Source organism: Carassius auratus, chromosome 27, assembly GCF_003368295.1.
Source record: "Carassius auratus strain Wakin chromosome 27, ASM336829v1, whole genome shotgun sequence".
Classification (NCBI taxonomy): Eukaryota; Metazoa; Chordata; class Actinopteri; order Cypriniformes; family Cyprinidae; genus Carassius; species Carassius auratus.
Window position 1 is genome coordinate 8,926,347 of NC_039269.1, and position 144,179 is coordinate 9,070,525.

General features: G+C 36.9%; 11 protein-coding genes across 17 annotated transcripts in view; 3 read left to right on the forward strand and 8 right to left on the reverse strand.

The window, feature by feature from the left end:
* The first annotated feature begins 10,977 nt into the window (after nt 1–10,977).
* On the forward strand, nt 10,978–21,669 carry LOC113045366 (protein FAM102B-like). 2 transcript variants are annotated; one of them, XM_026205717.1, is made up of 11 exons: nt 10,978–11,255; nt 12,253–12,373; nt 12,965–12,994; nt 13,074–13,190; nt 14,832–14,878; nt 17,204–17,307; nt 17,681–17,746; nt 17,883–18,078; nt 18,165–18,301; nt 19,970–20,033; nt 20,277–21,669. In XM_026205717.1, exons 1-11 carry the CDS (start codon nt 11,110–11,112, stop codon nt 20,317–20,319), a joined length of 1,071 nt encoding a protein of 356 aa, XP_026061502.1. In that variant the 5' UTR covers nt 10,978–11,109; the 3' UTR covers nt 20,320–21,669. The 2 variants fall into 2 exon arrangements, with proteins under 2 accessions (XP_026061502.1, XP_026061501.1); XM_026205716.1 differs by having other exon boundaries at nt 17,639–17,746; nt 20,277–21,663.
* Nucleotides 21,670–21,954: 285 nt separating this feature from the next.
* Nucleotides 21,955–28,169, forward strand: LOC113045367 (pre-mRNA-splicing factor 38B-like). The gene is made up of 6 exons (XM_026205718.1): nt 21,955–22,394; nt 23,803–23,871; nt 24,008–24,159; nt 24,468–24,528; nt 25,833–26,065; nt 27,055–28,169. The coding sequence occupies exons 1-6, from the start codon at nt 22,185–22,187 to the stop codon at nt 27,740–27,742; spliced, it is 1,413 nt and encodes a 470-aa protein (XP_026061503.1). The 5' UTR covers nt 21,955–22,184; the 3' UTR covers nt 27,743–28,169.
* Nucleotides 28,170–28,613: 444 nt separating this feature from the next.
* On the reverse strand, nt 28,614–47,536 carry fndc7rs1 (fibronectin type III domain containing 7, related sequence 1). Its single transcript, XM_026205719.1, has 25 exons — nt 46,701–47,536; nt 45,730–45,990; nt 44,423–44,683; nt 44,043–44,303; nt 43,609–43,875; nt 42,634–42,885; nt 39,378–39,638; nt 38,748–39,008; nt 38,401–38,661; nt 37,302–37,559; nt 36,854–37,114; nt 36,339–36,599; nt 35,979–36,239; nt 35,368–35,628; nt 34,395–34,652; nt 34,012–34,278; nt 32,821–33,084; nt 32,468–32,728; nt 32,119–32,382; nt 31,010–31,270; nt 30,657–30,920; nt 29,767–30,057; nt 29,419–29,649; nt 29,244–29,291; nt 28,614–29,001 (listed from the first exon to the last, which is right to left on the reverse strand). The coding sequence occupies exons 2-24, from the start codon at nt 45,956–45,958 to the stop codon at nt 29,266–29,268; spliced, it is 5,742 nt and encodes a 1,913-aa protein (XP_026061504.1). The 5' UTR covers nt 45,959–45,990; nt 46,701–47,536; the 3' UTR covers nt 28,614–29,001; nt 29,244–29,265.
* Nucleotides 47,537–48,379: 843 nt separating this feature from the next.
* Nucleotides 48,380–52,227, reverse strand: LOC113046258 (fibronectin type III domain-containing protein 7-like). The gene is made up of 5 exons (XM_026207199.1): nt 52,155–52,227; nt 51,636–51,896; nt 49,247–49,543; nt 48,785–49,048; nt 48,380–48,660 (listed from the first exon to the last, which is right to left on the reverse strand). Exons 1-5 carry the CDS (start codon nt 52,225–52,227, stop codon nt 48,380–48,382), a joined length of 1,176 nt encoding a protein of 391 aa, XP_026062984.1.
* Nucleotides 52,228–59,870: 7,643 nt separating this feature from the next.
* Nucleotides 59,871–73,437, reverse strand: LOC113045370 (fibronectin type III domain-containing protein 7-like). The gene is made up of 13 exons (XM_026205720.1): nt 73,425–73,437; nt 72,662–72,919; nt 67,498–67,755; nt 65,823–66,080; nt 64,639–64,893; nt 64,246–64,500; nt 63,866–64,123; nt 63,387–63,638; nt 63,040–63,294; nt 61,651–61,911; nt 61,522–61,551; nt 61,279–61,320; nt 59,871–60,489 (listed from the first exon to the last, which is right to left on the reverse strand). The coding sequence occupies exons 2-12, from the start codon at nt 72,879–72,881 to the stop codon at nt 61,289–61,291; spliced, it is 2,334 nt and encodes a 777-aa protein (XP_026061505.1). The 5' UTR covers nt 72,882–72,919; nt 73,425–73,437; the 3' UTR covers nt 59,871–60,489; nt 61,279–61,288.
* Nucleotides 73,438–80,054: 6,617 nt separating this feature from the next.
* Nucleotides 80,055–90,728, reverse strand: aknad1 (AKNA domain containing 1). Its single transcript, XM_026205721.1, is given in 22 exon segments — nt 80,055–80,346; nt 81,018–81,159; nt 81,333–81,453; nt 81,541–81,675; nt 81,752–81,877; nt 81,970–82,046; nt 82,318–82,479; nt 82,556–82,746; nt 82,749–82,890; nt 83,172–83,266; nt 83,476–83,557; nt 84,446–84,589; nt 85,130–85,254; nt 86,130–86,295; nt 86,674–86,807; nt 86,934–86,993; nt 87,150–87,277; nt 87,529–87,637; nt 87,875–87,931; nt 88,366–89,486; nt 89,955–90,206; nt 90,500–90,728. Coding segments are annotated over 21 exon segments (3,732 nt in total). The 5' UTR covers nt 90,205–90,206; nt 90,500–90,728; the 3' UTR covers nt 80,055–80,181.
* Nucleotides 90,729–91,028: 300 nt separating this feature from the next.
* On the forward strand, nt 91,029–102,557 carry gpsm2 (G protein signaling modulator 2). Of its 6 annotated transcripts, none has more exons than XM_026205753.1 (15): nt 91,029–91,218; nt 92,678–92,988; nt 94,867–95,088; nt 95,486–95,621; nt 97,046–97,185; nt 97,275–97,398; nt 97,498–97,613; nt 99,415–99,570; nt 99,753–99,861; nt 100,033–100,162; nt 100,299–100,387; nt 100,493–100,666; nt 101,242–101,413; nt 101,521–101,759; nt 101,871–102,557. In XM_026205753.1, exons 2-15 carry the CDS (start codon nt 92,954–92,956, stop codon nt 102,018–102,020), a joined length of 1,992 nt encoding a protein of 663 aa, XP_026061538.1. In that variant the 5' UTR covers nt 91,029–91,218; nt 92,678–92,953; the 3' UTR covers nt 102,021–102,557. The 6 variants fall into 6 exon arrangements, with proteins under 6 accessions (XP_026061538.1, XP_026061539.1, XP_026061540.1 ...); XM_026205754.1 differs by having other exon boundaries at nt 92,859–92,988; XM_026205755.1 differs by lacking the exon at nt 92,678–92,988.
* Nucleotides 102,418–132,538, reverse strand: LOC113045372 (uncharacterized). The gene is made up of 21 exons (XM_026205722.1): nt 132,102–132,538; nt 131,474–131,515; nt 131,094–131,199; nt 129,202–130,806; nt 115,415–115,544; nt 113,405–113,482; nt 113,232–113,306; nt 112,921–113,064; nt 112,667–112,822; nt 111,772–111,858; nt 111,140–111,250; nt 110,160–111,062; nt 108,802–108,869; nt 106,690–108,427; nt 106,465–106,542; nt 105,744–105,818; nt 105,490–105,633; nt 105,239–105,394; nt 104,470–104,559; nt 104,091–104,201; nt 102,418–104,006 (listed from the first exon to the last, which is right to left on the reverse strand). Exons 1-21 carry the CDS (start codon nt 132,327–132,329, stop codon nt 102,791–102,793), a joined length of 7,341 nt encoding a protein of 2,446 aa, XP_026061507.1. The 5' UTR covers nt 132,330–132,538; the 3' UTR covers nt 102,418–102,790.
* Nucleotides 116,585–118,577, reverse strand: LOC113045409 (NACHT, LRR and PYD domains-containing protein 12-like). The gene is made up of 3 exons (XM_026205796.1): nt 118,427–118,577; nt 118,010–118,072; nt 116,585–117,126 (listed from the first exon to the last, which is right to left on the reverse strand). The coding sequence occupies exons 1-3, from the start codon at nt 118,437–118,439 to the stop codon at nt 116,609–116,611; spliced, it is 594 nt and encodes a 197-aa protein (XP_026061581.1). The 5' UTR covers nt 118,440–118,577; the 3' UTR covers nt 116,585–116,608.
* A 1,478-nt stretch (nt 132,539–134,016) lies between the features above and the next one.
* On the reverse strand, nt 134,017–135,299 carry LOC113045413 (apoptosis-associated speck-like protein containing a CARD). Its single transcript, XM_026205799.1, has 4 exons — nt 135,094–135,299; nt 134,665–134,913; nt 134,508–134,569; nt 134,017–134,229 (listed from the first exon to the last, which is right to left on the reverse strand). Exons 1-3 carry the CDS (start codon nt 135,104–135,106, stop codon nt 134,508–134,510), a joined length of 324 nt encoding a protein of 107 aa, XP_026061584.1. The 5' UTR covers nt 135,107–135,299; the 3' UTR covers nt 134,017–134,229.
* A 494-nt stretch (nt 135,300–135,793) lies between these two features.
* Nucleotides 135,794–144,179, reverse strand: part of LOC113046259 (WD repeat-containing protein 47-like) — a 16,368-nt gene continuing 7,982 nt past the window's right edge. The window contains exons 3-10 of the mRNA XM_026207200.1: nt 142,204–142,446; nt 141,961–142,021; nt 141,050–141,207; nt 140,172–140,341; nt 139,772–139,942; nt 139,542–139,673; nt 138,243–138,461; nt 135,794–137,082 (exon numbers count right to left, since the gene is read on the reverse strand). Of these exons, the coding sequence (XP_026062985.1) occupies nt 136,940–137,082; nt 138,243–138,461; nt 139,542–139,673; nt 139,772–139,942; nt 140,172–140,341; nt 141,050–141,207; nt 141,961–142,021; nt 142,204–142,446 (1,297 nt within the window). The 3' untranslated portion in view covers nt 135,794–136,939. The remainder of the gene's footprint in view (nt 137,083–138,242; nt 138,462–139,541; nt 139,674–139,771; nt 139,943–140,171; nt 140,342–141,049; nt 141,208–141,960; nt 142,022–142,203; nt 142,447–144,179) is intronic.

The following is a 144,179-nucleotide window of genomic DNA, read 5'->3' on the forward strand; positions in this document are numbered from 1 at the left end:
TCCCTGTCAAGGGAACTTCGAACTGCGTCCTCTGAAGGGACACTATGGGGAACACCTCGTCGTGACCCGTGTCTGAAGCATACTTTGAAAAACGCCAATGTGTTGGCCGGCGACAGCCTCTGACGTCGCTACCGGCGCGACTATAAATACGCGCCCGTAGGACCCGTCACTTATCTTCTTCGTCTTCATTGACTGTTTTGTTTGAAGCGTGCATCTGAGAAACGACCAGAATGGTAAGAGCGATCTATTATCGTTATCATGGCATCCACTAGCAAGGCGTTTAAACAGTGTGTGCATCCATGTCAGCGTTATTTGACACCTGATGACACACACAGTCTTTGCGTCTCTTGTTTGGGCGCAGAGCAAGCGCGCAATGTCCTTGAGGGGGCAATCTGCGCGCACTGCGAGCGTTTTTCTGTGGAAAAGCTCCGCTCTCGTTTGTCATCTGGATCTCGCGGCTCAGGACCCGCCGTTGCCGAGGCACGGAGGAGAATGAGCTCGTGGGGATCACAGGTGGATCTCGCTGAGGAGTTTAGAGAGGGACTTTTCCTCTCACACTCTCCGGCGGCAAACGAGAGCGAACTTCGAGAGGAAGATGCGTTGTCATTAACCCTTTCTGACACTGAAGTTAGTGCTCTGCTGGGTTCTACCCAGAAAGAGCAGGAGATATTTGAGAGTGGTGAAGAAGCTGAGGCTGAGCCGCTCATTTCTCCTGCTCTGCGTATGGGGAGCTGTTAGAGGTTATGGATCACGCCGCGGCAAAATAAAAATAAATAATTAAATTAAATTAAAATTAAAATAAATAAACTTGCCATGGACGTGTGCCAGAAAGGTAACGTCACGAGGTAGCCTCGAAGAGTGTTATTTTTCTGACCATAGCTGCCAGCCCAGGTGAGCCTCCCATTCTTGCCTGACTTACATGCAGAAGTCGAAAAGGAATGGAAGAGGCCGTTTTTCTCTCGCATCCATCGGTTTCAGCATACGAGTTATGCTGATATCGATGGCATGCACGAGGACGGCTATGAGAGGATGCCCCCTGTAGAAGAGATGCTGGCTTGCTATCTCTCAGGGGGGAACATCCTCTCTAAAATCTCCCTCTTTGCCATCTAAGCCCTTCCAGGATACATCCCGCTTAAATGGTAAATCATACGCAGCAGCAGAGCCCGAACAACAAAGGGGTCCTGGCCCATCTCGATCTGAGGATCGAAGACGGGCGCAGAAGGCTAGTGTCGCGGCTCGCGCTCCTCCCCCGCCTGAGGGCAGGGGCAAAAGGAATCGCGTGTCACGAAGAGGTAAGCAGGGTCTGAGGGATGTGATTCAGACGGGGCAGCGTTCTCGTCCGGATCAGAGCGATACCTAGGAGTTCATCACTTCCTTTTTGGATGTTTTTAAATTCTGTTTCATTTCTCCCCTGCCTAATTCCCTGTAGCCACCAGCGCTCCACCTGATCGTGGTTCGGTGGAAAGTTTCTCACATAACGGTCTCCTATCCTGGACCTGTTATGTTTTTGGTTGGTCCTATTTTCATAGTGACCACCTTACTGACGGTCCGGACCAAAAGGGGGCGCCCCGTAAAGCGGGACTCCAGTACAGGAGGGTGGGTGAGTATGTAACCCTTTCTGCTTATGGGTGTTATGTTGCTGGTGGTTATGTCTTCTAACAGACTCTGTGAGTTTCTTTTACAGTGCTCAGTTCCAGCCTTGTGCTCTGGCCACGATCACACGCTTTCGGCAGGCGGCCGTGCCGCGTGGGTTCGCCCCCCAGGGCGCGACACTCACCACGGAGCGAGTTCCACGTGCGGGAAGCAAGCGCTCTGCGGTTGCTCGTCCCACACCCCTCCCGAGGAGCCTGGCTGATGGTCAGAGCTGGCACAGCACTGCAGGGAATTTCATGGATATCCGGCCAGGTCACCCTGAGGGGCTGCCTGGCCGCTTGGCGCATCCGGGGAGGTGGTAGTTACGGAGTCCTTCTGTATGTACTGCCTCAGGTGATGCTCCCCTCGCTTGAGGGTTGGAGCTCGCCTCTCCCGTGCGATCCAGCGCCTCTGCGATGCTTAGGAACCTTTCTGTACACACGCTAAGCCTGTGTACTGTCTCAAAACCACATGGTGGTCAGTGTGCACGTGAACACTTTGCGCACTGTCTCAAATCCACGTAAGTGGTAAGTGTGCACGCAAGGCTCTGCGCACTTTCTAAAATCCTGTACGGTAAGGGTTACGCGCTCCGCTTCGTTCCCTTTCTTAAGATGATTAGCCCCGAGGTTTCTTGGGCTTCATTCAACCAGTGTGTATTTGTTATACACCCCAAGCATCGCTTCCCTCAACATGAGGGGCTGTGTGGACTCCCGCATATTGTGGTTTTTCAGATAGTAGGCTTCACCAGGCCTCTCTAATGGTGAGCTCCCACATACTGTGGTTGCCAGGTAGTAGGCCTAACCAGGCCTCCCTGGAGATTTAGCTCCCACATACTGTGCGTTTCCACTAAATAGCATATTGTGGTTTTCAGATAGTAGGCTTCACCAGGTCTCTCTGAAGGCGAGCTCCGACATACTGTGGTTGTCAGGTAGTAGGCTTCACCAGGCCTCCCTGGAGATTTAGCTCCCACATGCTGTGCGTTTCCACTAAAAAAAAAAAAAAAACAAGCTCCCACGGTTTGTGGTTGTCAGGTAGTAGGCCTCACCAGGCCTCCCTGGAGTAGAGTTCCATATTACCTTCCACTGAGGTGGTTATCTGGTAACAAGGTAGTAGGCCTCTCTAGGCCTCTCTGTAGGTGAACTCCCACATATTGTGGTTATCAGATAGTAGGCTTCACAGGTCTCTCTGAAGGTGAGCTCCCACATACAGTGGTTGTCAGGTAACTTTCCTGTACACACGCTAAGCCTGTGTACTTTCTCAAAACCACATGGTGGTCAGTGTGCACGTGAACACTTTGCGCACTGTCTCAAATCCACGTAAGTGGTAAGTGTGCACGCAAGGCTCTGCGCACTTTCTAAAATCCTGTGCGGTAAGGGTTACGCGCTCCGCTTCGTTCCCTTTCTTAAGATGATTAGCCCCGGGGTTCCTTGGGCTTCATCCAACCAGTGTGTATTTGTTGTACACCTCAAGCACCGCCCCTTAACATGGGGGGCTGTGTGGGCAATTCTCGCGGTAGTTTGGCAGCGCTCAACTTTTCTAAAAGGGTCGCCTATGAGCATGCTGCTCGGAGCTCGGAGTCCTCCTCTCATGGGAGACTGAATTCTCGGTTTTTTCATCAGAGCGCTCCAGTACTACATACTGTTTTGAGACGCACTGTGAGAGCAGACATCCTGCTGAGGCAGGGGCTGAGGCTCGGGGAATGGCGCCTTCGCACCAAGGTGTTGAAGTAGAGTTAGAGAGGTTGGCCAGACCTGGGTGGATCGGCTTTGCGGCTCAAGAGAGCGTCGCACTATCCCCTCTGGCTTCCTCTGACTCATCCAGCTCCATTGGGGCTGGACGCCATGGTACAGGCGTGGCCGAGGCTTCATCTGTACGTTCCGTCCTCCAATTGCTCTGCTCCCGGGCCATTCCATCTACGAGCTGCTCTATAAGAGTGCCACGAGAGCCCCTCCTTTGTGACAGGCAAGACTTGGTAATAAACAGTGCTAAGTTCTTAGCCGTATCCCTTTAAAGGAATCTTTCGTGATTCCAAGCCTTCAGCTCTACCCCGGGCCGAGGCCCTTCAGGTAAGTTGGGTATGTAGCTTAGGCCTTTGGCCATAAGGGATAATGTCATGGACAGCCGTCGAACCGTCCCAGGGGCGACTCCCGGTGAAATGGTAGAGTTGGTACTTAGTGTTTGCCATGATTCTGGCCTGCACTCCCCTCAGCATGGCGGCGTGGGTATACTGTTCCCCATAGTGTCCCTTCAGAGGACGCAGTTCGAAGTTCCCTTGACAGGGAACGTCTCAGGTTACGAATGTAACCATGGTTCCCTGAGAGGGAACGAGACACTGCGTCCTCTAGCTCCCTGCCATGCTTCGGACGCAAGCTTCACGAAGAAGATAAGTGACGGGTCCTACGGGCGCGTATTTATAGTCGCGCCGGTAGCGACGTCAGAGGCTGTCGCCGGCCAACACATTGGCGTTTTTCAAAGTATGCTTCAGACACGGGTCACGACGAGGTGTTCCCCATAGTGTCCCTTCAGAGGACGCAGTGTCTCGTTCCCTCTCAGGGAACCATGGTTACATTCGTAACCTGAGACGTTTTATGGCATGGTTGCCTTGGTAAAATTTGCGTTTTATGGGCTAAATATCACGTTATTGGTATTGTCGCTTCGACCTGCGGACATGAAAAACAACCACAGACTTGGCATCATTGGTTGGCATTTACTACACAGAGACGTAATTCACTGACAATCTACACAAAATCGATTTTAAAATCGGTGGCGATTCTTTCTCGATTTTGAAAGCGATTTTGTGTTAGTTGTCGGTAGACTAAGGCTCTGTGTAGTAACTGCCGCTCCACCTGAACCAGTGTTTGTGGTCTGCGGTAGTTTTTCATGTCCTTGGTTCGAAGCAACCCCAATAACGTGATAATTAGACCCTAAAATGCAATTTTTTTACGAGACAACCATGCCAAAAAAAAAAAAAAAAAAAAAACTTACATTTTAACCCCGGGAAGCATATTTTTTTATCTGGGAACCTCCTGGAATCACGATTAGTTTTGGACTAGTTTTGAGAAGCAACAGGGCAGGATTTGTTGTGAAAACCTGGTAACCCTGATCTGAACATACGCTGGAGATAATACTTCTAATTAAAGTCTTTACGTCTTTACTGATGAGATGTGCATGAAAATCGCATTCGATTTTTTGCAAAGCCCTACTGAAACGTGGAGACAAAGGAGGATGGATCCATGCTCTCATTATCTTTATGCCAAATTCTGACCCTACCATCTGAATGCCCCAGCAGAAATCGAGACTCATCAGACCAGGCAACGTTTTTCCAATCTTCTATTGTCTCAGTTTCCTGTTTTTAGCTGACAGAAGCAGTACCCAGTGTGGTCTTCTGCTGCTGTAGCCCATCTGCTTCAGGGTTCGACGTGTTGTGCGGTCAGAGATGGTATTTTCCATACCTTGGTTGTAACAAGTGGTTATTTGAGTTAGTTGCCTTTCTATCATCTCTAACCAGTCTGCCAATTCTCCTTTGATATCAACAAGGCATTTTCGTCTACACTGCTGCTGACTGGATATTTTATCTTTTTCTGACAATTCTCTGTAAACCCAAGAGATGGTTGTGCAATAAAAATCCCAGTTGATCAGCATTTTTTTCTGTTGAAGTTGTCCCCATCAAGCTTTTTTTAGAGGTCCTGGGGACTATAGTCCTAGTGTATTGGCTATTATAGATAGGGATAAATCAATTAATTCTCAGGATCGGTATCGGCTCAGATACTGCCATTTTCTGCAGATCGGGTATCGGTCAGACCAGACCAATCCAAATCCGATATTGTGCGTATGCTATTCTGTGTTATTGTTGAACCCCACGAAAGGCACAAAAACACAAAGCACCAAAACGTTTTTGTGCACTATATTTCAAGTGTTCTGAAGCTGTTCCATAGTTCAATGTGAGATACAGATTAATATTTAAGTCATTAAATTCAAGTTCACCTAAACTCTTCTTTCACTAACTCACCCTCCATTCAGCAATCAAACTGCGTGTTGCGTTCGGTTACTACAGTCAAAACGATGGAATTCTCTTCAAGAGCGCACAGTAACTGAGGTTTAAAACTGTTCAAAGAAAAGGCTCATTAAACTAACGCACAGATTTAATACACTTCGTATCAATATCTCTTCCGTTTGTACTATTGTTGTCTGGTTCGCGAATGAATCGTTCAATTTAACCGATTCGTTTGAAACTTTTTGCATCTCCAATAAGCATTAATCCACAAATTACTTAAGTTATTAACTTTTCACTAAGTCAAAATAAACCAATATCCCGGAGTAGTTCATTTACTCAAACAGTACACTTTTCTGCACAATCAAAGATTATTAATAGCTTTTCTTATACTGCCTTTATTACTGTGCTATACAATTAAAAGAAATTACTTTTAGATTTCTATTTAAATGAATATATTTGTTTTTCATTCATGTATTTTACAACAATAGAGAGCAATATGTATCATTTTAGCAGATTTTAGACATATGCAGTTTTATTTGAAATTAAAATATTTCACTAGATTGTATAAAATTATTGTTCACCCTGGATTTTTCTACAGTATCTTTTGCTGCTGAACTAACCACTAACCTAGTTTATAATAGTATTTTTGTCATAAATTGTGATTATGTATTTTTTCATTTGTTATTGTTCATTCAAATTAAGTTGTCTATATGTAGTAGATTGTGTTTAACACACAGAAAGGTGTGTTAATCTATTAATCTATTAATTTAGATTCTTTGTCATCAAATATTCATCCTTTTGATAAAGATTTAGGTGTAATTTTTGACACTGATCTGGATTTTAAAAAAGAAAAACAGATAAGTGCTGTGGTAAAGAGCAGCTTCTTGCAACGCAAAAGGAAAATAGCCAAATCAAAACTATGCTCTCATTTAAGGATTAAATCAGATCCAGACTTGATTATTGCAGTGCGCTTTATATGGGTCTCAATCATTCATCACTGAATTGGTTGCAGTTGTTCCAGAACGCAGCCGCGAGGCTGTTGACTGGTACTGAGAGGACAGAAATCATTTCTCCAGTCATAGCATCTCTTCATTGGTTATCGCTGCAGCATAGGATCCATTTTAATGTATAACTTTTGTGTAAAGCGTCAAATGTTCTATACCCATCATACTTGTCGGAACTTCTCAGCTATCAGCAATCCTCAGGGGTTTTTTTTCCGCTTTTTCTGTATCCAGCCCTAGACCATGGAACAGCATACCTCTGGACATTGGATCTGTGCCTTCCTTCTCTGTTTTTAAATCCCGCCTGAAGACTTATCTTTACTCCTTGGCTTTTGGATAAAATGTATGTTTGTGTATTTTAATGCATTTTTGTATTGATTATGTGTTTCATGTGTGTGTAAGTGTCTTTTCTTTTTACTCTCTTAATATTTATACTTTATGTGTATATGTACAGCACTTTGGTATACACTATTGTGGTTTTTAAATGTGCTATATAAATGCAAACGAATGAACAATCGATCGACAGACAGACAGACAGACAGACAGACAGACAGACAGACAGACAGACAGACAGACAGACAGACAGATAGATAGATAGATAGATAGATAGATAGATAGATAGATAGATAGATAGATAGATAGATAGAGCAAATGACTGACTATCGTCAAGCTGGCCTGTGTTTTAGACCCAGTAACCTTTCCAAGTGACCCTAAAGACATCGACGAACTGGTTCAAGTGTGTATGACTAGTATTTGATTACTAAACTATGCAGGTTGATCTCTAGGAGCAGGATGGACAACCCTGTCATAGGAGAACCGGACCTGGGTGTGAGTTCAAGTACTGTGAGAACTCTAGACCCGCGTGAGCTGGAGCAGTGTCATTCCAGCACGGCTCGCTCCTGTTCGCTGAGTCATGCATCAAAGCAGCTGGCTGAATACATCTGTCAACACTGATTCCCTTAACCTGACACGATCCTTGTCTGAAGTTTACCAAGACATGTTATTTAGTGCAGAATCCAGAGCCTTACAGCACACAAGGGCATTCACACACACTTTGTTGGGGGACAAAAAATCAGTAAACAAACTTCTTAAACCAATTAAATGTAATTACATTACATTTTCCTGACAGGAATAAATAAATAAATAAAATACTCTTGAATTCCAATGGTAACTTGATGAAATATTGATCATATCATATATATTTAAACAACTTAACTCTTCATACTAATTAGGAATCAATCCAATCATGCATTGCATAATGGTATGCAACCTGTGATTGTTAAACATGTATCTTCATTTCAGCGTTCAAAAGTACAGTGCCAAACATGCAGAGACATGAAAACATTTCCTGTAAGTAAATATAGTGAGCAGCTGATGGTTTTTAACAGCGCACTGTGGGAATTTTTAGGATGCAAAAGTAACACTGGAATTCCAGTTACACTGGAACGAATCTGACAGGACTAGAAATGGATGAGTCTCTGGGCAGTGCAGCTAAAATAATGATTCAGACACAACCTTTGAGATATAGTTACCTTGAAAGATTTTCTTTGTAGTTTAATAGCACTTGTTTAAGAAATATTTTTGTGCTCAAAAGAAAGCAATTTCATTTGTAGAGGGCTCATATTTTAGCCAGAAGAAAGGTTTTGAAGTTAAAAACATGATGGAATATAATGGTCTGGACTGGAGTAGTGTTGAGTAGTATTGTGATGCTTTTATCAGCTGTTTTCACTCTCATTCTGACGGCACCCATACACTGCAGAGGATCAGTTGGTGAGCAAGTGATGTAATGCTCCATTTCTCCAGATCTGCTCAGATGAAGAATCAAACTCATCTACATCTTGGAAAATCTAAGAATGAGGTTTTTTTTTTTTTTTTTTCTAAAGCAGATTTTCGTTTTGGGGTATTCTATTTCTTTAAATATTGTCTTTCATCATTAAAACGTGCTATGAAACAATATAGGACCCAGAGCACCTGGTTGTTGCACCACAATAGAAAGATTTTCCATAGTAACCACAACCATACAGTTGTTTAAGCAAAAACACCTAATTAACTATTAAACTTCAATGAGACATATTTCAGTTTGGTCAGTCAAACAACAATAGCATTTACAAAAACCGCTCTTCACCAAGATGACAAACAGTTGCACGTGGTGTTCTCACTCACCTGTAGCAGGTGTTTCCGGGACCCATTTCAGCTGGCCGATCTGACGCACCTGAAACGCCGTTTTCACCTCGTGACAGCTGTGAGCGTGCGCGGCGGACAGTGTCGCGAGCTCCACCGCGAGCACCGTAATAATCCAGCTGACATTCACGCGGGGCATGACGGCATTTCAGTGAAGAAATCAGTGCGGTGGAATTGCTTAATGATCAGAGACTGTCTGCAAAATGTGTAAAAACAAAAAAGTCGCCTGTGTTGGACTTTCACATGCTGCACCGGCTGTAGTGAGACCTTCCTTCCCAAACCGAGAAGGGAAAAACGTCGCTGCGTCCCGTTCACTGAGAGTGTCACTGACTTCATTCAGCATGTGGAATCATTCAGAAATCTCTCTCTCTCTCTCTCTCTCTCTCTCTCTCTCTCTCTCTCTCTCTCTCTCCCTCTCCCCCTCTCCCCCCGTCAGAGTCAAAGCTTTACTGACACTAGCTACTGTAAGCATTACATTATTTACATTATTATCTTGTTTTGATGATGTTGTTGCTGAAATGGGGTTGGTTATGGAATTGTTGCTATATTATGAAATTGTCAGATTTTACTTTAACAAGGGCCAGTTACATTAAATATTTCTTATGTGTTTTTGTTTTGTATTTGTGCATCTGTGACTGTTCTGTGCTTATCTTGCTGCAAAACCAATTGCCCTATGGGTACAAATGAAGTATAAAGTCTATTATTTGCAAAGCGTTTAAAGTACTTAATTGACAAAGACAACAATGTAGTTTGATTTTAAAAAAAAAGTGAAACAGATTACATATAATTACTTGCAAAATAATATGAAAAAAAGTCTACAAAACTTGTAATATTTGATTGCATATTATATTACTGTATATAATTGCCACTGTAATGTTAGACTGCAAGTTGCAAAGCATACTTCAGTTGCAGATCTACTTCAACTATTCAAATTGCATTAGTAAAAAATTCAAAGTAGCTATGATCCTTAGCAATTCGGTAATTCTGTAATCTGTGTTCACGGGTTAGCAGTCTATGCTTTCGTGACGATTTGCCTCCCTCTGGTGGACCGTTAGTTTGCTCACGCCAACAGAAAGTTGATTTAGAAATCAACGTTTTTTAAGTTAAACTGAATCAATGCACAACACTAATTGTTTTACAGTACAGTATACCGTATTTGCTAAGAAAGAAGTGATGTTTATGCAAAATCGATGTACATATATTGTACTTAAACTCCACGCAGCATGGTAGGCCTATATAATGTTTTAAACTGTATTTGTATTTTGTATTTTTCTTAATAGTTATTTATATCTTGTGTTGTACTCCCTTTTATATGCTGTATATTCTTTATACGTATGTTGTAATGTTGGTACAATGAAGAAGGATAAAATAGTCTGTAAATTCAAAGGTGCTATAAACGCAAATAAAAGTCCAACTTGAACTTTTTCTTAACCGCTATCACATCATGTGATAAACTATTTAATTTCTTAAAATTGTATTGTCCCATCCCGTGTCACATGAGACTAAAATTGACCTACCTCTATTCATATGAAATTATGTTCCCTTATCTAAATACCTTAATATTTTTCATTTTTTCTTCAACTAAAAATTAGGATGACACAGAGTTATGGAGGCCAATAGAAAAAGATCATTATTGACATTAGAAGGGTCATGTTACAGCATCGACCAGTAGGAGTCCTCCAAGACCACCCTCTCTCTCTCTCTCTCTCTCTCTCTCTCTCTCTCTCTCTCTCTCTCTCTCTCTCTCTGGTCTTTTAAGACTCAGCCACAAAAGCCCTCTTTGGACTTACATATATATATATATATATATATATATAAAAAAACATAATTACAAATATACACAGAAATATAAATACAATTTATACGTACATACATAAATATGGTTATTTTTATATTCTAAAATAATTACACCAATCTATGAAATTATATATCACACACTCACACACATTATTATTATTATTGAAATAGTCTTCTGAATAAAATGTACGTGTTTTCCTCCTCGATCTCCATATTAGCCATAAGATAAATAAAAAAAATTAGTAATAAACTATTTTAGATTCCATTGCTATAAAACGTTATTAATTCACTCAAATAAATAATTTTCTAAACCCATTCTGTCTAATTGTAAGCATGATATATTTTGGAAGGGCTTTTATTTTAAAATGTCGTCAGCAGCGTTTAAAAAACTACCGTCCCGCACACACACCGACACCACGGCACGTCAAAGCGTTTGGGTTCATCTCCTGAAATCCCATTCGTGGAGTATAGCAGCCATTCTGTCGTCCTATACATATTCGATACATGGCTTTCATCATGATGAAGAAGAAGAGGTTCAAGTTTAAAGTTGATGTGGAGCTGGAGGAGCTGTCGTCTGTCCCTTACGTGAATGGAGTTCTGTTCTGCAAGGTTCGACTGACGGACGGAGGCTTCTCAGATGAGTCTTCGAGGTGACAGCAACTCAATTTATCCAGTATATTATTTTATTTAAATATTTTATTCAAGTGATAGGTGTGTATGTGTGTGTATATATTTAAATAAATGTCCAGATGCAGCCCTATTTAATATTAATATGAAATAATGTTAAATAATACATTTATTTCTGATGCTGAATATGAAAAAGGACATCAAGCCTGTTTAATCTTGAAATAATTGACTTATTTTCATTCGGTTGCCTGATTAATGATGAATGAGTTCGAGATGATCAAAGGTTTTTAATGACAGTTGACAAGCAGTGCTTGTTTTTTGTTCGCGTGTTTCCTTTCGTTTGGCTCAATTAACGTTAACCTAGACGCGCATAAAACTGACATCGAGACATTTTCCGAAACATTGCAGATGATTTTGTTATAGAGGAACGTGTATTTTGGCAGGAGATGAATGAGAGGGGGGTGTTCTGCTCAACAGGTCGCCAGAAGTGGGCTGGGACTGATTAGCTAATGCTTTCCTTCCTCTAACCGTCGAGGCTGGACTTGTTGTGGCAACAGTAACGTTAGTCTGCATTTTACAAAACGGTTACATTCCATATCTGAATTCCAGACGTTCCTCCGCATAAACAATACAGCCGAAGGTTTACTTGGCATTAGTGTATCTATGCTTTCAGGGAAAACACGTACAAAGTCAGTGAAAAACAAATATTATTCAGAAATATTACTTACAGAATGCACAGTATTTCACAATCAGAATAAACATGATGTAACAGACATTGTAACAAAGTAATAATGTCCCCGTAGACATTATAATGTGCGTTTTTATTCAGCCTTGACAAATGCTTTGTCTGAACCACTTTCCCTAATAACAGCGGTAAAGAAATGAGATTTCATTGTGTTTCGACAGTAAACACTGTATTCAGATTTCATCTATCAGTCTGTCTGTCATTTAATCTTTCAGTCTGTTTCAGTCTTTCTGTCTACACAATCTACATGATCTTTCTTGTGCTTTCTCCTGCAGAGAGCCAGTTCTGGTGAATTGTGTTAAATGGAAGAAAAGATTCTCCTTCTTATGTAAGATGAGTGCTAATGCAGGGACAGGGGTGTTGGATCCATGTGTTTTTCGGGTGTCTGTAAGAAAGGTATGATGTAGCATTCTCAGTGTTGGGGAAGTTACTTTTAAAAGTAATGCATTACAATATTGAGTTAAACCATAAAAAAGTAACTTTTATGTTAACATTTTAAGGAAAGTATGCTACTTTTGAATTAACTTTTAAGAGTTGCTTGTTTGTTTTTAATATAAAAAAGTAGTTATTTTACAAATCTAAAAGCCCTTTCACAATAAAAGTGAAATAAATATGCATCCGGCTGAAGGAAATGTAAATTCAAGTCTGATTAGTAGAGAGCGCAGCTCAAACAAATTGCTTGAAGAATATGAAAATTCAGCAATAACAAAAATGAAACACAAATGTGTCATGCTTAGTATTATTGAATTGGATCATCGGAGGTCAGTAGCAAAGAAAAGAAAAGGTAACTCAGATATTTAAAATGTAATGAATTTAATTAGTTACTTTAAAAAAAGTAATCTGATTATGTAACTCATGTTACTTGTATTGCGTTACCCCCCAACACCAAACATCATTATTGTTAAAATGGGCTCTAAGCTGTTTGTTTCTGTTCAAATGTAGTTGGATTGGGTGAGGTTTTTGATTTTTGTTTTTTATTTTATAAAGGAGCTTAAAGGTGGGAAGACATTTGCAAAGGTAAGCTCAGTTTATCTATGGATAATGAAGACTTTTTCTGTCAGATCACTGGCACTGATACAGTGTGTGTGTCATACAGCTTGGGTTTGCTGATTTAAACTTGGCTGAGTTTGCCGGTTCAGGAAGCACCACACGGCACTGCCTGTTGGAGGGATACAACACCAAAAACACACGTCAGGACAACTCTATACTGAAGGTACACACACACACACACACATACATAGCAGAAAACTTTCTAATGAAGAAGCACAGTTGAGGGGTGAGGGGCGTGTCTCCTCCGATCTGTGTGCGGTGTTGTGTTACTTCATGTGTGGCATGCTTCGGCCTGTGTTGCGCTGTTTTTTCCAATCCACTACCCCCACCTATGCCTGGAGCGGTTCACAGCGCCCCCAGAATTCCACAGGCCTGTATCCTTCCACCTCCGCCTGGAGCTGATCGCAGAGCACCCAAAATTTCACAGGACTGCACATTTATAGCTGTAGAGAGCCACACACATGACCAGACCATTTTAACTTGCATCACTGCAGCCCATTAACATATAGGCACACACGTGATGCCATATTTGTAAGTTTATTATAGAAATAAGTCATGTTTCGCATTAAAGTTATTTTACACTATATATGGGACTTTATATTATATTATATTATATATATTCACAAGTTTCTGACTGATACTTTAATATTGGGTTTGCTGATTATTGGGCCCTTAAAATAGTTATTATTTAGAAATTGTTAAGAATATTATTATATAATAATGTTCTTAAGAATAAAAATATAATAAAATATCTTAACCAGATAATAATAATAATAGTAAATACATATTATGGAAAAAAAAACATTGTTAATGAATGTTATTATTAATATTAATAATAACAAAATTCATATAATGCTGTATTTTTATATTTCAAACCATATTTTAAGTTGCCATTGAGTTGAAAAGTAGAAGTGGCAATAATTAAAATTTGGTTCTTCTTAGATTCTTAAATATGGGGTTTGCTGAGAAATGGCACCAAAAACACTCAACAGTGGTACTCACATCATATGTAATTGTGGCGAGTGGGGCGGGGCCGAGAGGCGTGGGAACGAGGAGTGAGGCCAGGTGTAGTGATTGGAGATGAGCTACACCTGCGCCCCACCGCCAGTATCGAGTCCCACGTAGGAGATGGAAGGATATAAAACTGGAGTGACGACCGTGAAGGACGAGAGAGGACCAGGCCTGGGATATTATTTTATGTTTTGGCTTTTATTTGTGCACGGCAGTCGCCGTGAGGGGCTGACGCGCTGTTTTGTTTATTTTTGAATATTAAAATTATGTTTTGATTGTGCGCCGGTTCCCGCCTCCTTCTTCCCGATGTATATGGAGTTTTAAATATCGTTACAGTAATATTAATAATAATCATCATCATTATTATTTCACTATATTAATATATTCAGTATTATATGTTAATAATATTAAATATGAATCAAACTTTTTTCATTTTTAAATCATATTTTAAGTAAAAATAATAGTAAACATCACTTAACATAATACATTTACAGTAAACAAAATAATAATGTGTATATGTCCTTACATTTTTGAAAACAGCATCAACCTTGTTTTATAGATTTATTTTCATGGATTAATTTGTGTGTATACTGTGCATTTATGGGCTGTTATTTCAGTAGCCTTAAATCTTACAGTGGCTCAATCAATAAAAATGTTCCTTCAGCAAAACACAATTTACCACACAATTCTCCAGTATCTTAATGTTTTCAGGGCTATTCATGAAATATACAGTCTGCTATATCTCATACTGTATGTTTATGTAACCACTCACCACCTCTCTCCCTTTGTCTAGGTCATAATCAGTATGCAGTTAATGTCAGGCGATCCTTGCTTTAAAACGTAAGTTGTCCCTTAATTTTGAATAGATTTTGAAAAGTTTGAATTTCATATTCAAATCTAAAATCTGCTTCCTTTTGAAAAGACCAGCATATATTTGGGATGCTGGTCTCCAGTCTAGTTTATTTAAGTTTAACAAGTGATACAGAAAGACCACGCTGGTCGAGTAACCCAGCAGCTCAGAATGACCTTGAAACTGTGCGACAATAGCCAACGCAGCTGTCGTTATGCCTTTGTATTTGTTTGCGTGTCGATGCATCTGTGCCAGAGTGCTTGTGCCAGTGTTTTTCTGACACCAATGTCTAGGACTGCATGAACACAGGAAGTCCTGTTCAACCACTTCCTGTCTGGTGATGTTTAGCTTCAAACCTCTGATTATTAGTTAAGTTGGTATGTTTACTCAACCATTCTAAAGTTAGCAGTAAGATTTATGTTCAAAAGAAATTATACTTTTATTCAATTCAGTTGATCAAAAGTGACAGTAAAGACTACAGAATCCTCAAAAAGATGTAGGATTGCCCCCTAATAGTCATTTAACCGCTAGTCGACCAGAAAAGGCTTGGTCGACAAATATTTTATTAGTTGCTTAGTCGCACTCACAATAAAAACAAAATGTGCTTTTGTAAAATAATGAAAGTAAACAGGACGCGCTTCCATCATTTCACTTGAGCGCTAAACATGTATATCTTTGCTTTACAGACATAAAAAATATATATATCTATAGAGAGTGAAACGTCTACTTTCAACTGAACCAATTAGAATGGAAAACAAATATTCTCAGATTATGTAATGCATATGAAAAAGGCAAACAGGCGCATCAATACTGCAGAGATGATAAGTCAGTGTCGCCGATTCATCTCTTAAGATGCCGATTCATCTGTAAAGATGTTAATCAGTGAATTATTACATTTTTAATGCAGCCTCCTTACTGTTTTTTCCTTTTATCCTCATTCATAATCATTACTTCTGTCGGTGCGCTGTGGCAAGCTTTATAAGTGTGCTTGAACACTTATAAGGCTATGTAGGCAATTAAATGTTCATTATAATGATTTAAATGGTTTATTCATAAACGTACAATTAGTCCACTAATACTTAAAATGAACGACTACTAGTCACCCAGAAAAATACTTTTTTCGGGGTCACTATCATGGTTTCCTCAAAAATATTAAGCAGCACATTTGTTTTTAACATGAAAAATAATAAATGTTTCCTGAGCAGCAAATCAGCATATTGGGTGTGTTTTCTTCTGAATGATAAGTATTAGAAGTAGCACAATAATGAAAAATGTTATGTTATTCAACACCGGTAATAGGAAGGTTGTTGATAATAAAAATAATAATCACATTTCTGATCAATAATTAACATTATAAGTTTTCTTTTTTCACTGCCCTCTCACATTAAGCAAGTCTGATTATATTCAGATGCACTAGTATTTCTAGTATATTGAAATACATTAAGTGTGTGAATATGTTTGCATGCATGTTGAAATAGTTGACATTTATCCTGACATTTAGAGGGGGTAATATTAATCATCTCACACAGCACCCAGAAACAATGAAAGGTGTGCTTCCTGTTACGTAAGCAAACTGGCACACAATCTCCCATTAAAACAACACGTACAGTGTTGTGACAGTGGATTAGCAACTGAAATGAGTGATATTTAAACATCCATGAAGAGGTGTGTGTGTGTGTGTGTGTGAATCCTGCTCTAGTGAGAGTTCAGTATCATTGCTTCACTCTGAATGGTTGTCAAAAATAGCCATGCGCACTCATAAATCAAAGTGTTTGGTGGTGTTTCCCGGTGAGTGTGTGTTTGTGGATCCTGCAGAAGTGTTATCGGGGTGTTTGTGTGTGTGGGAATGCTCATACTGCACCTCGAGTGCTTTTAGCTCTGGCTGGTGCATTCTAGTTTTATGTCACTGTTGGTTTTAGAGGCACTAAAACCAGTGAAATGCCAGATTAGTACTTTATGGATTAATATCTCCTGAAATCTGTGTTTTATAGATTATTTCTTCTCTATGATCTGGCTGGGTTCAGTTTATTAAAAGAATGATTTACACAGAAAATACACAATTCTGTCATCATTTACTCAACCTTATTGTTTTTTTTTTTCCCTCTAAATATTAAGACTCACAAGTAAAAAATTAGGAGCCTGAATTTGTTTAAATATCTAAATACATTTCTTTAAATAAAAAAATATTTAGGTTACTGTTTATTTAAGAAAATATATTATGTGATTTTGTATATGGAGCAATGTCTTATTTTGATCATTTGTTATGTTTTTGTATGTTTATATGTTTTTAATGGAGATATTTTTGACTCTTCCAGGCCTCCATCCACTGCAATGACCATTGGTTTTCCAGGAGAAATAGATATATGTCTAGATGAGGACAGAAGAGCAGAGACACAGAGTGCAACTCAAATCTGTACAGGTACCTCCACAATCCTCACACAAAATCACTACCTATACATCGGCCAAGTTTGGAATAATATGCTTTTTTTTTTTTTTTTTTTTTTTGTCTCTTATGCTCATGAACGCGCTGCTATTTGTGAAAACAGTAAAATTGTGAACTATTATTTCAATTTGAATATTTTAAAATGTGATTTATAAAAAATGTAATGATTATTCCAAACTTTTGACTGCATTGGTACATTTCATTTTCTTAAAGACCTAGTAAAGTCCACTTCGCATTTCAACAATTCCAAATTTCACAATGATGGAAACATTCCACTGATTTTTTAATTTATTTTATTTTATTCTAGAAAACCTAAGAAAAAGTTGCTTCAGTCATGGTTCTGTTCCAGATGAACTGGGAAAGTGTGGTCACTCAAGAACAGCCAGTTACGCCAGCCAGCAGTCCAAGTTTTCCGGTCTGTTCATTCACATGTTTTGCTTTCCTGGCTTTTTTTTCTATGACTTTTTGCATTATATATATATATATATATATATATATATATATATATATATATATATATATAATATTGATCAGTCTGGACATTCTTGTAGGGTACAGCACGGCTAATTCGCGCTCCTCCAGCCTGACGGAGCTCTCTCATAGGAGGAATTTGTCTGTGGGGAGTGCCTCTACTGGGATTGGCAGCCTACCAGAACCCAGTGAGGACAGAGAGTCCCGCTCACATGCCTGTACACCTTTACCCCAGCACTTAGCCACACCATCCCACAGTGGGATCACAGCCAACAGGTAAACGTGTGTGCATTAGCTCTTCCTGCAAAATCTAGAAAATCTTTTAGTAAAGAGTGTATTTCTTGTGTATGTTTGTATTTCAGGCACCCTGTAAAACAGGACTCGGTTGAGTCTCAGCTAAAGCGAGTGGATGCTACCAGAGTGGATGCTGATGATATCATCGAGACAATCCTACAGGGCCAAGACTTCAGCCACAGCATACTGGACTCCAGTAATGAAGGTAGTGTTTAGAAAGCACATTGATGCATGTAGCATTTACAGTTCAGATGTTTAATAGCCATATCATGTAAAAAATTATTTTATGTGCTCGCTTGAAATAGCACAGCTGGATGCAATATGAAGGCATACACAATTGTTCAAAAGTTTGGGGTTTGCAAGATTTTTTAATATTTTTTAAAGAAGTCTCTAAAGCTCACCACGGCTGCATTTATTAGATCAAAGATACAGTAAAAACAGTGAAGTATTTTTACAATTTAAAATAGCTATTTTCTGTCTGACCATATTTTTAAAATGCTATTTATTCCTGTGATGGCAATGCTTAACTTTATGCATCATTACTTCAGTCTTTATGTCATATGATCTTTCAGAAATCATGCTATTATTTTTTCCTTTAAAAATCTACCAAGACTATATTGCAACTTGCCAAAGAAAATGTACACACACACATCTACGGTAATGACATCTGCTTCTACAGGTGTACTTTGAACAGCAACCTCCCTGAAAAAAAGTTTAAATTTAAACATCATCTCCACTTCCGAAACACCAGGCTGTGGTCAACATCCAAGTAGATGCACACAAATGGAAACGTCAGATATGACCAGCTGACACAGACCTTCATATCACAGCACACTGTATTCTACTGTCCCATAGTTGGCGCTCAGTGCATTCATAAGACTCTGCGTTTTACCACAGATGCTCAGTTGCACTTTAATATGCACCACATTGTGGCTTTGTAAGATGAATGTTTACTATGGTTACTTCTACTGTCTCAAACAAACAGATAGTTAAATTTCCCATCTTCTCTCTCTCTCTTATTCACTGATAGACCTTAGAGACAGCAACTTTAGTTGCCACAACATCTTTTCCAACATCTTGTTAGTTCATGTTTGCTAATGCTTCTACAATGAGACCTTATTGTAAAGTCAAGTCACCTTTGTTTATAAAGTGCTTTTAACAGTACAGAATTGTGTCAAAGTATCTTTACAGTATTAAAAAAGAAAATTGTGTCAATAATGCAAAAGGACAATAGTAAACACAAAATTTTAAGGTAAAGGCAGTTCATCATTGAATTCAGTGATGTCATCATCCAGCTCAGTTCAGTTTAGTATCTGTGCAATCAAGTTGACGATATCACTGGAAATTAAGTGTCCCCAACTAAGCAAGCCAGAGGCAACAGCAGCTAGGAACCAAAACTCCATTGGTGACAGAATGGAGAAAAAAAACATTGGGAGAAAAATTTTAATGTTCACAATATTGCTAGTATTTGATCAAATAAATGCAGTCTTGATAAGCATAAGGAACTTCTCATATATGTACTGTATATTGTTATGGTATGATTAGGGAGGTTTTTGCCCTTTTTATCATTCACCAGTTGATATGAGGGTTTATATTAGTGCTGTCAAATGATTAAACGCGATTGATCGCATTCAAAATAAAAGTTTTTTTTGTAGAATATATGCGTATGCACTGTGTATATTTATTAAGATAATATAAATACACACACAAATACATTTATTATGTCAACAAAAACTTTTATTTAGGATGGGATTAATCGCGATTTATCGTTTGACAGCACTATTTATGTATATTATTTACATATAATATATGTAAATATATTAAGCCTTCGTACAAACTGAATGATGTCTAAATATGTATGTGTGTGTTGCAGAGGAGGGTCTGCGACTATTTGTTGGGCCAGGAGGCAGCACTGCACTGGGCTCTCAGCACACCAGGTGAGTTATATTATGTAACTTTCCCAGCCGCAAGGTCGCCACCGGCCACTTGCATTGTCCGCTTATGCCGTCCTTGTGTGATACATGGTCATTGTGTTTTGCATTATAAGAAGCAGATTACAGAGAGATATTATGTTACATGAGCTCTGACAACATCATAAAATTGCAGACTGAGGTAATGTAATTCTGTAATGTAATATAATGTAATATAATGCCTTCTGTCTCTCTCTTTCAATCATTCAGGGTTGGTGCAGGAGCTTTTGAACAGGTTGTTATAAAACGCTAGACTGAATGTCCATGGGGGAAGGTGATGTAATATCCTGTGTCAAACCAGAAGACAGCAGTTGTCTTCGATCACAAGTAGCAGTTCTATATTGGGCTCCTGACACGTGGGCTCTAGGAATTTGTGCAATCACTGCTCCACCTAGCGGTAAAGCCCTGAAGACAGACAGAAGCTTTGCTTAAGCTCAGAGTGACAGGAAATACTTGGGATTGGTATTCTTTTACCAAAAATGGATAGATATAGTTCTCAGAGACACTTTAAAAAAACACTTGGAACCACTGTTGGAACCAAAAAGACGTGTTACAGATTATTTAAAAAGTATACTAATATACTACTGATTTCAAGTGGACAACTTGAAGTCATATATCTGTCTTTTTGTGAGACCATGCATAGTGATCAAATTAAAATGTACAGTAAACAGATGACCGCTAAGATGGTCTGTACTGTAGGCGACTCTTGGTTCAACACCCAGTCAGAATGACCCACAAATTAGTCTGTTTCTAAGATCCCATTTTAGTGCTGTCAGCATTTTGTCATCATAAACAAGACTTGAGCACAAGTTGCACGGGGATGGACGTTGCAAATAGTGGACTTTTTGTTGAAATGGCATAATCCATGGCATTCCTTTTCAGCTAAAGAGAGATGTAGAAGATGTATTTAGGATTTATTTAATGCTGTTGTGTTTTTTGAAAGGGGTTTGTAAATGTGGGATATTTTGTAGTTTTTACTGCAAAAATTTGTTTAAAAGAATATGCAAAAGGGCGGTTTATCAGATTTCATATTGTAGATTACAAAACTGTAATACATTTATGAATGTATGTATACAAGGCAAAAACGTTAATTTAATTTATGTGTTCAGGCTTTCTGATAGCGACAACTGTCAAACTATAGAAAAATTGAAGTCAAAGAAATAAAGATTTATGATATCTGATGTTTCATTTCATCATAAAGGTCAAAATACATAAATGATTTTAAACAAAATTCAACATGCCATATATGTGCTTCACTGTAATAAGTTACATTTTAAGAAATATATTTTGTTTTAAAAAGAAATCTGGTATTTGATTTTGTATTTTTTACTTGCTATGCTGGGTAGTTGTCTTTGCACATCTAAAATAAATGTTGTTATAATTGAACTGGCGATGCACAGTTTACATCTATATTATTTATTATATTAAGTTGAAATACATGTCCCATAATCATAATAAACACATCTTAAAAACATGCAGCCTTGGCCTTAAATTTGGAGCGTTACTGCCACACAACACCAAGAGCATGGAAAAACATAAGCGCCTTTAACAATATTTATATGGACTATGTAAGACATCTGCAGTCAGGTAACAAGCTATTGTAAACCACGCTGGAGGATTGTGTTGCCAAGTCCTGCGTAAAACATATTCCTAAGCAATGCAGTTAGCGATTAACTTTTTTCCACTTGTAGACGAACCCCATTGTTTTTATTTTCACAAATAAATACATATTTTTTTTATTAATGTTTTTTAAAGCATCATTACATATTATTTGTTACTCAAACTTTCTAAAGCATTTCCCCAGTTTCTTCTTTCTAGAGAGAAAATAAGCATTTTACTGTGACAACTTGGCAACCCCAGCCTTGCGTCCCTTTCCGCCGCCCCTCTTCCGTGCGCCATCTTGTCCCCATTACTCGGCGTGACGGTAACTGAACGCTTCGCGTGCGTCTTCTAATCGCTGAGAATACGATCAAACGACCCAAAATCAAATTCGAATGAATTAAGAGGCGTCGGTCTGTCACTCGCGCACCTCGTTGAACGAGTTGCCGCGATATTCGTTAGGGGCAACGTTCGTTTTTCTTTCGTTTAGTAGTTTAATGGCGTTGTGAAAGAACTGCCATGGCGGTTAGTCAGCAGCAACAACAGCAGCAGGCCGTGAGCAAACCGGCTGGCGGGAAACACGGGAACAACTTGCCGTTATGGGGCAACGAAAAGACTATGAACCTCAACCCCATGATCCTGACAAACGTCCTGTCGTCGCCATACTTCAAGGTCCAGCTGTACGAGCTCAAGACGTACCACGAGGTGGTGGACGAGATTTACTTCAAGGTGGCGAAATTAACCCGGGCCTACGAGCGTGAAGCCCGCGGTTTTCTTATTTGTGTTACATTGGAGTTTCGAGTATTGCTCATTGGTTGTTATTTTTCTTACTCGGCTTAAAAAGTTTTTAAATGACTGTTACTTGTCTTTTGTTTTAAATGTAGTTTTACGTGAGCTGAACTAGGCCGTGTTAGTCTATGGATGCTAATTGTGCTAACTAGTTCAAAATAACCTATGCCTAACGTTATATGAATGGTTAACGTTACCTCAAAAATGAAATTTGTCATCATTAACTCATATCCATTATTAACATTTAACCCAAACCAGTGAGATTAAGCTACTTTAGTTCAACAGAATGACAGCTTTAGTCACCATTAGCTTTAATTGTATGGAAAATCATTCAATCAAAGTGAATAGTGACTAAGTCCCTAAAATAGATTAACTTAGATAACAGAAATTCACCACAGCACCCGCAGTTTCTACTATTAAGGACCGTTCACACTAAGAGCAATAACTATGAAGATCATTTTTACATATTTGTGTTTTTACCAACGGACAGGGTAATTTTATTACGAGCGCTATGCAGATATGTCGTGGACACAGTTTCAGTGTTCAGTGTCCTTTTGTCGTTCATAAGCTGGAGAAATATGACTGGACCACAAAACCAAATTTTGAGATCTGTACATCACCTGAAAGCTGATAAATAAGCTTTCCATTGATGTATAGTTAGTTAGGATGGGACAAAATTTGCCCAAGATACATCTATTTGAAAATCTGGAATTTGAAGTTGCAAAAAAATCTAAATATTAAGAAAATCACCTTTAAAGTTGTCCCAACTGAAGTTCTTAGCCGTGCATATTTCCAGTTAAAAAAAATTACGTTTTGATTTATTTATGGTAAGAAAATATACAAAGTGTTTTTATGGAACATGTTCTTTACTTAATATCCTCTGGATTTTTGGCATAAAAGACAATGTATTGTTGCCTATTGCTACAAATATACCCATGCAATTTATGACTGCTTTTGTGGTCCAGGGTCACAATTAATCATTCTGAGAGTGATTCCTACGATATCATTCCTCTTTGTCGTTACAGTTGTGGTGTGAACTAACCTATTCTCATAGAATTACAAGGACTAAATTAAACTTTACATTTAATCATTTAGCAGATGTTTTTATCCAAAGTTATCGTCCTTTGTATGAACGGCCCTTTATTGTTAATATGGAAAATATTGTATATTTCTGTTAGCCTGTACTGTACTGCAAAAATATTGTGAACTTTTTTCCCCTTCCACTTTTCATGATTTTAAAGTGTAAGCTTTAAGTAGCAGATTAACAGTAAGTTGTAGAATCTAGGTTTGAAAAAAGGTTAGATTGAGTTGTATTTTTCCTCTATAATCATCTGATTTTCTTTCTCAGGTCAATCATATGGAGCCATGGGAAAAAGGCAGCAGGAAGACCGCGGGGCAGACGGGAATGTGCGGAGGGGTAAGTAGAAGTACGTGCCTTGAGACCTCCTCGACTTCATGCTCCCATCCTCTTTGTCATTTTAATTAAACAAGGGAGAGGTTCACTGAAGAAGGAAATTAGTCTAGCTGTAAGATTTATGATGTTTGTCTTGCAGGTTCGAGGAGTCGGTACGGGTGGGATTGTGTCCACTGCATTTTGCTTGCTGTATAAGCTATTTACACTGAAACTGACCCGTAAACAAGTGATGGGTCTCATCACTCACACAGATTCGCCCTATATCAGGTCACTGGGCTTCATGTACATCAGGTATGAGTCCGAACACATAACATTATCTAAATTGTTTTTTGTAACCGTTTCAGAAGTCACTTCATGTTTTGTTTTTTAACACTGCTATAGAGGTTCATGTGGGTAAACTACTTAGAATAATCACATTCTTACATTGTATTTAGCAAAGGAGTATGAATATGTTGAGCAGATGTACCCAAATTGCTGTACATCTGATGGTATTGGTAATTGCATAAATATTTAGGTCAAGCTACATTGTTTGTTTGGATGATGCATATTTTCTGGCTTCCATGAATACACAATTATAATGTTAAATCTGTGTATTGTAGGTATACTCAACCTCCTTCTGACTTGGTGGACTGGTATGATGAGTTCCTTGACGACGAGGAGGTATGTCACCACGGGTAATGCCTTAATCTCTCTCTCTTATTTCTAATGTACCCAATTGTAACCAGTAAGTTTTAGGCCAAATGCTGATTGTGATGCACATTGCTGTCCTTCAACCTTTGACCTCATTTGGCTTAATGTTCCTCTTGAGATACACGGTTACAACTGTGTGTGTGGTGGCAAGTTTACCTAAGACTTTAGATGACTGGTTTCTTATTTCACTGGGTATGCCATGTCTTTTCTGAGATCAGCACAAACTCTTAACAAATGGTCAACCAGATGTGAAGTTCTCTGGTTATTCCTCTGTGGTCAAATGTTAAATAGCATGCAATATTCTCTTAGCCCACATAAGTGTGAATATGGCAGCATGCTTCTGTGATTCATAGAGACATTTATGTTTGACATTAAATATCAGATATCCATTACTGGGTGCTGGCTCATCTCTTGTGCTCCAGCACGCCCACTCTCACCTGTAAACAAGTTGGTAATATATTATCCATTTTTTTTAAAGTCCAGAAAAGGAGATCTAATTTGCTTTGAGTAGAAATTGCTGCCAGGCTTGGTGGTGGTAATGCGTGTCTCTGGCTGACTGCCCTGTTCTCTCTCCCAGATGGCCCTTGTGATGCGGGTGGATTGGATATAGGGTGTGCTCCACACTCTTGGCTGGCGTTCGTGAGTGCAGTTAGACAAGCTCACCCACCCACTCCACCCCTTCACACGCACTGGTACAGCATGTATATGTCAGCTGACCTACAACCTCCTCTGCATCGCACCTATTTTGAGTCATTGCATAGTAAGAGACGTTGTGGAAGCTAATTATTTTGAAGCACAGTCATGCAGTGTTTTGATCAATTGAAATTTAATATAATAAACTCTATTTTCTGTAAGAAGTCAATGAAGAAAGACAGAAAATATTTCGACTTATGTTAAAGGTGCACTAAAGTTCTATTATTAAATGGCATCTTTTTTAGCTAGTGATCAAGGTATTTAAATGATGGTATTCCTTTTGTATACATGCTGATTATTTGTTACTGTAAAGTCCAATATGATGGTCAGTGGACAAACAAAATTACTTTGTGCACCTGTAAATTCTGAATATTAAGTCAGGTGAGAGCAGAGGTGAAGACTCAGTATTTGGTCATCACAAATGAAGCATTTCATTCAGGACAGTGTAAAGTGTAATTATTAGCGTTATCCTGTAGTTATCCTGTATACCAGAGGTCATGTGATAAGTGCATGTCTGAGTGTGTTCATGTTTGTGATTGTAGTTTTAATGGTTTTGCTCCTCTTTGGTTTTTTGTGATTAGGAGTTGGATGTGAAGGCTGGAGGAGGGTGCGTAATGACGATCGGAGAGATGCTCCGCTCCTTCCTGACCAAGCTGGAATGGTTCTCAACGTTGTTCCCACGAATACCTGTTCCTGCGCAGAAAGCAATCGACCAACACATGAAGAGCCGACCACGTAAACCCCCCCAAAAAGATGAGCAGGATGCAGAGGAGGCAGCCGATTCGGGAAGGCATGGTGATAGGCGCCGTTCCAGGTACATTTGTTGTGTGTGACTGGGATGACATTATTTGGCTAACGAGATCAGCGGTGATCACCGTTTGTGGTGCTGTTTGAATGGTAGTGGCGATGTAATAAAGCAACTTCTTCAGCTTTTTTTATAGCTTCAGCTTATTTAAATGATCAGCCATTTTGAATGAACTATTTAAGACCAACAATAATTACTCCGTAATTAAAACCGATTACTGGCGTATGTTTTACAAGAAAATAACATTTCAGTTTATCTACTTTAATGTTTAATTTAATGTGGCATTTGTAATTTCCTTGTAATTGTTTGTATGTAATGGACACTTTTGAACTTAAACTCAACTGATTTCTTGTGTTGTTGGAGGGGTCATGAATGGTCTTTTTTTTTTTTTTTTTTTTTTTTTATTGTGTACAGTTTTCTGTTGTCCAAATATGTTATAAAGATTTTAACATAAACATGGTAATTTAGAAAATAGGCTGTTTTCTTTCCTGTTTGACTCCCCTCATCGGCATGGACGATTATGTACTTGGAAGTAAATGACCACTGGTATAATTGGCAGTTTTTTGTAGATGGACCCTGCAATGATTTAGGTAAAAAATAAAAACACACATACTATATATCAAACAATCTGTAACAACAGCCAAAACCGTAGTGACCACATAATGAAAAGTTACTCAGACTTGTGTATTGCGACATTAATGTCGTATCCAATATAGTCACACAGCATTGTATTTTAGACAATCTTTCTGAAAATCCTGTTGAATTGTGCCGTGTTTGTAAACATATCCAGGGTAAAATTAATTTAAATGCTCTTATTTCTGCTCTGAGTTATGCTTGTCTATATCAGATTCTGACTTGCATTTAATCTTTAATCTGAATGCAGTTAATAGTATTGCTGTTTCAAAATTGACACTCTCTCCTATTTGACAAAGTGTCCTGTGGGTTCTAGGGTACTTGTATATGCTGTGTTTAATATTTTTATTTGTGTGTGTGTTCAGGACACCTAGGAAAAGTCCCAGTCCCAGGAGATCCCAAAATCGTTCACGGAGTCGCAGCCATCACAGAGAAAAACAAAGCGCCAGCTTTGACCATGAACTGGAGCGAGAACGAGATCGGCAGCGCAAAGAACGGGAGGGAAAGGACCGGGATAGAGACAGGGAGAGAGACCGAGATAGACGACGCTCCAGAACACCAGACCGGACCAGGGAACGACGCCGGAGTCGCAGCGCCAGTCGAGAGAAGCGGAAAGAAAGGGAGGCAGAGAGTGAGAGGGAGCGTAGTCGCAGGAAAGACAGAGAGCACCATAAAGATCGGGAGAGGTCCAAAGACAAGAGGAGTAAAGGAGAGGGGGAAGAGAGGAGGCACAAGGAAGATAAGGAGGATAGAAAACACAGGGAAGAAAAGAGGAGTAAACGGTCAAGGAGCAGAAGCAGAGACAGGAAACACAAAACCGAACGATCTAGCAAGAAGCGCTCCCGCTCGGGCAGCAGGAGCAGGCAGGAAGCAGGGGAGGAGAAGAACCGGAAAAGGGAACGCAGCCATAGTAAGGAACGCTCACACAAACGCAGTCGCAGCAAAGAGCGATCGCACCGACGAGAATCAAGCAATGGACGAGAACATGTAAAACAAGAGCATCCCAGTCCTGAAAAAGGAGAAAGAACAAACAGTGTTCAAGTGTCTCCCTGATCCAGATCTCAAATTCCCTCTTTATCTTTATTCCAGTCCCTCTCTTATTACTTCATGTCTTTATCTTTAATCCTCTTGTGCACCACTTGTTGAAGTTAGCATATGGAAAAGCCTGGGTTTTTTTTCTGCAATGTTAATTGCCATTTGTGTAGATATCAAAAAATGTAATTTTCTCTCAGTTGCCCTTTACAGTTGTCCAGACTGAAAATGGCATTTTAAAACTTTTTTTTTTAAATTCCCTTTCTCTCCCAGTTTGTGTTCTGGATTTTCACAAATGGTTTTGTACATAGAGCTCAGAGAATGTTTTAAATTTCAACAGAGCTACCACAGAGTTGAGTTTGTGGCACAGGCTGCTGAAAATGTGCTGACATTGTGCTGTTTCATTGCTCTGTTGCATCTTGTTTTCTAATAAAATTCTTGTATGGAACACAATTGCTCAGTTGTATTTTTTGTTTTTATGTCATTAAGCAAAACCGTTGGGTTCTTTTAGTAGAAGTGTCACAATTTCTCCATAGAGGTTGATGGTTTGTAATGACAAGCCTTTCAAGGCAAACCTGCCATGAGATTTTAGTTTATTAACTCAAGATGTGCTTCTGCTGGATGATTTCAACTTTATTTTTGCAGTACAACACTATCCATAATTTAAAAAGAGCTCAGAGTTGCTATTACTGACGGTGAGAAAAGTAGTGGCTACCCATATGAAGCATTGTGACACAATTTAGTCCTACTCTCAAATTGTGCAAGTATTAATATTTTAAAGTGATGTTTTGCTTTGAATAGGTCACTGTTCTGTCCTTGTCAGTAACTTCTAAGATCATTCATTTTATAAGAACAGCAGGTGTTTTGTGTATGGTTAATTTATTTTACATGTCATAATTTATAAGACTGATCACATGGAGAAATGCTCTTTGTATTTAATAAAAGCACTCGTATACAAAACACACAGGAATACATATTTATATAAGACCTTTTAAAAAATATTTGTCATTGCATGAAAGTAAATCCTACAGCCAGAAACAACACATTTTGAATTTTGTTTTAAAAAGAAATAATATTAATATTTTACCCAGTCAAACTATTTCACCCTTAAATATTGTTTTAAAAAAAGTGAACCTTTTAACCAGAATATATGTAACATGCAAAAGTTAAATATCACAGTTTCAAGAATTCTTAGATAAGTGCAGGAGTTCTCAGAGGGAAGAGTTTTGAGTGCGATGAGATGAGATGAGATGCAAGCATTTACTCAGGGTTGGTCAGGCCTGGTGTAGAGAGAGTCCAGGGTTAATACTGGAAACTATTTCAAGGCTTGTAAATATAATAGATGTTAAGGAAAGGAGCTGTTGTGGATGAATCTTTAAAAGCAAACATTAGGTGGCATAATTTAACTGCATGTGGAATGAGGCTAGGGAGACGGAAGTAGGTTTTTTTGGTCCACTGGAGAAGATACAGTATTTCATGAATGTATCTCATAAATTTTCATAACTGTTGAGCATCAACTCACCTTTCTTACTTTGTGCCAGGTCTCACCTCCTGCGATCTGCTGTCACTGCTAAAGTATGGACAAGATCAAAGGTTACCAGACTTTCACCAAAGCAAGATACACATTAACAAACCTGTTTTCGGAAATTACCACTGATCTGATATTTGATTCTTGTTCTCTAAAATCACCTTCTTACCTACAACAGGCACCGAGTCTCCACTCTCCCCAGCAGCATTTTGGGCAGTTACGACAATGTGACCACTGCTGAAATTGGTGACAGAGCAGAGCAGCTGTGAGGTCGTGCAGAGTTTCATCCTACCAGAGGATGTAACCCCATACACAGTGTAGTTTTCAGCAAATAGAGACTCATTCCATGCCACTACCGCCAATGATGCAGAGAACGTGACATTTAGAGGGGCACAAGGCACTGGGGGAAGGAAACAAATGAACAGATGAGTTATGGATGTTTTTGCATTTTAAGCATCTTCATATCCCATTTAAGTATGGTAAGAAGATAGTCCTGTGGTGACTGAACATTGTGCACCTGTGGTTCCAGTGACGGCAGCAGACTTGCCACTTGTGGTGGCAGAGTTCCTTGCACTGATGGTTGCACTGTAGGTGGAGGCACATGGTAAAGGCACTTCGAAGACTGTGCGACTTGTCCAATAGGAGGTGATGTCAAAGAGTGCTTGGTCGGTTCCCTGAATGCTGCCCGTGAGTGCCAGGAGGTATTCAGAATTAGGACAATTCACAGCAGACCAAGACGCCCTCAAGATCTGAGTATCATTTACTACTGTACGAGGGATAACCCTAAATCCAGTTGGAGGACATGGAGCTGAGGGAAAGAGGAGAGAACAAGACTTAAAACCTATTTTTCCAATGGGGATCCCAAAGCAGCAGAACCAAATTGTCACTTATATTGATCTTCACAATGAATTTGCCAACACCAAATACCAGGGATGGACAAATCTCACTGTCCAGCCTCAACCCTAATCAAATACACCTAAACCAGCTTATCACTGTCTTCAGGATTACTAGAAAGCAACAGGCACTTGTTAGGATTTCATGGCTGATCTGAAGCAAAGTTTGATTCTCACCTTCTAGAGGTCCTTTTTTATGTTATATTCAATTCGTAGACACATTGTTAATGCAAGTAACCACTAACCAAATAGATCCTTGAAGATCTTATAAGTAGTGATTCGGATCTGCAAATTGGATCAAATCGGACAACCATACAAGACTGGACTTGTTCTATAGACCTTCATTTTCAAGCAAATTGGAGTGTGGTTCTTTTGGAACAGAAATTGTGCCAATAAACTGAACCAAAATTTAAAGTCCACTCCAAAAGCAGTGATTTGAAATGCCTTTGTTAGCTTGTGAAATACTAGCAGAGTTCAAAGAAAGCAGATTATTGTGACATGAGGATGGCTGTACCTGCTCCCTTAGTTTGTGTTTCACTCAAGGAATTGTTGCAGAAGCCATCCATTGCCTGCACTGTAAAGTTGTACACAGTGCCGCACACTAAGCCCTCCAGAATACAAGACGTTTTTGTGGTTTCACAGTAGGTTGTTGTGCCGTTTTCTGACTGAGCAAGTCCCATGTAGGCCACTGACCCTGTACTCCCCACCCAGGACAAGGAGGCACTACTACTGTTTCCGCACTGTAAGGTTACAGTTAAGTTGGCTGGATCACATGGCACTGCAAAATAAACACATGGCAATAATCAATTATACAATGTATAAACTATGCTCACAGAATTAAATGGAAAAGAGTTTGTGTCCTCTTACTCGTTTTGATGGTGATGTTATCACTGGGCAGGCTGGTGCAGTTCTCATTACTGGCTAAAATGGACACTTGATAGATGTTGCTGCACTGCAGATCAGTTAGTGTGCAGTTAATGTCTGAGGTTTTGCACGTCTTCAAATCTCCATCTCTGCCAACTGCAGTAAGCAGGTACGACTGCGCAACGTATGATGGGTTCCATGACACAAATACATTGTTTGACTGACAGTCTGTATCGGCCTGCACTGATGAGGGCTGACAGGGTGCTGCAGATGAAATAAGAACAGCTTGAATGTTAATGTAATGAAAGCTAATCTAACATGGATAGAGCTGTAGATCAGGGATACCCAATCCTGCTCCTGGAGGTCTACCTTCCTTTAGAGTTTAGGTCCAATCTTATCTCATCAAGGTCTTTGTGATTACCAGGAACTTCCGAGCAGACACTAAACTCCACTAGAAGGTTGCCCTCCATGAGATTATACAACTCATGCATGGTGCAAATGCACAAATTGGGCATAGAAATTTGCACACGCTGTTTTCCATGCACATATCTGGATTTATAAGAATAAAGAAAAAAAAAAGTCTGTCCCTGTTGTTGGAGGGCCAGAAAGCTCTCAGATTTCATCAAAACATATTTTGTGGTCTGAAAAACTAACAAAGGTCTTAGAGGTTTGGAAAGACATGAGGGTGACTAAATCATGACAGAATTTTCATTTGTGGGTGAATTAACCCTTTAACTATAAAAGTACCACAATGCAGATGTTGTTGTGTATAGCACGGTTGTTAGCATTAGTGTTTCTGGGCGGATGCTCAGTTACTAGAAAAAAAGTCAAAAAAGCACATCCCCAGGTGTCCATGATATTGTGGTCCCTAGGTATGTCCCAAGTCCCTTCTTAAATGCAAGTCTAAGAGTTTTTTCTTCATCTATTGGGTAACATTTTTAAGTCAGATCACCTAAGAAAGTAATAGTGGACCTCTTTAAAGGCTCAATTCTCAACACTAGGTCGGAGCAATAAAAATAGTAATGGTTGCTTCTAAATAGTTTTTGCTTTCTTATGGATTGCTTTCTAAAATAAACATCTATTTTGTAATGGCATAATAATAATGCTTGTACCAGTTCTGATCTTGTAGGGTGGGCTGCGGAGGCTGCTGCATTTGTTGGCCGAAGCAGCCACAATGATAGTGTACTCCTTGTCGCACTGCACATTGGTTAGGTTGCAGGAAGATGTGGAGCTATTGCAGGAAAGGATGGAAAGGTCTTGATCCTCTGCTGTGGCAAAGTAGAGAGAATTTCCACTCCGAGCTTTCTGCCACTGTACCATGATAACAGAACTGTGGCATTCAGCCACCACCACGATGGATGACAAGGCACAGGGTGCTGGAGAGAGATATTATACATACTTTGAGGCTGAAATACATTTAGTCTTAAAAGGGCTAAACCTGTCTACGGCTGGTGTACTTACCTGTCTCCAGCTGAAAGCTGCTGCTGGGTGGGCTCAGGCATGCAGCATTTGAGGCAGTGACGTAAAAGGTGTAGCTCCTTCCACAGCCTAGGTCAGGTGCATTACAGGTGGAGTTTGAGCTACTACAGGTGGAATTGTTACCATCCTCCCCTACAGCCAGCACTGTGTAAGACTCTGCACCATTAGCTACCTCCCATGATACCCATGCAGAGTTAGTGACACAGTCCACAGTACCATTGACTCCCTGTGGAATACATGGAGCTGTAAAGAGAAGAGGTCAGACATAAAGTGCATTATGTAAATATAGCTACTGAAATCTGTTTGAGAATATATGCTTGTGTTAAGTGTCCAACCTGAGGTGATGGAAAGGTTACTGCTTGGTTGACTTTGACAGCCACCTCTCAGAGACACCACAATGAGGTTGAATCTCTCTCCACAGGGCAGATGGGTGATGGAGCACTGCGTGTTTGTGCTGTTACATGAGGAGATCACACCAGTGCTCTCAGACTCGAGTTCAACTATGATCAGGCTGGCGTCCACTGCTGGGTTCCAGCTCACCAGCACAGACCCTGAATCACACTGCACAATGGCAGATACGTTCTGTGGGGGACATGGAGCTGAGAAAAGAGAAAGAAGGAACCAGGATGTTATTGTAGGGTGGGGCTGTACTAACTACATCAGCAGGAAACTGTATAAGGTTAGCCAGTATAGCAACGATGGTGTGCTTGCTGCAATGCTACATCAAGTTAGCATGCCGCTCATGTCACATGCAAAAAGTTCGTCATAGAAGCCTAAACATATAGTCGCTTGTTTATTTCTAAAGAAGATTGAATCTTACAAAACATTTCCTTTTCATATTTTGCTTCAGAAATAAGAATATAAGAAATATATTTTATAAGATGGCATTAAATTCAGACTTTTGCATGGAGGCATTTTAACTAAGGAGAATTTCTATTAAAAGTGAATGTGCAAAAATTGTTTGCATAATGAGATGTTTTACTTTTTACAGATTATTTTGTGGTTTCCTTACTATATTATTAAACCTTTTTAATCATATTAAATATTTAACAATAAAATATAAATACTTACCCATTTAAATAATATATTTATTCATTTTTATCATTATTTTTCTGCATTTAAGCAATGATAAATTTGGAGAGATAATTGTCTTAAATTGTCTTAAACAAATTAATGCCAAAAGTACACCTCACTTAAGCAAAATATATTTTCGTATTTTCTTTTTGAAATGATCTTTAAATATTTCATTAGATTTACCTTTAAGGCAGAGGATGCATGAAAATGATCAAATTAAATTTCAACTGCTGTTGTTGACAGAAACCTTCAATGAAATATATATGACAAAAAACAATATGGTCCTTTTATATTTGATGGGTATTTAAGTTGAACTGAAGTGTTCAGATCTTTCATTATGTAATTATCAGCTTCAAGATGAGACTACTGGTTTTAAATAGGACTAATACATTAAATACTAAAACATACAGTTGTCTTTACTTGATAAAGTAAGTAAAATCTTCACACCATACCTGTCTGCACCTGAGACATAGTGCTCTTCACGCCTCCACAGCCATAGGCCAGTGAGTAGACCGAGACATTATAAATCTGGCCACACTGCAGTTCCTGCAGATCACAAGAGGCAGTGGTGGTGTTACAAGAGTAGAAATGACCATCATTAGACACGGCCACAGCCATGTAAGACTCCGCCCCGTTTGCTTGCACCCATGACACAGACACAACACCACCCCTGAGGTCGCAATGCAAAGACGTCTGCACATTGCTAGGTGCACATGGAGCTGAAAGAGAGCAAGAACAGCAACCATTTTTATAAGAATATTTGTTATTACTGTTAACAATCATACACCTGCATGCTCCTCTGTGATCAGATGCACAAAAGAATCAGCAGACTCACCTGACTTCAGCACGAGGTGTGTGTTGCTGTTGTCACATACTCCATCCAAGGCAGCGACAGTAATGTTATAGTTCTGGCCGCAGTGCATGCCATTTAATGTACAACTGTGGTCGGAGCTGGTGCAGTCTATGCGATGTCCGTCAGAACCAATAGCCTGGACTGTGTAATGTGTGACGGTATCACTGAGCTCCCAGCTTACAACAGCAGAGTTGGTGTCGCAGTCAAGCTGGGCGCTAGCATTCTGTGGCTTACAGGGCACTGAAGTGAAATGAAATATTAACAGTTATCATAATTAACTAAATAATAAATGTAGTACTTGAAAATCGGGAACCACATTTCTAAATAATGAACAGTAAAACATCCTTGTGTCCTTAGGATAAAAAAAAATTTGAAGGCTGTGAATTTAATGATGTTATTGATAATGATAATGATATTCATATATGCATTCTGTTCAATTTTATTACACGTCTAGATGTGTTTTTTACCCTTAAAGACAAAAAAATAATAATAAGTCATATATATATCATTGTGATAAATAAACAAATATAAAAGGTTTGGGATCAGATCATTTTGGGCAAAAAATCTCAAGTGGCGAAAACTTACATAATGTTCCAAAAGAAATTATATTTCACATGAATAAGTTCTTTTGAACTTTCTGTTCATCATAAGAAAAAATATTTGCTAATCCACATATTAGAATGATTTCTAACAGATCATGTAGCACTGAAGGCTGGAGTAATGGCAGCTTTGCCATCACATGATTAAATTACATTTGAAAATATATTAAAATAGAACATTTTGAGTTCCTTTAAATTTTAATAATATTTCACAATGTTATGATTTTAAATGTATTTTTGATCAGATAAATGCAGCCTTAGTGAGCATAAGGCTTCTTTTAAAAGCATAAAATAGTACTGACCCCAAACTGTTGAACTGCATTTATGGTGGATGGTATTTTTGGTTTTTCAGGTACCTGTACTCAGCACGACTGGTTGACTCGGTGCAGTGTTGCAGGTCCCGTCAGTGGCACTGACAGTTAGACTATAGTTCATCCCACAGAGCAGATCTGAGAAGACACATGCTGTTCCAGTGCTGTTACACACTGAGGCGTATCCACCACTAGTCTGAGCAACCGCCGCATAGGAAATGGCCCCTAAGCTTGGGTCCCAGGACACGGATACATCTCCAGTCGTACAGTTTACACTGCTCTGCACATGAGTGGGTACACATGGCACTGCAAAGAAACAAGGCCATTGGTCATTTTTGAGCAAGATGCTAGCGGTCTAATCAGATTGAAAGATCTATGCTAAGCTACAGTTTTAGTGCTGCCTCCAGACCCAGAGATTGGCTGAATGGATTTGAAAACAGTAAAACACAACTGTTTAACTCTAGGGAATTTGGAAAATTAGCATATTTTTAAAAATAGTGCAGTGTTCCTTTAATAATATTTGCATAATGAATTGTAATTTGCTTTCTATCTTACATCTATTTGCATGTTCAGTTGTAATGAATCTTTTTTTTTTTTTTTTTTTTTTTTACAGAGATAAAGGCAGTGAGCAGAGGATATGAAACTGGAGACTATACCGGTGTTTATTTGTAAGAAGGAGCTTCCTGATGTGTTGCATTGTTGGTTTACTGCAATAACGCTGACATCATACGAGGAGCCGCAGTGCAGTGTTTGCAGTCTGCACACCTGTGCAGTTGTGTTACAGGCGGTCACTGGACCTTCAGGTCCCTTGACAACCACCAGGTAAGACGCCGCCCCGCGGCTGATGTTCCACCTTATATTTATAAAGTTAAAAGTACAGTCCAGCTCAGACACGACATTCTGAGGAACACATGGAACTGGAGGAGAACAGAACAGGAAAAGCATTTGAGATCTGCGATATGGGTCATTCTCAACAGACTGAATAAATATTCAAGCTATCAGTGTTTCTGTATTACCTGAAGACAGGTAAGCAGGTGAACTCGGTTCACTTCTGCATTGCCCGTTGATTGCTCTGACTGTGACCTGGTACTGTTTACCGCAGAGCAGCTCTGAGAAGAAGCCACTGGTGATGTTGGTACTAAATGCCAGCGTGTTCCCGTCTTCATTCACTGCTACCACCTCATATGTCTCAGCTCCAGCACTGGAAGCCCAGCTCAGAGAGCCCACCCCTGTGCCACAGTCCAGGATGGGCGTCAAAGCTTGAGGGACACATGGGGCTAAAGAGGCAGAAAACACAGCACAGATTTCCCCTTAACACAATAATGGAATATTTTTAACCAGCTGATCCTCCTCAAGTTCACAGTGTTCAAATACTTTTTATCTTGATTTTAAACAGTACACATATAAATGCAGGGGTCAAGTGATTGCCACTTGGTTTGATCTTATTTTGTTATCTAATGCAATCTTCTATTTAATATCCCTAGAATAGATGCAGACTGCTGGTACATTCATGATTAGTGTCTGGTCTTACCCATGTGTATGGTGGTGCTGTTGCTGCGTGCACTCGTGCAGCGGCTGTCATTGGCAGTGACTGTAACGTTATAGATTTCACCGCAGTGCAGGTCCTCCCAGGTGCAGCTGGTCCAATTAGTAACACACAGGTGTGTGTTTCCATCCTCACCCACTGCTGTGGCAGTGTACATGTTCGCCCCATCACTTGTGCCCCAGCTGACAGAACCCAACTGATTGTCACACTCGAAATATGTCACGAGATTAAGGGGCGTGCAGGGCGCTGGATCACAACACACATTACAAAGGTTGGTTTCTCATTTCCTACCATTCTCACTCAAATAACATCATTATTTGCAACGAATTCTCTTTTTTATAACAACAGGAAATTGCATACTGCCTTTGTGTGTTTAAGGATATGGATTTTTGTTTAGTGCACAGCAGGGTTATGTCTAATTTCAAGAACATACCGAGTTTGAAAAGCGCAGGAATGCTCGGTAGGCTGTCGCAGGTATCGCTATTTGCTTGGACAGACACGTTGTAGCTTTGTCCACAGAGCAGAGACACAGACAGGTTAGTAGAAGAAGTGTTAAAGTCGACAAAATATCCCAGACTCCCTGTTGCCATCACAATGTAGAATGACGCTCCTTTGGCTTTTGACCAGTCGAGCTCCACCGTCTCGCTGTCACATGACACGTGAGCAGTCACGTTCTCTGGTTTACAAGGATCTGGAGAAGAAATAATAGGGGGATTGTTATTATGTAGCATTGTATAAAGTTATGTTGTTATCATTTAAATAAATAAAATATTAGAAGTAAAGATATTAACAATAAACATGTTGTTATTATATATTATATGTTTAATGATAACAATATTTACATAAAATATTAATTATAAAAATAAAAAGTATAAACAATATAAAATAAAAATTCAAATGTATCATTTATAATAATAATAATAATAATAATAATAATAAATACTGGGTAATAAGGCACAGAAAGTGAAATTAATAATAAATTATTATAAAATAAAATAATAAAATATTATAAAAAAAAACTATAACTGTAATTAATAAAAATAAATATATCAACTTTTTCATATTATTATTATTATATCTGTAATATTAATATTGGTAATACTTTATACTATTATTATTAATAACAATAATTAAATAAAACATTAATTATACAAATATATGAACATAAAATATATACAGCCATTATTAATATATCTGTTGTAATAATATTTGTTATTTATATAATAATATATTCTTATTATATTATAATAATATATTCTTATTATATTATAATAATATATTCTTATTATATTATAATAATAGTTTTTTTATATTAACAAATTAAATGTGCACATTTATTTTATTATTATTTTTTTTAATAGTAATAAAATACATTAAATAAATTGTTATTAAAATAAATTTTTTATATCATTATTAGTAGTAGTATTCATAATAATTATAAGCATCATCATCATAATTAATAATAATAATTTTCTGATTAAAGACCCAAGATGAGATATCTGAGGATTTTTTTCCACTGCATAATGCTGTACCTGTAGTGAGGTACACAGGTGCGCTGGTGTCGCTTTGGCAGTGGCCTCTGTGGGCGGTGACAGAGAACGTGAAGGTCTCTCCAAAGCCCAGAGTAGAGAAGGAACAAACAGAGCTTGTGGAGTTACAGAGCTGATACTCTCCTGCTGCACTGAAGGCTTGGGCGATGTAGTAATCAACAACTTCTCTCACATCCCAAGACATCACAGACATTTTGTTACCACACAGTGTATTGATGACTGGCTGCAGGGGTACGCAGGGTCCTGCAAGGTGGTGAAAGGAAAATTGGACCCTAATTAGTGTACTTCATCTTTTAACACCTTCTATACATTATGCTTTGCAAACTCACTGGACAGGAATGTGACATTGGTGGTGGAAGTCGTTTGGCACTGCTGGTTCGTAGAGCTGAAGGTGAGGTTAAATTGCTGTCCACACTGCAGGGAGGAGATGTTACAGTGGTTCTGATTGGTTGAGCAGGAGACTGTTTGACCTTCTGACCCCAAAGCGGTCACAGAGTAATTCTCTGCCCCAGCAATGGCACTCCAAGACACGAGAACTGAATCTGTAGTGCAGTCCACCATAGCAGACACACTGGTGGACAGACATGGTGCTGAAACATACAGAAGTATATTTAATAACTTATACTTGAAAGTATATTATAATAGTAATAGTATATTTTTAAAACATAATACCAGTCAAAAAAATTTTATATATATATAAAGCATTCCAAACTGTAGCCAATAGTTTCTTAGTCATTTAACAAAGTTATGATATATTAACATTAAAGTGTATTTTCATGAAATATGTAGTTTTTTTAAGCAGTGTACACATGCAAAAAATCATGCAAAATAAGACCAGAACATGTTCAGTTCTGGTATAATTTAGTCTTCAGCCTTTGGTACTAGAGAGATCTGCTGTGACAGGACAACATATTTTTGTTTCATCACAATATTGTTTGTTTTTAAATGTTTTTGCTGACCTGATGTCATGTTGACCCCAGTGCTGTCAGAGCTGTTGAACACCTCACCGATGGCACGGACTCTGACATAGTACACTGTACCACAGGTAAGATAAGGTACACTGCAGTATGTATGATTGGTCTGACAGGAAGTGGAATGATCATTTCCACCTTCCAGGAATGCAACATATCCCACTGCCAACTGACTAGGCTCCCAGGAGACAGTGGCACTGAGGGTGGCACAGTTTAGACTAGCTTTGACATTCTGAGGAGGACAGGGTTCTGGAATGAAATGAAGTAAATGACAAGATTCAAGATGCACATCCTGCAGTTTTGGAATGACACGAGGATGAGTAAATGGGTCATTATACGAAAACGTGCCATTTCCCACTTTTAATGTTTGATTTTCAAATTTCTGTTTTGAAAATCTTTAAGCCCCTTTTTGGATTAAGTAGATCCTTACCTCTCAGGAAAATGTGCCGTGCCATCTCAGGCTATCTTATTTTTTTCATTTTTTTCATTTAACTAATTTAAATGTGTGTTTTTGGTCAACCCTGTTACCAACATATTAATTACTTTTTGAAAAGGTTTTAAATACATGTATAGAACAAATCTGATATACTGTGGAAGATATACTCCCCCTTGTTACATTAAGAGTGTTTGTGAATTGAGAATATTGAAAGTTTTATTTTTTTAAGGGGATGAATACGTTCATTTCCAAATTACACTCTCCCAGCATCTTCTGTTTTAAGAAAAATTAAACACCTCAATTCAATTTTGAGTGGATTATTAGCCTCTCTTACTAAACATTTACAATTAATTGATTAAATTTTTATTTACATTTTTAAGTTATATTAGAATATTATACAAGTAACAGGGTTGACACATCAGTTACAGGGTTGACAACAGCTACCGTATTGATTATACTGCTTGTTTGAGTTACAATTATGGTTGTAATGGAGTCTTAATTGGACATTCATAAACCTTTAATTCAACATGACTAATCAGCATATTATGTAGACGGCTCTATTGATATATTTTAGCATAAAAATGATGAAAAACCGAAACTTATCTGTTTGCATGAACTTTAACTTTAAAATGTTTTAACTGTTGCCCCGCCTTCTACTTCTCAAACCTCATACTTTCTATGATATTGTGCTGAGAAAACACAGATTTACCCATTCTGTGTTGGTAGTGGCGTGTACCACAGTTTGCTTTGCCAATTGAGAAACTTGATTGGTAAACGGTTTGCCAGAATATACCCTGACCCAGATCTATCCCGTTAGTTAAGCATTGGTTTCCACACTGGTTTCATTAAATAAATAAATAAAGGAAATTATTATTTTAAAAGATTCACGAATAAGAATCATCTGTTCACGAATTGGATCGTAAACTTGCATTACCGAGCCAAAGATGATACTGAACATTTCGAATGAATAAAGAAGTTCATCTGTAAACCACATAAAGCTATTGTTTGACTTCATAAACCTTTATTTTATGCATGCTTCGTATGGATCTGTTGACTGAATGCATAGTGTGATTTCTAGGAGAATGTTTGTGTCGTTATGTGCTTGTAACGGGAAAAAATCAGTCGCGGTATTGTTTGAAATCCCCAAACTTAAATATTAAATTAATAAATTACATAAAAATAAAAGTAATCACTGGTAATCTAAAATAGTTTTCAGATGTTACTGTAATCTGATTACCCCTTATTTAAAATGTAATTTTAACGAAATACAGTTACTCATATTTTGTATTTTACATACGTAACGCTGTTACATGTATTTCGTTACACCCCAGCCCTGATTATTTATGATTGTGTAGCATACTGTAAATGTAAGTAGTTCACATGCCATCAAATAATCATACAAGTCACACAAGCTTGATTTATTTTTTGACAAGAAAACTTTTTCAAACTATTTGGATGGAGTGCATGTATGGAGAGTATCCCAAATGCAAACTGAAAAGCTTGTTAATTTATTGACTTCTCATAATAAAAAAAATAATGACTTTTGATTTATAAAGCACATTTATAAAACCCAATGCACTTGTGTGTATCAGTATAGATCAGTAACCTCAACATATTTTAGCCTATCTATCAGTAGAATAAATAAAAAAACATGATTTTTAGGGATAAAAACTGTAAAAACATGTATATTATGTATACTATTTGTAAGAAAAGTATGTCTGTTAAAATTCTCAGTCATCCAGGTCATAGTTATCCAAGAAGGGTTGGCTCAGGGGTGACAACCCCACAGAGGTTAAATGCCTGGCACTCCCCATCAGTCATTTAGAAATGAAGAAACCCCTTGGATGAGAGGCAATAGCTTCAAATATGGACGTACCTAGTCCAGTTGCCCTTGATTTAACCCTTCTTGTGTATACAACATGGGTAAGACACACAAAAGCGTACTTGGGTCAACCCTCTTACCCTGGAATGGTTACAGGGTTGACGGTAACAGGGTTGACGAAAAAGGTTATTGCCGGCCATTACTAGCCATGAGGTATAGGTAATGACACTACATTACGTGCCTTAATGAGAGGCTTAAATATTATCATATATGTAAATTTTTAAATATGTACAAAAAACTTTTTAACATATGCTTTTCTGGTAACAGGGCTGACACAATGAGCGTGTCCCTGTCTTTCAGACATTACATAACCTCAAAGAAAATTCATTAAAAAGAAGAGAACACTTACTTGTCTTCTACCATCAACTTCATGAAAGTCAGATAATGTCACTTCCTGGAACTGATGCAACTTTTGGAACAGTCCATTATCTTTAAAGAGGTGTTTTTATAAAAAGTAACAGGGTTGACGAGAACCTAGGGACCCGACTAAATTGTGTGTTTTTTTATTTTATTTGACAAGTTAAGAATAAAATCCATTTATGACTAATGAACTGACACTTAAGGCTTTATACAAGTATATGTTTTTTTATGATAGTTTGACTTTTTTGGCCTCGATAGCAAGTAGAAGTAGAAAAATCTTACTGAGGGACAGGCCATTTTCAACATTTCTTCAAGATGCTTTGTACAAAAATGTGATTAAAATCCTTTAAAAACCAAAGAAACAGAAAATAATTTATTCTTATATTATGAGACATTATGGAAACTAAAATATAAAATATTCTATTTCTTTTATGTTTTATTAAGATTTACAGAGCTTTTTTTTCCTGAGGGACACAAAATGGCACGTTTTCGTATAATGACCCAAATAATGACAGATTTTCATTTTGGATGAACATTCCTTTAAAATCAGTGGTCGCATGACTGACCTGTCTTGATAGGATCAGAGGTCACAGTGTCACTGCAAACACTGTTGTGAGCCGTCACGCTAATGTTGTAGATCTGGTCACAGTCCAGGTGTGGGAAGGTGCAGTTCGTGTTAGAGGTCTCACAGGTCACTGTCAGGCCCTCGAGGGTCACAGCCTCTGCTGTGAAGTTGGAGCCACCTTTAGTAACGTCCCAGGACAGCAGGGCAGTGGAAGGACTGTAGTGCACTGTCAGATGCTGAGGAACACACGGGCCTGTAGTGATATGATAACGGTTTAGTTTTATACATTTATGTAGAAGATGTACATGTGTCCAAGATACATATTTTATCAACAAAAAATTATTATGCATATTGTGTCAAATTTCTGCATAATCTCAATATCCTGTTATGAATTGTCATTTTTAATTGTTTTTTATTTAAATTAATTTTTTAATTTTAAGTAAAATTAATACAACAAATTTTTTGAAGTGGGATTACCTTGTTTATTTAAAAATCATTAATTTGAAAAAAATTTTTAAAGCACATTTTTAAATATGATTTTTTAAAAATATGTTCAGCGATAAATGATATATATGCTACCTGTCAATAGTTTTTGAACAGTAAGATTTTGAATGTTTTTTTAAAGAAAATATACCCCAGCGACTTAGGACTGGTTTTTGATGGTCCAGGGTCACAAATAACATTTTAATATATATTCAAAAAGAAAACGGTTATTTTAAATAGTAAAACTATTTTCGCAATATTATTGTTTTTTCTGTACTTTGGGATCACATTAATTTTGATCTTGGCTTGGTGAGCAGAAGAGAATTCTTTAAAAATCATACGGTTCAAAAACTTTTGACTGGTAGTGCACATTAAATGGTTGAATGGAGCAGTCTATTTCAATAAGGCAGAAGTACGTTGGCAGAACAAAATTGTTTACAAAACCGAAACGGTCTCCGCTGAAAACTGAAAACTCTGATTCACTTAACCTCACCTGTGATCAGCAAGCCAGTCATCTGTGCACTGGCATTGCACGTGTATCCCAAACTCTGTACGTTCACCGTATACTCATTGCCACACTGCAGGTCGCTCAGCTCACAGTGCGTGATGGAGCTGTTGGATGTGCAGCTAGTCCTGGTGTTCACCGGTGCTAAGGCAGAGACAGCGTATCCCTGAGCACCTGCACCGTACTGCCATGACACAGTGGCTGTACCCAGCTGACAATCCAACACTGCCCTGATCGAGCTGGCTGCGCAGGGAACTATGGGTAAAAGCAGGAAGGCTCTGAGAATCTTTTTTACAATACATACATATATATATATATATATATATATATATATATATATATATATATGGTTATATATATACACACAGATATTTTACAGTGTATATAAAATATAGAGTATTTAGACAAGTATTTGCTTGTACCTGAGTTAGTGCTCACAGTAGCACTGGGAGGGCTGCTGCACAGACTGTCTGACGCCGTCACATTGACACGGTACAGCTGACCACAGCTGAGACCTGTCACGTTACACTGTGAGTCTGTAGACTGACAGCTGGTGGACTGTCCATTGCTGTCCTGCAAGGTGGCCGTGTAGTACTGTCCTCCTGCACTAGGCGTCCATGATACAACTAAAGCTTTTGTGACACAATCCACGGTGGGCAGGACATTACTTGGGGTGCAGGGCACTAGAACACAAGAAAAAAAAGGTCATACTTAAATGTTAATACATTCATGCCCGTTTTTATATAAAAAATACATTCTTCAGCTTTAAAAAAAGAATCATGATATGAAATATGAAGCAAACCTGCTTGAACTTGAACAGGCGCACTGTTCCCACTGCTGCAGTTGCTGCCTTTTGCCTTCACTGTGATGATGTAAGACTGTCCACAGGTCAGAGCTGACAGGTCACAGGAAGTGGAGGGTGAGGTGCAGTTAGCTGAAAGGTCATTAACACTGCTGGCTGTCACTGTGTAAAGCTCCGCCCCTTGGCTGCTTCCCCAGGTTACTGTTGCTATGTTGCTGCTGCAGCTTACACTAGCCGACACATTTTGTGGTACACAAGGACCTGGAGAAATTATAGAAAACAAAATGAGTACATGGTTGACTTGACATGGTTGTTATTTTGAAGGAATATTCAGAGTCCTGCTTGCAGGCTAGATAAGCGTTGCGCTGTCAAACAATTAATCGCGATTAATCGCATCCAAAATAAAAGTTTTTGTTTACATTATGTATGTGTACTGTATAAATACACACACATGCATGAAAATCTGTTATTTTAATATATTGCACATATTTATTTATAATATAAATTATATGAATATAAGTATAGACATGCAAATAAATGTACCGGTAGATATTTTCCAAATATATACTGCATGTGTGTGTATTTATATACAGTATACATAATAAATGAACACAACACACGTATATATATATATATATATATATATATATATATATATATATATATATATATATGTATATATATATATATATATATATATATATATATATATATATATATATGTATATATATATATATATATATATATATATATTATTTTGGATGTGATTAATCGTTTGACAGCACTATAGATAAGTTCTGTTTTGAGTAATGTGGTAAGGAGCTTAAGTTGTATTTCACTTGCAATATTGTTTTAAGCAGCATTTTATTTTAATATGTCTTAAAATGTAACGTATTCTTGGGATGATTGTTGTTTACTCCCGTCACATGTTCCTTCATGTAATATGTAATATGCTGATTTGGTGCTCAGTAATAATTTATTTTTATTTATTTTATTTTTTTTGTAACATCATACATGTCTTTACTGTCACTTCAGTGTCTGTTAATTTAATGCATCCTTGCATCATGTTCCTGTAGCTCAAGTGGTAGAGCATTGCAAGGTTGAGGGTTTGATTCCCCAGGAACACATGATAGGTAAAAATTGATAGCCTGAATGCACTGTAAGTCACTTTGGATAAAAGTGTCTGCTAAATGCATAAATGTAATTTTAAATAAAATTTTAATTTTGCTTGATAAAAGTATACATTTTTCTGACCCCAGATTTTTGAATGATTATGTTCAAAATGACAAGAATAAATTTCTCTGACCTGTTATGACAGGTGATCCAGTGCCTTCAGAGCTGTTGCAGGAATGTCCCTCTGCCACTACTTTTACTGTGCATGTCTGTCCACATGCCATGTTAGTGATGTCACATTCTGTTTCATTGGTACTGCAGATATACGTCTGTCCATTAGAGCATTCCATTGTCATCGTGAAGGACAGAGCTCCATTGCCACCGGACCAAGACACACTTGCTGTGTTGCTGCCACAGTTCATTATGGACTGGATATTTAGTGGAGGGCATGGGGCTGAAGAGAAGAGAAAATAATACAATTTAAAGGTAAAGGTTCAAATTATGTAATATCCGCACCAAACACATTTTTAAAAGTAACTAGATTTTATTTTTTTTATTTTTTATCTGAGTAGTGCTGTGTTGTTGCTAAGGTGTTTGGAATATATATGATATATTCATATATTAACTTTTAGTGATTATATAAATAAATAAATAGACTTATTTAAGATATAAATGATGTAATGAAACAAGCTTTTATGATAGCCATGTTTAAATGTTCATATTTAAACAAGGAATTTGAGTAAAAAATTTAAATGTAGTGTTGAGAAATCCAATGTAATAATTTGTTACATTTTTGTTGTTAATTTTAACATTTTATATTTTGGGAATGTACTGAGTAAAAGTGTTCTCTGCGTAGTTTAAAGCTTTATTTGAGAGAAGAAAAATTGCATGAAGTATTTCAAATTGAACTGAAATCAAAGCAGCATCTTAATTAAATTGAATTGAGAGTTTGTGAATAAGAATCTAATTCTGAAATCTGTGTCAATATCCAGCACTACACTCAAGTAGAAATGTCTGCTAGCAACTAACTGGCATTTAGTGAAAAGGGCTTGAGGCATTTGTTCAAATTATTTCTTTATATTATACTACAACATCACTCTAAAGAATCAGTCTTTTCTTCTTTACAGCGTCTTCCTCTTGTATGGACAAACTAGGCTTTGTTACCTGTCTCCCTCTGCAGTGTGTTACTAGCAGCACTGGTGCATTGGCCTTGCGTTGCATTCACATTGAAAGTGTACGTCTGTCCACACTGCAGTCCATCCACCACACATGAACCATTGTTGGAGACACCACAGCCCAGCTGTTGACCCTGAGTGCTCAATGCGCTGACCGAGAATAGATCTAAACCCAACCCTGAACTAGACCAGTTCACCACAGCAGACCTTGAACTACAGTTCAGAGCCACGTCATTCAGAACCGGCACACATGGAGCTGAAAGTTAGGGTAAAGAAGGGTGAAATGAACACATTGTTAAATATGAAAGTGCAATTATTAGTATTATTAGAGCAAAAATAGAGTTTAATGACTATCATTATGGTAATATTATTTTTAATACAATTCCTGATTCTTAACCTGTAATGAAGGAGTACTCCATGCTGGATTTGCTGGTACAGTTTTTTTGGGTAGCAGTGACAGTGACATTGTATTGGGTGCCACATTGCAGGTGGACAAGAGTGCAGTTCAAGTTTGTTGTGTTACACTCCACACCACTAGGGGTCCCCAATGGGCCAATGGCTCTTGCTGTGTAATGAACCCCACATATGGCCAAGGAGCTCCAAGACACTAAGACCATGTTAGTAGAGCAATCCAAAACAGTAGCGACAGAAGTAGGTGGACAGGGGGCTAAAGAGGAAACAGAAATACATATGCTGAGACTATTATTCGGCATGTCTCCAGTATTAAGCATTTCACTCTTAAAGGGATAGTTCACCCCAAAATTAAAATTACCCCATGAATTACTCACCCATCCTTATCCATCCTTACTTACCCATCCTAGGTGAATATGATTTTATATTTAAAAATGCCATGGCTCTTCCAAACTTTATAAGCACTCTCTCGATAATATGTGTTTGACAGTTAGCGTAAACTAGAGATTACGGTTTATAAAGTTTTTTTCTTCTCAACCCCAATTCACTGTCTAAAGCTTGTAAGTTTGTAAGAGCCAGGACATTTTTAATATAACTCTGATTGTATTCATGCACTGTTCTTTCGTCAAATTTTGCTGTTTTAAATTGAAAATATTGTGATTCATGTAAATCATAATTAAATTTGAGGTTACAAGAAAGATTAATGAAGCTGTTTTTGACATATTAGTAATAGTGTGCATATTTATTTTATTCAGTTTGTTCAAATGTCACTGTACCTGCCGTGACCTGACTGATCTCACTGGTGTTGGAGCTACAGCCGTTGGCCTCTGCAACCACAGAGATATTGTACGTCTGTCCACAGCCGAGTGCAGGGATGGTGCAGGACGTGGAGCTGGAGTTACACACCAGAGTCTTGTCAGTGGATTTTGCTTGAGCATAGTAGATCTGCGCCCCTTTACTCGACTGCCAGCTGATCTGAACATCACCTGTTTGACAGTCTAAGAGCTGACTGACCACAGACTGAGGAGCACAGGGTGCTGGGAGACAAAGGAAAACAAACTATTACATCAGCATGTTTAAAAACAATTCTTTCTCAGCAGAATCTGTGCTGTCAAGTACATTTTAAAATGTGAAGTATTGTTGTCAAAGCACTTGAATTTGTTGTTCTTCTTTTTTTTAGCAACATTCAAAAGTGCTAATAATAGTGTGTACTATAGTTTAAACATTCTGGATTTAAATGCCATGCCAAATATGATTTTAGAGAAAATTCATACCAGTATTGATGCGACGCACTTCACTACGTTGCCCAGTGCAGTCCACGCTCATAGCTGTGACTGACACGTTGTACATCTGACCACACTCCAGGCCTGTGATGTCACAGGAAGTGCTGCTGGAGTTACAGGTTAGCGTATGTCCAATATCATCTACTGCTGTTACTGTATAGTATGAAACAAGGCCACTAGATGCTGCCCAGGAAACAGATGCCGTGTCCGACCCACAAGATAATGACACATCGACTTGAGTGGGAACACATGGAGCTGGAAAGGAAAAGATTCATGCACAAAAATGAGAACATTTTAGCACAATGTGTCATTTGATGCCAGAAGAATCTGCAAATTAGAGTTCATTCTAAATGCACTTTGTTGTTGTTTTATATTATACCTGTGTCAAGAGTGACCAAGGATTTAGAAGAGGTTGAACAGGTCTGGCCGTATCCTGTAACACAGATGTTATAGTGCTGACCACACGGCAGTGAACTGATGCTACAGGACGAGCCGTTGGTCAAGCAGTTGTGCTTCTGGGGGTCCTGGAAAGACTTCAGTGTTGCATTGAAACTTAGTGAACCGTTGCCTGGTGTCCAAGAAATGAGTGCTGAGTTGGTGCTGCAGTCCAGACTGGCTCGAATGCCAGTGTTGGGACATGGAGCTGTAACATGACAAAAATGTTGACACCTCCAACTTCAGTATATGTTTTTACATTTACTTAATGGTGCTTGACGTGCAAAAACTGCTAAGATGCTGCTATATGGTTGCTAGGATGTTCTGGGTGGTTGCTAATAGATCAGGATTTTTTTTTTTTGCTCCAATCTCTAATAATTATCACTATTGAGCTAGAGTTCAATACCTGAGACGAGGGTGAAAGGCTGGCTAGCCGGGCCCATGCAGTCACCATTCATGCCCATGACTGTGATGGAATATTCCTGTCCGCACTGCAGGTTTGGGATATCACAGTGTGTGACAGTGTTGTTGCAGGACGTCTTGTACCCTTGGTTGCCTTCTGCCTTAACCAAGTACCAAGTGGCACCAAGGGCACTGTACCAGGTGATGGAAGCAATGTTGGATGAACAGTTTAGAGCAGCAGCGACATTGGTGGGAACACAGGGAGCTAGAGAAGAGAAGAGAGAGTTATATGAAAATAAGGCTATATAAAAAAATTATATAAAAATGTATACTGTATATACACTACTGTTCAAAACTTTTAAGGGATAGTAAAATTATTTTGAAAGAAGTTTCTTATGCTCACCAAGGCAGCATTTATTTTATGAAAACCACAATTTTTAAAATGTGATATTGTGAATAATATTATAATTTAAGATAACTGTTTTCTATTGAATATATTGTAAAACCACATTTATTCCTGTGATGTCAAAGCAGAGTTTTCAGCAGTCATTATTCCTTTAGTGTCACATTATCCTTCAGAAATCATTCTAATATACTGATTTGGTGCACAAGAAACAAATCTAATCAGTTTAAAAAACAATTGCTCTGTTCAATATATGTATATTATGTATAGAACTGGATACAATAAACCACCAAATTCAATTGAATTTCATATATCTAATGTATTTAAGGACCACATTTTCTGTACTCGTTGTTATGAATCACTGAAATTAGCAAAGTTAATATGAGCTGACACCTGTTTCCACAACAGCTTTAGGTTGAGAGCTGCTGTTGCAGGTGGCGCCATCAGCTTGGACAGTCACATTTAGTCTCATCCCACACGGCAGAGAGGTCAGCTGACAGGAAGTCCCCATAGAGTGACAAGAAGCTAAGCGTTGGTGCTGGCCGTCTGTTGCTGTTGCTGTGTACCCATTAGCTCCTGCACTGGCAGTCCATGTCACTTCGGCTGTGTTGGTGTCACACTGGAGCACAGTTGTTATGTTCTGAGGGTCACAGGGAACTAAAAGAGATATATAGTCAGTTTCAAAAGTCTGTTATTACTGTGCAAACAGGTATGCATGCTCACATGACAGTTACCTGGCTGTATTTGAATGGGTGTGGATGGCTGACTTCCGCATTGACCATCATTTGTTGTGACTGTGACGTTGTAGTTCATTCCGCAGAGCAGGTTTGTGAATGTGCAGTTGTTAGAGCTGGAGCTGCAATTAACTGTGGGCCCATGTTCATCCTGCAGTACTGCTGTGTATAGACTCCCAGTCTGAAGGGCCTGCCAACTTACGACTGCTTGATTTGCATCACAGTCTCTAGTGGCCCCCACACTGACCGGAGCACATGGAGCTACAGTGGAGAATGTATCAGATTTACTTGGTATGAGCAAAAAGTTTGTTTTACTTTTATATAATGTATAAAAACAGTAAAACACTCAAGTCAATATAAAATGTTAAGTTTAAGATAAAAAAAAAAAAAAGATAAAATTATTTTATTTATTTATTTATTTTTTGTCATGTGATTTTTATATTTTAAATATCTGGGCCCCTTCATTCATCCTCTCTTATTGTTTTATTTTACATCTTAAAAGTATGCCCCTTTTTCTTTATCCTATTTTTATATTTTTAAATATATTTTATCTAATATCTAATTATTTCTTATAAAACATTTTACATTTTAAATATCTATTTTAATTATCCTTATTTTTTTATTATCCTTATCCTTTATTTGAAAAATTTTTTCTGAGCCTTTGTATTATTTTACAATTTAAATATTCAACCTTTTATTCATACCATTTTATTTTTTATATTGTAATATTATTTCTTACATTTAAGTATCTGGCATCCCATTTTATTTTTAGTTTCACATATTATTTAATTTTACATTTTAGATGTCCAGTATCATTTAATGCTTACTTTAAATGCCTACTTTTTTGTATTTTATAAAAGAATTATAAACATTTCTAAATGTTTTTTTTTTTTTTCTAAATAAGTGTCCCTTTTTATTTATTACTTTTTTTTTGGTCTCTGGTCACTTATTTAGTTTTGTCCCCTTTTCATCATCCTCTTTTATTTTTGTTTATTTACATTTTAAATATCAGACCCTTTTTATTTATTTATGTTTTATTACCCCCCCCCCCCCCATTTTAGATTATTTTATAAATTATTATATTTTTATAAATTATTTTATAATTATTTTATAAATTATATTAAATTAAGAAATTAATTTTAAATATCTAGCTATTTCTATTCATCCAAATTTTTGTATTTTACTTAATAATTTATTTAGCATTTTAAAATATCTGGCCCCTTTTATTCATTCTTTTTGATTTTCTGTGCACCTACCTGTCTGCAGGGTGATATGTTGACTCTCAGAACTGTTACATTTCAGGTTAGTTGACAAGACATACGCATCATACTCCTCGCCGCATTGCAGGTCTGGGAATGTGCATTCTGTCGCCATGGCAGCACAGGTGTGAACTGTGCCAGTCGCATGCACGGCCATTCCGATGTAGATGATTGCACCGCTGGCAAAATTCCATGTGAAAGAGGCAGAGTCTGAACTACAGGTGTCAACAGCAGACACGTTCTGAGGAATGCAGGGAACTATAGTGGGAGATAAAGGGACATTGTGTATAGCATCATCATCTGATACCATGCCACGACAGTACTTTTTTGTAAGTGCATATTCTTATACAACTATATATATTGCATTTACATTTAGTCATTTAGCAGACGCTTTTATCCAAAACGATTTACAAATGAGGACAATAGAAGCAAACAAAACTAATGAAAGAGCAACAATATGTAAGTGCAAATGTTATATCGCATTTTAATATTACCACGATATCCAGAGACACTCACCTGTGTCTGCCACATCTCCCATCACAGGATCAGTAGTGCATTCACCATTTGTGGCAACAATCCACACGCTCATGCTCTCTCCGCAATCCAGATCTGTTAGTGTGCAGCTTGTGTTTGCAGACGTACAGTTGTAGAAATCTTTACGATTACCTCGGGCCTCCACGACGTAGGCTTCGGCTCCTGCGGCCTTGTCCCAAGTGATGATGACACTGCTGATGCTATTACAATTTGCAATCGCATAGATGTTCTGCGGCAAACATGGGGCTTCATGGGTAAGGAGACAGAAGGGACCAAAATTAGGATTTGTATTTGAAAACAAGTCAAGATACTTTATGTAGTGCTTCAGACAATACAGATAGTTTTAAAATAGCTTCAGATTAATACATTAATGGTCTAGTTTAATCCAGCTTCGAAGTAGCTAATTTTTTCACCTAAAGTCAGTTCAAAGTGGATTCTGTTCAGTTCAATAACAGTGTTGATATTGCAGAGTTAGGTCATAATCCATCTTAATTCAATTCAAATAATGTTCCCATCCAATAGTGTGTTAGTGCTGTTAAACTGATAATATAATTGTCTTTTAAATGGCTATTAAACCCAACCCAATTAAATATTTATTGTTGTTGTTTTTTTTTTTTACCAAAATGACCAACTCACCTGCTTTGACGACTAAACCCTCTGTTCTTCCACTGTTGCAGTCTAGTCCTCCGGTGTAGATGGCGCTGACGTAGAAGCTGTATGTTTGACCACAGACAGTGTCGGTGAAATAACAGGAGGTTCCCCCAGTGACGCATTCATTTACCAGGCCGTCCGAGTCCACTGCAATGGCGAAGTAATAAGCTGTGTTGTTGGTGGGCTCCCATGAGAACAAGATGACATTAGTGGAGCACTCGCGGTACACTTTTGGCGCTTTGGGTGGGCATGGTGCTATTAGTTTGAGAGAAGGGGAAAAGAAATGCATTTGCTGGTGAAATATACAATTCCATTTTGGTTTAAATTGACAGTTCATCCAGAAATGAAAATATCTTCTGCAGAACAAAGAAAGTCATACATGATTAATGATTAATGATGACAGAGTTTTGAAGTTTCAATTTTGGGTGGAGAGTAGATAAAAAACAACCTGAGAAAGATAATCTTAGAGAAGGCAGGTAGATTTACTAACTTTAAGGGCTAAATTAGGACTCTGCTACTTGATACCACATGAACTTCCAGAAAAAATATCTGCCTCAATGGACCGTAAAGCTAATTTAATCTACATGATAGTAATTCTTGGGTGTTTTCCTCTCCAGACTTGCTACACCACGACAGGATTTCCTGCACACCTCTCGGAGGACTGGATCAGGTGTGAGCGTGACCTTTGAGAAAGGGCGTCTTTACCTGTCTCGAAGAAGTAGCTGCCGTTGGAAGTGCTTTCACAGTTAGCGATGGCTGTAATCCGCACAGTGTACCGTTCTCCACAGACCAGATTCGAGATCTGGCAGGAGGTGTCCGTTGAAGAGCAATTGAGCGACCGGCCTTGACCATCTGTAATGACGGCGCGGTACGACGTGGCACCAAAAACCGCATCCCAACTAATCGTTTCCGTAGAAGTAAGACAGTTGTACTCCACAGAGATGGAGGAAACTGTTCCAATAGCTGAGATAAACAAGAAGTCATATGTTAGAGATTCTTGCATATCCAGATGCTGCAAAAACTAGCATTGGTTTCTAGGCTTGGTTTATGCTCAGTATTGATTCTGGACTAGAATCTGGCCTTTTTCTTAAATGAAGTCTTGGCTATGCAAGTCTAGAAGCATCCAAAAAAACATCAAGGCATCAATCTACTGCTTGCTGATTTCATTGAAAGGTTTCGCTATGATATGTTCTGCTTCATCTTGACTTACTGGAAGTTGAGTAGGTGACATTATTGGACTCTCCTGGTTCAAGGAACATGTTGATAGATGCAACCCCTATTGTGTATGTTGTACACGGCTCCAGGTTTGAGATATTCACATCGGTACTAGTGACGTTTTTAATAACCGGGAGAACTCCGGGCTTGTTATTGGCAATGACTGAAAGCTGGTAAAGCAGGACACCTGAGACGATGTTCCATGTTACACGAGCCGTAGTCTGCGTTAACTTGCTCACAGTCACATTATCTGGTGGCTGCACCACTGTGGAACAAAAAAACATATTTTTGTTATTGTAAATTATAGAAAGGCAAGATTTCATTCACAGGGTAGCAAAAAGCTGCTGTAATGAAAATAGCACAAAACTGGAAAGAACTGAGTAGACTTACATGTTCTGATGGTTCTGACAAGGCTTTTGGCGCTGAGTCCTGCAGAATTGGCAGAATAAATGTAACAGCTGTACGAAGTGGCTCGCTGGAGGTTGTCTATCTGTCCACTTAGCGAGGTAAATGTGAAGTTCTGAGTCTCAGGATGGAAAGTTCCATTCACCACCAAAATGTAATTATCGGCTCCTTGTGCACTGGACCACTCAAACCTGATGGAGGTGCTTGATATTGCCTTTGAATATGTTATTTGTGACGTGGCAGGAACTGCATGCACAAATGACATTAATTTAATAAACAATGTAACAAGTCCAGAAATTCAATAAGATATGTGTGGGTCAATAACTTACTTGTCTGTACTGTCTGGGAGTTGATGCATGTAATATAATTGAGCACAAACACTTTAAAAGTCACTAGATAAATCTGTCCAGGTCTTAAGCCTTGGACCAGTCGCTCCACAGTGGACGCAGAGAGTGTAATAATGATAGGTGCTGTGTTGGTTGCATTCACAGCCCTGACATCCAGAATATAGTTTGTCGCTCCTGCAAAATAGTTCCATTTCACTAGGAGAGATGATGCAGTGGGTGATGATATTGATGTTATGTTGCAGCCTGGAGGAAAAAAAAAAGTATTTTATAATACTTCAGTGATTTTAAATTCTAATAGTGTGTATTAATACTTAATATTTAAAGTAAATAAATTTCTAAAGATTTTAATTGGTTAAATTTAATAAAAATAAAAATTGGTAAATTAAGACCTTTTAATGAACTGTGGTACATAATTTTACATTGTATTAATATTCTTAACACCCCTACTAATTACTAGAATAAATTTTAAATACTTACTTGCAGCCTTTTTTACCTTAGAACAAAGACAAATATAATAGACAAATTAATCACAAGGATTTCAAGAATAAAACAATAACAATAAATCATGAATAATAATTACTAAATGAATAATAACAGATTAATAAATACCTGTGTCACTGAAAATATCGTTACAAAGATGCACAGTGTCCCTGGAAGATGCATCTCTGGTTTGATGTGTAAGGTGCTAATAAGTTACAGGTAAGTTATGATACATACACTTGCTAATATTGAGAGAAATCTGAAATCTTTTGTGGCATGTTGCTAGTATACCTGCTCTGGGAGAACCAATCAGTGCATCCAAAATGAGGACAGGTGGATGCCTCTGGGCTGAAGACATCATCTTAGTATCTGTGTGTATTTGTTTGTGCATGTGTGTGTGTGTGTGTGTGTGTGTATGTGGTCTAATAGGTAAAGGGTAGGTTGGGGGTCTAGTGGTTATTGTTTGACAAATTAAGACCACAAACTTTGACACTAGTTCTTTCTATTTATGTGCCATTTTTATAATTATTTTTAAATTATAATTTGTTTAAATGAAGAGCATACTGGTATATTTGGATTATTTTTGAGTGGAAAGTGATATAGGATAGGTTGTTAGTCATTAGGTTTCAGGGAAACTTGCTCAGGAAAATGGAAAGAGTTAAATTCCCATCCTTGTACTGGCTTGCCTCAAGCTGTCTGGTGTAATGTTAAAAGATGAAATTACTGGATGAACATATTTCCTCTATTATTTCACTTTAATGCTGGTTTAATATTGTCTTCTGTAATAATGATGTTGCACTTATGAATAAGTTGCTCTTTTGAATACTGATTGAAACCAATTAGCATAATTGACTAATCTAAGGTTGCAACTGAATTGAATCAGTTCAGCTGGATTGATGGCTGTTTTCAGTAAAGCATTTATTATAAAATTATTCATTTACCTTTCTCTGAATTCACAATGGTACATTAACTGAAAAGCAGTCAAAACTGTAAATGGAGATTTTTTTTAGCGTAATGGAGGGTAGTTTTTTTGCATTATTCTTTTTAGATATTTTTTTGAAAAATGAAAACATTTTTTAGATTTCTTAATTCTTACCTCTGCATCTTAAGCTGAATATTGGGTAATATAATGCTAAAAATGATTTAAAAAAAAAAAAAAAACTAGTTGCCAAAAATCATTTACTGTATGTCATACAAGTTGGTTTGCCAATTAAGTGCTCTTTTTTTTTTTTTTTTTTTTTTTTTTAGCAAATCATATATATATATATGACAGAGAGAGAGAAATATTGAAAGAATTTCAGCTCTATTCTGTAAGTCATTGTGTGTGTGTCTGTGTGTGTGTATTTTAATGTATACTTCATTATTGTTTATTTTATTCACTGTGTCTTTCAATCAACTTATATAATCTTGTTTCGGAAGCAGTTCATTTTTTCTCTGAATTTGTTTCCCCTTCTCTTCCATCAGGATTATTTAGCTTACAATTTCCTGTAAGGAAGTGGCCGTAGGTCACACCTGTCTAATACGTAACTGCTAATGTTATATCTTATTTCTTCTAATATTGTATAGAGTCTATATTCTCATCACTTCAAAATATGAGAGATATTCCTTTCTGAGCCGCACTGGGAATGCAGAAACTTACTAGAATGTTACTCTATCAAAATTGATCATTGTGCCTAAAACATTGTGTGCTGGTTCTCTCAAGAGAAAAATGATGAAGGAATAGAGTGTCTTTGTCTCGGTCTCACTGATCCCAGAAAGAAGAAGCTATAAGGGAAAGCAGATCTGCCTCTTCGATTAAGAGCCTGAAACATACACCAACTCTGTGTCCAGCCAGCTCAAATGGTTTTGTATGGTGTTAATATCAGTGTCTTTAACGATATAGTTTATTTTACTTTAACACAGGTGGAGTCCGGGCCTGATCCAGCAGTGAATGAGAATCACTTGTTTCATTCATTCTTCTGTGAAAGCACCAATCATAGTTTCTGTGGAGCCTGATTCAGACTTAAACAGAAAGTGCACCATCAGAATTATAATGAAAGGTGAAGCTGGATCAAATTAATTTTTTTACTTAAGTTGCATAAACAGAACGTTTAACTTTGAACAAAGTTCCATCACAACCATCTTTGTCCTTCAGAACATCACAGAAGATGCTTTATTACTCAGATGTGGCCCTTTTTTTCTTCAGGAAAGTCAGAATATGTTCAGGTAAGATGCACTGAAATATTGACTGAACAATGACTGATGATTCTCCCCATATTCATTGAAAAAAACAAAAAAAAAACAAAGAGACAGAGTAAAGGGCTATGATATTAATGTGCTAATACACTACACAGCTTTTACTCCCACTTCATATTAATAATGAATTGTTGTGTGTCTATTGTGTTCATGTTTAACTGCTTAACACTTGAGATGGGTTACAGGTAAGTTTAGGGACAGGTTTGGTGGTATAGGTTTAAGGGGTAGAGGTATAGGGTCAACAGTATGATTATAGATGGAACTACAGAAAATAATTACAGGTGTAAATAAAGGATGGTATTTTCAAATACAAGTACAATGTAAAAACTTTTATGTAGGCTAGATTGTAGATTGTAAGAACATATTAGTTAATGGCACCTACAGTATAAAGTGGGTCCCAACTTATTAAATCTGAACACATATTAAAACACTAGGCTTCACACATTTAGCTTTATACAACTTTATACAAGACTTAGTTCTCACGATTGTGACCTTTTTATCTTAAAGTTGCAAGTTATTTCTCTCAGCTGTTACTTTTCTTGCCAATTAGTTTTTCATAATTCTGAGAAAAGCCCGAGCTGTGAGATATAAACCCGGAGTTCTTACAATTTTAATATTCTTTTTGCACAATTTTGAGTTTATATCTCACAAGCCAGAGACATTTTTTTTTCAGAATTGCGAGTTTTTACTCACAATAATAACTTATAACTCAAAATGTAAAAAAAATATATCTCTCGCAATTGCATGGTTACATCTACTCAAACTCTCAATTTTGAGAAGAAAAGGCAGAAAGTTTGAGAAGTAACCATGTGATTGCGAGAGAGAAGAAAAATCTGAATTTCGAGATAAAAAGTCAGTCAAAATAGCAGACGTTTCAAATCCTCCAAATGGATGGATTCATATTCTGAAGTTTAAATAAATCGAGTCTTTGTCCATCATTCATCACATGATATTCTGTAAAAACTAGCACTAGCTTTCAGAAACTCATGCAGTATATTAGCGCAAAAATTATTGGCAAGTATATTCCAGAGACGAATGTGAGATTATGTTGCTTAGAAAGAAAACTTCTTCTGCAATCTTGTTAATCAGCTATCATTTTCACTGATTTTAGGAATAAATTATGAGTAGGCTTAGGTTTAGGGGTAGGGATTGGGTTAAGTCTTTATTTTTGGTTGGACAATAATGTTGATCCAGGAACATGTCTTTGTATGGCACGTGTTTTTGAGGCTCATCTTTTCTCTCAGAAGTTTTAGACACCTTATGTTCATGCAAGACAATGACGGGTCTCACGTTTTACCTGCATGCTGTAGGTACGGTATCTCTCTTGTCATATCAGTGCATCTGTCAGTAATATTATTGTTATTTTATGCATTTTGCCGACACTTACACTGACATTTGGCTAGTTTACTATTATAGTTAAGTATTAAACTTTAATGTTTGTGCTACATGTGGACACGAATGATGCCTCAATACGTGACTTTTAGAGTAGTTGTGGTTAGACTTATAATTGTAAAAAAAAAAAGACAACTTGATGGACAAGAGACAATGGCCACAACAACATCATGTTCCTGCTGGTTTTATGTTATGTGGTATCTTTGTTTTCTGGGTGGTTGCTAGTTGTCTTCATGTCTCTGGTTTTCAGTGTAAATCTGTGGAAGGTTCTCATCTGATTTGAGGTATTGCTCACACCCATAGCACAAACGGTGCAAGATAAGTTACTGAAGTTTAATATTTATGGTTCAGGGTGTGTTGAAATCCAGTATTGATAACAGTGATGCTTATCTTAGCAAGTGCCACTAAATATGGTGTCATGTGAGAGAACATAATATCTTCTGGTGTGTTGGTTTTCATGATGATAACACAGCTCAGGGAATCTATGTTCTGGACGTGGATTTTTATCTTTTGTGTGTCGTGTCATGTCTTTGAGGTATTTTGCAGCTTGAAATGATAATGTTTCCCCATCTGGGTTTCATTTATCAATACATGTGCCATTAGTCGGATAGAAAAATATGCATATGAGACGTGAGTTGTGTGCAGATCTTCATGAAAAGGTAGAGAAAGAGAACGTTTCTATTATCAACTGATACATGTGTGGCTTTGGTGACATTACTGCATTTGAGATGGAAAACTTTTGCAAAGTTCTCACTATTTACACCAGTTATTAGAAATGGAACAGTACTGTATTATATATTTAATTAATAGAGTTAAACATTTAGTCAGTCTAAATAATCAATGTGTTAACTTTAGCAGCCCTAAAACGTGTGCATAAAATAAATATATAAATAGCAAATAGTGTGAAAAATATGTCCCAAAATATTTAAGAAATCTAAAAAGTTAATAAAAAAAAAAATACATTCTCCGTATGTAATGCTTCATGCTGTTTATTAAGACTACTAAAGGCTGCTATTGTATTGAGGTTCTCAGGCTGTTGGTCATTAGTAAACATACATATTTTGCAAATTCAATGTAATATATCATCCAAAGGACACGTATGACCTGGGGCGGACACTGAACATAACACTTGTGCTGCATGTTCAAATTTCCCATCCAGAGGTCCACCCAGTAAAAAGCACACTGGTCCAGTCCCTTTGGAGGCTTGCTGCTTAGGGGAATTCCTACCAATGCTTCTAATGTTGTTCGAATCATTACACTACATTAACAGAGTCATTCTTCTTGTGACATGGTGATATTACTTCATCTTTTTTGGACATGTAAATAAGCATTTGGGCTTCATAACATGCTTTGAATATCAGAAAATTACAGTATAACTTCATAATACAAAGGACATGCATGTATAAAATAGCATACATTTAGGAATGGTTAACAATTTGATTGAAAAATACATGTTTAAAAGATCTTAGTGATACACATACATTTTCATTGAGCCCATTGTTATAGGTTTTGCTGGCAAACAGTATATAAATGTGGTGAGAAGAGAATGCTCAGTCGGTGATATCTGAGCTCCATCTTCTTTCATCTGTGCCCTGCAACAGAAGACAAAAAGACATGAGAACCGGACATTTGTGGGCGGTCCAACTTTAATCATATATACACTGAAATGTATATGGCCTTTACATTTATGTCATGTCAAAGACAAGATCCTGCAACATTCTCATTATAGTTTTGTCTTTTTTCCCCCACATCATCTCATCACACACACAAACAAACACACACACAAACAAACACACACACACAGACTGGTGTAAAATCTTGCATAGGGGAAGTGTTTAATTGTAATGAAAATAATGTCTTAAGTAGGATTTCTTTTAAAATGTTATTTTGTTTGTTTTTTTAGACAGGTTTTCTACGATTTTTTTTTATTATTATTCCTAAAAGATTTAAGACAAGTAAAAAGACACTTTATCATTTATCATATCTGAATAGATTTTGACTGAGATGCACAAGTGTCATATTTTATTGTCACAGGCTGTATAGCAATAAAGATGTGCACATGTTGACATGGTACATTTTATCTTATGGTGGACACAAATAATAATAATAATAATAATAATAATAATAATAATAATAATAATAATAATAAACTTTATTTTATAAAGTGCCTTTGAAAGCAGCTTCTTAAAGCGCTGAATACAATATTACCCATACATAAATAATAGTAATAATAATAATAATAATAAAATATGCAAATAAAAAGTTGAACAAAGGCCTCCAGTTTCGGGTGCTCTTGGTAAATCTGTCCCATGAGACTCCGTTTTTGTGAGTGATGACAGTAAATGTAAACATTCAGTCACAATTTAAGTGAAATCACTCACAAAAAGGTTTTTAGTCCACACTCCTCCGGCCTCGATAGATCACTGTAGACACACAGAAAATCAGTTATATAGAGTCACAGGGAATGAAATTGGAAGAGCTTTTCATTTCTAAATGTCTATTTTTTGACGTGTATATTTTTTTAAATAATACTATATAATATTATATATATATATATATATATATATATATTATAAACATTTAAAATTATATGATTGAAGATAAGTTTCAATAAGAATACACACCCATTCCCACAGTGTTTCCAGAACAGGAGACTGAAAAAATTAAGAAACGTCATTTTACAAAATTAAAATGTGATGTTTTATTCATATTTTTATTCTTGTTTTATTTATAATTATAACATAATTTTGTACCCGAGTAGAGTCTTCTGGGGCAGTATGTGACCTTTGAACCCTCTTGTGTTAAGGGAGCGACCACGACGGTGTACACTTCCCCACACAGGATCTCAGAGATGTCACATCCATGAGCCCCGTTTGTGGCACTGCAGGAGTAGTTAGATCTGGTACCGTGCAGGTCAGCTGTGTAGTTGTACAGGCCGGGAGAAGAGCGCCAGTACACCCGAAGAGTGTTGTTATCCATCCGGTAGAGTCTGACGCTGGACGGACAACACGCACCTGAAAGAGGTTAGAGATGAAGAAAATCAGATAGAATGGTGAAAGAGTCCATTTTTCATTGATTTATTCAAATCTTTGCATAAATCATTCTTAAAACCCTTGCTAAGTATGGTTATATTGAATCTATGCAAAAACTGGTTTTACAGCTGATTTACACAGACATTTTGCTTGTTTCTTTATTTCAAACTCATTTATTTTCATTCATTTTAAATATATTTTTAATTAGACATCAGATAAACAAAATGTCACACTGTCATATGCATTCATTTTTCATTTCTCAATCATATGATGTTGTTTTAATGAAAACCTTTACTTGACTGTTTTGATTTTTTTTATTATTATTAATCATTTCACTTTTTATTTTTAATGTTATTCTTCATTCTTTTTACTCTCTAATATTGTTTTTGTCTTTGTTTTCTTAAGTTACATTGAGAAGCTACCTTTAAAGCTACAAGTATTAATAATATTCCTATAAATTAGAATAATAAATGTAACTAATAAATAAATGAATAATAAATGTAACTAATAACTATTATTATTACTATATTAAAGATAGAACACAAGCTTAAAATATAAATCGATAAAAGGACACCAGTTGAATAAAAATCATCTACTAGAATAAATGACTATTTACCAGTCAAAAGTTTTTTAATTAATTTCATTTTTTTATTTTTTATTCCTTATTATTTATTTTCGTATTAGTTTTCTTATGTGAATTTAAAACTATTTTTATGGGGAATATATATTTAAAAAAAAAATTTTGGTAACACTTTAGTATAGGGTCCAATTCACACTAATAACTAGTTGCTTATTAGCAAGTCTATTATTAACATATTAGCTGTTTATTAGTGCTTATAAAGTACATATAATGCATGACATCCATAATCCTACCCAATACCCTAAACTTAACAACTACCTTATAAACTATTAATAAGCAGCAAATAAGGAGTTAATTGAGGAAAAAGTCATAGTTAATGTTTAGTTAATAGTGAGAATTGGACCCTAAAATAAAGTGTGACCAAAATTTTTATTAGTCATCTAGATAGAAGCACATGCTCGTGTAAATGACTGGTAACCAGTTATATGGTTAAATATGTAAAAAAAAAAAAAAAAAGCTACTTTACTCACTTGCAGAAAAACCATGGTAACTGCACTCTGATTTATGTCCAGTAATACTGAAGGCCTCCAGCGAAACATTGTAGCTGGTGCCACATGTGATGCATCCCAGCAGGCAGTGAGTGTCCATGGTGTGACATCTGGCGTGACCTCTGGGGGATGTCAAAGAGGTGATATAAGACCGCGCACCTGTGGCAGCCGACCAAGTGATGTTTGTCATAGACTGGGTCACCTGGTCGACACTCAGAGTTTCTGGACAACAGGGTCCTGGAGAGAGAAAGGGGACATTTATATATCGCTTGACCTTTGTCAACCATTAATGATCTATTTCCGGATGTTTTCTATCTATGTCACTGCACCTGTTTCCAGGGGTATGGAGTAGCTGGGGAGACTCTGTCCTGCTGTGGTTGTGGCATAGGCGCTGACATCATATGTTGATCCACAGGACACACTGATGTAGCAGGAAGTGCTGCTGGATGAGCAGGTGAGCAATTGAGAGAGACCCATAGCGATTACAGTGTAGTTAGCCTCTGTGTTTGTAGCCATCCAGAACACCTCCACCGTGGAAGAGTTCACCTGAGTCACATTGAGGATCACAGGGGCACAGGGAGCTGAGAGAAAGAGGAATAAGCTCAGTTTCATAAAAACTGATACCATGACCATGGAGTCTTAAGTAGCACGACTATATTTGTAGCAATAGCCAAAAATACATTGTATGCGTCAAAATGATTGTAACTATACAAAAAATACATGGTACCATCAAGGTACTTTTTATATGTGGCATATTGCCCAGAAGTGTTTTGTGGGTTCAAATGCAAATGAGCATTTCTGTGTGTACCTGTCCGGCGTGTATGTGCACTACAGGTTTTGTTGCATCCTTGTGTCTCACTGCAGGGCCGCACCACCACGCTATACAGACTGTCACAGGTGAGATCAGAGAGCGCGCACACAGGAGCTGTGTCGTTGCAGTGGATCCATTCGCTACCATCTGCAGCGATCGTCTCGTATAACTCAGCTCCTCGAACTGAAGACCATGAGATCTCTAAAGTCTCGGTGGAAATCAAAGACACTGACAAATTGTCTGGACAGCAAGGGACTGAGGACAGAAAGAGATGCATATCAGATTTCCTACCAAATATTCTTGTGCAAAACTGCATCTGTTAATAAATATAAATGTAAATGTAAATAAATGTAAATCTATGTGCATGAAATACAGACTTGTAGTATAGTTGACTATTTGACCCGGTGGACTGGTTCCAGCCAGGTTGTAAGCGAACACAGTTGAGAGGTACGAGTATCCACATATGCACTGGAAGTAGCAGGTCGTGCCAGTGGTGTTGCATTGTTCCTCTAAGCCGTCATCTCTCTTCACATAGGCGATATAGTGATCCACCCACTGAACCTTATTCCATGTGACGGAACAGTTCCCTGTGGTCGGCTCCTCAATCCACACCAGCTCAGGAGGACATGGGACTGAAAATGATTCAAAGAAGACAACAAAGAACTGCATAACTCTTTATTTATGCGAATATGTGTTTGTTTGTGTTTGTTTGTGTGTGTGTGTGTGTGTGTGTGTGTGTGTGTGTGTGTGTGTGTGTGAGTAAAATCTACAGGTGAGAAGGTCCTGTGGAGATGAAGGGTCACTGGGGCCGGCCTCGTTCTGTGCTGTGACGGTGATGGAGTGGTTCTGGCTGCAGCTGAGGGGACTGATTACGCAGAAGGTGTCTAGGTTGGAGCTGCAGTTTTGGCCCGTTGAGCTCACAGCAGTGTACACATCGGCACCACGGACTATCTGCCAATACACCGCCAGATCGATAGAGCGACCCAGCGTCAACTGAACCTGCACATCTCCCGGGACAGGAGGACCTGTGGAGGACAGTGGGACAGAAAGAGAGAGGAATTTAAATTCGGTCATCATATACCACCCCTCGTTCCAAACCTGTATTCAGGGCCTATAATGAACACTCAGCAAGCTGCACATGTGAGTATATGAAACAATGCTACTCGCCAGTTGGCCTGGAACTTTTTTTTACTTATTCTAACAATGCCTGAGAATGCAATATGGTTTATTAAGATTATCAAAAGACTGCATTGTTATATTATGATTAGATAATCTAGTAGTGTGTGTTTCATAGTGAAGTGCTATGAGATTTTCACCCAAGTTGCTCATGATAACATTGTCTCGGAGCAGTTAGCAGTAAATGCTGCTACATGAACTTCATCTCTTCAAGTACTGTGAGTTTCAGTGCATTTGCAAATGCAACATGCACCTGCATATTTTTAATGAAACAATGCATATAAAGTTTCATGGATGGTACAAATATTTATGGATGATTAATCTTAGTCACCAGCCATCGGCGGACATGTGGCAAAATGTTTTAGGACTTGCATTCTTCTGTGGATCACAAAAGCTGATATTTTGAAAGAAGACATTTTGGGTTCAACTGGCTTCCATAGTTTGGACAAAAAATAAATAAAAATTACTGTGTAAAATTCTTCAAAATATCTTCTTTTACGAAGTCATTCAGATTCGTAAAGAAAGAAAATGATAACAGAATTTTCATTCTCTTTAAAGTTTGATTAATAGTTTTAATTACAATTTATCAAATTCTAAACAGATTATCTAGTACATAGAGTCAGGCAAAACCCTTCACGGAATGAAAGAATTTGTAATGTTGGACATGTTGGATGTGGGACACTGGACCCCGTCTCTTTCAATTAAAAGAGCCAAGCAGTTTATTGGGAAATGTATTGTGTGAACACATTCAAAGTATTAGAAACAAGTAAGCCCTCACGTGTGATTTGGTAGATGGTGATTTCATCTCCTTGGTTACCATCTGGATCCCAGGCATTGGCCTTGATGCTGTAGGTGGTGCCAGGCTGAAGGTTGGTGAAGTTCAGATTGGTCTCAGACGTGTTGAGTCTGACCCGCATGTCTGAGCCCTCCATGGTCATAACCAGGCTGTACAGCACAGCGTGGTCCAGTGGATTCCACTCTATCACAATCATGCCACTGCTGGGGGAACTGGAAAACAGGTCTGGGGCTACCAGCACTGCAAACAAAGAGAGAGAAAAAAACTTAATAACTTAGTTTTATTAGCATAATGAAAGACAGAGGGAATAAAACGTTGACAAAACAGCAGTAAAAGTTACTGTACCTAGTGGTGAGTTTTGATCATTACAGCTGACAAATAAAATGTTTAAATGGATAGTCCACCCAAATATGAAAATTCTGTAATCGTGTATGCAACCTAATTTCATTTCAAACCTGTATGAGTTTCTTTCTTCTGAGGAACACAAAATAAGATATTCTGAAGAATGTTGGTAACCAAAAATTTTAGGTCCCATTGACTCCCATACAGTATCTATATTTTTTGTCTGTAGAAGTCAATTTGGGAACCATTTGGTTACCAGCATTCTTGAAAATGTCTTATTTTGTGTTCCAAAGCATAAATAACATCATCATGCATCTTTAGAATGACATGACAATGAGTAAATAAATATTGATGGCATTTTAATTTTAGGGTGGACTTTCCCTATTAACCTATTAAAAATATCATCATACTAGAATAAATGTCTGATAGGAACAGATATAGGATCTTGAGATGGAATCAACAACCTGCAGCGTGTCTGTTGGGTGAAATGAGAGATAGAGTGTAAGTTCTGTTGTTATAAATGAAACTTTATGAAACCCGTCCCTCTTTTGTTACGTCAAAGTCGTGCCTTGGGGAGAAGCAACAGCCTAGTTCTCATGGTTTTATCTTTTCATTGAGTTTTGGGTATGAAGTCCAGCTAAAGGTGCAGTTACCATCAACAGTCAGTAGAGCCAGAAGTACCAACTCTACACAATAGCTGGAGTAAACAATACTGTGTTCTTGTTACAGGTAACAAATACCAACTCATTTTCAAACAAACAGGGAATAGTGCTCAAGTTTCCTTTCATTCTATGTTGTGTTATCTTTATAAAATGAGATTTTTATGAAAATGTCTGTATTGGTTGGAAGACTAAGGTACACTTTTATTTGATCTTGATGGATTTGAGTACTATGCTTTCCATAATCCATAGTAAAGTATGGTAGTAAACTGTTTTTGAACTGAAACTGATTAATAACCACAGATTATTTGTTTAGAATTATATGTATTGAGCTAACATATACAATTTTACAAATGTATGAGTTTGAATAGGCCACCATGCTAATCTTATCTATGTTTGATGGTTTTATAGAGGTTTATATGTTTGTCATTTTCATTGCTCAGGATGGCAGAAAATCTAGTTGGGCAGGTAACCAGTTAAAGACCACCTAAACCATGGTAAAGCATTTTTTTCTGTCACAAACAGCAGGGATATTACCCTTTAAAAAAAGAAGAAGAAGAAGAAGAAGAAGGAAGAAATATAAAATAGACAAGGTATTAAGCAAAAGGCATGTTTAAATCAAGCAGGTTTTTTTTTTTTAATGGAAGTCATTTTACCTGTCCTAGCATTCAAAGGTAGAGAAGGCTGACTCCTTCCCCCAGTGTTGACGGACATCACGCTGAGGGTGTATTGGGTGTAAGGCAGCAGACCGACCACTGTCCCAGGAGAAGTGTTCACCAGGCTTTCAGAGAAGAACCCATCGTCGTTCTCTGCCCGGATGATGTAGCTGGTGGCTCCAGACACCACACTGAACTCAACTGTGATGCTGTCACTGTGTTTGGAGTAGGCCTGGTGTATGAAGGGCACCTCGGGAGCTGATGGCACACAATACAACAACATGATAATAATAAATGAAATTACAATGAATAAATAACCAATAGCTACGTTTCTATAAACATATGAATCAATTATTCATTTTGTAATGATGGTAGATAAAAGCACTGATTTATAATAATTATAATAATTCACAATGTATAAACACATATGGCGGAAATGGCGGAGTGAGCAACACGCGTGTCAGGTGTAGTCTGCTAAATTATACCATTGTGGCCTTTCATGTCCTTAAACATAATCCTGCTAACTGAATACGAGTTGAACCTCGAGCTGAACCTCTGCTTGTTGCAAAGAAACTTTGTCTGTTGCACTTCCATTACTCAAACCTGTGATCTGCGTGTCTTGAGTTCATCATGGATCAAACACTGATTTCAAATCAATCAATCTGGGACGCTATACAGCAACTGAAAATTGATATGTTCTCTCACTTTGACGCGAAAATGGATAATATCCAATCGGGCTTACAAACAATACAAGGCTCACTGTCCACACTTGGTGATCATGTGTCTGAACTTGAACAAAGAGTAAGCACAAATGAAGACAACGTAACGGAACTTCAAAAGTATGTGAAAACATTATTAACTGAAAACTCTTACCTGCGTGATAAAGTCGAGGATGCAGAGAATCGCAGTAGAGCATATAACTTGCGTTTTGTGCATGTTCCGGAAAAATCGGAGGGTCAGGACATCATTGGCTTCATGAGAGAGCTTATTCAGTTACTTCTGGGGAAAGAGAACTTTATGGTTCCCCCAGTTATCGAGAGAGCCCACCGTTTTCCCACCACGCTACAAACGAATAAGCTGAAAGTTGGGCCAAGGCCAATCCTCGTGAAATTTCTTAGCCTCCAGGATAAACAATTAATATTACGCCTTTCGCGTGAGAAGAAGGAACTAAAGTACAAAGGCAACCGCGTCCACATCTTCCCTGATTTCAGTGCCGGCATTGCTCAAAAACGTCGTCAATTTGATGCTATCAAGAAGAAATTCCGAGAACTGAAGATGGAATATTCTCTCCAATATCCTGCCACACTGAGGATTACTGCAGCGGGCAAAGTAATCCTGTTTAAAAGTCCTGGAGATGCTGAGTCCTTTCTTCGGGATTTCGAGGCTCAATCTCAGAATGACTGATTGTTTCGTTTAACCCAGGTAAAATATTATTTGAGTTGACTCTGTTGCTGTTGTCATTTGTGGCATGAAAGGCTCACATTTATTGAAGTGAGTCATCTATCTCTCAGGCCGATTAGTTCAATTTTGTTATATTTTGTTATCATATCTTATTTTATTCTTTATGAGATCGGTCAATGTATTCATATATAGCCTACCATCAATGTCTGGAAGTCAGTTTGACTCAGATGATTGTTTGTGAAGGAAAAAGTTATCTAATATTATTTATTTTTTTTTTTTTTTTCCTCACCTCATGTAATTCAAGTAAAAAACTTAGCAGACTGCATCTGTATTCTGTTATGTTTTGGCCTATTTGGTCTATGATTGTACTCGCGTGCGCTAGAGCGCGTGCGTGTGTGTGTGAGTGTGTGTGTGTATGTTATGCGTGGTTATGTGTATGTTGCTCTTCCAACCCCACCCCAGTCAACCTGTTCTTTCATGCTCTGAATAGTTAACATGGGTAAAGGCTTATTTGTTGTCCACCTGAACATAAGAAGTCTGTCACATAAAATTGATCTTTTAAGGGCCTGGCTTGTCTATAATAAACCTAATGTTATCACACTGTCTGAGACCTGGTTGAATAATAATATATTAGATGAGGAAATTAAACTGGATGGTTATGTTCTGTATAGAGCTGATAGGAGCACTCGTGGAGGAGGCGTAGCCACTTATGTCTCTTCAACTTTATTATCTGAGTTAATATCCCCTAAGGAAAATCCTGTATACTTTGAATGTCTTTTCGTTAAAATTAGTTTTCATGTAAACAAACAGTTGATTATAGGGAATATCTACAGACCCCCAAACTCCCCTTCAGAGTCAATACAGTGCATAGGTAATACTATTAAATCTGTGGGTAGCTCAAACGAGATGATTATTCTAGGCGATTTCAATATTAACTGGTTAGAACGGTCATCTATAAATGATAGGAATTATATTGAAAGTTTAAATCTGACCCAACTAATTAGTGAACCAACTCGGGTTGACCATAGATCCAAATCTTTGTTGGATTGGATTTTGGTCACCCACTCTAATAGAATTACTGATTCTGGTGTTCTTTCAGATTGCTTCAGTGATCATTCAATGGTTTTCTGTGTGTGGAAAATTAAATTACTTCGTTTACCACCCAAAGTGATCAGGGTAAGACAGAGCAAATATTTTAACACAGATGTTTTTATCCAAGATTTATTAGATATAAATTGGAATAGGTTTAATCTTATTCCATTTGTTGAGGATGCTTGGAATTTTCTTTATACGGAAGTTCTTAAAGTAATTGATAAACATGCTCCTTGGATATCAATAAAGGTTAAGGGCCGACACTTACCATGGATTGATGCAGACTTATTAAATCTTTTTAAACAAAGAGATAAGGCATGGGACAAGTACCGCCGGTCAAAGGATCCAGTAGATGGGGCAGTATATAAACAATTAAGAAATGCGTGTACGACAAAAACTAGAAATGCTAAATCAAATTACTACAAAAACTCCTTGTCTAATAGTTTAAATAATCCTAAGAAGTTCTGGAAAAGTCTTAATGCATTATTAAACAAGTCCACTAAAACCACTCCTACCAAAATTATAGTTAATGATGAGGTTATCAGTGATCCTTCCGCGGTTACCAATGCCTTCAACCAACATTTCTCCTCTATTTGTAGCTCACAATTTTCTTATTCTTCCTTCTCTAGTTTGGTAGATGAGCCTAACAGTTCCTTTTCATTTGCTACTATAAATCCTACTGACGTTCAACAGGCAATCTCCGAACTAAAGTTAGGTAATGGTACTGATCCTGACGGTCTGGAGATCAAGTTTATCAAGCTTGCGTCTCATGTATTGGCATTTCCCCTATCAGATTTATTTAATTTATCCTTATCCACTTCTGTGGTTCCATTAATGTGGAAATCTGCCAGAGTTACACCAATACATAAGGGTGGTGATGCACTTGATCTCAATAACTATAGACCTATCTCTATCATCAGTAGTATAGCAAAAGTGTTTGAAAAACTAGTATTCAAACAATTATTTAAATATATTAATGAATTCTCTATTTTGTCACCAAATCAATCTGGTTTCAGACCAAACTTTTCTACAACTACTGCTCTTCTAAAATTTACCAACGATGTTTCATCTTCTCTAGATAATAATATGTCAACCGGTGCAATATTCATAGATCTAACTAAGGCTTTTGATATGGTCGATCACTATTTGCTTCTTGACAAATTATATGCAATAGGCCTGTCTAGACACTCTCTTCTTTGGTTTAATTCTTATCTCCATTGTAGAAGTCAGCGTGTTTATGTTAATGGATGTGTATCGCAGTCCTTAATAATGGAGAAAGGTGTTCCCCAAGGCTCCTCATTAGGGCCTCTCTTATTTTCTTTGTTTATTAATGACCTTCCTCTAACTTGCTCAGACTGTTGTATTCATCTATATGCAGATGACACAGTGATTTATACATCCAATAAGTCTGTTTCTAAGATTCAATCCTCACTGCAAACTAACTTTAATACTATTCAACTTTGGTTCCAATTTAACCATCTCTTATTGAATAAAAAAAAAGTCATATAGTATACTCTTCCCCACCAGATCAGCTACACAGAATCAAGCTAACAATTTGTCACTCAGATTTTTAGACGATACTCAACTATTACAAGTTGATGAACTTAAATATTTTGGCATATGGCTTGACTCACAACTCTCTTTTAGATGTCATATCAATTCTGTTGTAAAAAAGATTAATTGTAACTTGCGAATATTGTTTCGCTCTATTAACTGTTTTACTCAAAGGATTAGGTTACGAATTGTGTCGCAGTTAATATTTCCCATACTAGACTATGCGGATGTTGTCTATCAAAACACCTCAGAAACAAACTTGAAAGTATTGAATGTTATTTTCAATAATATATGTAGATTTGTGCTAAGATGCCCATTTACCACTCATCACTGTGAAATGTATGACTCACTGAAATTATTGTCACTAAAGGCCAGAAGACAGTATCACTGGTATCAGGTCATTTTTAAATGTGTGCATTATGATTATCCTTCTTACCTAAAGGAATACTTAATTCCCTATAGACCCAGCTATAGATTAAGACATACTGAATATTTCTTCTTTACTGTGCCCAATATTCTCAAGGAGAGTGGTAGACGTGCATTTAAATTTAAAGCCCCTTCAGAATGGAATAGTCTGCCAGGGTCTCTAAGATCAATTACTTCCCTGTGTTCCTTCAAAACATCTCTTTTTGTTTACCTGCAAGCAAATTGTTGCTGTAAATGTTTTCCTCATTTTTGACGTTTTTTTTTTTTTTTTCTTCTTTATTATTTCTTTAAATGTGATTATGGGTTTAGGTGTGCGAATGTATACATATTTAAGATACATATGTCCTATCCTTGTACTGTCATTCCATATTTATATGTATGAGGGGCGGATGAGGTGGGATGAGGGAGAGCTTTTGTGTGTATGAATGTATATGTGCTGTATTATTTCTATGTTGTCTCGAGGACCCCCTTGAAAACGAGATGCTTCATCTCAAGGGGTTATCCTCAACAATAAAATTTCAAATTCAAACATATAAATAAGTGCATACATTTATAGATTGTAGAATGGCCTTCCTAAAGTATGTTGCTAAAAAGTGTTGTATATATATATATATATATATATATATACTGTGTGTGTGTGTGAATTAATCATATTTTTACATTATATCGTTACCATTTGTACATCAAATACCTGTCGTCTCCTCCGTTTCGGCGCTGCTGAGCACGTTGACCGCGTTGTCCATGGCTTCGACCCGCATCCTGTACACAGTGTTCGGGGATAACGAGTTAACGGAGCCCATCACCGTGCTTCCGCTGAACTGCGCGAAAACCGACGGTTCCGGTGAGTTTTTCGGCGTGGCGGTGATTTTATATGAGCTCGCGCCGGTATGTCCGCTCCAACGGACCGTCATACTTTTGGAAGTGACGGTGAACACAGATAACGTGATGTCTGCAGACGGAGAAGAGGTTAGGATAGCATAATAATCATAATACCTGTTACAATGAATTAATACTACAAGATGAAAACAACCGGGTCATTCCTCAAAATGGTCGCCTTGTCAGTTTTGAAAAAGTGAGTTTTAGCCTGTTGAAAGATTTGACTAAACGTTTTAACTTAAAACTTGTCAAGTCTTTAAACTGTAAAGGATGCCCTTAAAGGATGATAAAGGATCGTTTTTATACAGGACCTAACATTATATGTATATACCACAATATTACAAATTAAGCTTTTATTTCATATTTAATTGTAAACAGACCAAAAATAATCTTCACATGCAGGGACAGAAAACAAACAAACAAACAAATTTTTTTGGGATGTGATAAGAACAATATCCATTACAGTACAAGTTTGTGTCTAGTATTTGTTTAAGGCATCTTTTACAGTTTACATAAAAGACAAAATGGACCAATTCCATGGAATGACCCAAATATGACAAATATTAGAGATCTCCTACCATTTGCTTTGCATATCTGTAAATAAAGAACAGAAATACAACACATTAATTTTAATATATATAAAACATGCTAGAAAGCATCCATTCTTTGCTTATTTCAAGGACTATTACTCTGTCATATGGTATTATGTGCCATTAGTGGCCAAGGAAGCTTATTTGAGCATCACTCAGCACAGATTTTAGATCCAGAGCTATTTTTCCTTGACTTGAATGTGTGTACAAGAGCAAAACATGACAGTAGTATAATAAAAAGGACTATTGTTTTATGCATTACAAATAATCTGTTTTATGTATTTAATTTTTTTTAACCATACTGTTTATTAAGAATCCCCTTACACTTTAAACACTCTTCCAGCAAGTGTCCCCAAAATGGTAAAATACCACATGCATAAGAAAAAACAAATTTTTATTCTTACCTGTGGCACAGTAATAATCAATAAAATGATATTAGAAAGATGCAAATATTTTGACTCCATGCCTAAAATTTGGTGCTGATCAGCTGCCTTTAGGGCACACTTCCTTCTTCTGATTTGACTCTCTATTTCTGCAGGGTAATGGCTGAGGCTTAAGTTCTGTTTTTTTCTCTCTCTCTATTACCGTCCAACAGGTATTGTATTGTTCTGGGAGTACTGAGCGTTAACATGCGCCCCCTCCCTCTGTCACAGAGGAAGACTGGACCTATCAGCGCTGAAGGATGGCACAGGTAGCCATCAATACACTTGGGGATAGACTAAAAGATCCACTCTGCCAGAGAATGGCAAATACACAAGATATTGAATGTTCAAATTTTAAATTTAAACTTAGAGAATACTTCAGAATGAAAAAGTATCAGTGGTGTTAATTCATGTTATTGAATTGAAAAAGTGTACTACAAATCTGAAGAGGCATTTATCGTATTACATACTTGTATGACAACTCATATTTATTGCTGAATGGTTGCTATTTCATACACCAGATACAATTTTCACTCAGATATTTAAATTTTAAAGTAGACTAAAATAGTATTTTCGTAAAGCACACACTAGTAATCATTCTTGTATTAACAACTTCAAAAAAAAGTTGTTAAAATGTTTCAGTACTTTTTCTCTGATGTTTCACCTAAAATTGTTGTAGTATATTGGAGAAATAGAACTTAATTAGTTCACAATGAGAATTCAGATTTTTGATTCCTGGTTTGATGTCTTTTCAAGTCTGAAAACAGCTGGTGATATTATTCTGAAATGCTAGACATGCGTGAGATTATTGGGGTCATTTTTGTAAGGAGGAACATGAGAGAAGCAGGGAATCTAATCAGAGGTTTTGCTTAAAGAGCATAGATTATTGTGAGGGATGCAGATGAAATCTGTATGTGTAATATTAGTGTCAAAAGATCCATGTAGCTGAATGACCAGAGGAAATCTAAAAGCCATAAATCTGTGGTCAAGTCCTGTCAGTGTAACATGACATGCTTTAGTATATATCATACGGATCTTATTTTTCATTTCTTGGGGACATTTAAGAATTTCAAAACCATAGCAGGAATGGTTTCAATTCAAGTTGTAGCACACCAAGTTAGCAATGGTTTAGGTTGCCTGGACTTAGGGGTGTTGTGACATACATTAGTCATGTATGTTATGTATACAGCCGTCAACATGCCTGATTTATTATGAAAAATGACCAACAGTATGTTATACAGCCAGTGCTTATAGGGAATTCAAGTTGAATCCCTCAGTTGAAAGGACTCTTGTAGTATTACTCTACTTTCAAAAGTTTTGAGTCAGTAAGTTAGTTTTTATTTTTGGAAGATAATACTTTTATTACCCATATATTCATTAAATTGATTCAAAGTGGCAGGAAATACATTTATAATGTCACAAAGGATAAATGCTGTTATTTTGAACTTTTTTTAATGAAAGAATCCAAAAAAAATTATTTAAAGATTATTTCCATTATAATGTTAAGCTGCACAAAATATTGATAATAAGCAGGATAATGTGATACTGATGACTGGTGTAAATAAATTCACAGGAATAAATTACTTTTTTTCAATCCAAAAGACAACAATTTTCACAATATTCCTGTTTTTTACAGTTTTTTTTGTTTTTTTTTTGTTCTATTAAAAAAAGAACTTTTTTCTTTTATTTCAATAATTGAAAAGGCATCACTTTGGGAAAGAACGGATGCTAGAAAAAACCTCAGTATGAATGAAACAGACATGTTGGCACAGGCTGGTACTTATAAGCCAGATCTGATAATGAGATTCAGGTTTTGCATTTACTGTATCATGGTGCCACAATAATATTTTTGTGTAACCAGAATGAAACAGACGTGTGTTATTATGGTGTACTTTAGTTCAGAAGTGTTTAAAAACAACAGATTGCTTTTTGAATTTGTATTCACCTTGTTATAGCGTATCTATTTCATTTTGTTTGGGAGAGGGGGCTGGGGGCAGACAATTCAAAATCCCACCCTGTAAATCCCTCTTATCTGGGTCACTGATGGGTTGCATTTGCCTCAGCATTGTTGGGTTTTCAATAGAGAACGGAGCATCAGAGTTGTAGCATATTCATAGGAGTCATGAGAGAAGGACATCTGATATGTTCATTTGAACTTTGTCTCTAAAGTTACCGTATTTTACACTGAAGTCGCTACAGGAGATTGTTTACAGCGTAACTCTCCCAGTGATGCGCTGAAAGTGGCATTATACAAGAATCACACCTGTCATGCTTTCTCCATGGTGGAGATGTGTAATATAATGTATTTATTAAAAGTAGTATGCTTACAACAATTAAAACAAATCTGAAACTTAAACACATATATAGTCAATTTTCTTTCATATTTTTAAAAGTTGATATTTTTTGTACTTTATTTTAATGACTAATGTTTTTCCATATTGATGGCACATACTGTACTGTATGTTACTTTTGAATGCAATATGTTTTAGGTAAGATACTACAGGCAAAATTATTTTTAGAACCATTCTGCTATTTCGCTTCCCAACATCCACAATATACATTATTACATTATAAGTATATCATTTTTATTTTATTGCGTATTATCTATTTGCTTGTATAGATTTCAATTACAGTCAAGTCAAGCCACCTTAATTTATATAACGCTTTTAACAATACAGATTGTGTCGAAGCAGCTTCACTGTATGCAAAAGGACAATAGTAAATAGTAAAGGACAACACTCAGTTCGCAGTTAAAGGCAGTTGAATTCAGTGATAGTAGATGTCTGTAAAGGATGTTATTTCTCCTGCAGAAAGTCAGAAATCTCCACTTCAGTAGAACTTATGACCAAACATTTCAGTTTTAACGCAGAATCTGAAATCAGAATGTGTAACATAATGCAATACTTCTCAATTTACAAGAAATTAAGTTACTTTTTCGGGGATATATTCACTGACAGCTCTCCTGTCCCCATGTGGAGAGTAATTGGTAGTGAGGTACAGAGGCATGTACTACAGACAGACATATTCATTTCACTTTTTGTGTGAAAGGGCCTTTACAGTTGCCAAAAATAAAACTTTTGGGTTTTAGTTATTTAAGTAACTGCAATTAGTTACGGTTTAACTTTTTATTTATTAATTTATTTTAACTTTTTAAAAAGTAACTTTCCCTAACACTGCCTATCTGTATTCTAAATGTTCATATATTATTAAATTTTTTTAATTAAAAATACTGTGAATTTTTTTTCTTCTGTTGACAGTATTTTCAGATTAATGAAGTGATAAAAAGAGATACACAAAACCCATTCTATAAATGGATTTAACTCTAATTTTGTAATATAGCTTTATCCAGTGTTAATTACTCAAGCAAACATGTTCCCCTATTCCCCTGTGGTGCGGTGTCTCAATAGCTAGAGCGATATCTAGACCATTTATAGGTTTCGAGCAAGCCTTGCTGTGTTGCTGGGACTGACAAGTTTGATCATCTCTTCTGTCTTTTCTTAAAGATTTATTTTCTATCTAATTCAGACAAATATGTGTGTTTGGATAATATTTTTATGGACAGACTAAATTATTTTATTATTGTGACCATTTGTGACAAGATTTTTGAGAGTAATTGTTAACAATAAATTATTTTCTGAATTATATTTAACACAAATGACTTATGTCTTAAGTATTTTTTCTGAATCTTTAAACACTGCAATTTAGATGTTTAATATATATTTTATAATATGTATATTTAATATAATTTTTATATTTAATAATTTATAATAAGTATATAGTTGTCCATGAAGGTCGGAAGTGAACAAAAAAATAAATAAACATAATTATTAAGCATGTTTTCTTTCACAGATAAAATTAGCTGAAAAGAGATTTAACTCTAAAATTATTAAATGCCCATGAGAATGATGTAATACTAATGCAATACTAGAATTTACAAAGTTAAGGAATTATAGAGGGCAATGAAATGCTCAATAGGTCAGCAGGGTCAGAAAAAAACAGGTGGAGAAGAAAAGACACACATTAAAGGTACAGGTTGTAGGACCTGCCACTAGAGGGCGCACTATCAAAACAATAACAATCGCGTGGTTGATGACGCTAAGGAGCGTGGGATGATGGGATTTGTTGTCTTCTACCCAACTGCTGACGGCCATTAATCAGACGGAAACATAAATCATGTATTTTATGGCGAGTTCAACGATTTACTCCAGTAGATTACTTACAAAGTCAATGCAAAGACGCGATCAGACTATGGATCAGACGCATCCTTGCGTTTGGCATGTATATGCCCCATAATACTAATCTTGTTGATCGTTATAATAGCGTAAGTTTTCTGTAAAGATACAAATCAAAACAACTCACCTGTAGAGTAAAACACAAGCGAGATCGGCATCTCTTTCTAGTTGAAGTGTGCGTGAAGCTACTTCCGCATTTGTCCAGGACACTGTTGTTGTGTGGTTTCTACTTCAGTAAAGGCGGTAACAAAGGGTAACTAACGTCATTAGATTCATATCCATGCTACATACTCCAATACAGTAGGTGGCGGTATGCACCTGATAAGCCATGGTTGCAATCTGCCATAAAACTAAGAAGAAGGAGAACCAAAGTCATTGACAGGCGACTGCACTGCCCCGTGTCACTATTTATAATGGGAATTTTCTCATCATTTACAAGTAGTTTAAAACATTAGAGATATTGTTAGTAATCAGGTGAACAAAATATATAACACTAGCCTAGTGGTTTTTGGATATTTTAATGCAAATATCTTACAAATTGTACCTTTAACTGCAAACTAATGTGAAGAATTAGGTGTGACACCATTAAGGGGAACCCTTTTTGTTAATATGATTTTTAAATCATATTAAGTCATTGTTTTTTTTTTAATGATTTTTTACCTAAGTTAAGTCTCTGAGAACTTAACAATTTGCACTACTGGAGACTCCAGTTAGGTTGCAGTTCTGGAAAATAGTGGCACTGGAGACAAAAGGGTTGCAGCTGTGGCCTAATGGTAAGAGAGTTGGACTTATAACCTGAAGGTTGCAGGTTCAAGTCTTTGTGCTGGCCCTCAATACCCATGGCTGAAGTGCTCTTGAGCAAGGCACTGAACCCCCAGTTGCTCACCGGGCACTGCCCACTGCTCCGAGTGTGTGTGAATGGTGTGTTCACTTCTCACTGCTGTGTGTGTGCACTTAGATGGGTTAAATGCAGAGCACCAAGTCCTAGTATGGGTTACAATACATGGCAAATGTCACGATTTTCCCAAATAATAAAAAATATGCACACAGCATAATACACTATTGTTCATGAGTTTGGGGTTGATGAGAGTCTGTAATGCTTGAAAGCCAAGGCTGCTTTTATTTTGAGTAAAACAGTAATTCTGTGAAATTAATTTAAACGTAACTGTTTTTATATTGTATTTTTTATGTCATTTATTCCTTTGATGGTAATTACATCTTAACATATAAATGTAAAAATATAACCTTTTTCCAATAAATTCATATCAAACTTAGAATCTAGTGTTTATTAATGTAAACAAACATTAATAGTTACTGTATATTACTAGTCATTAATATTTACTGTAATAGTAAACTGATACTTTCAGTGGTTTATGAGTTGGAGGGGGAAAATGAATAAAAGTTTTAAAAATTCAGATGTTGCCTCCAGTCTACCCTAGCCTCGTCCTTACACAGACATTACTTCAACATGATGGGTGTTGTGGTAAACAGATCTGAATATTTATTCTACACCAACAAGAGAGTGTATTAACAAAAGCAATGACCAGAGGCTTACTACACATGCACAAGATATCGACAGAAACTTGAGCGGCGTTGTTTGTGATTGTCAGTGAATGATGCCGCTGGAGTTTCAAGTGAGACGTTCAGCTAAAAGGAAAAATGTGATAGTCCTATGAAGCTGAGGGAATTTGTGAAAGAAAAGCCCTAGTTTTACTAAAACTCTCATTCTCCTTAATAACATGATGGTATGTGATGACAGAAGTCAGATCCAGGGAGGAAATCCTTAGGTGTTTTATGATACATTATACTAGAGATGGGCATTCTGGTATTGTGAAAATCTGGTATTATAATTGCATCACACTTGCAGTATTGTGTCATTTTGGCTACATTAAGAGGATCTATTTTGCCCCCTATTGGTCATGATCATTATTAAAAAAATATTACAAGAGAGGAGCTTTCAGGTCAGTTTTTTTTTTTTTTATTTGACAAGAATGCACAACCCCAAACACTATTAAACAGATGTGTAAAAGCAGATGCAATGATTTATACTCCACAGGAATGTCCTGAAGAGGGTGAATAACAGCAGCACAGCTATCTGTCTTCTCTGCTGCTGAGAGGATGTAGGCCCAGTAACTTCCTCTGGAGCTGAGCTTTGGCCAGGTCAGCAGAGAGAGCGTCTGCCATCCTGTCTGTGGTCTGCTTCATTAGAAAAGCTGCCTGCAAGGCCTTGTCCAATGTCTTATGTATTGATTCCTCCTGAAAATGAATACATATCTATGTTGTATGTGAATATATAATACACTAGTAAAACTACTGTTAAAAAGTCTGGGGTCAGTAACATTTTGCAATGTTTGTAAAGTCTCGTGTGCTCTCCAAGGCTCACCAAAAGCAAAGTATTATTGTGAAATATTATTAAAATAAAAAAAAGATGTCATTTAAAATGTTATTTATTCCTGTTATGGCAAAGCTGAATTTTCAGCGTCTGTTACTCCAAATCATTCTCATATTCTGATTTGCCGCTCAAAAAAACATTTCTTTTTATTATCAATGTTAATATTTGTGCTGCTTCGTGTCTTTGTGATAATACTGATAACTTTTTCCAGATGAATAAAAAGTTTAAAAGAAAAACATTTATTTGAAATCTAAATCTTTTGTAATATTATAAGTGTCTTTGCTGTCACTTTTGATCTGTTTAATATATCCTTACTGAATAAACATATTTTCTTAAAAAAAAAAAAAAAAAAGAAAAAAAACCTACACCCAAACTTCTTAACAGCAGTGTATGTTAATGTTATGCAGGAATCACATTCGAAATAATAAATGTTGTAAAGGTAAACCACATTTCCCCTTAAATCTAAAACATTAGCATTACTAAATGATGTTTTGTTCTGTTGTGTGGATGTTAGCTGTAAACGGTCTAAACTGACTCTGCTGGTGCGCTGTGGTCTTCCACTGGTCTTCGGTGAGGTCCGTTGAAAGAAGACGTTACTGGGAAGCAGTGCTGAGTCAGATTGAGTTGAGCGCCTTCTAGAGGACACTGGTTCTGATGCTTGATCTCGCACTTTGAATCTGGGAAAACAGCCAGTGTAAATATGCTTTTGTCAAATTGCAGTTAATGGTTAGTGACTCATTTTAAACTACATTTTTGCATTGGTAATATGATGCGTTTGACATGTAATGATTCATTGTTTGGTGCATATTTCATAGTTTGTTTGCCATTTAACTCATTAATAATTGCTTACCCTGCAGGCAGACTGCAGGAGGAGCTGTAGTTGACCTGCAGCAGAGGCTTATGGGAAGGATGAACAGATATAGGAGGGGCAAGTTTTGTGCTGTTTAAGAAGATGTTCTCCAAGTTTCCCACTGAAACAACAAGGAACACCATTTCCGATCTTGCCATTCCACTCTACATGACATACAGGGGTTTTAGTAGATTTAGTTGTTCCTCACTTGCAGGTCTATAGCTGGCACTTTTGTTGGTTTTCTTAGTGTCAGTGCTGGGGTTTGTTGGCCCAATGCTGGCTCTCCAATGGCTACCAGACTGGCTGAACTGAGATGTGTCCAAAGGAAAGCTCTCCACTGAGGCTGTGACCATTGTGAGCAGAACATTGACTACCTTTATCTCACTACATCCTGAACAGCAAAAAAAGCACAGTCATACCTTTAGATGAGGTTCTGGAGTCATGTGACCTCTTGTCAGCACTGAATCGGGTGCGTATTAGTCCGCGAGATGGACTGAAGGCTCTCTGTAAACTCATGGTGTGATCTGAATCCTCACCGTCAGTGACTAACAATACACAAATACCCTTTACTTCAGTTTCTGCTTTAAACCACATTTATTACATATAACAAGTGTGAACCAAATTGACATGCTGTCACCTTTGCTCTTGCTGAGCTCCATATCAGAAGAGATCCAGTCCTCAATCGTCTGAAAGTTCGAGTCTGTCTTCACACGTCTGATGGTATAGTGAGAATACATATTATGTTTGCAAACCTTCAAAAACCAACACTCTTATTAGCATCCATGGTCCAATGAAGAACCTTTAACATCCTTGGAACCTTTTTGATGCAAGTTAAACTGGAAGAAATGCTCTTCAGATATAAAAATGTTCATTGCACCAAGAAAATAATGGTTCTTTTAAGAATTGTTGTTTGGTGAACCATATGATCTTCACATAAACATTTTCTTTAGGATGGGACCCGTTCCTCAACCCCAACCTGAAGTACCTGCTGGAGGCGCCTCTGTTCTGGCTGCGGGTCTGTCCCTTGTGCTTCCTCTCCACTGGATACCTGCCATTCATGCTCTCATGAGGCAGGTGACCAAGGCTTTCCTCTAGCACCCTCTTGAGTCGTGAAACCTCATACTGCAGTGCGAGGATAACCTTACTACTATGAAGACCACAATGGAAATAATTGTTAATCTACCAATTTGCAAGTAACAATAACAACTTCCTTTAACACTTACTTGTGGCATGAGCAGTGTGATGCTGAGTGTGTCTCATTTACAGAACGGCTCTTTCCCAGCTGATCTTCCCCTGTGCCCTCAGTCACCTGGGTATGCATGGCATTGGCGCCACCTACTGATGTGTCAACTTCTTTCGGAGCTCTAAAAGGTGCATTCTGGGTAATGCTTCTTGCTTCCATGACACGAGTTACTTCTGTTCATATTCCAGGCGGTTCACTGTGAGCTGCACAGGTTGTGGTGCCACTGATATAGTTGTTCGTACGTTGGAGTGGGAGGCATCACTGTCTGAACCACTAGTATTCGTTATGATGTTGACATCGTCAGGGAGTGCAGAACTGAAGAGAACGTCAGACAAAATGTTATATTTTTTTTTAAATGTCAGTTCTGCTATAGAATGTCTTTAATTGAAAAGGTATTATTTATAATATGAATTTAATTTCACATTTAGTTTAGCATGTATAATCTTATCTTTTGGCCTTCCCATTTGTGATTATAACATAAATATTGTTTGTTTTTCCTAGACTAGTAACTTATTAGACACCAAAATGATAATTTGATAATTGACATATGTGTTTCTGTCTTTTAAAGCAATAGCTGCCAGTGTGTGTGCATTTACCTCACAGCACTAGAAGGTGTTTGGGACAGTCCTGTGCTTGGACGGCTTAGATCAAAACTGGCAAAGCCACTGTCAGTTTCTGGACTGAAAAAGCTCTGAAATAATAAAAAAACTCTCTATGTCATTCTGTCTCTTGAAGAAACGACCCATACCTGCTGCAAGTGGCATGCGGTAGCAACAGATACATTAACAATAACAAATACCTTAACAATAACAGTCCTTACAAAAAACATTGCGTGATTTTTCTCACAGATAAATATAATTTCTTTCTCTCTATGTCATCTTGTCGCAGTGTGTGTGTTACCTGTGTTTTATCTGCGGTTGGCTGAGGAGATGGTCCTACAGGAGTGAAGTAGGATTCACTATGTCTGATCTTCTTTTCATACCTGAGAGAGGAATGGCGATCACAGCAGCCATCATAAAGCAAGGTTCTTTTGTGTTTACAATAGTTTTAGATTTTTTAAACTCTGATAATGTTTGCACCATTGTTCTTGAGAAAGTTCATTGCTGATGCAAGGAAATTACACATACAAGAAGTACTGTGGCAGTGCTATAGTCTAATGATTATTTACACAGTACTCCACTGTACTTCAAAATACAATAGTATTAACATTGTACCATGTTCAGAACTTTTTAGTTCTTTATTTGTTAATTTCCAATAACATAGTCATGCCATGCAGCATAAATCACTAAAACTATCACATTTTCTGGGCTAACACAACAAACGTTTGACCTCCCTTTAAAAATTGTAGAAATTGGTTATTATGATTTTTTTTATAGTATTTGTAAATCTGACAGTGTTACTTTAGTGTAATAGAGATGCTTTTATATTTTTTATTCATTATTATTATTTTCAATTAGTTTTTATTTTATATTTCCTGTTTAATTGTAGTAAGTTTTTGTAATTTTATTGTGTTTTTGACATTTTTATTGCATGTAATTTAACATTTGAGTTTTTTATGTTTCTATAGTTAGTTCATTTTTATTTTATTAATTTTAGTACATCTACCGTAGTTAAATGAAAATGAGAAATGCTGCTTCGAAAAATAGCTGAAATAAAATAACTAAACTTTTTATATGTATCTTATTCCAGTGTAAACAAAATATACTTTAGTTTTTTTTTTACAATATCCCTAAATCATGCACCTTTGATTTACCATCTATTCTTGAAAAAATTGTCAGTTTTAAAATTACAACACACTTTCCCAGTTAAGACTGCACCAGACTGCAAAGCATGCACAGCAAAGAATACAAATCTGTCAGTAAATACTGACCTATCGTGTGTCAGCTGCTTTAATAAAGTTGAGGAGGATGCTTGTGCCAGGACGTCCTGGTAGTGTTGGTTCTCTCCTGTTGTCAGTCTGTTCTCCTGTTCTTCATTGGCAGTGCCAGCCGTTTCAGTGGAGAAGATGGAATACCTCAGAGGAAGACACAGAAAAAGAACAGAGGGAACTAAGTGTTTCCATAATGAAACCGATATTCCCTTGTCCCTCCTCTCGACCTGTAACCCGATCAGCCTTGAGTGAGCTGTGCTAAATATCACGATACGCTCTCTCCTCTTACAACCCACATCAGCTCTTTCTGAGATGAACTAAATACGGTACTGGATCACAACATTTCTAATTAATGTAACATAAAGATTTTTCAGATTTTTGGGGTGAATTCTGTTTTAAGTTATTAATGTTAATAGTATTGTGAAGAATGAACATGCAACCTTTTGTTTACCACCCCAGAGACATTTCTTTAAAAGTAGCTAGATGCTAAAAAATCTAAGTAGAATTATGCGTTTTTAATTTAGCAATCTTGATGATTCATTTTAAATAATGAATTTGGTTCAGGAGTGATTGACTATTTTATTGTCTCAACACACAAAATGACAATATAGATAATTTAGTTCTACACTCAGATGTATTTGTTGCCTATAACAATATAGTGTAAAGAATAAAACATGGCTATACTGTAGATAGAAGCTGTTTTCTGTTCCCCTGGAGAAAAGTCCGTCAGCTGTGTGATCTTCATTGGTCTCTTCATCATCGTTGTCCTCAATGTTGTGTCTAACAGGGGAGATGCTGAAGACTGACTCCTGCAACATGACACATGCTTTTCATTCAGCCACAGCATCCACAAAACCCTACCACGGCCCAGTCATTGAGTTCTCTCGTTACATAGCAAAACAAGCCATGCAAACGGATATGGGGCACACAACAATATCAGCTTCACTGCGTGTGTACACTTGGACATGAATAATTTCAGGAGAAGTTGTTTAAAAGAACGGTTAATCTGTTAATAATTTTTCCACCCTTAGGCCATCCAAGATATAGAAGAGTCTTTCTTTTTTTCTTTTTTTTAAGATTTTGAGAAATTTAGATCATTACATCACTTGCTCACCAATGGATCATCTGCAGTGAATGGGTGCCGTCAGAACGAAAGTCCAAACAGCTGATAAAAACATCACAATAATCCACAAGTAATCTACGCAACTCCAGTTAATCAATTAACATTATGTGAAAAGTTTTTTTTTTGGCTAAATACACAATCAAAACATTTTCAACTTGCTTCTGGCTAAAACATGATTCCTCTATGCCTAATATTGCATTCCCCAGTGAAAGATTATGCATTACGGACATTATGGAGATTATGGACTTGGGCCATGAAAGCAATGATTTACAGTTAAAATGCCTTAATGATGGATTTATCACAAACACATAGCTTTTCACTTCACTTGATTACTGTGATGTTTTTTTTTTATCAGCTGTTAAATTGCTATATTGAAATTTTTCAAAGTCTGTTCATCTACTTCTCAGAGGGTGAGTAAACTTAAGGCAAATTAAAAACTTTTGGGATGATCTGTTCCTTTAAACAGAAATGACACAAGATAAAAATTGTGTGTACGGTAAATGAATGATTGAATAAATAAATGAGTGAAAGTCACCTGAAATATAGGTGAATGTGTGTTACCTCATGCAGTGATGGATGGGGTGATGAGAGAGGGATATCTTCACAAGGTGGAGGAGAGGGAGTGGAAGATGAAGGAGGATTGAAAACATGGCACACATTTCTGTCAATCTGCTCTTTAATGTCCTCCAGGTGCATGCCTATCCTGAAAATCTGGCCCTCGACCTCCCTTAAACAGAAAGGTGAAGATACGACACCTGCAAGTTGACCTTGTGACAGTTTCATTCTCTTCTTTTGACAGACTCAAGGGAATAATCCCATTACAGTTACACCGTCTGTCAAATGTTAAGACTTTCTTTTCATTTAAAGGCATATGCATACAATATATTACTGAAATTTTATTCTAGTTTATAAACATTGTAAATTGTGTCCATGTAGGAATTTGGTTCACAAAACAAAAACTTTAAATTAAAAACATTTTAATGGCTTTTTGGAATATACAATCAAATTATTTTTTATTTAAATAGTTTTGTTGATTAAAACAAGAGCTTTCTAGCATTTTTGACATCAGTATGTAAAATACAGTTTGGCCAGATGAGACGTCTACCTGTCAGGATCAAACTCTCCTGTGTTTCTGGTTAAACCCCTGTAGTTCTGCATCTCCAGAGCGCGATGCTCCTCCCTCTTTGTGAGGTAATTCCTCTCCAGCTGATCCTGGGCCTCCATCATGCTCTTTAGCACCTGCAGAGAGATCCAACAAACAGGATGAGAAGTTTACATTTGTTCCCAATTTTGTAATGCATGGTTGAATTTTGATCTTGCCTGAACAGTGTGTGATTATAAATATGGTTTCACGCAATTTATTACCATCTGTTGCTCCTCTACATCCATTGACATAGTAGTGACACATGTTTTAAATTCATCCACCTGAAAATGAAGGGGGAAAAAATCATGCAGCCCAATGCATCAGGACGTTATATATGAGAGAGAACTAACTTTTTTAGACTTTCCAAACAGATTTTTAGAGAACTAAAAATACAACATTAGGCAGAGGGCAAAATCTCTTAACTTATTTGTCTGTACCTTCTGCATAAATGATCTGATGATGTCTCTGAGCTCAGAGGTCAGTCTCTCTCCGTCTGTCAGGCTCTGTGATTCAGTCTCCACGGGTTGAGAGTTCTGCAGGCTAAATTGCTTCTCGCTTATACCTGCTGAATAGACATCAGACACGAGGACACAAATTGCATCTAAACATGCAGTATCGCTTGTTTATTAATTTGTATTCTATCATCTTGTAACTATAAACCATCTAATATCTGATGTTTCTTGTTTCCCTCTCTTAGAAGGTCTGTTTAACTGCTGAAGAAACTAGCTCATATTTCCTTGGCAGGGTATCTCTGCTGTCAGGGTTACAGTGTAGTACAGTACTTCAGCTGGAGAAAGACAAACAATGGCTTCTTGCCTGTGGCTGGTGCTTGTGGGTGAGTTGCTGTCAGTTTGGTGTTTTCATTGTTGCTAGTTGCATCATTCCAGTCGATGGTCACAGAAGGCTCACTGGAAGCATGAATCTGCTGCTTAAAAGAAATCAACAACATAACTGACACAAACTGGGCTGAAAATCGGATGAGATTGAGGGTATGTTGAAATGCAGATCATATGTGTGTACTGAGAGCATATATTATAAAGGCATTATATTTGTAATGTTAATATTTAGTTATATTCCCTTATCAAGATATACATATAAACATCTATACACAGAAGACTTGTATCAACATTAATGGAAGATCCTTAAAAAAAACTTGTCTAACCTGACCAATTAGGTTTTCAGCTTCTGTATATTTAGCAAGCAATCTGTCATATTCAACCTATAAACAAACAACAACAGAAAAATGGTAGGTTATTAAAATTTTGACACTTTTTTAATGCTTTTGTTCATGCAATAAAAGTCATTGGGGTCCAAAACAACATTAGACCCCACTGACTTTTATTTTATATTTAAAAAAATATATTAATAAAAAAAAAAAAACATCTCTTCTTTTGTGTTCCACAGAAAAAAGATAGTTCTCAGGTCAAAGGTCAGATATTAAGGTCAAACCAGCTTGTTGCGTTTTAAATCTATATTTATATATCTATTAAACTCCAAGCTTTTCAAATTTTAAACTGAAAACCTTTTAAAAATATATATATATTTTTTTCTTAAATTCTTCAAACTTTCAGACTAAGCTTTCTTACACAGCATCAATGGTTGTCTACAACCTTTACTATCTAGTTTACATATTACATAAAAATATAGATTCACCTGTAACTGATGTGCTACTTCCTTGTCTGTGAACACATTCTCTGGTGGCATGACGGAGTCCTCTAAAACCCTGGTGATGATATCTGCTGTAGGTTTACAAGAGGAGGCTGATTTACCCAGAATGCCTGGGGACGACTGGGCTCGGGCCATAGCTGGTGACTGGCTGATGGGTTTAACACCCGCATTAGCTTTAGGTATTCTGACTTTAGGTGCCACTTTAGAGAAGTCAGGGAGTGGGTAATGCACCTTTCCCTGCCCGTATTTCAGCTCACTATAGGACCTGGTCCTGCTGAAGGAGCACTTAGGCTTTTGTGCATCTGCTTTAGACAGATCTAAAGAGTTGGCACTGCAGTTCTGTTTAGGACACTCTTTATTATCATCAACGTCATCCCCAGCATATGCAGCATCACTGATGCAAGTCGACCCAGTTTCCTTAGATGAGCTTGACTCATTTGAAACATTTAGTTCAGCCAATCTATGGCTTTCAGCAATGCTTGGATCAGGGTCCTCCCTCACATCCTGAATCTTCTCCCTCTCTGCTACGAAGATCAGTGCAGCCTGAGAAGCTCTACTCCGCACGGTTTCATCAATGCTGTCCATCAAAGATGTCTCGGGTAGGGTCTCGGCTTCAATGATCCTGCTTGAGTTAAGCAGCTCCTCCTTGGAGAAGTGTCTGAGCAGGAAGTCATTGATGTGGTCTGCAGGTTGAATAGGTTTATGATTGGATAGAAGACCGTGAGTAAGATTATACTGGCAAGCCTCTGTTCGTTCTGCATTACCAATTGGCATATTTAACTTATCAAGCGTAGAGTAATTCTGACTAGGCATCTCAGTAACTGTTTCACATGGAGATGCTTTTAAATTCATCTCCGTTTTGTAGTTGCTGTGTGCACCATCATATGGAAGCTCTTCGTGTTCTTCATCACTGGTGTTGACTGCATCATTCTCATGTGTTCCAATGACTGGCTTCACCACAGGGGTGGTTTTCTTTACTGACGCCTTGGGTATGTTTCCCTTCCTGTTTCTGGTTTTTGAATTTTCTGTGCATTCACTGTTAACCGAGTCAACACTCTCTGAAGAGCCCTCTTCAGTCTCACATGACTCTGACAGCTCTGCATTATCTGTACACAAAATAGCAGAGGGTTGGTTAAAGTGGAGGGACAGTGGGTTTGAAATATGTTAAATCAATGTCAGTGGGACTTTAATCATACATTCTGAATGATTACCAGTCATTTACATATTCAAAAGGGAGGGGTCAGTAATATATATTTTTAAAATTAGTACCTTCAGAAGGATGCATTCAAAAGTGACAGTAAATATATTTGTTACAGAAATGTTCTTTTGAACTTCATTTTCATCAAAGTGTCCTGAAAAACTTGCTAACCCCCCCAAAACAAAAAAAAACTGTATCTTTGAAGTTCTTAAATGTATACAGGCCGTATACAAAGCATTTACATTTTCAAGATGTTGAAAACTGCTTGTTGGTGCTTTTTAATTAGTGGCGACCAAAAACATGGAATTGCATACTTATAACCCATAGTATTATCTTTGAAGTTTTACAATAAGATGGATTTCATAGTCTCTCTTACCAGTGAGTTGTGGGCTCTCAGGTTCACCAGAGACCTGTGAGAGGTGAACAGTGAAGGAGCCCTGCATGTCACTGAAATGCAGGCTGTCATCATCGCTGATATCCACAAATATACTCTGCTCGATGTGTCTTTCCCACAGTACTGATGAAGGTCTGCTGTGAGCGTCATCTTCACCATCCATATCCTCTGCTTCTCCCGATGACGCTCCATCCAACGCGCTGCTGCGCGTCTTCCGCGCCTCTCTATTCATTTCTTAGCAACAAGAATAAACAAAATGAACATGTTACATCTGCAAGTGAATTTTTTGTTTTTCCAATCACATAATATTATAGATATGCTAATTATATATATGCTTATAATAAATTATAATTAGATTAAAATTATACTTATAATGATTTCCGAATATTCAAGACGTAGTCTATCTGGCTGGATAAATTAGAAAATAATAAATAAAAAATAATAGTAAAAAATAAATAACTAAATAAAACAAGAAACTACAAAAATTAACACACTAAGTAGCTCTAATAATATGACATTGCACTTACATTTGATGCTTGTTCCAAGGGTTTCTAGTTTCTAAGGCACTACAAGAGTTTGCGACGTTTTCATGAAAGAATGACATAACAGCCTATTTGAAAGGTACAATGAAGTCTCTGTCTAGTTTCTCAAGCCTGTGGTCTAGGATCTTCTTAGGCAATTTAAATAATAAATGCGGTATCTGATGCTGATGCTTTGGGCAGGTGCTACACGCGCACGGGGGTGGGGTGAAACAGGTGGTTGCTATGGGAACGAGAAGCCTTAAAATTAGCTGTCAGTCAGCCCTGCTCCAAAACGGTTTCGTTCTTTCGAAGATATAAAATAGCGAATTATTAACTGTTTTATTTTAATGGTCTCCGTTGATTTACTTCACAATTAAAGCTGCATAAAAATAGTGAAGTGTTTTGGAAGTTATGTAAAACAAAGTGTTTCCCTCGCAGAGTGGAACGATAAAACATTCAAATTTCATTGGTGATTCATAGGGGGTGGAGTTATTTTTGAATACTATGCTCTGATTGGCCAGCGGAGTCACGAGCACGCCCCTTCCGTCCGTGTTTGTGTAGTTTTGTCTCTACACCCCTTCGCTGGGACCAAGATAATTAATTAAAGGAAACTATTTGAATTCTTTTTTTGTTAAAATATGATTGGGTTTAATTGATTTTTGTTGTCGTTTCTCTTGTAAGAGACTGAACCGAGAGAAGGATCGGTGGCGAACTGGAGGAGTTGAGTGAGTATGACTGAAGTTTGGCCCGTAACGGCTGTTGAGACAGCTGCTTGCGCTAACACACACAAAAACGTCAATTTAAAAGCCAAAGTTTAAGCTGCGGGGTCAATATAATGATTACGTTAAAAGAAGGCAGTGTTACGCATATTTAAGGTCCGCGTTTTTTCACCTTCAATATAGATTGTATAAATATTTTTTCTGGCTTCATCCTGGTCTTTCTTTAACTGTTTGCTTTGGGAGTGGGACATGGGTGAGTCTGTATACAGCTTTATAAATAAGTACTGACACTGTGATGACATTGGTGTGTTTTTGCTGTTGCTTTTCCAGAATTATAGGTTTTACATTGGCATAAAGGACAGTTTTTATTTATTTTTTGCTTTATTCAGACAATATTCTTATTCACTATGCTATCTGACTAACATAGCTATCCTCCTGGCACAATATACTGGAAAAGTGATTTTGGCACATGTTTATTAGTAGCTACACACACACACACAGTGTGTGTGTGGGTGTGTGCATGCAAAAGGGTGTAAAAGGGGACTTAAATTTGACAGCACCTCAGTAACAGCTTTTCTTCTTGCTAGGCTCTCTTCATGTCTCATCTTGTCAAGCTAACCTGCCTCTGAGGTACTCCGAGAACCACATTGTTGTTTTTCTGTTAGAATTAGACACACAAACCAGTTTTGTAACTGACTCTGTGTTTTGAAGTTCTCTTTGTTCTTTGGAATGAAGAATAAAAGTACAATGAATTTGAAGGTCTTTGGCATTAATGTTATTACATGTTTTAGCAGGCAGTGTATCTCCACTCTTGGTTGAGAGTGAGTGTGGTTCACTTTTTGGTGTCAAGAAAAAAATATGGACTGTGTGTTTAATGTCTTTTAATGAGGAAGGAAATATACAAGAACTGTAGTTTAGTGGAATCACGATGTCAGCTTAACAATGTAAGTCATCGGCGATGGACGATGGCATTGTCTATAGGCCCAACCCTATTCCTCAAGCTGATTATCTTATTTCTGGATTAGTTTGGTAATGACAAATCAGCTTTCCAAATGTCACAGAGGTGTAATATGTTTAAAAAGTGACCGACAGTTACCATAAGAGTTGAAAATAGTCTCCTCTTTTTCCTGCTGTGATTCTTTTTACATCTGTGGGGCTTTGTAAGAGAAGGATGAACAAAACTCTTCTCTTGCCGCAAACCTGAATGCGTTTTCTTTTATGATTTGGTACTGGCCTGCTTGCATGGCAGATAATGAACTGGGTTCATGGGCCAGTCGCTCTTGCTTTCTCTCTTGTTGTTGGGTCCCTTGATTTCGCTTTCAAATACACAAAGCTGAAACACACACACACACACACACACTCTTAATATCTGCCTCCACTCCATGTGTCCACCGCTTAGTGGGTGTTGCCATGGCATACGCACAGAATGAGGCTTCACTCTTGGCATCTTTTGTTCTTTTCACAGAGAGCTCCGGAAGAGAGCATCCTGTACAAAACACACACACAAACACTCACTTCCCAGACCCATGCGGTGAATATTAGTCTGGATACGCTCATCTGTAGTGCACTGGACTCCACCACTGCTAAATATCAGAGTGACTTTGGAAGAGTTTACAATTTATTCATACTTTTTTTCTGGGATTCAGTTCATTAGTCTTCCCTGTTGGATTACTTTCTGGACTTGACTCGGATCAGTACTTCATAATGCTCTTCAGTGGCTGCGAGCAGTGCAGTGGTTAGCATGCAGAATGAGAACCGGACCGTTGTCCATTACAGGTAAGCATGCAACACTTGAATTACGTTTTCTTTTCAGTTGTAATGTATCCTTTAAGATATGTAGAGCTAGTCCAGTGTTTACTCATTCATAAAGGAATTCAATTCAAAGAACTAAAATTTTGTTCACATGCCATGTTATCATAGATTGTACCATAAATGTGTAATTTGTCTCTTGATCTAGTACCTACAATTTATTTTAAGGATACAAGTAGGCTTATAATCAAAACTTTTCAATAATTCAATAAATAATTTATAATTGCTTGTCATCTTATGCATCTCCCTTTATGTCTTAAAAAAAATTATGTGGGAAAGTTTGCAAAAACATTTTCTAAGGCAGTATTATTGTAGAGCTTTAGTGTGTGTGTGTGTGTGCGGGAGGGAGAGAAAGAGCAGGTGTGCCCCAGTTTAATCAATATTAAATATCACTGTGAATCATTTATGACGATTGCCCATATTATGTTCTGCAGTCCATGAGTTGGGTTAGTTTTAATCTTTTAGTCAGTTGATGTTAGCATTGTTGTATGCATTGTTAGCCATGCATATTTAGTAATATTTACATTTATGCATTTGGCCGATGCTTGTATCAACTTATATTCAGGATTCAGGTTATCAATTTTATCATTACTTGATTTGCTTGGGAACCCATGACCTTGTTGTTGTTAGTGCATTGCTGTACTGTTGAATGTACAAAGTAGATTTTTAAGATAACCATAACCAGACTAATTTGCATTAATTTCCCAAGACCAGTTTGTCATGAGAAACAAATTACTATCACTGTTTTTGAGTTTCTTTAAATCAAATCGATTCCATTTTTTAAATTCGAGATGAAAGCTCTCTGAATTGTGTTGTCTGTTAATCAGTTGTATGAGGAAATGAGTTTCTAATCTCTGTAGTGTCCCTCTCTGTGTGCGCACTAATCACACACGGCAGTGGAAAGCAGAAACACAATCAGATTAGCTGTTCATGTGCTGACCATGACAGTTTTTGCCTAAGCCATTTTCAACCTCTGCCCTCAAAGACGTCCGATGTGACATTGTATGATAGACAACTGCTGTTTAGAATATTCTTTTAAAAATCATTTGAGTTTGTAGTGGTGTAATTCCTGGTGGAGAATTGGGTTGATTGGCAGCCTCATCGTGATGTATGAGCGTTTGGGACGGCTGGTTTTAGAGATTACAGCCCTGTCGGAGGACTTTTTAAGGAGCCAACAAAGCCTTTTAGATGCCTTTTACATGTCCAGCTTTCTTTGATTGTGTGAGGCGTGAAGGCACCAGGTAGGGCCTCTACAACTCTGACGGACTGGTTTTTATGTTAAGGGGTTCATTTATTATGGAAAACTAGTAAAAAAATATTTGCAAGGCCTGATTGATTTGCCACATATTATGCAGTGTCAGATTGATTGGTAATTAATTTTTGTGTTGGGTCCATTTCCCATTGTTTAATTAATTTGAAAGGAGTTTTAAGGGCTTTACATTGGGCAGTATTCATCTACTAATGTGATGAAAATTCACACAGCTAATGTATATACCCTAACATACAATAAATTATGAAAAATATATATAATTATTTCCCTGATATTGTGTATTCTTTGTATAGAAATTATGCCCTACATGCCCCCCAAAATTAGGACTTGTAACCAATTTTTTTTTTTTTAGTTTCAAAAGTCAAACTGCCACTTTTTTAACTTTCCCTACACAAACAAATCTGTGGTCTGTTATGGCAGCACCTTATTCTCATATAATTTTCCCAGTGTTTAAGTTAGATCCTTGTATATTTTTGTAATGAAGACATGCTGCCTTCTCAATTTATTTCTACTAATGTTACTACAGAGAGATAACCGCTCAACCATTCATAAAATATTTTTGCTGCTCCCTGCAGGATGGAGGCATCCTGTTTGGACCTGGCTCTGGAGGGGGAGCGTCTCTGTAAGGTGGGGGATTACAGCGCCGGTGTTTCTTTCTTCGAGACCGCCATACAGGTTGGCACGGAAGACCTCCAGGTCCTGAGTGCCGTCTACAGTCAGTTGGGCAATGCATACTTCCATTTGCATGACTACAGCAAAGCTCTGGAGTTCCACCACCATGATCTTACACTAACTAGGTATACTTACACACCTTTACAGATCATGTAGCTTCCCCAACTGCTCAACAGTTAGGGCCTAGTAAGGTTTCAATAAATGCTGTCATCAAATAATCCTGGGTTTAATAAATCCAAGAATAAAAAAACATTTATAAATATATTACCGTAGAAAATACTGTAATATAATAATAGAAAATTACCATAGAAAATACTGAAAGTAATGTTTCTCAATGTTTTTACTCTATTTTGTTATCATAAATATGCAGCCTTGGGTGAGCATAAGAAAGCAACAACAACAAAAATGTGTAATGTTGTGCAAATTCTCAGTGTTTCAGTTGTATTACCTATAATTAATTTTCTTTAGGATTGTATAATATTTGTATTTAATGTTAATGAAAGCACTGATTTGTTCTCTCAGGACCACTGGGGATCGGCTCGGTCAAGCCAAAGCCAGCAGTAACCTGGGGAACACATTAAAGGTTTTGGGACGCTTTGATGAAGCGGTGGTCTGCTGCCAGAGACATTTAGATATTGCCAGGGAACAGGGCGACAAGGTGAGGGATTTGTTTAAAGTACACAATAGACATTACCATAATGGAAAATATTTCATACAAGACATACACGTGGATATTTATTAAAAGGTGAAGAACCATTACCTTACATTATTTGCCCCATGAAAATGACAGTGAAGCATATTTTATTAGATTGTATTATTTTTAATGTGAACAGGTTTTATTCTTTTTTTTTTTTTTACTGATTTATTTAAAAATATATTACCTGAATGTATTTTATAATTTTTTTCAAGTATAGATTTGAAACGTCTTTTATGTCTTTTTGTTAATTGTATACCTTGTGTAATTTATTCTGAGATCACCATAAAAATAGCATTGATGCTGGCATGGTGTTAAAATGAATGAATAAATAGTGCAACATATTATGTTTAAATTTATTTTATTATTATTATTAATTGACACTTTTATTCAGAGCCACTTACAAATGAAAATTCTGTAGCATTTGCGATTAGGGCTTAGCAAAAAAATAGATTTTTCGATTAGTCCTTTCTTTAAATCACTTCATTTCGATATCGATTCTCAAAAGGCGTGAATCGATCTTCTCCTATTTTTATTTCAGCAAACATTTAAAAGAAGATTTGATTAATGTGAAACTTTAGTCTTCTTCACTAGATGTCACCCTCTTATTTACCTCGTGCAATGTCACAACAGAAAGCCTGTCACTCATTCAGTGCTTATCATGGCGGATATACTGTTGACGAGAACAAAGTGTGATTTGCAATGCTCAGGTATTTCTATAGTAATACTACAAATCTGTGGATATCTGTGTGACATGCGTAAAGGCGCCATAATTTCCACAATGAATGAACGGAAGATGGTGCAATGCTGTTTTGTTTAATAATAAAATTCTATGAAAAAATCGAGAATCTAATTGAGAGCTTGTGAATCAAATTTGAATCGAATCGAGACATCTGAATCGATACTCAGCCCTATTTAGCGATTCATTCTGATGAGGTAATTATAATAATACTGCATTAGAAAGCTCTGGCAATGGCATTGACTAGAAAAATGAGCTTGCAAACTGACAAACAAATCAAATTAATAGATTATAAATTAATGCTCTAATTGTATAAAACTTTTTGTAAATGTGATTTCATCATTGCTGACTATTTCAATCATACATTTTTGTGAATCTGATGAATAAATCAACAGGTCTTTATCTACCCAAAAATCAAAGTTGTGAATTGTCAAAGTAATATAGATTTTGAGAGCTTGTTTTAAAAAACACAGATACACACACACACACACACACACACAAAAGTCAGCGAAACTAAGATAAAAACAAATGCAATTTCCATCTTTGTTTTTTATTTTATGCTGGAAGCTTCCATAAGATGCACCCGGGTATATAATTAGCGTCTGAGGTTTTTTTCTTTCAATTTATTTAATTTGCTTTTTACCTAAAGGTGGGGCAGGCCAGAGCACTTTATAATTTTGGAAATGTGTACCATGCCAAAGGGAAGAGCATCTGCTGGAGCGGAGCAGAACCTGGAGACTTTCCTGAGGAGGTCATTACAGCACTTAGAAAAGCCGCCGAGTACTACGAGTGAGTACCACCAACACCCACGTGATTGAACATTTTTGTGTGTATGTTACAGTTTTTGTACATCCTCCTCCTTTTCTCCGGTTGCTTAGGGCGAACCTGTGTATGGTGAATGAGCTCGGAGACAGAGCAGCACAGGGCAGAACGTATGGAAACCTGGGAAACACATACTACCTGCTAGGAAACTTCAGGGATGCAGTGGCCTCTCATGAACAGGTGAGTGTTTGGTTTCATCATTTGGTTATGAAAATTCTAATAACTGTAAGGCTGTGCAAAAGCACTCACTGCACTGTACGTGAACTATTTGTCTTCCAGCGTTTGCTTATAGCTAAAGAGTTTGGTGACCGCTCTGCCGAAAGGAGAGCCTACTGCAACCTGGGAAATGCTTGTATATTCCTTGGGGAGTTTGAGAGGGCTGCAGAACATTACAGGTGAGTGTAATATTTAAATCTTTTTTTTTTTCTTAAATTATTCATTTACTTATTTTCTGAGCGAGAGAGAGAGCATTACACATTACAGCCCTGTTAAGGTGGGGTTTGATATAAATATTGTTCCAGGGTTACCAGGGGTCTTTAAGTCTTCTTTTTCAGTTGATTAAATTAAAGGTCATTTGAAGTCATAATTATCATTTTATTAGGTCTTTGAGAATGGAAAACATTTCTGTTATAGTTTTTTTTTTTTTTGAGGGTGGAAAAGGGAATTGTGGTACATGCTAACGAGATAATTAAACTTAAAAAGTAAATAATATAATTATTATAATTAGTAAATTAGTGCATGATGCCAAGTTCAAAGACAAAAATGGTGTGTGTTACACATTCCACAGTCTCAAGCAATAGGTGTATATTACACTTTTATGACAGTTAATTGCTTATGATCTACTATTGGTGAATGACTACTTTATGGTTTTTATCAGTGGTCAACCGATATTGGAAATTTATTTATTTATTTTTTTGACTGCCGATATCTTGGAAAGCAAAGGGGCCGATAGGTGATATAAAGAAAGCTTTTATATATATATATATATATTATATATATATATATATATTATTGTTTTTTTTTATTAATATTTACAAAATTGTAATAATTTAACAATGGATAAAGATTTTTTGTAAAATAAACATACATGACACAAATAAATATTTAATAAAAATATATTTAAAAAGGAAGTAAACACTGTAACCAAAAAACAGGGCACTCAGTATTCTGGTAAGTTTGTGTGCATTGGGAATCATATTTTTCAAATAAAGCCAAGGTAACACTCATTTAACATACAGCACACAATGAAAATTGCATGAATATGACAATGGGCAAATGCTTAAAGCACAGCAAAATTTGAAATCACGAGTTTAAAATTTACAGCATTCAATTCACACAGACCGACAGTTACACAGAGAACACCCGATCATGCTGGATATAAATGCACACTTCACAGGATCTCACAGTTGGATTCGACTAAGTTTGCAACGTTTGTGAAATTAAATGTTCATTAGCCATTCAAAGATTTGTGTAAATGATTTAAATCCATATTTGCTTAATTCTGATGTCAAACGAGAAAGTATTATAATGTTTCCCTTCCTATTACTAATAATATAAAAGTAATGATACTTTTTTGTATACATTGATTCCTTTGTTTAACCGTTCTTTCCGATTATTAGACAGACTTCTATCCATATTAGACAGAACTGTTAAAGACGACAGTAAACAAGAGGGAGTTTGGCACGCCATCAAAACAAAAGTCCCGCCTCAAACTCATCGGCCAAGCAGAAAACTTATCAGCTGATGCCGATATTTGAAAAAATGCCAAATATCGGCCGATATATCAGACATGTCGATTCATCGGTCGACCACTAGTTTTTATTTTGTAATATTTAGTAGATTGTTGTAAATGTGCGTATTTTATCTCCCCCATCTTTTTGAATCGCCAGCTGTAAGTAATAAAGCACACAGATTTCCAAAAAAGATTCCCTTTGCGTTTTGGTCTTATTTTTTATTAAAAGTCCCAGATTATGCATAAAATTATAATATAAATATAATATATAATATAAAATATTATTATACTCTCTATATATTATTATCTGACATTTAAGTCAATAGCTGGATTTCATCTAAATGTGAACTGAATTAGGTGTGTTTCCATAAAGTTGAGTAAATGACCTAATAACCAACAAAAAAAAAAAAAAACTCTGTTGTGGTTCTATTTGAGCTTTGACAGTGATTGTGTTCTGATTGCAGGAAAGCTCTACAGTTGGCGCGGCAGCTAAAGGATCTGGCAGTGGAGGCTCAGGCCTGCTACAGTCTGGGCAACACGTACACACTGCTGCAGGACTATGAGAGAGCTATCGACTACCATCTCAAACATCTCATAATCGCTCAGGACCTCAATGACAGGTGATCTCACACACTAGGAATCATGTTTTGGTTGTGGCCAACTGATATCTAAAGAACAGGGTGGCAAACGGTCAAATAAATGCATATATATAAATACCCCCCGTGTTCCCTGATAAAACAAAAACAATTATAAAGCATAGTAATAATTTACTTACTCATTATGGAAGGTATGTTTTCTGCAGGATCGGTGAGGGCAGGGCCTGCTGGAGTTTGGGAAACGCACATACAGCACTAGGGAATCATGACCAGGCCATGCACTTTGCAGAAAAGCACTTAGAAATTGCAAAAGAGGTGCGTGCAGTTATAGACCCATCAGTAGGTGCATATCTGGAAGTACCATTGATGTTTGTTCTGATTGATGTCTTGCTCTAAACTGCAGGAGGGTTATATTCATATAGAATAAATAAATAATTATTGGTTAGGATGTATTTGAAATAAATGGCCGAATTGTCTTGTTTACAGACTGGTGATCGTAGCGGGGAACTGACTGCTCGCATGAATGTCTCAGATCTCCAGATGGTCCTCGGCCTCAGTTACAGCACAGACAATTCAGTACTTTCTGAGAACAAAGAGATCGACTACAACCTGCATGGTACACAAAAACAGCACTAGGTCTCCCTTCAGCCATAGTATCCCAAATTCCTCTGTATGATTAATCACTGGAATAAAGTAAGGGACCACTGCATTTAAGGTTTTAAACCGATTGACTTGGCTTGTTGTTTTTCCAGGAGCCAGACCTAGGATGAGCCGACGGCACAGTATGGAGAACCTAGAGCTGATGAAACTCACACCAGACAAGATCAACGCGAATGTAAATGTATTTAACTGATAGTCATCAGTTCATAAGACAATGAAGCAGAAATTTATGTTTTTAAATCTCAGCATCAGGGATTCATACAGCAATTTAATATCTGTCCTGCAGGGTCAGAAGTGGACCAGTGATATCCTCTTCAAGCAGTCCAGATCCTCACTGGCCAAGTCATCCTCAAAGCTATCCTTTGTCAATCGTTTCCGAGGAAAGAAGCATAAACTGCAGAGCAGCTCCAGTAAAATCCTGCAGGATACCAGCAACACACGGGAAGCTCCTCAGAACAAAGTACTAAGACAACATACAAACACGTTTATTAGGGATGCACGATTTTATCGGACCAATATCAGAATCAGCCGATAATGGCTTGAAATGTAAATATCGAGCCGATATGAAAAATTATTTTCAAATCTACAGTGTCCTGTCATTATAAAAGTACTTTATTATTATTATTATTATTTTTTAATATATATATATATATATATATATATATATATATATATATATATATATATATATATATTAAAAATAATTATATATTGGCACCGGCTATCGGCCAAATGAGTTGAAAGTTATCGGCATATCGGCAAAAATCCAATACCATGCATCCCTAATACTTATTAAATCCTATAGAAATCCAAGTAAAAAAAGACTATATTTATTAGTTGAGATTTCTGATCTGAGAAAGATTCATGAGTCCATATTATTCTAAAGAAAAAGTTTTTGTAACATTGTCATCAAAACTTGCTTCACATCTGAAATGTCTGAACAGTTCATAAATTGAAAATACTGGTTGCAAAATTGTGTATGTTCTCAGTTCTTCAGAGGGAATTTGTTTTAACCTTTGACCTCTTTGCTTCCAGCATGGGAGTACTGATGTGTTAGGAGACGAGGGCTTCTTTGACTTGCTGAGTCGTTTCCAGAGCAACAGGATGGATGACCAGCGTTGTGCCATACAGGATGGGAGGAGCCACCTGTCTGTCAATTCTAGCTCCGCCTCCCCACCCACCACCCCGCCCAGAACCATCAGGAAATGTTAGTCTTCCTTCATGTTATTGAATTTGTCTTTGAATGTTCAAACAAATAGCATTAAAATTACGTGAATATCATAAATGTAGCTGAACACGTTGCTGTATATCCAGCTTTCTCCGAGTCGGCTGCATCTCCAGGTCAGGAGCCGTTCCTCAGACTGCTGGCCAGCGCTCAGGGCAGGAGGCTGGACGAGCAGAGGGCAGGAACAGGGAACAGTCTACCCGGCCTGCGCACGCTGTCTGAACACAGCAGCACTAGCAGCAGACAGATGATCCTCAGCCAGGTCATGGCCAGCACAGATGCCACTGAACCTGATGATCAGTTCTTCGACATGCTCGTCAAGTGTCAGGTGAGAACATGCTTGAAATAACCGGAGTGGAAAACGAGTGCAAAATAGCAGCTATAGGAAAGGAATTGCATTCATTTAAAGTCATTAATTTCATTTTACTGTCTCTCTCAGGGGTCCCGTCTGGATGATCAGAGGTGCGCCCCCCCTCCACCCTCCTCCCGTGGCCCCACCGTCCCGGATGAAGACTTCTTCAGCCTCATCATGCGCTCACAGGCCAAGAGGATGGACGAGCAGAGAGTCACACTACCCTCCTGCCGCTGAACAAACCATAAGTCTTCTGAACTCCATAATCAGAATTGAGCAAATTTTTATGCACACGAGTTTTACAAATTTAACGCTGGCAATACACACATGATCGACACAATAATGATCAAGTAACACAGTATGAACGGTGTCCTGTCTACTACATGATTATGAATGGCTTTTTGTGTACAGCTGTTCTTACCGACTCGGGGGAAAATGTCTTTGTAAATAACACATTTAAATTTTTTACTGGATTTATGCTCTTGTACATTTGCATTTGTAAGGATGTCAAAGGTTGTTTTAGTTTAGGATGCATTGTTTTGATTATGACCAAGTCAGTGACTCAGTTAATTTGTATTTATTTAAATAACATTGTTACTTACACTACTAGTTACCTTCTAGTTAGTATATGTAGTTGTGACAAAAATATCTCTGAATTTCTTTTTTTGTAATGTCATATTTAGATGATAAAAAATTAGTTAAACTATGTCAAAGTGGTTGATACAGTAACATTTACAACACAGCTGTGTAGAAATAAAACCTGTACAGAAAAACTTAACCTTGTTCAGTGTCTTTATAAGACAAAAAAATGTTTTGCAACAGTCTGTTTAAATCTAATTTTAACAGGCAAGCAGAGCATGTGAATGCTCTTTAATTCCAGCAGTAACTTAAATACTGTTCTTCAAAAGTACAGTAGGGTGAGCTCTCCAGTGCATTGATCACTTGTAGTTAACATCATTTCCCAAATCATGTAAAATACAATGTAGAATCATCAAGCAAAAAAAGTTTTAAAAGTCGGGTAAAGGCAGATGATTTAAAAGATTGGGATCTTCTTCCAGAAGAATGCAGATGAACATTTCTTTCACAGTGTCACTACCTTTACGCACTATGCTGCAGATCTTCCTCATGCTGGCTTCACTGGTTGAAGTTGGATGTGTGATTTCAGAATATAATTCTTCATGAATGATTTGCTTTTGCAGCAGATTGTCTGCAATGTTATTTACATTCTCAACACTTCTAATAAGAGCACACCAATTTCTATCAAAAAACTGAACTTTATCAAAGTTGACAGCCAATCGTGGTGTATTTTGGTTTTGTCCTGTTTGAAACAAATTCTCAGCCCTGTTTGGATGCATGTTGATTAATTCTTTCCAAACTGTTGCAGTCCAAACTGATTTCTGATCATCAACTTGGCTGAGTGACATTTTGATGTCATTGTCCACAGGATGTTTGACCTGAAAGAAGTTTGGCTCGATGTCTCCTCTTAATTTGATTGCTTCAGGTTGGACAGATGCACCATGAACATCAAGACTGTGTTGTTTCATCATACGCAGTGGAGTTTCAGGTCTTGAACACTTGATTGGATGACTCAGTTTTTCCTCTGATTTAATTTTTTCTTTAAAAAGTGAATCTGATGGGAAAAAATACACATGGAGAATAATGGGGTTCTTTTGTGTCATGAAGATCAGTAGATCACAGTGCACTTTTACTGATATCCCTAGTTTCATAAGCATCGTTTTAGGAGAAAAAGATGGTTTAAGTATTTTGGCATGAAAACGAGTCAACTCCACTGATTCCAAGGATATTCCCTCATCTTCAACACTGAGGACCTTTACACTTTGTGTGAGAGAGGGGTCTGACTCTGCCAAACAGGCATAATGAGGTAGATGGGCCTCCTCCAGTTTCCCTGAGATCACTGTTACATCAATCACAGGACCAATTCTCTCACACTGAAGCCTCTCCAGCTCTTCACTGAGGAAACCTCCATCCACTGCACGATACTGGAGAGTGATGTCACCAGCACAGATCCATCGCATTCTGGTCCTGCTGCACTCGAATCGACCCGCCGGAGTGCTGATCCTGAACTCTGACCCTCCTTCATCTGTACAGACTGACGGCTCCACCTGAACCCACTGATCAGAGTCAACAATGTGAACACAAGACTGACACACTGGGAGCGGCTGAAGATTCAGTCCAGACAGTTCTGAGTAAGAGATGGTCGGCCTAGAGAACAGGAATTACAATGATAAATGAAATGATAAATGGGTGAAAGAGAAACAGATTATAAAAAATATAAGATGAGCTCACTCTTTAAGGTTTTTCAAAACCTTTGGTTTGAAGTGAATCTCTACTTTCTCATTACAGCTGTGACTCCAGTCCTGTTCTTTGCACTGATCAGTGAGTTTACTGCATTTTCTCCTTGATAAACATGGAGGAAACCAGGATTTTTTAAAAACGATTCAAAATATACCACCACTATGCTTTTCAATCTTTTGTAGGAAACAAGAAACCATGTTTTTGATACATCGATACCACTATAATAACTGTACAGTATTTCAAAAAAATTCAGCAATGGGTGTTTTGTAGATTTTTAGTTTCTGTAATAATTAAACTAATTTGTCATGTGTTTTGTTTTAATCTAGTTGCATTTAAACTGTGCATTAAAAAGCACACTGAGCACACAAACCCTTCGATGATCACAGTGCAGTGTGGCTCTGTCAGTGATTTCTTCAGTAACGTGAGCTCGTCCTCCAAAAGCAATCCAGTGACACTGACTCTGAAATATTGATGTTACACAAACATCAATAAGCAAAGAATCATGATAATAACTTTAATAATAACATAATTTTATAACAAATTATATTTGTACCCACTTTGTAATACATTTCTTAACATTTAAGTGAGTTATTTGATAGTTTCTGGACCTTGAAAGTGTAATTTACTTGGCTATTCAAGTACACATAGTAAAGGCACCTTATATAATGTGGGATTTTTTGTAATATAAAAATTATTTTTACTTGCAACATATTGATTTTCAGAGATCACCCAAGTACATGTCCACTTTATGAGAATTTTGTCATTATTTACTCAATGTTGTGGTTTTAGATGTGTTCTCGAAAGGACATTCAATAAAAGGGCATGTTCTAAATAAAATAGCCATTGGTTATATAACAATAGATGGGATCTTGAGCTTCTGAAATATTATTAAAACTACCATAAAATCATCAAAAATCTATTACATTAATTAGCCCCTATATTGCGTCTCATCTGAAGCCATACAATATCTTTGTGTGAAGAACCAATCAAAACTATACCCTAACATAAAGATCTTTATCATGAAAGTTTATGGCACTAAAGTGTGACCTAAGCATCCAGTAACTTTATGGAGCCATTGTATATGGTATCAGGGGACATGACAGAAATCAGTTTTTTTTAATAAAAGCAAATGATCTTACCTGAGTTCCTGTAGACTGGTGCAGGTCTGGGAAAGGAAAATAATCCCAGAAGCCCAGCTCTCATTCAGACTGACCAGCTTCAGATTCAACGTCTTCAAACCCACAGAGTGAAATGAAGACAGCAACAAACTGACATGCTCATCAAGAGCTGAAGAACTGCAAAAGATTTAAAAGATTGTTACATGTATGGATAACAGTTAAGCTACTTGATGAGATAAATAGAGCAATGGCAAAATGAGTATTTTTCTTACTCTTCTGCTACTTTTTCTGTCTTGCTGAGTCTCTGTAAGAAGAGTGTCCAGTCAGTGCTGGATAACTCTGATTGTGGACATGTAAGTGTGAAGTTTAAGACTCCTGGAAACGATAGATTCTTTTCTGAGGAGCTCAAAGACAACCTGAAACAGACAGAAACTCAGAGAAACATTTGATAACAGCACTGTACACTCACTATAGCTGCAGTGTTCTTTTGATAAGCGATTACAAATTATGTGTTATATTTTCTTACAGAACATCTCCACGAGTCACTGACAGCTCAAGTGACCATCTGGGATTCTCAGCACTGTTCTCACTTTCCTGAATCCTATCAGGAACAAAAAAAGGTATCATCAAATAATTTAAATACAATACAGAGGAATAGGGCCAAGCAATATTAAAAAAATAAAACCATCTCGAGATTAAAGTCATTATAATACAAGATTAAATTAGTTTAATTTCAAGAACATTTTTTAAATAAAATGTTGAGATTAAATGAATGACATGAGTGTGTTTATTCCAGATTTATTTCTCAAAATGTTTTTTCTCAAAACTTTTTTTTCTCATTAATACATTAAATTATCATTTCTAAATGTATTCTCAACATTTTATTTGTATTCTTTATTCTAACATTTATTTATATTTTATTCTAAATTTAACAAGGTTTATTTTCTCGATATTTAACAAAATTTTTGTGTAATTTAATGAGTTTATTAACAACATTTTAACTAAACTTTTTTCTCTCGAGATTTAATGAGTTTTATTTTGAAAAATAACAACTTAATTCTCTAAATGTAATAAGTTTAATCTGAACATTTTAAGTTTAAGATCATATTTTAATGACTTTAATATCAGGATGTTTTTTTTATTATTATTATTGTTGCTTGGCCCTAATCCTTTTCCATGAAATACAATAATTTATTAGTTGTAATAGAATTTATTATTTATCAGATGCAGAATGTTTGCCAAATTACCTCATTTTTTTCAGGAACTTAGATTTACCAAGAACCTGGATCAAATCTCCAAATTCTGACAGGTGCTTTACTGACAACCTTGAGTCAAACACAATAAATTAATTTAGAAATTAAATAGTTTACATGTATTTATTTAAAAAATTGTAAATGTATTTTAAAACAAGTTTCAATACAGAATTAAGTTTGAAGTTTGAATTTTAAGTTTCTCCATGCGAACACACTGACCTCAGATTCTCACACATACAGAGCGCTGGCTGAAGAATCTTGAGTTTCTCAGCTGTTAAATCACAGTACATGAGGTTCAGGTATCTGATGTTTGGACAGCACTGAAGACAGTACAGCAGCACCCAGCAATCTGTGCTCCTCAGGGGAACGCTATACAGATTGATGGATACCCAGTCTCCTAAAGCTCTCCTCACAGCTTTCTCATCCTGGAGCTCATACAGACAGCGCAGAGCAAACAGTTCACATCCATGCTGTCTCCTCACTGTAAGAAGACTTTCCTGCAGGTTTGTCTTTAGTTTTATGATTTGAGGAACAGTCCACTTGATCATTACAAAGAGTGAGCTGCTCGTCTTCTCATTTAAGAGACCACAGAGAAACATCATGACTGAAGGGATGGGATTTGATCTTCTTTCTGGAGAAGGCCTATTGATTATACCCTTCATTTTCAGGGAGTTCAACAGATCTGTGACTTTCTCCCAGGACTCTTTTTTATCCAGTAAAACATAATAAAGAGCAGTGAAAAACTCCTGGAAGCTGAGATGCATGAACTTGAACACTGACACCTGTCTGTTATTTCTTTTCAAACTATCTTTATACAAGAACACATTAGTAGCAGGATCTAAGCCAGTCGCAGTCACACTCTTCTCTACAAAAAGACCTTCTCGCTTCTTCACCCCTTCCTCTGCCCGATGACCCAGACTCCTCAGCATGGTGAGGACAGACTGACTCTGGTCATGATGCTCCAGTAGAGTGGACACAAAGTGCACATATATGGAGGTGCTTGTCTTTAGTTCTCTCATCACACGATCATCATCTGTTAAGTGTTTCTTCAGACAAAAACAGACCATCCAACACAGCAAAGGCACAGAGCAGGCAGTCAGGAGGTTTTCATTTATCTTCACTCTCTCATACATTTTCCTGAAGAGCTGTTCATCCTGAAAGAACTTCTGGAAGTACTCCTGCACCCCTCTCTCAGAGAAGCCCATAATCTCAGTGAAACGCTGAGGACCCTTGAGGAGGTTCATCACTGCATCAGCAGCTCGAGATCTTGTGGTGACAAGAATGAATGACTCAGGCAACAAGATTCCCTTTAACACGCTCCTAAGAATGTCCATGGGTCGGGCTCTATGAGATGGATTAGTGAGTACTAACATCGAATGACTGGGTGGATGAGAAATATATTCATCAATTCCATCAATGAGGAAGAGGACTTTCTCTGGTGTTGTTAACTCCAGTATCTGTGAGATCTGATCTAATGTTAAACTGCAACTCCAGCTCAAAAGCTCAAACAAGCTCATCTCCTCAAAAATACACTTCAGCTCTTCACACTTAAACAAAAAAACTACATCAAAGCTTTTAGAGTTAAGTTCTCCAGAAGCCCAGTCCAACATGATCTTCTGTAACGTGAAGGATTTCCCTCTTCCAGAATCTCCACTGAGAATCACAGTTTTCTGTGTGTTTCCATCACTGTCAGGACTGAACAGCTGGTCTATTCTGATGCTGTGATTCTTATCATTTGATAACAGATGAGTAGATGTATTCAGTCCAGAAGCATGTGCAGACCTCACATGCTCACGATAGTATTTCTCATTCTGCTCTTTGCTCTTCTGAATGATCACTGGTTCAGTGTAACGGGCAGCCAGCTCCACACATTCATCAGTTTGAAGATTACACTCGGTCACAAACTTACGTTTATCAATTACTGATGCTTTATAGAGAAGAATTATGTCACTCCTACCTAGAGAAAAACAGAAGAGGACAATAGTTACTGACACAAAAACACACAAGAAGGACATGAACAATCATTTAATGGCTAACAATGTTACAAAAGATTTAATATTCAACTAATTCTGTTATTTTGTACTTTCTATTCACCCTGAAAAGAAAAAAACACATTTATTAATAACAAAACATTTGTTATGTTCGTTTACATACAATTTCAAAATCCGAGTGTTTTCAAGACAAGTGAAAGTAATTAATGTATTCCTGATACAAGTAAAAAATAAAAAATTTTTAAACTAAATTATGATGTACACAATTAAATTAAATTGTGACAAAATGCAACAAAGAGCTAAATTTTTTTGAAAGCATTAATTATAGTATCATTTGTACGTTTCCGTGGCTTCTGCTTCTGTCCTTCAGGGATGTGCTTTCTCATTTCTGTGGACAACCTGCCAAACCTACAAATGAATTGAACAAAGATTAATATATACACTGCTACCATAATTTGGAGTGAAAATTTTAACTGAAATAGCACTGTATTATTCCATTTGCAATTCCAAAATTCACTTATCAAAGTGCCTAAACAATAGCCATGTAACTAAGCCAAATCAGACTCGATGATACAATAAAAAGTATTTTTCACATGAGAATATACAAATAAATCCTGTACATACAGTATTCTCTTATATTCACCTTGACACCTTCAATCATCTTATCTGACCAAATATATTGCAGGGGTCTGTGTTTTATGAAATTTTGAAGGTTAGGAGGTTACCATTTGAGGGCAGTCTAACTTTATGAATTTAGTTAGAAAATACTTCATATTAAATATTTTTCAATTAAACATCATTTCAGTTCAGTTTACACATTGTTCTTTCTTTAAACAGTATCCATTAAACAGCAGTTGTTTACATCATTTTATTAGTTACATGATAAATCAGTGTATCTTGGCTTTCTTGATATAAGAGATTATTAACCCTCTGGTATTGTTCATTTAGGACAAGAGAACAGTCTTTAACTACTTCAGGTTTTGCATTTGGATATATATTTAGGAATTGTCAAAACTAGTTTTTTGAATAATTTAGATTTTTAAATATTAAAGTGTCAGTTAATACTGTACATCATGGTTAGCTGTAATTATTAATAATTCGAAACTTATTTAATCCAAAATGGCATAACAAAACAGCAGAGGGTTAAGAATCAGGACAGTTCTACAAAGAGTTAAAGCACCTGGAAATCATATAACTTGAATGCTTTTTCTAACAGGTCTTTCTGGAGGGCCACTGCTCTGCACAGTTTCAAATCAAATCCTGATCAAACTCACTTACAATCTTAAAAATAAAGGTGCTTCAAAAGGTTCTTCAAGCGATGCCATAGAAGAACAGTTTTTGGTCCCACTAGGAACAATTCAGTCAAAGGTTATTTAAAGAACAATCTCTTTCTTACCTTTTTTATAATCTGAAGAACCTTCTTTTGCCACAAAGAACTTTTTGTGAAACATAGATTTTCTTCAGATGTTAAAGGTTCTTTATGGAACAAAAAAGTTATTCTATGGCATTATGAAGCACCTCTATTTTTAAGACTGTACCTGTGACTTTCTAATGATGCTGAAGACCTTAATGGGCTTGCTCAGGGGTTGTTTCATTAGGGTCAGAGTTCAACTTTGCAGGGCTTTGTCCCTCCAAGGTAAGATTTGGGGAACCCTGGTATATGTGATTACAGAATCAAATATATTAGGTTTAACATACCTGGCCATTAAATTTCTCATTTCTTTTTTTTTCTGATTAAGTTTGTCTTTGCAAATGACTGTTTTCCACACAAACATTTCATGCTGCTGTTTGATGAGAGTCATCTGAACGTCCCCATCTATGTCTTGTTTGATTTTGAAGACGACTGGGTGACTACTGCTTAAAAATGTAATCCCTTCTTCGGAATCTACGCTGGCACCGGATACTTTAAGAACATGTGGTGTGTCCATTTGAATTTTCAAGCTAGGGTTAGAGTGCTCAATTTCAAGGACATGAGGATTATTAGCTGTTTCTTCATGCTTAATTTTTTCCTTTGAAAATGTATCAAACAGTGGAAGAATGTAGACACTGAGAATAAGAGGATCTTCGCTTGTCATGAAGATAAGAAGATCTAAATGTTGTTCAATAGGGATGTCTTTTTGTTTAATAACTGTGGTAGGCCAAAAGGATGGCTGGATTATTTTGGCATGAAAACAAGTCAGCTCCACCGATTCCAAGATTCCAAGGACTTTTACAGCATATTTGAGAGAGGAGTATGACTCTGCTAAACAGGCGTAATGAGGTAGATGTGCCTCCTCCAGTTTCCCTGAGATCACCGTCACATCAATCACAGGACCAATTCTCTCACACTGAAGCCTCTCCAGCTCTTCACTGAGGAAACCTCCATCCACTGCACGATACTGGAGAGTGATGTCACCAGCACAGACCCATCGCATTCTGGTCCTTCTGCACTCGAATCGACCTGCCGGAGTGCTGATCCTGAACTCTGACCCTCCTTCATCTGTACAGACTGACGGCTCCACCTGAACCCACTGATCAGAGTCAACAATGTGAACACAAGACTGACACACTGGGAGCGGCTGAAGATTCAGTCCAGATTGTTCTGAGTCAAAGATGTCCAACCTAGGGAGCAGATATTATAATAAATGAGATGATAAACTTATAAAAAGAAAACATACAAAATGATAAGATAACCTCACTTCTTCAGCTGTTCCAAAACTTTCGGTTTGAAATGAATTTTCACTTTGTCGTAACAGCTGTGACTGCAGTCCAGTTCTTTGCACTGGTCAGTGGGTTTCCTGCCCTTCCTCCTTGAAAAAGACGGAGGAAACCAGGATAAATAAAAATATACAAAATATATCAACATTTTCCTTTAAGCTTTTGTAGGTTTTGTCCATACTCTCAACCAGCAAAAATAACAAATAAATAAATAAAGATAAATATTATAAAAAAAGAAACAATGTTTTTGTTAATATCCATAATGGTGACTAAATTTTAAACCCACCTCTCTAAAGTGAAACTATACATTCATACTATTAAATATCCTGAATTTGGAACCTAATGTATAACCCAAAATATGAGGGTAATTCTGATTTATTTTGAAAAACAAATAAAGACAAAGACTAAATATCCGCTAAATATCACCTTGATAAACAGTTTAAAAAATATATTTTCAGTCGACCTAATAGGTTTAATTTGTAGATTAACACATCCTAATATATATGCACACTGCATCATAAGTAACTTATTTGTTTTGTGGTTTTAATTTACTTAAAATAAAAAGAGCATCCTCAAAGTATATCAAATGGACATCTGTTGAGTTCATACACACCCTTCAATGATCACAGTGCAGTGTGGATCTGTCAGTGATTTGTTCAGCAACATGATTCCCTCTTCTAACAGCAAATCAGCAAAGACACTGCAATATTGTTGTTGATACACAAACACCAATATAAGCAAAACACTTAACATCGCAATAACATACTTAAAAAAAGTGTTTAGTTCAGTTATGTTCAGTTAGCCTGCAGCACATTTAAATTGAAAGTGAAAGTGAAAGTGAAAGTGACGTGACATTCAGCCAAGTATGGTGACCCATATTCAGAATGTGTGCTCTGCATTTAACCCATCCGAAGTGCACACACACAGAGCAGTGAACACACACACACTGTGAACACACCCCGGAGCAGTGGGCAGCCATTTATGCTGCGGCGCCCGGGGAGCAGTTGGGGGTTCGATGCCTTGCTCAAGGGCACCTAAGTCGTGGTATTGAATTATTACAAATATACTATTATTTATCATTATCAAATCTATAATGTAACTGTAGAACTGCAGCCAATTGTTTTAAAGAGTTGACCCCTGGCTCACTGGAGATTCAAGCCTCCACTTTGTGTGAGGAACAGACCAAAACTAAAGTCTAAATTTGCTTCACTTTGATTCTTAGCCCCTTCTCTCACCCTCTTGCCATGTTCATGACAGTATGCTGCAAATGTTTTGTGTAGACAATACAGTTTTTTTCTTTCAAATGTTATAAAATTCAGATGTTTTTGATTTAAGCATTCAGTAACTTCATGGGGCCACACAGTACTATCGCTACTGGAAGGAAAAAAGGGGGACAGAGTGCATAGGACCCCCACTGAAAGTGATTTTGAGAGGTCCTTATGGCAAAATAATTTCAATGGGCTGAGAATCCTTAGCAACGTCACTGGGGCCACAGTAAATGGTCTTACCTGAGCTGCTGCAGACTTGTGCAGGTCCGGACGAGCCAAATGATCCCAGAAGCCCAGCTTTCATTCAGACTGACCAGCTTTAGATCCAACATCGTCAAACCCACAGAGTGAAATGAAGACAGCAACAAACTGACATGCTCATCAAGAGCTGAAGAACTGCAAAAGTTTTAAAAAGCTGTTGCATGTATGTATGTAGAACAGTGAAGCTTCTGATGAGATAAATAGAGCAATGGCAAAATTAGTATTTTTCTTACTCTTCAGCTACTTTTGCTGTCTTGCTGAGTCTCTGTAAGAAGAATGTCCAGTCAGTGCTGGATAACTCTGATTGTGGACATGTAAGACTGATGTTCAAGACTGCTGGAAATGACAGATTCTTCTCAGAGGAGCTCAAAGACAACCTGAAACAGACAGAAACACAGAGAAACATTTAATAACAGCACTGTACACCCCATAGGAGTGTTTTGTTTTGTGTTCTGGAACCTGTTGTTTCTTTACAAGACTATATAATTATTCTATGAATGATTCTTTATTAGAAAGATTACTATGTATGTGCAAAAGTTCTTACAAGACATCTCCACGATTGACTGATAGGTTAAGTGACCATCTGGGACCCTCAGCACTGTTCTCATCCTCCTGAACTCTACCAAGTACAAAGAAAAGACAGCTTATTATGTTCAAATGACTGGTTTGATACTCATATTGCTGTATTGGAGGTAGGACATTGTGTCTTAAAATTACTTCAGTTCTCTCAGGATTTTTGATTCCCCAAGAACCTGGATCAAATCTTCAACTTCTGACAGGTGCTCCACTGACAGCCTAAACATGATATGAGTCAGTGACAAATATAAGTGTGAAATATATATTTGTTTAAAATGTCGTGTAAAATGCATTTGCACAAAGTGCCACCTTTCCATATTATACTTAAGTTGACTTCATATTGTTTTGAAATAAAACTGAAAAGTTTTTAATCATTACTGATTATCACCATATTATATCACCAGCAAACATACACTCATTTGCATCCTTCTCTTCATTCTCTGAGGCAGAAGTCTCCAAACTCATCCTTTCTAATCATCCTACTTCTTGACCACTTGATCCTATTCCATCTCAACATCTTCAAGTCATATCTCCTGCAGTTGTACCTGCACTCACTCACATCATTAACACATCCCTCCACAATGGTGTTTTTCCGTCATCATTTAGACAGGCATGTATAACTCCACTACTTAAGAAACCCACCCTCTACCCATCTCTTTTAAAGAACTACAGACCAGTTTCCCTTCTTCCTTTCAATGCAAAAACACTTAAATGAGCTGTGTTCCACTAAGTCTCTGCATTTCTCACACAGAACAACCTCCTTGACAGCAAACAATCTGGCTTCAGAAGTGGACATTCAACTGAGACTGCCTTGCTCAGTTGTTGAAGCCCTAAGACTGGCAAGAGCGGAATCCAAATCTTCATACTTATCCTGCTTGATGTGTCCGCTGCTTTTGACACGGTTACCCACCAGATCCTCCTATCAGTCTACTGGCAAAGAGCATCTCAGGAATTCCACATCAGTGGTTTGAGTCTTACCTATCAGATAGGTCCTTCAAAGTATCTTGGATAGGTGAAGTGTCCAAGTCACAACATCTAACTACTGGGGTGCCTCAGGGCTCAGTTCCTGGACCACTTCTCTTCTCTGTCAACATGGCATCATTAGGTTCTGTCATTCAGAAACATGGCTTTCATACCACTGCTATGTTGATGACACTCAACTCTACCTCTTATTCCATCCTGATGATCCGAGAGTAGCTACTAGCATTTTAGCTTATCTAACAGACATTTCTTGCAGAATGAAGGACCATCACCTTCAACTCAACCTTGCCAAGACAGAACTGCTTGCGATTCCAGCAAACGCATCGTTTCATCACAATTTCACCATCAACCATAACTCCTTAAAAAACAGCTAGAAGCCTTGGAGTTATGATTGATGATCAGCTGACTTTCTCAGACCTCAATTGCTAAAACTATCTGGTCCTTTAGTTTGCTTTATTCAACATCAAGAAGATCAAGCCCTTTCTTTCGGAACATGCTGCACAACTCCTTGTTCAAGCTCTTGTTCTGTCCAGGCTGGACTATTGCAATGCTCTCTTGGCAGGTCTTCCAGCCAGTTCTATCAAACCTTTACAATTAATCCAGAATACGGCAGCAAGATAAATTTTAAATGAGCCAAAAATAATACATGTCACACCTCTGTTTATCAATTTGCACTGGCTACCAATAGCTGCTCACATAAAATTCAAGACATTGATCTTTTCCTACAAGACCACAACTAACTCTGCACCCATTTACCTAAATGTATTACTTCAGACTTATGTCCCCTCTAGAAGCTTGCATTCTGTAAGTGAACATAGCTTGATTGTGCCATCTCAAAGAAGCACAAAGTCACTTTTACGGACTTTTAAATCAAATGTTCCCTCCTGGTGGAATGACTTAGTCCAAGCAGCTGAATCCTCAGCCATCTTCAAGAATCGACCTAAGACCTATCTCTTTCATCTTTATTTGAACTTCTAACTTTAGCACTCACTATTCTAATTATATTCAAAAAAAAAAAAATCTAACTAACCTTTCTAATCTTTTTGTCCCTTCAAATCTAAACTTTTGACCTCAGCTGTTTATATTAAACAAAAATTAAGTAACTGTATTTTCATAAGTGTGTAAATCAAGAATTAAGTTTTAATTGTTTCTCCATTCAAAAACACTGACCTCATAGTCTTAGAGATACAGAGCGCTGGCTGAAGAATCTTGAGTTTCTCAGCTGTTAAATCACAGTACATGAGGTTCAGGTATCTGATGTTTGGACAGCACTGAAGACAGTACAGCAGCACCCAGCAATCTGTGCTCCTCAGAGAAATGTTAGACAGATTGATGGATACCCAGTCTCCTAAAGCTCTCCTCACAACTTTCTCATCCTGGAGCTCATACAGACAGCACATAGCAAACAGTTCACATCCATGCTGTCTCCTCACTGTAAGAAGACTTTCCTGCAGGTTTGTCTTTAGTTTTATGATTTGAGGAACAGTCCACTTGATTATTTCAAAGAGTGAGCTGCTCGTCTTCTCATTTAAGAGACCACAGAGAAACATCATGACTGAAGGGATGGGATTTGTTCTTCTTTCTGGAGAAGGCCTATTGATTATACCCTTCATTTTCAGGGAGTCCAACAGATCTGTGACTTTCCCCCAGGACTCTTTTTTATCCAGTAAAACATAAAAAAGAGCAGTGAAAAACTCCTGGAAGCTGAGATGCATGAACTTGAACACTGACACCTGTCTGTTATGTCTTTTCAAACTATCTTTATACAAGAACACATTAGTAGCAGGATCTAAGCCAGTCGCAGTCACACTCTTCTCTACAAAAAGACCTTCTCGCTTCTTCACCCCTTCTTCTGCCCGATGACCCAGGCTCCTCAGCATGGTGAGGACAGACTGACTCTGGTCATGCTGCTCCAGTAGAGTGGACACAAAGTGCACATATATGGAGGTGTTTGTCTTTAGTTCTCTCATCACACGATCATCATCTGTTAAGTGTTTCTTCAGACAAAAACAGACCATCCAACACAGCAAAGGCACAGAGCAGGCAGTCAGGAGGCTTTCATTTATCTTCACTCTCTCATACATTTTCCTGAAGAGCTGTTCATCCTGAAAGAACTTCTGGAAGTACTCCTGCACCCCTCTCTCAGAGAAGCCCATAATCTCAGTGAAACGCTGAGGACCCTTGAGGAGGTTCATCACTGCATCAGCAGCTGGAGATCTTGTGGTGACAAGAATGAATGACTCAGGCAACAAGATTCCCTTTAACACGCTCCTAAGAATGTCCATGGGTCGGGCTCTATGAGATGGATTAGTGAGTACTAACATCGAATGACTGGGTGGATGAGATACATATTCATCAATCCCATCAATGAGGAAAAGGACTTTCTTTGGTGTTGTTACTCAGTATCTGTGAGATCTGATCCAATGTTAAACTGCAACTCCAGCTCAAAAGCTCAAATAAGCTCATTTCCTCAAACATACACTTCAGCTCTTCACAATTAAAAAGAAACATTACATCAAAGTTTTCAGAGTAAAGTTCTCCAGAAGCCCAGTCCAACATGATCTTCTGTAACGTGAAGGATTTCCCTCTTCCAGAATCTCCACTGAGAATCACAGTTTTCGGTGTGTTTTCATCACTGTCAGGACTGAACAGCTGGTCTATTCTGATGCTGTGATTCTTGTCATTTGATAACAGATGAGATGAAGCATCCACAGACCTCACATGTTCAAGATAGTATTTCTCAGTCTGCTCTTTGCTCCTCTGAATAATCACTGGTTCAGTGTAACGGGTGGCCAGATCCACACATGGAAGATTATGCTCTGTTGCAACCTTACATTTATTAATGACTGATGCTTTATATTGAAGAATCATGTCACTCCGATCTACAAAAAGACACAAATGTTATTACTTTAGTGGTTAAAAATGGCCAAAGAACAGTAACAAGTTAAATTACTAACAGTCAGAATGAAGGTGTGGGCAGATTAGAAAATGTCTGCACAATTTTGAGAAAATAAAAATAAAAAATGATATTGTCTACTGTCAATTCCACAGTAATGTGTAAAGCACAGCTCACACAACAAGCAGCTTTCTGTTCTTTTAGCACAATGAATTCATTTGACCAACTTGAAAATGAACAAAATCTGCATTGGAAACGTTTTCACCCTTACACTAATCTTCCAACAATTAAGCGTAAATATATGAAAATATAAAACTGTAATTTTGTGTGTACAGTCTCAGCTAGTCCTATGCTGTCTTCAGTTAGAAAATCCCTAAAAAGAATTTCCCAAAATAGTAGTTTAACCTGGCAATTTAATTTGAAATCTAAAATAATGCTAAATTAAAGATACCATAGGGACAGAGCACATTTAGGCCACGCCAACACCGTGACGGTGGGAAACAATACAATGCTCTCCATTGACTTTGTATTGCTGGAAGCTGCCTCCTTTTCATTTCTAACTTATAACAAAAAAAATAAATAAATAAATACCAGAACAATGCCTAAAAGCTGCTGTGTGACAAGGTGTTAAGTATCTAAAAAAACTCCCAGAACTATGCTTTTATAAGATGTCAAAAAGCTAAACCTGAGATTAATTTGATATAAAAAAAAAAAAAAGTTAAAGCAGAGTGTTTAGAAGCTTATCTGGCAAATTCAAAAATAAAGGTCTGGTAATACTCAAACCAGACAACACAAAGTAAATAATGATCTCTTGAACTGTAAATCTATAAAGTGACTTATATTAATAAACAAGGTAAACTTTCACTCACCTTTATGTCTGGTTGCTACTTTGGAATCAGGATCGGGAGGTTTGTGCTTCCATCTGTAACCACCTGTTTATCAAAAACCACAGGATAGGTCACATTAGACTACCCATATTGATAGGTTTGAACATAATAATTCATTTTTCACTCTCCAGATAATACTCATTTTGCCCTGGTTGGTTTGTTCTGCCCTGATCTCTATTGCCATCAAGTAACCCTCTGAAGAAGAGCTGCACAGTTCTTATCCACAAACATATCCCTTACACTGATATGTATATATAGAAACAATGTAGGCTATATAAGAAAAAACATCGTCATAAATATAAAATTGGACAATTGTTTAATTGTACAAATAAAATGTAGAGATTCAAACGACTGAAGTTTTTCAGCAATTATTTAAATCGCGCCGTTTCTCTCACTTACCAAATCTGCTCATCGTGTTGGATAGAAGACCTTGATCCGTGAACAAAAACTATATGCCTGCCATCCAGGTACTTTTGACTCAAATCTAACGTGTCTGAAACACAAGCGCAAAATTCACTCTGTGTTACGGAATTAGATACACAAAGAGCTGCAGGATTTCCGCCTTCGAAAACGAAAGCACGCTGCCGAGGTTTGACAGGGATTGTCCGTCTCTGATTGTAGGCTACTGTGTCACTAAATACTAAATGCTTAACATTTTTTTTTTTCGTTGGGGTTACCGCTGACTTCCATTTACGTATTTCACTTTTTGAAACATCTTGACACTTATTTTAATATTCCTTATTTGACGGATTTTTTCTTCTTCAACATGCCTCAGAAGGATCAGCTTAAATAGTCTATGTGCTGTTCTGTTGTCGGCTCGGTTTCTATGTTGCTGCCTTGATAGTGTTATCACAATTTGTGGCATGGATGAATACACAGACAAAAAAAAAAAAAAAATATATATATATATATATATATATATAATAATAAAATTATATATATATAGTTTTATTTATTATATATATATATATATATATATATATATATATATATATATATATATATATATATATATATAATTATTATTATTATTTATTTGTAATGTCACAAATCAGTTTACAAAGTGGTTATACTAAACCTAAACCATGTGAAACTGGAAAGACGAAGTTGTACAAAAAATGCATTTATTTTATTCAACAATCTTATTAGACAACAAAATATACTTAACAGTCTAGTTGTTTTTGAGATTATGTACAGTAAACATGATAATTTGAGTGTTGTCTGTAAGTTGAACAATTCAGTTTGCAAAATATGAGTATATAATGAGTAAGTTTGTAACGGGGCTGATAAGTCGTGAGACGTGCGGATCCATGTGCGAGCTTTTATTAAACAGAGACGTGATCATAACAGGTATGGGTCAAACACTGGCAAAGAGGTATATAGAGGAGGACGAGACACAAGAATAGTCCTAGGGCAAGCGTGAGCTAAGAATATCCAGAGGGGTAGACAAGAGGAGTAATCCAGTATCCAGTGCAAACGGTTCAAAACACGATAAAGAGGGTGGGGCATGGAAAAGACTATGAAAACTATAAACTGAAACAAGACTATAAAAAACAAACATGGAATGGCTTGATATCACAGCAATTAAAGTGAAGTGAAGTGAAAAAAGTGAAGTGGAGAAGGATATATGTAGAACAGTACTCGGCAGTATGAGAAGAAGTCCAATGCTTATAAAACTTGTCTGATGATTGTGCTGTGTGTGTATAATTGGTGGCAGCTGTGTGTGATAGATATCAGGTGAATGTGATTGGTGCAATGGAGCATGGGAAATGTAGTCCAGGGTGTACTTTGTAATGTGGGAGTCTGTGTTGTGGATGATGACCTCTGGTGGTCAATAAATTTAAGTTCTTAAGTCCTCCTCTCTGAAAAGATTCATTTTTACATTGTCATGCTGATGTTGCTTGACCTTGAAGAAGTTTCGGTCAATGTCTGTTCTAAATGAAATCCCCTCTATGGGATGGACAGATGCACCGGAACCTCAAGAAGCTTAGGTGTTTTCAACCGAAAAGGTCTATTAGATCTGGGATGACTTATCAAAAGACTTGATTTTTCATTCTGCTCAACTTTTCAACAAGTGTCATTCACTGGAAAAAGAAAAAAGTAGGACCAATTCCCTCACAATTAATCCTGTCCAGCTCTTCACAGGAGATGTCCATCCACTGCACGGTCCTGGAGAGTGACATCACCAGCACAGACCCACGCATTCTGGTTCTGCTGCAGTAGAATCAGTGAGTGCTGATCCTGAACTCTGAAACCTCCTTCATCTGTACAGACTGACGGCTTCACCTGAACCCACTGATCAAAATCAACAATGTGAACACAAGACTGACATACTGGGAACGGCTGAAGATTCAGTCCAGATGATAATGATAATGATAATACTCAGCATGGTGAGGACAGACTGACTCTGGTCATGATGCTCCAGTAGACTGGACAGAAGAGATATTGTGAGATATTGTGATATTAATGACTCAGGCAGCAAGATTCCCTTTAACACACTCCTAAGAATGTCCATGGGTCGGGCTCTATGAGATGGATTAGTAACATAAAATTACTGGGGGGATGAAATACATTCTCACCAATTCCATCAATAAGGACTTTCTCTGGTGTTGTTAACTGCATTCTCTCTGAGATCTGATATGATGTTTAGCTGCAACTAAAAAAGCTCAAACAAGCTCATCTCCTCAGAAATACACATTAGCTACTGTACTCAAACTTGAGAAGAAAAAATTACATCAAAGTTTTCAGAGTAAAGTTCTCCAGAAGCCCAGTCCAACATGATCTTCTGTAGCGTGAAGGATTTCCCTCTTCCAGAATCTCCACTGAGAATCACAGTTTTCGGTGTGTTTTCATCACTGTCAGGACTGAACAGCTGGTCTATTCTGATGCTGTGATTCTTATCATTTGATAACAGATGAGATGAAGCATCCACAGACCTCACATGTTCACGATAGTATTTCTCAGTCTGCTCTTTGTTCCTCTGAATAATCACTGGTTCAGTGTAACGGGTGTCCAGATCCACACATGGAAGATTATGCTCTGTTGCAACCTTACATTTATCAATGACTCATACTTTAAATTGAAAAATCATGTCACTCCAGTCTAAAAAAAGACACAACAGTGACTACTTTAGTAGTTAAAAATTCCCACAATACAGTTAAAAATTTTGCTAAAAAGTCAGTATTAAGGTGTGGTCCAAAAATAGTAGTTTAACTTGGCTATTTATTCTGAAATGTTGAATTCTGATAAAATAATTATACCATGCAGCCTATAGCTTTTCCCATTTAATAAGTCTTTTACTGAAGTAAGCCAATCCCCTGCCAGATTATTACCCCCCTCGCTCTTACCTGACTGGTTCACTGATACATGTTCCCATTGGTACTTTTGCTTTTGTCTGCTGCCTGTTTGAATGGATTACTCTTTTACTGGCTGATTGGTTGATAACAAAATAAAAGTCTCTGCTCATTAATCGAGATTGCGCTGCCTCATTACCATCATTGCAGAGATCTACAAGCTCCAGTATATGACTTATATTGATAATGATAGTGTAAACTCATTTGCTGGTTGCTACTTTGGAATCAGGATCTGGAGGCTTGTGTTTCCAGATTAAATCACCTGTTACAAGAACCACAGGACAGGTCACATTAGACTACCCATGCTCGTAGGATCGGGGATAATAAAATTTATTTTTTCCTCTCCAGAATGTAGACCTTTCTCAGTTTGCCCAACCTAGTTTGTTTGTGCTGTTATGAACTGAATATTTTTTTCATCATGTATCACGTGCTTATTTTTTAGTTCATTTGTATTTGCCATCACAAGTAACCCTCTGAATAAGCGTTGCGTAATTTCTTATCCACAAACTGGGCCTCCGGGCATAAAAAAATGACATGCAATACAATACATAATACATTTAGATTTCAGTTTCAAACTGAAAAGTCTGGCAAATATTTAGTTTTCTAAGTAACATGGTTTGGTCGTATGCAGATTGTGCACACTGATTTGCTACAGCTATCGTTGACACGTTTCAAGGGGTCAACAGCCATTAAAACTGTTATATTCTTATATCCTTGTTATATCCTTTTTACCACGAGCCTTTAAATCCACGTCGTTTGATAACATTGCCAAAATCACATGACCTATTTTTGCCACTTATAATTAGAAATGAAAACATTTTAATTGTTGCAACAGGCTTGTAGAAAACAACAAAAACATTTAGTGTGAAAGTAGACTACTGCAGTCCGTATATGCTCATATCAAAATGTTAACTTTTTATTATTTGTAATGTCAAAATGCAGTTTACCAAAGAAGCGGTTGAACTATAAATGTGCATTAACCATGTCAAATACAACACAGCTGAATCTGAAAAAAAATTGCATTAAAAAAAATTAATAATCTTATTAACAATCTTATTAGAAAAAAATATACTTCAGCAGTCTAGATGTTTTATGCGTTTATATACAGTTAAGCTGAACATTTGAGTGATGTCTTATTTAGTTAGTAAAAATATTAGTACCTAATAAGTAATCTCCAATTATTTATTATTATTATTATTAATAAAATTCATTCAATTTATATTCAAGTTCTGTCCAGGAATCAATTTATCTTACATTCTAGAATTAAACAGTAACATTTAATCATTCAGCATATTTTGGCTGTTCATATTTACAGTTGCCCATCTAAAACAATATATCCACTAGAGATCATTAAGCATCTGAACGCACAAGTTCTTCAAAGAGATGGGGCTCTTCTTCCTGAAGAACCACAATGAATTTACCTTTTGCAAACACACCACTTGAATGCACCGAGTAACAGATCTTTCTCATGCTGTCCTGACTGGTCAAATTTGTATATGTGATTTCAGAATATAGTTCCTCATGAATTATCCTCTGCTCATACAGTTTATCTGCAATGCTCTTCACATTTTTAACTCTTTTAATGAGTGTTGATCTGTGTTTCTCAAAGAATTGAAGTTTATCAAACTCAGAACACAGATGCAGCTCTTCTTGGACTTGCCTTGTATTTATGGCGGCAAATTCTTCTTTCCATATTGTAGCCTTCCATACAGACTTCCCGTCCTCCTCTCTGATAAGATTCATTTTTACATCGTCATGCTGATGTTGCTTGACCTTGAAGAAGTTTGGGTCAATGTCTGTTCTAAATGAAATCCCCTCTATGGGATGGACAGATGCACCAGGAACCTCAAGGAGGTGAGGTGTTTTCAACCGAAATGGTCTGTTGGGTCTGGGATGGCTAATCAAAAGACTGGATTTTTCATTCTGCTCAACTTTTCCTTTTGAAAAGGTGTCATTCACTGGAAAAAAGTAGATGTGAAGAATGAGAGGATCTTTACACCGCATATACAGAAGAAGATTACAGTGCTCTTCCCACTTTATGAACCAGCTTATGATTAGAGATGTAAGAGAGAAGGATGGTTGGACTATTTTGGCATGATAACGGTTCAGCTCTACAGATTGTAAAGATATTCCTTCATCTCTTTTGGTGAGGAGCTTCACAGCATCTCTGAGAGAGGGGTCTGACTCTGCTAAACAGGCGTAATGAGGTAGATGTGCCTCCTCCAGTTTCCCTGAGATCACTGTCACATCAATCACAGGACCAATTCTCTCACACTGAAGCCTCTCCAGCTCTTCACTGAGGAAACCTCCATCCACTGCATGATACTGGAGAGTGATGTCACCAGCACAGACCCATCGCATTCTGGTCCTGCTGCACTCGAATCGACCCGCCGGAGTGCTGATCCTGAACTCTGAGCCTCCTTCATCTGTACAGACTGACGGCTCCACCTGAACCCACTGATCAGAGTCAACAATGTGAACACAAGACTGACAGTAAAGATTCATGTCAGATGGTTCCGGCTCAGAGATGTTCAGACTAGAAAACAAAGGTCAAAATAATGAATGAGATGAAAGACAAACACATAATAAACTTATTTTGGTAACACTTTAGAATACGGTTTCTTACTGCATAACTAATAAGGAATTATTGCAGAACTAACAGGTGTGGTGTTAGAGCAGTGGATAAGACACATGTCTTTGGTGTGAGAGACCCGGGTTCGAATCCACTGTGAGACACCAATGTGTGCCTGAGCAAGATACTTAACCCCCTAGTTGCTCCAGAGGCGTGCGACCTCTGACAGATATAGCAATTGTAAATCGCTTTAGATAAAAGTGTCAGCTAAATGAATAAGTATAGATGTATTATTCATTAACACTTAACTCACTACTGTTAACTACTAAGGAAGATGTTTAAACTAATCAGTATGTAATACAATATTATGTTAAGTAACAGTTAACTAATCAATAACTAATATATTCTGTGACATACCTCTTGAAGAACTACATATTTAATAGTAGTTCTTCAAGAGGTATGACAGAATTTCTGTCATACCTCTTGAAGAACTACTATTAAATATGTACTAGTTAAGGTTCAAGAAATATAACTAGGAAATTAGTAGTACTGAACAGTTATGCGCAAATACTCACAATGCAGCATTAACAATGACCTTGAAATATTTATTTGATCATCAGATGCATGAAAGTAGTGTTTGTTGCTTTAGCAAACAAACATCAGGCACCTTTTCTTTCAGAATCATCATTCGCTGATGGAGAGGAAAGGTTAAATAGCTACTATAGCATTTTATTCTGTGACAATGAGCTAAAGAAGTTTTCACACTGAAAGAGAAGTGATCTCGCTCTCAGACGTGCCAGGCTTTATCTGCAGCTAAACTGAATAAAAGCAGAATGAACTGATGAAACACATATATTTTCTACCTTATTCTGTGCAGAAAATTGAAATAATTGCTAATGTAGTATATAAAACAATCATAAAACTGCCATTAAGAAAAAAATATTGATTACAAATGACTGATTATTGTCCAGCTGTGTATTTGATTTCTTACAGGAAATTAAAAGTAATACAAAAGAAGAGAATTCCATGTAATAATATTCCATTATTCCATTCCATTCTAATAATTATATTATAATTATATAGGCTACATACTTAAAATGATTGTATTTGCCATTTCTGTCACTTCTGAAATGATGGCTATGCCCCTGGTGTGACAAAATGTTAGCTTATATACAATCTTGGTTAACATACATGTTTAAGTATGCCATGTCATGCCATAGTATCATTAAAATAGCATCTAACAATGGACAAAAGGTTGTTGTTGTTGTTTTTTAAGCGATGGTTCTCTAACCATAAAGGCTGCTGTAATTTGCCGCCAACTAAGCATTTAAGGAATTTAGGGGAAGCATTTAAATAATCCTGTGAATGCACTTAAAGAGTACAGAATCGAATTGTTATAATCAAATCAAATTTAATTGTGAATCGAATCGAATTGAATCGTTCTAAATTTGCAAAAATAGTTCTTGAATCGAATCGAAAACCTATGAATCGTGCACCGAATCGAATCGCTGCCTAGCCAAAGATTCACAGCCCTAGTCGTGTATTTTACAAAGTTTATGTTTACTTTTATAGGGTTTCTTTTAGAGTGTATGTTTGATTTGTGTCAAAATAATGTAGTAATTATTATTTACTAATAGGTTTACTTTAGAAGAGGTTCTAAGTAATTCCTGTGGAATTATCTGATAAGTCTTCACTATAATTTCACTTTAGAATATGCCTACTGTTTCATGTGCGAAATAGGTCCTGCAGAATTATTTGATAATTATTTATTAATTACTAATGGGTTCCCAATGTTTTCACTTTAGAATACTTTTTCAGGTTCTAAGTAATTCTAGCAAAATTATCTAATAATTCTTTATTAATTACTAATGGGTTTCCAATATTTTCACTTTAGACTAGGACTACTGTTTCAGTTTCAAAATAAGTGCTGCAGAATTATTTGATGATTCTTTATTAATTACTAATTGGTTACTAATATTTTCACTTTCCCTCAGTCCTTGCCATACATACAGGAATTGAATTAATGGTAATGTGGTATATGCTGAGGAGGCAGACATATAGTACTATATATAAAATATAAAAACTAAGGTAAGTTATCCCAAGGCACTGGAGTGGTGGTGGGGTTCATATTGGAGGCTGATTTCTTTCAAAACACATCCACAAACCAGTTCACTACACAGGCAAATCCTCTATAAAATGCATTGCATTTTCTTAATACTAGTACTACTACTTCTGCTAATAACATTTATATGAAAGGGTCACAATTCAATGTTATTGTGTATAAATGTTCATTAGTAGTTAGCTAACTGTTACTTAACATAATCATAAAATACTGATTAGTTAACACATCGTCCTTAGTAGTTAACAGTAGTGAGATAAGTGTTAATGAATAATCCCCTGTTAGTTCTTCAATAATTCTTTATTACATATGCAGTAAGTAAGGAACAGTATTCTAAAGTGTTACCCTTATTTTAAACAAAAATGTAAATACTTACTCTTCCAGCTCTTCCAAAACCTTTGGTTCGAGGTGAATCTTCACTTTCTCATTACAGCTGTGACTCCAGTCCTGTTCTTTGCACTGGTCAGTGGGTTTACTGCACTTCCTCCTTGATAAACATGGAAGAAATAAAAAGATGCAAATTACATCACCAATATTCTTTTGAAGGATCATTTTGGAGGTTTTTGTAAGATTCTCAGTAATGAAGGTTTTGTAGATTTTAAACTTCATATTTTACCTATTATTGTTGTTATATCTGTTCATATGAGCAATTAAACATTTGATTAAAATAAAATGAACTTCCTTAAACTATTTATTATTGAATTAAGTCAAATGTCCAGCTATTAAGCACACAAACCCTTTAATGATCACAGTGCAGTGTGGATCTGTCAGTGATTTCTTCAGTAATATGAGACCCTCCTCCAAAAGCAATCCAGTGACACAGACACTACAATATTGAAGTTACACAAACAGTAATAAGCAAACTTTCAAACTTTTAAAATACATATACTTTTAAAATACATACAATGCACTTTATCTTTTAGACAGTGACATTTCAATTAGCTTGCAGCAGAGTGTGAGTTTAAAAGATAATATATGATGGACAGAGCTGGGCAGTAACGAGTAACATTTACTTGAGTACATTTATTGGGTAACTAATACTTTTGGAGTATATTTAAAGATGGGTACTTTTACTCTTACTTAAGTACATTTAAAGTGAAGGAAAAAAACTGTACTTTTACTTTGTTACTGTGGGCCACACTCCTCTTGTTACTTTATTTTAATGCAATACAGGATATAAATGCTTCAGTTCCAAACGCGTACTTTTCTTTTGGCAATGAGCGATGCCCAGTCACATTTAGTCAATTCAGTTCAAAAGCTTGATCAAATCAGTTGGAAAAACCAGAATCAGTTCCCTGCCGCACACGCTGTGCCGTCTCAAGTGGTTCACTCAGAGTTGTAAGAGAAAGTTTAAGAACATCAAGAGCATTGAAGACGTGGCTTTGGATATACATTCAATTGAAAGCAAATCTGCAAAGGCTATATTTTTTTTACTAGCGATAAATATCTTTATTAGATGAACACAGCATGTGCTGTGGAATGGCTTCTCCTAGACTCAATTAATGTCGATATTTCCACAATGTTCCTTCAGAAATCATTCTAATATATTGATTTATTACAAGTGCTGGAAACATTTTTGATGCTTAACATTTTTTGGAACGAGTGACAGTTTGTTTAGGATTCTTTGATGAATAGACAGCTAAAAAGAACATCATTGATAGTAAATCAACATATTGGAATGCCTGATATATATATAAATATATACAGAATATGATCCAAAGTAACTAGTAACTAACTACTTGAGTAGTTTTTTTTATCCAATACTTTTTTACTCTTACTTAAGTAACTATTCAGACTATTACTTTTAATTTTACTTGAGTAAATATTTCTATAAGTACTTTTACTTAAGTACAGTTTTTGGGTACTCTACCAACCTCTGATGATGGAAAAAATCTATAATTTGGAATAATCAATTATCTGTTCTGACTGTTCTGATCTTACTTGAGCTGCTGTAGACTGGTGCAGGTCTTGACAAGAGAAATAATCCCAGAAGCCCAGCTCATTCAGACTGACCAGCTTCAGATTCAACGTCTTCAAACCCACAGAGTGAAATGAAGACAGCAACAAACTGACATGCTCATCAAGAGCTAAAGAACTGCAAAAGATTTAAAAGATTGTTACATGTATGGATAACAGCACAGTTATGAGATAAATAGAGCAAAATAAATAATAAATAAATAAGTACATAAAAATAAAAATAAAAATCTAACTCGTCTGCTACTTTTCTTGTCTTGCTGAGTCTCTGTAAGAAGAGTGTCCAGTCAGTGCTGGATAACTCTGATTGTGGACATGTAAGACTGATGTTCAAGACTGCTGGAAATGACGGATTCTTCTCCGAGGAGCTCAAAGACAACCTGAAACAGACAGAAACACAGAGAAACATTTGATAACAGCATTGTCCACTCAATATTAATGATTTCTGCAGTGTTCTTGATCTTGATACAGATTACAATTTTTTGTGCAATAGTTTCTTACAAGACATCTCCACGAGTGACTGACAGCTCAAGTGACCATCTGGGACTTTCAGAACTGTTCTCATCTTCCTGAACTCTAACAAGTAGGAAGAACAGATAACATTATATAAATACATATATTATAAAAATGGAAATGATTGGTTTTATATTCTGTGTGGCTATAATAAAAAAAAAAAAAAAACTTGCTTCAGTTCTCTCAAGATTTCAGCTTCCCAGAGAATCTGGATCAAATCTCCAACTTCTGACAGGTACTCCACTGAAAACCTTGAGTCACAAACAAAAACAAAAATAATTTATCATCTTAAATGTTTTAAGAAATGTTTTATTAAAGCAGACCATAACATAAACATGATATATGGGTCAAAGTATGAGGACAAATATATGAAGATATGAAAGTGTCATTACAATAAATCATTAAACAATACAAAGAAACAATTGAAAACATTTAATTCAAGATTTAAGTAAAATATACAGTAACTATATGTTAAAAAGAAGTAAGCATTTCTCTTCATGCAAACACACTGACCTCAGATTCTCACACATACAGAGCGCTGGCTGAAGAATCTTGAGTTTCTCAGCTGTTAAATCACAGTGCATGAGGTTCAGGTATCTGGTGTTTGGACAGCACTGAAGACAGTACAGCAGCACCCAGCAATCTGTGCTCCTCAGAGTAATGTTAGACAGATCCATGAGGTTGTGTGTTTTAAGAGCTTTCATGACAAATCTCTCATCCTTGAACTCATACAGACAGTGGAGAGCAAACAGCTCAAATCCATACTGCCGTGTCATTGCAGTAATCCTTTTCATCAACTTTTTCTTTAGTTCCCTTTTTTTCAGTTTCATGGTGTGAGGAACAGTTAACCTGATCTTTTGAAAGATTGAGCTGCTCACCTTCTCATTTAAGAGACCACAGAGAAACATCATGACTGAAGGGATGGGATTTGATAGTCTACCTCTCAAAACAGGAGATGACCAGCAAATTAAAGCTTCTGATTCCATCAATTTAAACAGCTCCCTGACTTTCCACCAGGACACATCTTCATCTAACAACACATAATTAAGCGCAGCGAAGAACTCCTGAAAGCTGAAATGGATAAACTTATAAACTGGTTCATGTTTTTCTCTAAGGTCACCTTTATATAAGAACAAATTAGTAGCTGAATCTAAGCCAGTCTTGGCTACACTCTTTTCATCAAAAAAGACTTGTTGATTTTGTATTCCTCTCTCTGCCAGCTGACCCAGACTCCTCAGCATGGTGAGGACAGACTGACTCTGGTCATGATGCTCCAGTAGAGTGGACACAAAGTGCACATATATGGAGGTGTTTGTCTTTAGTTCTCTCATCACACCATCATCATCTGTTAAGTGTTTCTTCAGACAAAAACAGACCATCCAACACAGCAAAGGCACAGAGCAGGCAGTCAGGAGGTTTTCATTCATCTTCACTCTCTCATACATTTTCCTGAAGATCTGTTCATCCTGAAAGAACATCTGGAAGTACTCCTGCACCCCTCTCTCAGAGAAGCCCATAATCTCAGTGAAACGCTGAGGACCCTTGAGGAGGTTCATCACTGCATCAGCAGCTCGAGATCTTGTGGTGACAAGAATGAATGACTCAGGCAACAAGATTCCCTTTAACACGCTCCTAAGAATGTCCATGGGTCGGGCTCTATGAGATGGATTAGTGAGTACTAACATCGAATGACTGGGTGGATGAGAAACATATTCATCAATCCCATCAATGAGGAAGAGGACTTTCTCTGGTGTTGTTAACTGCAGTATCTGTGAGATCTGATACGATTTTAAGCTGCAACTCCAGCTCAAAAGCTCAAATAAGCTCATCTCCTCAAAAATACACTTCAGCTCTTCAAACTTCAGAAGAAAAACTACATCAAAGTTTTCAGAGTAAAGTACTCCAGAAGCCCAGTCCAACATGATCTTCTGTAGCGTGAAGGATTTCCCTCTTCCAGAATCTCCACTGAGAATCACAGTTTTCGGTGTGTTTTCATCACTGTCAGGACTGAACAGCTGGTCTATTCTGATGCTGTGATTCTTATCATTTGATAACAGATGAGATGAAGCATCCACAGACCTCACATGTTCAAGATAGTATTTCTCAGTCTGCTCTTTGCTCTTCTGAATGATCACTGGTTCAGTATAACAGGCGGCCAGATACACACGTTCATCAAGATTACACTCTGCCACTAACTTAGATTTGTCAAAGACTGAAGACTTGTACCAACAAATCATGTTGCTCTGTCCTATGGAAAAATGGTTAAAAATGGTTAAAAAACACGAGCAAATAAATTAGAAAAAAATGGTTAATAAACAAAATGCCAAAAAGCATAAAGTGGTACATTTTTTTTTAAAATGAGAGCCTTTGACACAACAGTTGTATAACTAATGACATGCTGTAAATAACACTTTCAACATTAGTTAATCAAAATAAAATATAGGCCTTGATGAAATGTTGAACCCTAGAATATGTTTTAATACACTATTAAATCATTCAAAACTCCTTTCTGAATGTAACAGTAAGTAGCATTACCTCTTCCATATATTTTCATCACCTGTCTTTGTAGGTCATCTCTTGTAAGTCTAGGTTGTAAGTAACCCTTGAACGCTTCAATTTCACCATAGTCCAGATCATAAGACTGGAAACACAAAGGAAAATAATAAAGTTCCAGTCTAATTAACCTCAATCTGCTTATCTGAATGCAAAAACTGTTCAGCACAATTTTCTTTTTAAATTAAATTTTTCTTTTTCTTTTGAGCAATTAAAAACACGTAAGAGCTTGAAATGGTCCAGAAAATCACATTAAGTTTTTTGAAACATATTCTTCCACTGGCTCAAATTTTTATTCAATTAAACTTTAGAATAAATTCTTTCTATCATATCTTCCTTTTATCAGATAGACCATTACTTACAGCTGCCAAGCATATCCAATAAGTAGGTCCTTTTTCTTTTTTCTGTATGGAAATATTTTAAAGCACAATGTTGTAAGTGGTGCACTAAGAAAAATAAATAATAAATAAACAATGAAATTCAAGAAGGCAATATACACATGGTAGCTTTAAATTGGTGCTTACCATTCTGTGCAAAGAGTACAAAAACCACATTAGCATTAAATCCATATTGTACTGTTTGCACAGGCTGTTATGAACAACTGATGGTTAATGACATAGTAAAAGATAAAAAGTAAACACAGTTAAAGAGGAATAAATAATCTTTGTCACAATGATTCGGAAAGGAGGAAGCAATTTGTAACATTGCATAATATCAGACTTCATATAACCTGTTTCTGGTCTGAAATATATGCATATGCAACATTTTTTAAGCTGTTTTGAGATTTTGTAACAGTACAGTAGATTTACTGCACGTACTGTAGAAAACAGTACTTTGTAAGAAGACAGACTTAGTAATTTTATCTTGGTTTACTTCCAAGAAACGCCCAGAACTTTATTAAAAGAGGTTGCTGGCACGACAAAAGTTATCAAATATTACATCAATCTACCTGTTTAGGCATTAGCCTTAGCATAACCATAACTGCTTTACCTGTTTTTCAGTCCTCTTGTCTTTACCTAACAAAGGGCTTGGAGTGAAGGTTTGTCTGCATTGAGGGCAGCTGTAGACTCTCTTCTGATCATCGTGATCCCAGTAACCTGTAATACACTTCATACAGTAGCTGTGTCCACAGGGAATGGTCACTGGATCCTTCAGTAGATCCAGACAGATTGTACAGATGACCCGATCCTCATCCCATGAAATACTGGCTTCAGCCATTTTTCTGTAAACATGCACAAGGCAGAACAACAGCAGCCTAAACTCTAAAACTCTCCAGATTCAGTCAACCATCCCAGCTAACACTAATTTATTCTAAATAAACTGAAGATTCCTTTAAGACATTATGGTCACTAGATTTTTTCAGTCATGGTATCAGACTGCATCTCAAGAAATGAAGATCAAGTGGTTTTCTGGTTCTGTATTTGAGAAATTTGTGCAAAATGGGTGTGTCCAGGCAAGTTTGGGCTGGTTGTTTTTTTGAAGACTAACATCTACAGCATTTAATAAGCAGACACTTGTAACAAGTTTGAATCACATTTTGAATGCACTGGCTTAGAAGAACTCCAAGATACACACAGAAATGTTAAAAATGTTACAACCAGCCCGATCTCCCCCTATAGAACTAACCAACCTCGCAGTTCACCTCTCTTACCAGTTATCAGAACTACTGTTTGCTTATAAGTAGCTGAAGCTAGTTCTATAGCTACATCCATTCAAGTGAGAAGAAAGACAAATGCAGAATTCAAATCCACACAATAAATTCCCTTATCATTCCTGCCCTAGAAAGATAAGGCCTACAGGCTATGCTAGTATGCGGTTCCGAAGTAATGAAAAAGTCCTCTGAAATGTTTTTTTGCTCCGTTCAAATCATGGACTCATGCTCAAACCTTGGGGATAGATCTTAAGTACAGTAACATCAGACACCTTGCAATCTTTTGACATATCAGTATCCAGAATAATCAAATTAAATTATTTGTCAGGTAAGAAAACGTAATGCAAATTACAAAATTAAAAATGAAATGTGTAAACCAATTCACAAAGCTATCAATTTATCAATGAGAAGGGAATCCAGTGAAAAGAGAAGCACATTATTTGAACGCAGTTTGAAAGAAAATGAAGAATATAAATGCATTTTTACTTTACAAACTTTACAAATGCAGCTTTAAATTACTTAAAAGCAAGTATATGACCATTCACAAGAACTATGACATCACTTAAGCAAGTCAATGTGAGTTTCCTTGATTTAAATTTAATCATAAATGTATTAAAAAGTGGGTGTACTTAAAAAAAAAAAAAGTAGGTGTATATATATAACACAAGTTCAACACCTGTATTTGGAGAGAAAAAACCTACAATGTATAATCTGCAGTGTAACAGAATATCATGATATTTGCAAGCACTGCAATCAAATTTTATTTTATTTTTTTAATTCAAAAATATAATATAACGATTTGGTTAAATAGCTATGGATGATGATGTATAAACTATTGTGATTTTAGCATTAAAAAACTGCATAAAAAGGTTAAAAAATTTTGCCTACAAAAGGAAAACCCTGTGACCCTGGACCATAAAACCAGTCTTAAGTCTCTGGGGTATATTTATAGCAATAGCCAAAAATACATGGTATGGGTAAAAATTATAAAAAAAATAAAAATAAAAAAAATAGGCCAAAAATCATTGGGATAATGAGTAAAGATCATGTTCCATGAAGATTATTTGTACATTTCCTATTGTTAATATATAAAAACTTAATTTTTGAGTAGTAATATGCATTGCTAAGAATTAATTTGGACAAATTTAAAGGAGATTTTCTCAGTATTTAAATATTGTCCGACCCCAATACACCATATGTCATTGGAAAGCTTATTTATTCATCTCAATTTTGAAAACTGGTTTTGTGGTCCATGGTCACACACACACACACACACACACACACACATATATATATATATATTCATATTGAACACAAAGTAATTATGGGAAAAGGTGGGTTTTCAGTGACATTAGGGAGAATAACTGGTGACAATTTTCAAATGTGTGAATTTTCTTCATCTTCAGCTGCATCTTATTTTCCAAGTGATGTCTGTTTGCGTGTCTTGGTTGCAGAGGTCTTTGGTCTCTGGACAAGAAAGATTACAGGATGTTTAGTAACATCGTGGACTTTATTTTATATTTGTAATTGGTGTTGTAAACTTTCATCTAAAAATTAGACATTCGAGTGAACAATGAATTAATGCACATTTTTGCTCAATGACAGGATATCGGAAATCTTAAAAAAAAAAAAAAAACTGAGAGAGTATTTCCTTACGCCTGCAAGCATTTTCTTTCTAATTTAAGTGTTTTGTATGCTAATACAGTAACCTACATAACATGCAATTGAAAACAGGTTTCACTCACTCAGTTTAACTGTAGCTGGTTGTTCTGGTGGCCATCGATGTAATCCATCGCTTCACCACCTCCTATCAGACACACAACAGGTCATATTAAACTACCAATACAGGTAGCTTCAAGTTTATAAACTTATCAAACTAACACCAACTGTAGATTCCCTTACCCAGCTCTTTGAAGAGGTATGGTTCATGATTTCTCAGAGCATAATAGAAGTCATTTTTCACTCTGTCTCCTCCAGCATTTAGTGCTTCAAAGAGCTTTCTCATTTTGCCCTGGTCTGTTTGTTCTGCTCTAATCTCTGAATATTTTTCATTATGTATCATTTTCTTATTCTTTAGTTCATCTGCTATTGCCATCACTGAGGTAACCCTCTGAACAAGCTCAGCGAAGTGGCCATCCACAAACTGGGCCTCTGGGCATTAAACAAATACACAAACGATTATTTGTCTGCTGTACATTAAAACAATATTTCAAGTTTTTGTAACTCTTCATTTTTAAAAAATAAATAGCCTGGTTAATTATTTAGAAGTAAAAAATAGAGATTTACATTTGCATCAAACTATTGGAGTTTGTCAAGTCAGATCGCGCTTACCAAAGCTGCTCATCGTGTCTGATAACAGACCTTGAACCGCGAATTAAAATGAAATGCCGATCAGCCAGGTACTTTTTAACGCTTAATATACCGCATCTAACATGCAATCGTAAAATTTAGATGTTTAACCGAACTCGTTTAACCTAAAGAGAAAAGTTGTACAGTTCCCTTGGCGCCAGAGAAAAACCGAAAGCAGTTTTCTATTATGTAAATGACATAGGGTTGACGTGTACATTAAGGCGTTACGTCAGTCACCCAGCTGCTTCACGCCATTTGTATATTAGAAGGATAGGATACTGTATCGCTAATGGCCTAAGATTTCAATAAAATAAGACTGAATTATTTACTTGGTCTATATCATATAAATATATTTTTTCTAGTCCGTAGGCAGAGTTTCATTTACTGTAGTGTGTAACATCTATGCAAATATGCAGGGTCTGAGTTTACAAATATACAGTAGAAATAACTTTGAATGTTTATTTAGAAACGTCGTATTTCGACCCTTTAGTTTTTGAAAACAGGCATTTTAGATAAACTTTTTTCAGCAGAACGTTTGAAAATGAAAACATCTGTTCAAAATTAAGAAAAAACGTTATTTGGACACATATTGTACATAGTTAATGTGAAGAACTATTAAGGTAAATCAGCAAGAAATTAGCAAAAAGTGCTTAATACAAATTAATGGAAGCATAGCAGAGAATAGGGTTATTTATTCAGACATAACAGCAGCAGACTTGTCCCATGAGCCTTTACTGTAGTCACTGATGTCCAAATATGATTAAGAAAAGATTACAGGAATGACACAATATTTCACTACATGAGTTCAAATGAGAGCTGCTCCAGCATATAAAAATATGTCAACATGTTAGTTTGGCTTTGCTTTAAAATTAATTGTAAAAACTTAAGATTAAATAATAAAATCTACATCACTGGAAAATATACAACATAAACTATCCAAAAAACAAAAGTGCTTGAAACTAAACAGGAAGTGGATGTTAAAAAACACAAAAAGTGCAAGATCATAGTGTCAAACTATTTCACCCGTTTAACAAACCTGTGTGCCAACATCCAAAACATTTCATTTGAAGTTTTTAGAGCTATATACTGACATTTACAGGACACAGATTCCCTTCATCTACATTAAAAAAAATCAATACTTTAACCATTGCCATCATTCAGAGGCACTCACAAGGGCTGCAGACTGTTTCAAGCAGAAAGAGTACAATTCAAACATCAACCACTTTAAATGAGACTAACTTGACAGCATTTTTAAAGGCAGTTTACATTAAGGTTGCTTTTGATATTTACACAAGCAGCTGAATTTCGAAACAGTATTTGCAGCGGGTCATAATAATGTTCACGTTTTTAGACTGCAAGCATTGTACTGCATGTACATCTTGCACTCAGTCAGGTTGCATTCATACAGTTTGCAGTGATACATCAAAAATTACACAGATAATGAATACTGCATCTATTTCAAGAGGCTAGATTCAAACAGGCAAGTACAGATGTATGGAGATTAGACACACAGAGAGGAAGGCCACAGTATAGATCAGATGACACCACTGAGTCTGTGTGAATGGGAAGCACATACATAAGCTAGCACACTACAACAAAGCATCACATCCCAATATGGCACAGGGCCATTAGACACACTGGCAGTCAATCAGATAATATGTACATAAAAAAGGTTTGCACTTATCTCAGCCATTCACTGATAAAGAACTCAACTTCCAGGAACACAAAATAAATACACACTTATAACAAACAGAGTCAAAACAGAAGCACAGCGCACACACATACTGTATATGCATGTGCTGTTTGCCTCTAGTGGCCAGAGCTGGCTCTACGTGGCCTGTGTCCAGAGTGTGACCGTGCGGTCAGCAGAGGAGGACAGGAAAGAGAGGTGATGTGTGTGCCACCTGCACTGAATCACTTTATCAGCATGCTCTCCCACAACGGTCAACGGCAGCGGCTTCGTCAGGTCACCTGTGAACACATACAATTGTCCAAAACTCCTTTTGCTTTTAAACAAACTTTAAATGCTTAAAATGTTTACATATTTACATTTACAAAATGTATTATATATATATATATATATATATATATATATATATATATATATATATATATATATATATATATATATATATATATAATGCATATATATATATAAAATTTTGTCTTGACTGTGGAAGGCCTGATAAAATGTTTTATGCGGCCCCTTTGGCACACATTGAATACATGGGAGAAAAAGAAATTATGCCCCTCCTAAAAAAAAAAACCTGTCTAAATAAATATTAATAAATAAATACTAAATATTTGTATAATTTTTTTCAATTGCTTTTTTATTACGAGCTTTTTATAACCTTCATGCAACCGTGCAAAAATGTAATTAATTGTAAAATAATTTCTAAACTGTCATTTTTAGGGCTGCATTATATGGAGGTGCATTTAATTTTATTTTTTTTTATAAATAAATGAAACAAGTAAAAAACCCACAACATTTTTCATTTTCATTTAGTGTAACTTGATGCACTGAAATAAACGAAAATGCAAGTAAAAATCTATAAAATTTATATAAACTTAAAAACAACAAAAACTACTAAAATGGCTAAATAACCTTAAGCTAAAATATAAATGAAAAAAATTTGAAAAAAAAAACAATGATTCAAAATAATTAAAATAAAAACTAAATAAATAAAAACTAATAATACTAGTTTCATTTGATGTGTAAAAATTTTGTAAAATTAAATTAAATAAAATTAAGTAAACAGATGTCATGCAAGGTTATTACAGTTCATTAAAAACATCATTAATTGAAATAAAATAAACTGAAAGAAATAAAACTGAAATAAAAATCTATATTTATTAAAATCTGTATGATTGTTTGTGTTTACTGCCATTCCAGCTTCTTTGGTTATTTTCATGGCAGAGTTCAAACCAGCATCTTATAAAACATGCTTAATGGATAAATGGATTCGGCAGAGAGAACATGTTCGAAAATGAATATATTTAAGAAAAAAAACATATATAGATATATATATTTAATAAAATATTTTAAAAACTAATAAACATGACAAATACACAAAAATTCTACAATGAAGCATTTAATGAACTTTAACACTGAGGGTCATCTGAAATCTCACCTTGCAGGTCGGTGATGATGACCTTGTTGTCGTAGGATCCTGTGAGCAGGTAATGAGCGCCGGGGGAGAAACGCACCGATCGGACATCGCTGGAGTGAGGCCGGTACGTCTGAACCGTGCGCCCGCCTCTGATGTCATACAGCATACAGGAGCTGTCCTCCTGCCCTGATGCCAACAGACGCCCGCTCGGGTCCACTGCCACCGACGCCACAGGACTGCCTGTGAATTCACACACACCACATGAACCACATGAACAGTCACACACGTACTATTACAGTTCAGCAGCAACACTGACCAAATCTGGTTACCCAGGAGATAAGATTTATATTCATTTTATATTGTTAATTTCTCACAATACTTCTGAATGGGGCATAAAGATGTTAAGATGGTTTCATTGACAGGGCTTAGCCTAAACCAGTAATTTATATAAATATGCCTTAGAAAAAAGCATTACTGGTGTGCATCTTAAGACAAAACTAAGGCACTGACATGTTTTAGGATCAGTCTGTGCAAGTTCTAGGGTTAGGGTTAGGGTTAGGTTAGGGTCAGATTCATAAAAACAGCTCAGATTCATATTTTAGTCTAGGACTAGGCTTAAGCCTTGTCTGTGAAACCAGGGGATAGTTTCATAATTAACTGAACAATTAGAATGTATTATGAAAAACAACAACAACAACAACAAAACTTGAATTACTTAAAAAAAAAAAAAAAAAACTTTAAAATAAAATTAAATGTTTAAAAGATTAAACAATGAGTCGTAAGGGCAACATTTTAAATTTATAAATATGAAATGCGTTATTTAATAAATGAGAAAAACACAGAACATTATTAAATGTTTAACTAAAATGAAAATGAAAACAACATATAAAACAAATAAAATACTTATAAAACCTACATTTTCTCAATGATACTAAAATAAGACTGGTCTGAAAGTGACATAAATCTTGTAATATAAAACCAAATTGGCAGATTGAGTACATTTCTATGCAAGATGGAGGCCATGTAATGTTTCCAGTGAATCGGCTCAGATATACAGTTTTCTTGCTGGAAAAACCAGGTCATACCAGCTCACGGTGTTCAAGCTGGTTTTTGAAACATGATAGCTGTAACCATTTCTGATCAGCTTTACCATGACTATTTCAGCCTTGCCAGCACTTGGTCAACTGTCTAGACCAGTCTGAACCAACTAATAAGCATAAATGACCTGCGTGGACTAGCTAGAGACCATGTAAATCCAGCTAACACCATATTCTAGCAGACAAAGTGCTAAAGTGTGAAACAAAAGCAGGTGAAGCCCACCTGCTCCTTGAAAGGCTGTCCCCACCACTCTCACACAGCTGGGCACTCGCAGGTCCCAGAAGCGCACCGTCTTATCCTGAGAGCCGGACGCTATCATCCAGCCCCCCCACGTGTACAGAGACAGGATATGACCTGAGGACAGAAAACACATACAAATCACATTAGGAATGAACATATTTACGAGAATTGGAGTGTATATAATATAAAGTCATATATTTTCGTGTGTGTACCTGTGTGTCCGCTCAGCGCGTGCAGGCCCTGTCCTCTCTGGCAGTCAGTTGTATAGATGTTACAGTCTCCGGCTCCTGCACTGATTAAAATCGCCCCTCCGCTCTCAGGACCCTCCATAAACGCCAGATCTCTGATAGTCCCATCATGCATACTGAACTCCAGATCAGGTCCTGAAGCAGAGAGAGGCATTGTGGATGTGTGTGGATTAAACTCCTTAAAGTTAAAGTCAAAATGTAACGAAACATTTTTTTTTTGTTTGGAAAAAGATGTTAAATGTAACTCAAATCTACAGATGCAAATAGATAAGTCAAATAGCATTACATCTTAAAATTGGCCAGTGCATGACAAAAAGCCTGTAGTGTCTTTCTTAAAGATTGATGAATATTTGTTTGCAATCACCTGTAGCATTGCAGGTTTCAGGGTTGAAGGGCAGCACTTTGACGTATTTATCATTGGAGCCGGTGGCCAGTAGCTGTCCACATGGGCTCCAGGCTACACAATATATAGAGCCTTTGTGATGCTTGTTCCTCTTGAAGCAGATCACAGGAGGTTTACTTGTGCCCGAACCACTAAAAAAGAACAAAACAACTACAGTATATCAACAGATATATTCTGATTCTATATGAATTAACAGAGGCTTTTACCCAAAAAGGAAAATTCTGTAATCACTTACTTCCCATCATGTTAACTATATAACTAACTTTAAAAAAAAAACATTACATTTTTTTTTTTTTTTTTAATGAATGTTGGTAACCAAATAATTTTAGTTTCAAACATTTTTTTGAATACAGTATCTTCTTTGTGTTCCAAAATTCATACAGGTTTAGATTTAACAAGTAAAATTTTAACGAAACATTACAAAGACAAATAACATGCACTGATGAATAATTCACAGTAAGAACAGGAATATGTATTTATTTATTTATTCATTTAAATGGGTTTTCACGAGTTCACATCTACGTATATTAATACCGTAAGTTTATGCGTATTTGGCGTGCTGTCCGGGTGGAGGGCTCCGAGCTCGGGATGTGGCCCGAACCCAGAGTACTCCCCCCGGTTGTGGTAAGAGTAGATGGATCTATAAGTGAGGAGAAATGGGGTGGAGGAGGGATGCTGAAACTGTCAATGAACAGAGATAGGTTCTGCTGTTATTTATACCTTGTCATGAGTTGATTACTGATTGGTCTCCACTTGTGTTAATCAGGTTAATGAACTGCGACTGTTCCTCCCGAACTTTGTTATAAAACAGCATTTAATGCAATGTGTGGGCAGCTGACCTGGTGTCCAGTGTGTCAGGATAGGCACACACACGCAGCATCTTAGAGTTGGAGCCGACAGCGTACATTGTCCCTGTGGGGTGGAAGGCCACGGCCCGGACCGCCTGCGTATCCTCCAGGGTGTTGACCATCACAAACCTGGCTTTTGACTTATCTTTCTGCAACACACACATATAAAACATTCTGTATGTGAGAAGGTTTTTTTTGAAGATTATGTGATGTATTAATCCCTAATCAGTGTTTGATCTGAGAAGTTTTAAGAGCTGTAATTAAACCAACACTAAAGCGTTTAGAGAGACACAGAAGGAGAATTCAGTGTTATTCAGTGAATGTTAACCATGTATACAGGAGTTCAGTATAAAAGAAACAGAATGAACAATTTGCAAAAACACAATTTGGTGCAGTTTCAGATAAAGTTTTGACAGCTTGTAAACCAGTGAGATTTTTACTTAAACATATATTTAAAAAGGCAGATAAATATCAGTTATCAGTAAATATCTTAAAATAATATGTTTAGAAAATATATTTTTTAAATATTTAAATGCTTTATAATCACAGTTCACTAGTTTTTAATTGAGGAAAAAAATACAGCAATGATGTACAAATAAAAATTCCTAAGCCTGATGGATCATATTTGATACTCTTAAATTACACATACACAAAAAAAATGGGAGGCAGTGATTTTAGAATGATATTATACTTTAGATTTAAACCTAAAATACCTTTTACTTGCTTAAAAAAGTATAAAATATCAATCAGATTGACAGAAAGCATGTAGTAGACTGTCTGCAACAGATTTTTCAGCAACACTGATCATGCTGTTAACTTAAAGGCCTTAGAAATTTGCATATCAAATATGATACAGTCAGCTTCATTGGATTTTTAATGTTGAGCTGTAGGACGCACTGTACCTCTGGGCCTTTAGAGCAGGTCAAACTACTGTCATCGTGTCCAGTTTTGTCTCTCTGGGAACTGCAGGAAATAACAAACTATTTTTTAAAACCCCATTAAGAACCCAAACAGTAATTACAAAAACATACTGGAATTCGATATGACAAAAAGCTCCCAAAAAGCAGTCTTACATTATGGATGCACTGATCTAGAACTATTCAAACTCTTTCAATGAAAGAAAAAGGATTGAGTGTGAATCTCACCTCTGGGACAGAACAGGAGACTGGCTGGGCAGAGGGCAGGCTGCTTGACCTACTGACCTCTGAGGAGTGCTGGTGACCACATCGCTGGTTCCTCCACACCCTTCCTGTGTCTGTGGTGTGGCTGAAGCGTCTCTCACTACACTTTTGTTATTACTGCCTCCATTACACTGCTGAGAGAGAGCCTGCACCTCTTCTCCCAAATCATCCATTCCCACATTTAGTTCCTCCAGTCTCTGAATAGACCTGCATACATACACACAAAAAACATGAAGCTTTAGAGTCATCTTGGAGCTAGTCATAGTCTCAGGCGGCGTGGCCATGGGCTGACCATGTGATGCATACCACACACAACACAAGCCAGGAGCTTTCTCAAAACATACAAATACAAATTCAAATTAAATCTAATTTTGAATTTAAATTTACATTTGCGTCTTCCGGTTCCCCACGGTCAGCAGAAGTGCGAAAAAAAAGTGTTTATTATGTTTGAAATCTGGATATTTATCTTACAAAAACGCATGGATTCACTACAGGGGGCCTTTATTCACCCCCCGGAGCTGTGTGAGGGACGTTTTATTACAGTTGCGCACACTTTATTTCACGTCTTCTGGACTGTTGACAAACAAACACCTGCTTACCCCATTGAAAGGGTTGAAAGGGCAAGGACAAATTTTTAATATAACTTTGACTGGATTATTCTGAAAGAAGAAAGTCACATACACCTAGGATGCTTCGAGGGTGAGTAGAAAATGGATGAATTTTCATTCTCAGGTGAACTAACCCTTTAAGTACATTATAAATACTAAAACTGCGAACATGAATATTTAAATTTACATTTCTGATTAACCCAGTGACTGTTTTTTTACTTTGAGCTAGATTATAAGATTATAAGATTTTTATTCTATTAATAATTCTATTATTTTTTCACATGTGTACACTCACACACTAGGAAAGGATATTTTGTAAGACAGAAAATAGGAATGTCAATTTTTATACCCATGTTCGAACATCATTTGAAAACAAATTAATTTATTAATCATTAACCTTAATACTGCAAAATGAGTCTATTGCAGAGGCATTTATTATTTCTTACCATTTATGAATGGTTACTTTGGAATATTAGGAAAAATCATGAAGATGTGAGAAAAGAGATGGGCTCTGTCCTGCCCCTGTCAGAACCCAATATGAAATAATTATCTGGGAAAATTTTTATTAAACATTACTTAGTTTCTAAATTGATATTGCTTTCCACTTTAAAGGCCTTTGCATTGTTCCTATTTTAATGTACTTTTTTGAAGTTTTTGTCACATTAAAAGTTTAATTTGTACATTAGTGAATTGTTTTCGCAAAAGATCATGCCCAGTTACTCACAGCCGCTTTTGCACGTGTTTTGCACATGAGCCACACCCTCCCCCAAACTAATCTTCTTAATTGACCATCAATACCTTTAATCGATCACATCTCTTATCGACAATTAATCGTTGACATCCTTATTAGAAAACAAAAAGGGCACTGGATTAAGTGGATTTTTGGCAACAATGCAATACAAATACAAATAATAAATAGCATCAAAATATGGGTTTTTTTTTTTGATGGGGGGGGCTCTGTGCCCCTGGACTGATGAAAGACTTTTTTCATTACAGACACACACATCACAGTGCATTCAGATCATAATATTTGTGTTTTCCTTGGGGATTTCTTCACCCACTTTAAGGTGCAAAGCTGCTCGCAGCACCATCTGTAGAGGCCTGAGATTCATCTCATTAGCCCTTCATTTGAAATTCATCTTAATCTCTGCCAAGCACCACCCACCATTTCCACGACTGGTCAGTTTCCATTGGTCAAGGGGGTTTTCCCCTGAAAATCCCCCGAAGCAGGTGGCATGAGGCCAAAACGCACAAGCCACACATTTTTATTAGTTTTTAATCTGTTTTAAATTTCATTTCTGTGGCATTATAGTAAACACCTAAACTTGTCCT

Coding starts and splice junctions, on each gene's coding strand:
- LOC113045367 (XM_026205718.1), top strand. CDS start 22,185: ATGGCGGTTAGTCAGCAGCAACAACAGCAGCAGGCCGTGAGCAAACCG. Junction 24,529..25,832: donor AGTTCCTTGACGACGAGGAG/GTATGTCACCAC, acceptor TTTTGTGATTAG/GAGTTGGATGTGAAGGCTGG. Junction 26,066..27,054: donor GGTGATAGGCGCCGTTCCAG/GTACATTTGTTG, acceptor GTGTGTGTTCAG/GACACCTAGGAAAAGTCCCA.
- LOC113045409 (XM_026205796.1), bottom strand. Junction 117,127..118,009: donor AGTAGCAACCAGACATAAAG/GTGAGTGAAAGT, acceptor GTCTTTTTGTAG/ATCGGAGTGACATGATTCTT.
- LOC113045413 (XM_026205799.1), bottom strand. Junction 134,570..134,664: donor ATACCTCTTCAAAGAGCTGG/GTAAGGGAATCT, acceptor TGTGTCTGATAG/GAGGTGGTGAAGCGATGGAT.
- LOC113045366 (XM_026205716.1), top strand. CDS start 11,110: ATGGCTTTCATCATGATGAAGAAGAAGAGGTTCAAGTTTAAAGTTGAT. Junction 18,302..19,969: donor ACTGGACTCCAGTAATGAAG/GTAGTGTTTAGA, acceptor TGTGTGTTGCAG/AGGAGGGTCTGCGACTATTT. Junction 20,034..20,276: donor CTGGGCTCTCAGCACACCAG/GTGAGTTATATT, acceptor TCAATCATTCAG/GGTTGGTGCAGGAGCTTTTG.
- LOC113046258 (XM_026207199.1), bottom strand. CDS start 52,227: ATGAGCGTGTGGATTGTTGCCACAAATGGTGAATGCACTACTGATCCT. Junction 49,544..51,635: donor ACATATCACCCTGCAGACAG/GTAGGTGCACAG, acceptor TTTTTTATATAG/CCTTATTTTCATATAACTCT. Junction 48,661..48,784: donor CTTGGTCACTCTTGACACAG/GTATAATATAAA, acceptor TTTCCTTTCCAG/CTCCATGTGTTCCCACTCAA.
- fndc7rs1 (XM_026205719.1), bottom strand. CDS start 45,958: ATGAACTGTGGCAGCAACACAGCAAGTGTGTCTTGGTCCGGTGGCAAT. Junction 35,629..35,978: donor CTTCTTACAAATAAACACCG/GTATAGTCTCCA, acceptor GTTTCTTTGCAG/TGCCATGTGTACCCACTCAT. Junction 30,921..31,009: donor TAACATCACCATCAAAACGA/GTAAGAGGACAC, acceptor TTTATTTTGCAG/TGCCATGTGATCCAGCCAAC.
- gpsm2 (XM_026205751.1), top strand. CDS start 94,210: ATGCCTTTTACATGTCCAGCTTTCTTTGATTGTGTGAGGCGTGAAGGC. Junction 94,263..94,866: donor GTGAGGCGTGAAGGCACCAG/GTAGGGCCTCTA, acceptor TGCTCCCTGCAG/GATGGAGGCATCCTGTTTGG. Junction 100,388..100,492: donor AGATCAACGCGAATGTAAAT/GTATTTAACTGA, acceptor TCTGTCCTGCAG/GGTCAGAAGTGGACCAGTGA.
- LOC113045370 (XM_026205720.1), bottom strand. CDS start 72,881: ATGACGGTCCGTTGGAGCGGACATACCGGCGCGAGCTCATATAAAATC. Junction 66,081..67,497: donor ACCTTTGAATGCTAGGACAG/GTAAAATGACTT, acceptor CTTTGTTTGCAG/TGCTGGTAGCCCCAGACCTG. Junction 63,639..63,865: donor TGCACATACACGCCGGACAG/GTACACACAGAA, acceptor TCTTTCTCTCAG/CTCCCTGTGCCCCTGTGATC.
- LOC113045372 (XM_026205722.1), bottom strand. CDS start 132,329: ATGGCTGAAGCCAGTATTTCATGGGATGAGGATCGGGTCATCTGTACA. Junction 113,065..113,231: donor GTCAATCGTGGAGATGTCTT/GTAAGAACTTTT, acceptor TGTCTGTTTCAG/GTTGTCTTTGAGCTCCTCTG. Junction 104,560..105,238: donor ACCAGTCTACAGGAACTCAG/GTAAGATCATTT, acceptor TCAATATTTCAG/AGTCAGTGTCACTGGATTGC.